General features: G+C 53.1%; 3 protein-coding genes and 3 non-coding genes across 9 annotated transcripts; 4 read left to right on the top strand and 2 right to left on the bottom strand.

Moving 5' to 3' along the window:
• Window positions 1-33,474: 33,474 nt before the first annotated feature.
• Window positions 33,475-33,546, bottom strand: TRNAG-UCC (transfer RNA glycine (anticodon UCC)). The gene has a single exon. It is a non-coding gene; the product is annotated as a tRNA-Gly (tRNA).
• A 271-nt stretch (window positions 33,547-33,817) lies between these two features.
• Window positions 33,818-74,689, top strand: DPP9 (dipeptidyl peptidase 9). 3 transcript variants are annotated; one of them, XM_060094468.1, is made up of 22 exons: window positions 33,818-33,978; window positions 34,969-35,021; window positions 37,619-37,706; window positions 41,587-41,840; window positions 47,476-47,588; window positions 48,787-48,960; window positions 49,046-49,214; window positions 49,979-50,092; window positions 53,119-53,247; window positions 54,517-54,578; window positions 56,150-56,250; window positions 56,921-57,098; window positions 57,360-57,522; window positions 60,908-60,987; window positions 63,789-63,941; window positions 64,347-64,482; window positions 66,464-66,609; window positions 67,555-67,701; window positions 68,601-68,753; window positions 69,380-69,522; window positions 70,854-70,965; window positions 73,653-74,689. In XM_060094468.1, the coding sequence occupies exons 3-22, from the start codon at window positions 37,651-37,653 to the stop codon at window positions 73,743-73,745; spliced, it is 2,676 nt and encodes an 891-aa protein (XP_059950451.1). In that variant the 5' UTR covers window positions 33,818-33,978; window positions 34,969-35,021; window positions 37,619-37,650; the 3' UTR covers window positions 73,746-74,689. The 3 variants fall into 3 exon arrangements, with proteins under 3 accessions (XP_059950451.1, XP_059950452.1, XP_059950454.1); XM_060094469.1 differs by lacking the exons at window positions 70,854-70,965; window positions 73,653-74,689 and adding an exon at window positions 68,876-69,010 and having other exon boundaries at window positions 69,380-69,466; XM_060094471.1 differs by lacking the exon at window positions 33,818-33,978 and having other exon boundaries at window positions 34,952-35,021.
• A 4,636-nt stretch (window positions 74,690-79,325) lies between these two features.
• On the top strand, window positions 79,326-92,788 carry MYDGF (myeloid derived growth factor). Of its 2 annotated transcripts, XM_060094493.1 has the most exons (6): window positions 79,335-79,588; window positions 80,723-80,773; window positions 88,037-88,098; window positions 89,482-89,563; window positions 90,731-90,803; window positions 92,222-92,788. In XM_060094493.1, exons 1-6 carry the CDS (start codon window positions 79,409-79,411, stop codon window positions 92,299-92,301), a joined length of 528 nt encoding a protein of 175 aa, XP_059950476.1. In that variant the 5' UTR covers window positions 79,335-79,408; the 3' UTR covers window positions 92,302-92,788. The 2 variants fall into 2 exon arrangements, with proteins under 2 accessions (XP_059950477.1, XP_059950476.1); XM_060094494.1 differs by lacking the exons at window positions 88,037-88,098; window positions 89,482-89,563; window positions 90,731-90,803; window positions 92,222-92,788 and adding an exon at window positions 84,159-85,459 and having other exon boundaries at window positions 79,326-79,588.
• TRNAD-GUC (transfer RNA aspartic acid (anticodon GUC)) lies at window positions 83,203-83,279 on the top strand. The gene has a single exon. It is a non-coding gene; the product is annotated as a tRNA-Asp (tRNA).
• A 1,315-nt stretch (window positions 92,789-94,103) lies between the features above and the next one.
• TNFAIP8L1 (TNF alpha induced protein 8 like 1) lies at window positions 94,104-111,933 on the bottom strand. Its single transcript, XM_060094492.1, has 2 exons — window positions 111,830-111,933; window positions 94,104-96,635 (listed from the first exon to the last, which is right to left on the bottom strand). Exon 2 carries the CDS (start codon window positions 96,628-96,630, stop codon window positions 96,070-96,072), a length of 561 nt encoding a protein of 186 aa, XP_059950475.1. The 5' UTR covers window positions 96,631-96,635; window positions 111,830-111,933; the 3' UTR covers window positions 94,104-96,069.
• On the top strand, window positions 104,448-104,520 carry TRNAG-ACC (transfer RNA glycine (anticodon ACC)). The gene has a single exon. It is a non-coding gene; the product is annotated as a tRNA-Gly (tRNA).
• Window positions 111,934-140,337: the final 28,404 nt, after the last annotated feature.

Here is a 140,337-nt window from a genome sequence, read left to right on the forward strand (position 1 = left end):
ATGAACAGAAGCGTGAAGGCCCAGGTACCATTTTTTGTGGGCCTCGAAAGGCAGGGAATGGGGGATCAATTTCTGTTGCTGTTTTCATTGACAGTTGTTGTTGACCAATAACAATGTGTTTGAGATGGGTTTTCTGTTAACTTGCAACCCAAAGAATCCTAACTGATGTGGTCAGGAAGGTGAAGTCTTCATGGATGGATGTTTTATCCAGAAGGAAGCAAAGGATTTAGTTTAAGGAAATGATTTCCATGAGGCCATGTTCCCAGCTTAACCAAAGCAAAGAGCAAAAATGCTGGAGCCAGATGGAATAGCAGAGCCAGAATAGCCCTCAGAAAAATGTTACTTGAACCATAGCAAGTTAAACTGAGTCCAGCAGGGACAGAAGGGCTTGCCCAGGATCACACAGTGATGCCAGATGAAGCTCTTTTCCCTCTGGTGGCTGGGCGGGGGGCGGGGTGGGGTGCGGAGGAAAGGTGTGGGGAGGGAATGGGAGAAAATTTCTCTGTGTGCAGAATTGCTTCTAGAACAGGAATAAAAAATGAGTCATCAGCAAGATGGTTGAGAGATAGAGCCTTAAAATGTCACTGGTCTGGGAAGGGCCAGCTCTGAGAAAGGATGGAGAGATGTACAGACATCAGGGGAGATTGTGGCATAGATAACAATTTTTTCAAGCCCTCAATTTGATCTCAATTTCTGGATGAAGAAGTGCACAGTAGCTGATGTTGCCAGGGTCTTTGGGTGCAATATTACCTCTATTGTCCTAGGTATGGGCATACTAACAGTTACGGCATGGCATATTGAATCAGGTACTACAAAATCTCTGCTTGTCTCTGTGGTGGAAATAATGAGATTTCAGAAACCAAGGGTGTACCAGTAAGGGAAGACAGGTTATGCTGCAGTAACAAACATCCCCCAAATCTCAGTGGTTCAAAACCCCAAGATGTATTTCTTGCTTGTGCTAGCCCCTCTGCTGGGATTTGGCAGAGGACTGTATGTGTACTCCTCCAGGATACAGGTTGATGGAGTCACAACCATCTCAAACTTTACTGGTCACTGTAGCTGAAGGAAAGAGACAAAGTGATGAGTAGTGCCCTGGCTTTTAAAGTTTCCACCTAGAAAGGGCACATGTCACTTAAGCTTACATTTAATTGGTCCAGGGCAAATCTCATGGCTCCCAGCTGACTTCATGGCGGGCAGGGGAGTGCAATTCTGCCTAGGAGAACACTGGACATTTTAGGAGGACAGCATTAATGGCTAACATGGGAGATGGGGGAGGGAATGTTCTCTAGAAATGAGACACTCATACCAAGTTTTTAAATTTTAAATAATTAATTAATTTTTGGCTGCATTGGGTCTTTGCTGCTGCGTGCGGGCTTTCTCTAGTTGCAGCGAGCAGGGGCTACTCTTCATTGCTGTGCGTGGGCTTCTCATTGTGGTGGCTTGTCTTGTTGCGGAGCATGGGCTCTAGGCATGCCGGATTCAGTAGTTGCATCTCGTGGGCTCTAGAGCACAGGCTCAGTAGTTGTGACGCACGGGCTTAGTTGCTCCACGGCATGTGGGATCTTCCCGGACCAGGGCTCCAACCCTTGTCCCCTGCATTGACGGGCAGATTCTCAACCACTGTGCCACCAGGGAAGACCCACCAATTTTTTAAAAAAGAAAATAATGGCATACTAGCAAAGACAAACTATGTCTAATGCTAATGGATACTGGCACTATTCTAAGCATTTGATATGACTTAACTAATTTAATCCTCACAACAACTCCATTTGACAGGTAAGGAAACTGAGCCCAGAGAGGTTAGATAGTTTTTCCAAGAACCCAAGCTTTGAAGTAGCAGAGGTAGGGATTTGAACCAGGCAGTGTGACTCTAAAGCTGGTGCTTTTAAACACTACACTATAATGCCTCAAATCCAGAGAAGCTTTTAGGAAAAAAAAAAAGAGGCCAAGAATGTCAGTGGCTGCTGGACCACATGGGAGCCCCTAAGGACTCTCAAAGTGACAACCACTCCAATGACAAGGGAATCACACTTGAGAATGTTAGAACAAGCTTTGGGAACACTGAAGCATTTCTGAGCAGTGCAGCCACAGGAAAGCTGTGAAGAGATGTCTGTGTTCACCTAATATGTGGAAGACATTTGTGTAGAGGCCATGGATCAAGAGAGCTTTGAATATGGGACTGTGGTTAGATGCAGGGGCTCTGGACCATGCAGCCTAGACTCAAAACCTGGCTTGTCTGCCTCCTAGCTGTGTGACCTCGGGTCAGCAACTTACCCTTTCTGTGCCTCAGCTTTCTCACCTGTAAAATGGGGGTAATAAAACACATTTCATTGATTCTAAGCCATACATTTCTTAACATCTGTGAAGGTAGGGCATGCCTTATGATCAGTAGCAGTTCAAAGCTTGACTGGGGTATATTTTCTTTTTGTAAATGGCACATGGTTGGGGGGGCATCATTGGAGATGCTCCTCCCTCTCAGGACCACAGGGTGGGATATGTGACCCAGTCTGGCCAATATCCTATCCACATGGCTGCAGTGATTGGTTCAGGGATGGGCAGATGATCCAAGCTGAGCCAATCAGATCCTTCCCTGGGACTTTCATGCTAGATCTAATGTTAAAGATTCTCTTTGTCCACTGGAGTTGCTAGGAGAGAAGAGTGTGTGTCTGGGGAGTGGATGATAGCATGGAGAGTTCAAAGACAGAGATGTTGGTGTTTGAGCCCCTGGATCTATCCGTGTCTGAGGTGAGTTAATCTTGTTCTTCCTAGTTTCACAAACCAGCAAATTCCCTTTATTATATATTCTTTTCCTCAATACAGTTTGAGTTGAGTTCCTTTTACTTATAACCAAAGGATTCCTAAAGAGGGCAGGTATCCTTTTGCAGGCCCCCAGGAAACTGGCTCAAAATGAGGAGACCCTAGCACCCTGGAAAATGAGTGTATCTCTAATATGTCATAGATGTTGACGAGCCTATGCCTCAGAAGAGGGAAGTCAAACCCTCCAATTTGATAGGTGTGGTAGCCAATCTCCAATATGATCCCCAGTGACCCCCACATTTTGGTATTTACACCTTTGGGCGGGCTTCTCCCTCACTATACCAAGGTTGGTCTGTGTGACCAATAGAGCTCGCTCTCTCTCTCTCTCTCTTTCTCTCTCTGATCAAGCATTCTGGGCAAAGCCAGCTTTCATGTCATGAGGACACTCAGGCAGCCCCTTGGAGAGGCCCATGTGGTGAGGAACTGAGGCCTCCTACCAACAGCCATGCAAGGGAACCATTCTCCAACCCCAGTCAACTCTTTCCTCTCTGACAATCTGACTGCAACCCCACGAGAAACTCTTAGCCAGAATCATCCCATGAATCTGTCCTGGACTCCTGACCCTCAGAAACAACAAGATCATACATATTTTTTTGAAGCTTCTACGTTTGGGGGTAATTTGTTACACAGCCATAGATAGCTAATATACTGGGGAAGGGAATGGGTTCCACATGGGCTGAATTGCAGGACTGGCAAGTGAGTTTGGGAGTCAGGTCCAGCTGGTGCAGGGGAGATGGGGGTCAGGAAGGTCAAGCTGGACTTGTGGGGCACCATCTTTGAATCTCAGGGAAGGCCAGTCCAACCTGCCTGTGCCATCCAAAATGTTCCACCTTGAAATGATGGTGGCTGCACATAGGGTAGTCCTTGAAGGGATGGCCCGCTGCTCAGCTACCCAGCCCAGCTGCTCCAACTGCCCCTAAGAGCCTGGGAAGGACCTAGCTCCCTTCTTCTCATCTAGCTCCTTCCAGGGTACCCAAGGGGGTCAAGGAGTCCCCCACATCTCTGCTCTAGACCTTCAGCAGAACCCTGAGTCACGTTTCTCATCAGTTGCCAAGGGTTCTCCTTCCTCCTCCCAATGCTTCTCCACCCCCCCACCACGGCTGTGGTTCAGGCTGACATCATCACTTGTTTGGATGAGGCCTCCATCTCCTCTTGGTTCCCTATGACACTTCCACCTCCCCACTCCCACGACCCCAGGGAGCTCTTGGAAACATCAGCCTGAGAAAGTCACTCTCCTGTATAAAACCTTCCCGTGAGAACAGAAAATGGTACAACCCCTCAGAAAAACCATTTGGCAGCTTTTAGAAATGTTAAACATATACCTCCCATAGGAGCCATTCCACTCCTTGATATTTACCCAAGAGAAATAAAAACATATGTCCATATGAAAATGTGTCCATACACGTTTACAATAGCTTTATTTGTAATCGCCAGTTGAAAGAAAGCTGTTTAAAAATGATGACAACTTCCCCTGAGGGCAGTCTGATGACATCTACCAAAATTAAAAATAAGCATGCCCTTGGACTGTATAACGCTACTGCTGAGAATTTACACTCCAGGTGGAACCACACGTGTGCTACATGACACACGTAGAAGACTCTTTCTCCCAGCACTGTGTGTTTATAGAAAAAAAAGAGTGAAAACCACATAAATGCCCATCAACTGGGAGCTGGTTAAATCAATTATGAGAAATCCACGCAATGAAATATTATACAGTGAGTAAAAGCAACAAGAAAGTTCTTTATTTACAGAGAGAGAAATACCTCAGGATGTTAGTATTAAATGAATAAAGCAAAGTGCATAATGGTTTGTTACCAATTGATCACGTGTGTATGTGCATGTGTGTGAAATATGTTTCTGTTTAGAGTCTTTACGCTGGCTATTTGCTCTGCTTAAAATCCCTCATTCCCTCACTTCTTTAAGCCTCTGCTCAAATGTTGGCTTCTCAGTGAGGCCTTCTTTGGGCACCTTATCTAAGATTTTTCACACAACCCCATCTTATATTCCCCATCCCTTTCCCCTGATTTATTTTTCTCCTTAGCATTTAACACCATCTAATATGATATAGTTTAGGTACTGATACTGTTTCTTAACTCTCCCCCACTACAGTGTGAACTCCACCAGGGCAGTGATTTTTTTTACTTGCTTTGTGCATGCTGTGTCCCTGTTCCTATAACGGTGCCTGGTACACAGTAGGCACTCAACAAATGTTGGTTAAATGAGTGAGTGGATCTCTCTCTGAGATCTGAAGCTGCCCACAGGCATGTTCTAGATGGACCACCACAAATAAATGGATATTTAAGTGTCCCCAAACTCTTAGAGGCTGCCTTTGAAACACTTCCTATGTATTGGTCCATTGCCTACTGTATCAGTCAGCTATTGCTGCATAACAAATTACCCCAAAGTGTAGACATTTAAAATAATGAACATGTATTATCTCACAGCTTCTGTGGGCCAGGAGTCCAGAGCCTCTTAGCTGGGTGGTTCTGGCTCAGTGTCCCTCGTGATGTTACAGTCAGATTCTTGGCCAGAGCTGCATCATCTGAAGGCTTGACTAAGGCTAGAGGAGCTGCTTCTGAGATTACTCACACAGCTGTTGGCAGGAGGCTGGAGTCTAGTCAGATTTTGTTTCATTTTGTTTCCTTTTAGTTTATTTTACTTGGAAATAATTTTAGACTTACAAAGTGTTGCAAAAATAGTACACAGAAGTCCCATCTACCTTTGACCCATCTTCTTTTATTTATTTATTTATTTTTAAGAATTTTGGCTGCATTGGGTCTTCATTGCTGCACGCGGGCTTTCTCTAGTTGCAGCGAGTCGGGGCTACTCTTTGTTGAGGTGCACGGGCTTCTCATTGCAGTGGCTTCTCTTGTTGCGGAGCACAGGCTTTAGGTGCATGGGCTTCAGTAGTTGTGGCACACGGGCTCAGCAGTTGTGGCTCACGGGTTCTAGAGCACAGGCTCAGTAGTTGTGACGCACGGGCTTAGTTGCTCTGCAGCATGTGGGATCTTCCCGGACCAGGGCTCCAACCCGTGTCCCCTGCAATGGCAGGCAGATTCTTAACCACTGCACCACCAGGGAAGTCCTGACCCATCTTCTTTTAATTTAACATTGTTGATAACTGCAGGAAATGAACATGGATGCAACACAATGAACTAATTTAAGATCTTATTCAAGTTTCCCTGATTGTCCTATTGAATACTATTTAACTGAACTATAGATCTTAATCAAATTTCACCATTTTTTCCTCTTAATGGAATTAATATCATTGGATTATTCATCCTATTACTATAATTATTAACTTAATCTTATTAAATATTAATAGGATGCTTGTCCAGGCTCCCGCATGGCATTTCATCTCCTCCAGTCTTGTCTTCCAGGACCTTGACAATTTTGAAGAGCACTGGTCACATATTTTTGTAGAATGTCCCTCAGTTTGGGTTTGTCTGATGTTTGCTCATGATTAGATTGAAGTTAAGCATTTGGGAGAAGGATGCCATAGAAATGATGTGTTCTCAGGGCAACTGATAGAGGGAGGTACATGATGTCAATGTGTGTCATCATTGATGATGTTAACCTTGATCACTTGGTTACAGTGGTGCCAGCCAGGAGTCTCCACTGGAAAGTTACCATTTTTCCCTTTGTAATTCACAAGTATCTTGGGGGAGATTCAGTGAGATGATGCACATACCCTGCTTCTCCTCCAACTTTTGCCCACTGACTTTAGCGTATGGATAGAGGTGGAAGATCAAACCAACAGGACAATTCCCAATTTTCTAACTTAGGCATAGTTGATGCCCCATCCACATCCCCTCAGCGCACCTCAGACGTCACCTATTGTCAGTTCCTGAACCTTGTAAGTTGTGAGTGTTCTCTGGGTGGGCACTGAACTTGGTCAGCATGTGGGGGAGCCATTGCCCCAGGAAGGGACCCTCAGGTATTGATGGATAAAGGGAGAGACAATTCCGAGGTATGTCCTATAGGAACACCTTCTGCGTTGCCCCCTCCCTGCTCTGTTTCACTTCCCTCCCCGCCTCCTGGGGCTTCCTCCTCAGACCTTGTCTCCAGGGCTGTGAAAAACTGGTGTTCAAGGCATTCTCATGAGCTTCAGCTTGGATTCAAGGATGCTCTTTTTTTTTTTTTTAACAGCTTTATTAAGATATAATTCACACACCATACAATTCACCCCTTTAAAGTGTACAATTCATACTGGGTTTTTTGTTGTTTTTTTTTTTTTTTTTTTTTTGCGGTATGCGGGCCTCTCACCGTTGTGGCCTCTCCCGTTGCGGAGCACAGGCTCCAGACGCACAGGCTCTGCGGCCATGGCTCACGGGCCCAGCCGCTCCGTGGCATGTGGGATCTCTTCCCAGACCGGGGCACAAACCCGTGTCCCCTGCATCGGCAAGCGGACTCTCAACCACTGCGCCACCAGGGAAGCCCAATTCATACTGTTTTTATTCTGTCTGTTTTTAGTATATTCACAGAGTTGTGCAACCATCACCACAATCTAATTCAGAACACTTTCACTCCCCTAGAAGAAAAACCCGTCCTCATCAGCAGACCCTCCCCATTCCCCCTCCACCAGCCCCTGGCAACCACTAATCCACTTTTGGTCCCTGTGGATTTGCCTGTTCTCGATGTTTCCTATAAATGGAATCATACACCTTCTGTTTGTGTGTGATTCTGTGTCCTGTGTCTGGCCTTCTGTGTCTGTGTGCCCTTCTGTGTCTGTCTTCTTTCACTGAACGTCATGTTTTCAAGGTTCTTCCACGTGTCCCATGAATCAGTGCTTCGTTCCTTTTTAAGGCTGAATAATATTCTATTGTACGCGTGCACCACATTTCGTGTATCCATTCATCCATTGATGGACGTGTGGATTGCTTGCACTTTTTGGCTATTATGAATAATGCTGTTATGAACCCTGCTGTAAACATTTTCACATAGGTGTGTGTTGTAATTTGTCTTGGGTATACACAGGAGTGGAATTGCCAGATCATGTGGCAACTTATTGAGGGAGGGGATGCTCCAAGCCCCCAGGCTGGGCAACTGTAACTGCTGTCTCTGATTATCTGTTTCTTATGGAATCATTGGTTTGCTTCTTCCACTGGAAGATCAGCACCACCAGGACAGAGATTTCCCTCTGTTTTTTCGCTGCCAAGGTGTCCCTAGGGTCTAGCACAGTGCCTGGCATGTAGCAGGTGCTGGGTAAATAAGTTAAAGATCACAATGAGTCCCATCTGGAGCTTAGTGCGGGGCCTGGCACACAGTGAACACAGGGTACCTGTAGCTACTGGTTTTACTGCCAAAATAACTTGGGGGCGGGGCGGCGGGTCCTAGGCCGGTTCTGTCATTTGTGTCCCTGCCTGAGTCTGGTTTTGGTCTCCTCCCCAGTCACCACTCCTGCCTCCTTTCCTGGGAGGATTCCCCCAGGCTTTCTCTCTTGTCCTCCCCATCTCCCTTCTGATGGCTCTTCACGGGCCTGGACCACTTTCTCTTTTTATGTCTAGTCGTTTGCATCTTTCTCCTCTCTGCCACTCTCTCTGTTTCCCTCTCTTCTTCTCTCGTATCTCTCTCCTCGCCCGCCCCCTCCCTCTCTCTGCCCTTTCTCTCCTGGTCCTCTGGGACTCTACCCCTTGGAGACTCTGTGTGTCTGTCTTTGTCTGTCGGTTTCTTCCCCCTTTTTCTCATTTCCCTCTCTCCCTGCCTGCCGGACTTTTGGTCTGTCTTTTTTTTTTTTTTTTGGTGGTACGTGGGCCTCTCACTGTTGTGGCCTCTCCCGTTGCGGACAGGCTCCGGACGCGCAGGCTCAGCGGCCATGGCTCACGGGCCCAGCCACTCTGCGGCATGTGGGATCCTCCCGGACCAGGGCACGAACCCGCGTCCCCTGTACTGGCAGGCGGACTCCCAACCACTGCGCCACCCGGGAAGCCCCTGGTCTGTCTTTATCTCCATCTCTTCCCCTCTGTCTCCTTCTATCTCTCTGTCTCTGACCTTCTGTGTCTCTGGTTCTCCTTCTCTCTTCCTCTCCACCTCTGTCTCTGCCTCTCTCTGGGGTTCTCCCTCCCACCTCCCTGCCCCCATCCCCTTTAAGTGCACAAGGCAGGGACCAGCAGCCACGTGGATCTGGGGACACTCCCTCCTTGGTTGCCAGGGTGCTGGGGCCGGGGAGGGGCTGTGGGCTCATTACTCTAATGGTATCCGCAGTGGGCACACAGCTGGCCCAGGAAATGGGCCACTTAAGCCTATTGGAGCTGATGGCAGCCGGAGGCCACTTCTCCCCTGCTGCTTTCAAGCAGAGCTGGGAGAGGGGAGTGAGGGGGGAGAGGTGGGGAGAGGGAAGGGGATGGGAGGGAAAGAAAGGGGAAGGAAGTGAGAGTGGGGAGGGAGGAGAGGGGAGGGAAGAAAGGTGGGAGGAGGATGCCTCTCCGTTTCAGGCCTGGGATGTCCTGGGAAAATGCACTGGGCTGGCTGGGAGGGGCAGGGAGGCGGGACCCTGGGCCCCAGGAGCAGGGCCCCCCTTGTACACACAGTTGCACACCCCAGAGAGCACCACCCAAGGGTTTCCACTCAGGGACACGCCATGGCCCCTCTCCCAACCCCCATGATCACAGATGTCATTAGCACAAACACGCACCAGGACACAGGCACAGACCCTCACCAATGGACACAAATGAACAGATCACGTGCACACACACACTCACGCTCACACACTCACGCTCACACACTCATGCTCACACACAGCATTGAGACGCACGGAGAACTGAAAAGGACACGCACTCAAGTAGGTGTCTCGCACACAGCCAGGCACACGCTTACAGGCTACAGATGCACAGATGGGACAGAGCGACCACATCAAATACACACGGGCCACGAATTCCCCTTCACACACCCTCACGCCGTGGTAAAAAAAAAAAAGATCCACGGATTCACAAACACACGAGCACATGCAGAAACAGCGACATCGGTGACAAAGGACGCACACAACCACAGCCAGCCACGTTGGTCCACCCCAGCCTCTGCTCACGGCCACGTGTCGCCAGGCAGAAAAGCAAGCCCAACCTGGCCTGATCCGCCCATTTTTTTCCTCAGAGAAGCTGGAGATCTGGATTTTTATGTGAAACCACTTAAAAAGAAGATAAAGAGTGTGCAGCCCAAACCGGGAGAACTGATGCTCTAGACCTCAGCCTCCATTTTGCAAAAGGGCCCCTAGTCGCACCATGAATAGCTGGGCAACCCCTAGGCCGCTCTGAGCCTCTACCTTGTCTTCTGGAAAATTCCATCATAATGGTCCTCCTCTCCAGGGCCTGTTGTGAGGACCGCGGCATGATGCCAACTCAGCCATGGGACAGAGGGAGGGCCTCCTGCCCCCTTCATCTCCCCGCGTCTGTCTGCCTCTGCTCCTCTGGTGGGTCTTACCCCTTCTCTGTCTTTCCGTCACACGCACACACGTAGTCACACGAGTGGCCTGGAGCCCAGCCAGGAAAAGGCAGGGAGGCCACTGGGCTGAGTTAGGTTCTCACAGGGGCTTTGATTTTGAAGAATCTGAAGAGGAATATGTGTGTGTGTGTGTGCGTGCATGCACACGCACGCTTGTGTGTGGGTGCCTGGTGTGCCTGCATTTGCCTGTGTACCTTTGCCCACAAGCCAGCATGAGCCATGAGCTGACACATGGGTGTGTGGCTCTGTGCACCCAGGATGCATGTTAGGGATGGGTGGTGAGGAGGGACCGCTCTGAGACCCACCTCTGCCTAAACTGGGTCTTCATTTCATCTTCTTGAATGGAGGCCCCTCTATCCCTCTTCCTTGGGTGGGGTCCCCATCCCAGAGCCCCACCCCCACCCCGGCTCCCATCTCTGGCTGTTACTTGTTCTTGTTCTGTGACTGTGGGCAAGTCACTGCCCTTCTCCTAGCCTCAGTTTCCTCATCTGTAAAGTGGGGAGGAGAAGAGTTCCCTAACAGGCAGGTGGATGGGGAACATTAAAAGAATGAAAATTACCAGGAGGGAAAGGGGTGGGGGGATAAATTGGGAGACTGGGATTGACATAGGCACACTACTATATATAAAATAGAAAACTAATAGGGACCTACTCTATAGCACAGGGAACTCTACTCAATACTCTGTAAAGACCTATATGGGAAAAGAATCTTAAAAAGAGTGGGTATATGTATATGTATATATGGATGTATGTATATGATTCACTTTTCTGTACAGCAGAAACTAACACAACAGTGTAAATCAACTATACTCCAATAAAAATTTAAAAAAATAAAAATAAATAAAAGAACGAAAAAAAGAACAATGAAAAGAATAAAGAATTTAAAAAGCAAGGGATTTGAATAGACATGTCTCCAAAGAAGGTATACAGATGGCCAAGGATCACAAGAAAAGATGCTGGACATCGACAGTCATGAAGGAAACGCAAGTTGAAACCTGCAGCACCTCCACCAGCATGGCTTGAGGACAAAAACAGAAAATAACAAGTCTGCGAGGCTGTGGAGAAATTGGAACCCTCGTGTATGGCTGGCGGGAAGAGAAAATGATGGAAAACAGTCTGGAGCTTCTTCCAAAAGTTGCCATAGAATCACCATATGACCCAGCAGTTCAACGCCTAGTTATTTACTCAGGAAAAATGAAAACATATGTCCACACAGAAACCCATACATATATGTTCATAGCAGCATGATTCATGCGACCCAGTGACACTTGCAAGGGGACTCTACAGACCCTACAAACCCTACCAACCTTGCTTACAGAAGCAACACGTGTTTATTAGCAAAGGTTTTCAAGGTATAGAAACACATGGGGAGAGGGTGTTAAAACTACTCAAAAGGTTAACATATTCTCTTATTTGTTTAAAGCATTTAAATTAAGGGGCAGGAGGTCGCTCCATCGTCACCAGTAACTTTTCAGAAAGAATGAAGGGTGTCATGGGCATTTTCTGATGGGACTCAGATCTATCTCTCTCCCTGTCTCTCTCTCCCCAGTCTCTTCCCCTCCCACAGATTTGCTTTACAAAGCCTCATTTCATTGATTTTTATTTTTTTATTTTTTGGCTGCACCGCGCGGCATGTGGGATCTTAGTTCCCCAACCAGGGATCGAACCCTCGCTCCCTGCATTGAAAGCGTGCAGTCTTAACCATTGGACCACCAGGGAACTCCCTTGTTGATTTTTAAATATAGCTTATCTCATACGTCACGCCAAATCAGGACACATAGATCTACCACTCTCTTTTTAAAAATAGGATCTATTTTTGCATAAGCAATTCATACACCGTAGGACAAAATTCCAGAGTGTGTGTTGGCAAATCTTTCCCTGTCACCCAAATGCCTCTTCCAGACGGACCATTGATACTGGTTTATTTTGTCTTCTGCGATTTTAGTTTTATTGGGACAAATATACATAGAAATATTCACTCTTGGCGTGTGTATTATTTGATATATAATGTATATTCCTATATATTATGTAATATAAAGATAAAATAATATATACATATAGAATATAAATACATGTGGAATATATGAATATATTAAATAAAATATAACAGAATTTTATATAAAATGTATAATTCATCTATACATAGAGAGATGGAGAGGGAGATATAATGAGTGACCAGGGTCCCAGCTCTGTCCGCATTTGCCCAGTTCCCAGAAAGGAATTTTTTTAGCTTTTGGAAAAACGTATTCTTACTCCTTCCATCCTTTTTTTGGGGGGGGGCGGTATAATTCCCTTTGCTTTTTTCTCCCAGTTTTATTATGATGTAATTGACATAGAACCTTGTATTAATGTAAGGCATGCAACATATGACTTGACACTTGAATATATTGCCACGTGATCACCGCAACCCATAAGTTTAGCTAACATCCGTCATCGCCTCACATAGTAACAAATATTTTCCCTGTGATGAGAGCTTTTAAGATGTCTCTCATAGCAACTTTCAAATATCTGATACAGTATTGCCAGCCCTTTAATACATAAAAGCCAGCACGCTCTACACATTCTGTGCTCAGCTTTTTTTTTTTTTTTTTTTAACTTAGCAATCCATCTTGGAGATTTTTCCAGATCTATTTAGTGAAAGCATCCTGCTTCCTATTTCACAGCCCCTTCATTTTTTTCAACATCCCAGCGTATAGACCTATCATAATTGATTTAGCCAGTTCCCTATGAGGGGGAATTTTTGTGGCTTTAGAATGTTGCTGTAACTACATCTTGGGTACCACCGCTTCCCACGTGAGTGGGACAACTCCTGCAGGTGTGTTTGTTTTAAAATATAGTGTATGGGCTTCCCTGGTGGCGCAGTGGTTGAGAGTCCACCTGCCGATGCAGGGAACACAGGTTCGTGCCCCGGTCCGGGAGGATCCCACATGCCGCGGAGCAGCTGGGCCCGTGAGCTATGGCCGCTGAGCCTGCGCATCCGGAGCCTGTGCTCCGCAACAGGAGAGGCCACAACAGTGAGAGGCCCGCGTAACGAAAAAAAAAAAAAAAAAAAGAAAAAAAATATATGTATCATATTAGCTGGAGAAAGGGGGGAATGGGGAATTAGTGTTTCACGGGACCAGAGTTTCAGTTTGGGAAGATGAGGAAGTTCTGGAGATGGATGATGGTGGTGGTTGCACAACAGTGTGAATGTACTTAATGCCCATGGACCATACACTGAAAAATGGTTACAATGAGAAATAAATTTTATGTTATGTGTATTTGACCAAAATTTTGTAAAAATAAATAATTTTTTAAAATATAATGCATCGGGGAGTTCCCTGGTGTTCTACTGGTTAGGATTCAGCGCTTTCACTGCTGTGGCCCGGATTCAATCCCTGGTTGGGGAACTGAGATCCTGCAAGATGGGTGGCGTGGCTAAAAAAAAATTATATATATGGCATTAACAGAAAATTTGGCCAACAGATCAGGAGACAACTGCCATTGAAAAGAGCGTGTTACAGTTCCCAAGAGGAGGGGTCACTCCATGCCAATCAGGGCCAAATGGGGATGCACCAGTGTCAGTCAGGAAGCAGAGGGAGGGGGAGAGAGTATGGGCCAGAACCTTTATTGTGGTTTACTAGAGAATGAACAGGCAAGGCAGGGTATGCAGGCTTAGGATGGGCTACTTTGAATAATTTCAATGGGCTTTGGGGCATAGGGGCTGTCCCTGGTTGTCTGGTTCCTGGCCCTGGGGTCATTAGGGCAGGGGGATAGTGACCCAGAGTATAAGAGCCCCATAGAGGAAGGGGTTGAGGGTGTGGGCCCTGGATTGGTTCGTTGGTTTTTGAAAAGTACACTTATGGTCAAGTTGTTAACTATCTCTAGGAATTAGCTAGCCCTGGGAGGAGCCATTTTCCAGGGTCTGTGAGGCCCCAGATGTCAAAGCATCAGAAATTAAAAGTCATGGTTAATACAGTGTCCCTAGAGGGGACATCTGGGTCCTGGGGAGAATGGCTTTCCAATTGGGAAGAAGGTTTCTAGGTTTCCTCCCAAACCACTGTTCTTTTAGGCCACTCCAGGTCTCTCTTGTGTGCTAATTAAGTCCCTGTGGAGAGGGGCAGGTAAGGCCTGGGAAACAGTTCTTTTTAAGAACTTAACTCTTTCTGGGCCGAATTTAAAACCAGCCACTCCGCTCAATATTATGTAACAACCTAAATGGGAAAAGAACTTGAAAAAGGATAGATACAAGTACATGTATCACTGAATCACTTTGCTGTACACCTGAAACTACCACAACATTTTTAATCAACTACACTCCAAGATAAAATAAAAAGTTTACAAAATAAAATAAAATAAAACCAGCCACTGATGTGACTGCCCAAGTTCAGGGGCCCTTAGGGGAACCAGGAGCTCTGCTGAGATGAAACCAACAGCCACCATTTTATCATCCAACCTCCTGTGAGTGGAATCATACAATATTTGTCCTCTGTGTCTGGCTTATTTCACTCAGCATCATGTCCTCAAGGTTCATCAGTGTTGTAGCAGGTATCAGAATTTCCTTCCTGGGCTTCCCTGGTGGCGCAGTGGTTGAGAGTCCGCCTGCCGATGCAGGGGATACGGGTTCGTGCCCCGGTCTGGGAGGATCCCACATGCCGAGGAGCGGCTGGGCCCGTGAGCCATGGCCGCTGAGCCTGCGTGTCTGGAGCCTGTGCTCTGCAACGGGAGAGGCCACAACAGTGAGAGGCCTGCATACCGCAAAAAAAAAAAAAAAAGAATTTCCTTCCTTTTTAAGCTGAATAACGTTCCATTCTTGTGTATATACTGTGTTTTGTTTATCCATTCATCTGTCAATGGACGACTTGGGTTGATTCCACCTCTTGGCTATTGTGAATCATACTGCTATGAATACGGGTGTGCAAATATCTGTTTGAGCCCTTCTTTCCAATTCCTTGGGGGTACATACTCAGGAGTGGGATTACTGCATCATACAGTTTAATCTTTTGAGGAACTGCCATACTGTTGTCTACAGTGACTTAGCACGAGAGGTATTTGGTGTGATAAATCTTCCTTTGACAAATAGCTAAATTTGAAAACAAATCTCGGTGGCCCCGTATTGACATGAGAGTATGCTTCTCCTACATTAAGGGAAGAAGCAGATTCCAAAAGAGTGTGTACGGTGATTCTTTTGCTGTGTGTTTGAAACACACATATATCCGTCAGGGCCTTTGCCTTTCCCCAGAGACTCACACGATTCACTCATCCCCTCTACTCAGGTCTCCTCACACATGTATCTTCCCTGAAACCTTCTAAAAAGAACCTCCCCCCTTGCCCCACTTAATTTTTCTTCCTTCACTTACTCCTTCCTGTTGTATTATAGTTGATTCTACTTATTCATAGGGGTTCTGTTCTAGAAAGTTGCCACAGACATGGAACTAGCCAATGCTGGACCACTGCTCCTGGGGGAAGTACGAGGTTAGGTTCCTGTGAGCCTCTGGGTCACAAGATTTTCATCAACCAGTCAATACATAGCCATGTTTTATGTGCGTTTCTGTTTAGGGACACCTCATTTAATATATATTGTTGATTCATTAGCATTGAATTCCCAACCAGTAGCACTATAATTCATGCTTGAATGAAGCTCATCTAACACACATATTTTCCCCATAAGCTTAGAACACTGGGTGGCACTTCAGCACGACGCTTGGGGCCGCTTTAGAGAGCCAAATCACCACCACCACTGCCACCAACACAAAAAACACAACACAACACTCAAATCACCCAGAAAAGGACACTTGCCCACAATCTGAGCTAAAATCAGAAGACTGGCATTGCCTGGTTCAGCCTCAGCAGGGAAAATGCGTGGTGGGTGACACATTTTTTCACCATTCTGCACATGTCCACGAATGACTGTGAAAGTCAGACGTATTCATTTTGGAGTTACAAATAAATGTTAGCAACCAGGTGATTTTGCATATACCAAACCTGAAAATAATTAGGATTGACTGTATAAAGAATGTGTATTTAGGGAATTCCCTGGCAGTGCAGTGGTTGGGACTCCATGCTTCCACTACAGGGGGCACAAGTTTGATCCCTGGTCAGAGAACTGGGATCCTGCATGCCATGTGGCGTGGCCAAAAGAAAAAAAAAGAATGTGTATTTAAATTTCATTATTGTTGCCTGTATTCCCCAGCTAAACTATCACATGGGCAGGGGTCTTGACCTCTCTTGTTCACAGCTATGTCCCCTAGCTCCAAAAAGAGAGACTGGCACACAGTAGGTGCTCGATAAATATTTACTGATGGACAAAAAAGAACAGATAGATACATTTAAAAACAGCTATCTTGTGGTATAATTGACATCGAATGAGCTGCAATTAAAGTGTACAATTTGCTAGGTATTGACATCCATGAAGCCATCACCACCATCAAGATAATGAACACATCTGTCACTCCCAAAGCTTTCCTCCTGTCCCTTTGTCATCCCTCCCTCCTACCCCTCCCCATCCCCAGGCAAGCACTGACCTGTTATATGTCACTATAGATGAGTTAGCATTTTCTGGAGTCTTCTATAAATGGAATCTAACCATATGTACTCTTTTGTCTGGCTTATTTCCCTAAGCATAACTGTATGTGATTCATCCATGCTGTTGTGTGGATGTATAGTTTGTTCCTTTTTCTTGCTGAGTAGTATTCCACTGTGTAGATGTACCACAGTCTATCCATTCACCTGGAATGACATCTGGCTTTTCCAGGTTTTTTGTGATACAATACAATGCAATTCTGACATAACCACCTGGCGTTAAGGCAGACCCCACAAGTTAAGGGCATAGTCGCCAACAAGATTGTCTTCACTTCAGATGCATTCACGGACCAACAAGCTCTGCTGAGCCTTGGTGCTCAGAGTTTTTACTGGAGTTTCATTATATAGGTATGATTAATCAAATCATTGGCTATGAGATTGAACTTAATCTGCAGCCACCCTCCCCACCATCCCTTAAGGTCAGGTTGACGTCTTTTTGTGTGTGTGTGTGTGTGGTACGCAGGCCTCTCACTGTTGTGGCCTCTCCCGTTGCGGAGCACAATCTCCGGACACACAGGCTCAGCGGCCATGGCTCACAGGTCCAGCCACTCCGCGGCATGTGGGATCTTCCTGGACCAGGGCATGAACCCATGTCCCCTGCATCGGCAGGCGGACTCTCAACCACTGTGCCACCAGGGAAGCCCAGGTTGACATCTTAAGGTTGGTGTTTCCTGCATGATCAATCCCCATCCTGAGTCATCTCATTTGCATAAACTCAGGTGTGGTCACGCCCCACCAGAGCAACCAACACTCCTATTGCTCAAGGAAAATCCAAGGATTTAGAAGTTATCTTTCAGGAACCTGGGACAAAGACCAGATACTTTGTTTATAATACAACAGTTGATTACAAATAAAGCTGCTGTGAACATGCAGGTACAACAAGTCTGCATATGAATATAAATTCCCTTTTCTCTTCGGTAAATACGTAGGAGTAGAAAGAATGGGTCATGGCATCTTAAAAACATTTGATTATGGGCACTTTGAAATGCACACAAAGGGAAGAAGACAGAATAGTGAGTTCCCATCCCCGTCTCAATTTTGTAGTCATTCCCAGACATTACATAGAATTCACAAATGTTTTAATGATCTCTCAAAGATATGGACTCTTTTTAAAAAGTATTATCCCAGCATCATCACCACTCTTTTAAAAACTAGCAATAATCTTTAATAAGCTTAATATCATGGACTAGTAAGTAGCCTGTCAGGACGCATAACATTTTTGCACAATTGGTTTCTTCAAATAGCCCACATGTGGTGCTGGAGTACATTTTTATTTTCATCTAAAAGAATATTCACCAAAAAGTTACCAGTGGGGAAAGGAATTAGGAGTGGCTGCTATTTTCTTCTGGTTGTAGATGGTAATAATGATTGTTAAAATTTATTTTTAAAATGTGCTCACCTCAGTTTCTGTCACCTGTGGACTTTAAGCTTTTACTGTCTGAGCATTTGCTGTGTCCTCAGCACCAAGTCCTTTAGAACATGTTTTATCTTATTTAATCTGGACAGCTGCCCTCTGCAGCAGGCTTGGTTATTCCATTTTGCAGATGAGGAAACTGAGGCTCAGAGAGGTGGAATGACCTGCCCTCGGGAGCACCCAGCTAGTTAGAGACGGGGGTCAGCCTGGAAGCCCAGGTGTGTCCAACTATAATTTCTAAATCGAATCTGTATTTTCTAAAGATTCTACAACAAATATCTACAACTTTGGGGAAAACAGGGTGTATGCATCTCCTGTGGCTTCTGTAACAAATTATCCCAAACTCGGTGGCTTTACAACAATAGAAATTTCTCCTCTCACAGTTCCGGAGACCAGAAGTCCTAAATCAAGGTGTCGGCAGGGTTGGTTCCTTCTGGAGGGTGTTGGGAAGAAACTGTCCCATGCCTTTCTCCTAGCTTCTGGTGCTTGCCTGACATCCTTGGTGTTCCTTGGTGTGTAGATGTATCTCTCAAATCTCTGTCTCCATCTTAACCATCATCTTCTCCTCTGTGTCTCCCTGGAGGTCCCCCTCCTCTTGTAAGGACAGCACTCATTGGATCTAGGGGCCACCCCAAATCCAGCATGACCTCATCTTAACTAATTACATCTGCAAAGACCCTATTTCCAAATAAGGTCACACTTGGAGGTTCCAGGTGGCTGTGGATTTTGGGGGGACACACTGAAGCCAGTACATAAGGTTAGCTTTTTAGGCGCAAAAAGGCAGGAAGGAGGACCCTTCACCTACTCTCCATAGCCTGGTGCCCCAAGAGTTCTGTGCCTGAGTCCTCTGGCCGGGATGGGGCCGAGTGCAGAGCCAGCAGCGAGATGGCGAGTGTGGACCAATCGCCCCAAATCATCGGTGACACAGCCAGGGAAGGAGCCAGTCTTCGAGGCTCCAGGCTTCCAGGCCCCTGCACTGTGGGTTTCTGACACTTCCAACCCTCAGCCAAGCTCAGGACGGGGACACAAAAGTGGCCAAGCAGGGCAGGGACATTGGGGTTCTAGAGACACTTGTCCCATCTCCTCCCTGCTGCCCCCCAACCTGTCATTGTATGAAGTCACCAGAGGGACCTTTTATGGTATTTCTTCTACTTTTGATGGAGACATCACCTGAACACGTGAAGCAGACAGATCTTGTGTGTTCAGCACACTGAGATCATACGTGTGTGTAGACAGTGTAACCACCATCCAGCTGCTTGTATGGAACACTCTGGGCTCCCCAGAGGGGGCTCCAAGGAAGTCTTTCAAACGGTAAATCTGGTCCTGTTCTCCCTCACCTAAAATCTTTCCATGAGTTCCATCACCGTGAGGATCAAACTCACAATAATCATGATGATGCCAGCAGTGTGGTGGGTGCTCAGTGTACACCAGGCACTCAGTCTACACCATAGAGCTTGTCTGCATGGACTGCCTTTCCCTCCTGACATCCTTTAGACGCAGGTACTCTTATTATGCCCATTTTATAGATGGGGAAGATAAGGCATGGAGTGTTGAATTCATTTGGGCTACATTTTTTTTTTTTTCTGCAGTACGCGGGCCTCTCACTGTTGTGGCCTCTCCCGTTGCGGAGCACAGGCTCCGGACACACAGGCCCAGCGGCCATGGCTCACTGGCCCAGATGCTCTGCGGCATGTGGGATCTTCCTGGACCGGGGCACGAACCCGTGTCCCCTGCATCGGCAGGCGGACTCTCAACCAGTGCAGCACCAGGGAAGCCCTGGGCTAAATTTGAAGCCACATCATCTGGCTCCATCCCCACCTTCAGATGGTCACGCAGCTGCTCCTTGTTACAGAGGTGTGTGCTTGAATGTCACCTCCTGTGACCCCTAGCACCTAGCAGTCCGGGGTTAGTGGCTCAAGCCAGAGATGGGGAGAGACAGAGATAGGGTAGGAGTAAAAAGAGAGAAAGAGGGACTTCCCTGGTGGTCCAGTGGTTAGGACTCTATGCTTTCACTGCAGGGGGCGAGGGCTCAATCCCTGGTCCAGGGGGTTCGATCCCTGGTCAGGGAACTAAGATCCTGCATGCTGCGTGGTGCATGGCCAAAAACAAACAAACGAAGGCAGAGAGAGAGAGACAAGAAGAAGCAGAGATGGAGAGAGAATGCAGAGAAAGGGAGAGAAATAGGCATAAAGGTAAAGCAATCATTGGAGACAAACAGAAGAGATGATGCTCCTAGCAGGAGCTTCCTATATGTGCATGGCTGGGGACCGCTGATGAGATCGACAGGCACCGATGCCAATGGGGGCAGGGGAGAAAGTGGCAAGACCCCAAACCCAGGCACCTGGGCATGGAGCATGGTGAGAGGGGGCTGCGATGCACCAGCGTGTGTGCACATGAGCGTGAGGGAGAGCCCTGCGTGGATGCAGCTCTTTGGCCTTATGTCCAAGCTAGCATCCTCTCTCCCTGTCTCTCTCCCCAATCCCGGGTCTCCCAGCTTTTTCCCATGACTCTCTGTCTCTTGTCATTGAGTCTCTGTCTCTGTGTCTCCCTGGCAGCCAGTGCTGTGGGTGAAGGGGCGTGTGTCGGTACAGAAGGCAGCTCCTGGGGGTGGGGTCACCATGGCAGCGGCTGACGCCTTGCATGCCATCATTCACGTTGAAGTGGACCCACCCACGGCTGACAGTCACCTTGTGGTCCCAAATGGCAGCCTCCACCCCATCTCACCCACCCAGTGTGGACTGCAGACCTACAAGCAGCTTGCTCTGACACTGAGAAGGGGAAATAGATGGAAGCCCCCTTCCCTCCAAACCCCAAAAACCTGGCCAAGGAAGAATCATGGGCCTCTCAAGCCAGGCCCAGCTGAGGACTTCCATCCCCAGGTCCCCAGGGAGGCAGGCTGGGGTGGGGGGGCTCAAGAGGAGGAGGAACGGGGGGACGGGGCTCATGGAGGAGAGGGGGCTCGGAGTGGGGAAGGGGGCTCACAGAGAGGAAGCGAAGTCAGAGAGTGGCTCAGAGAAGGGGAGGGGGCTCCAAAGGTGAGGGGGTCTCAGAGGTGGGCTCCAAGAGGGGGAAAGCTCCAAGAGGGGTGGGGCACCTGGGATTGAGGACTCCCCAGAGAGGGCCTGCAGCAATCCTGGAGGGCTTCCAGGAGGCCTGGCCTGCTTCCCCCTGGGAGAGTCCTTCCCACCGCCACCTCCCAACCTGGAGGGGTGGACCCTGGACCCCACGAGTAGATGGCCAAAGGGACTGACCAGCTGACCCTGGTTTACCAAGGAAAGCTGGCCGCCAGTTCAGGTTCTGAGTGGCACAGGGGCGTGTGTGTGTGTGTGTGTGTGTGTGTGTGTGTGTGTGTGTGTGTGTGGCTCTCCGTCTTCCTAATCAGGTCTGGGGGGAACAGACATGGCGATGGACAGAGCTCAGCCCCTTCTGTGCTTTGGGGGGTTTCAGCTGCCCCCACTGGTACAGGTCCCCATGGGCCTGGGAGCCCCAGCCTAGGTGCCCCGACCCTGGATCACGTGGTCCCCTTCCCTCCCCGCCCTTTCTTCCCTCCTCCTTCCTCAGCCCACTGGGCCCCATGCCGACTTTAATTGGCTTTCGTGGAGCTGAATTCATTGGGACTGCACAGCCCTGTGAGGTGGGGCTGGGCTGCAGCTCTCCCGCCTCCTTGCCTGGCTAATTGGGGGGCTTCACTATCGAGAGGAGGCCCCCCCAGCAGCCCCCCCCCGCTCCCCACCGCCGCCTGCTCGCTCCCACAGCCAATGCTGGGAGCCCGCTGTCCTTAAGGGCGGGCTGCTGTAATTTGGTCTAATTCAGCCAGGGAGACAGCGATTAGAGCTAATAAATGGACCCCAACCCTGCTTTGTCTCACCCGCACCCCCGGCCCTGCTTCCATCCTCCCCCAGCGGCCCAGCTCCTCCCCCCTCCAGCAGCCAGGAGAGGGCCGGAAAACAGAAAGGCTGTTTTCAGAAAGGCTGTTTCAGAAAAAACAGAAAGGCTCCAAGCCTCAGTTTTGCCATCTAGGAAATGGTTATAGCATTGGTCCCCAGGAGCTGTTGCCCACCTGTCTCTGCCGCAACTTGGAGGCGGGGGCAGCAGCCTGCTCAGATCGGCGACCCTCCCCCATGTCCTGGAGACACCAGTGGGCCCCATTCCTTAATGGAATGTCTCTTACTCCACCCCCCAAATTCAAGGTCATGGTTTGTGAATCTAGCAAAGGGCTCTGGGCCCACCAGACTGGGCACACCTCCCCTCACATAGATTAACCCTGACATAAAGCCACTCTTTTTTTTTTTTTGGCTGTGTTGGATCTTCGTTGTTGCGCTCGGGCTTTCTCTAGTTGTGGTGAGCAGGGGCTACTCTTCGTTGTGTTGCACGGGCTTCTCATTGTGGTGGATTCTCTTGCTGCCGAGCACGGGCTCTAGGCATGCGGGCTTCAGTAGTTGTGTCACGTGGGCTCAGTAGTTGTGGCACACGGGCTTAGTTGCTCCGCGGCATGTGGAATCTTCCTGGACCAGGGCTCGAAGCTGTGACCCCTGCATTAGCAGGTGGATTCTTTTTTTTTTTTTTTTTTTTTTTTTTGCGGTACACGGGCCTCTCACTGTTGTGGCCTCTCCGTTGCAGAGCACAGGCTCCAGACGCGCAGGCTCAGCGGCCGTGGATCACGGGCCTAACCCGCTCTGCGGCATGTGGGATCTTCCCGGACCGGGGCATGAACCTGTGTCCTCTGCATCGGCAGACGGACTCTCAACCGCTGCGCCACCAGGGAAGCCCAAGCAGGTGGATTCTTAACCACTGCGCCACCAGGGAAGTCCCATAAAACCACTCGTGATGGTGGCTTGAAGCACCGAGAGGGTGAGTAGCATATCTGATGTCACACAGCAATTAAGGGGCAAGGTTGAGGGAATTCTCTGGTGGTCCAGTGTCCAGTGGTTAGGATTCCATGCTCCCACGGCAAGGGGCATGGATTCGATCCCTGGTTGGGAGCTAAGATCCTGCAAGCCGTGCAGCATGGCCAAAAAAAAATGTCTGAGGCAAGGTTGAGATTTGAACCAAGGCTTCAGGGGTCCAGTGCCTGTGTTCCTAACCACTAAGATATAGTAGCTTAAGGGATGAACTTAGTGTAGGGTATGAATTAACTTAGGGGATGAACTTTGAATGTAGTAGACTCATGGGCACATTGGCCTTACCTCCTCAAACAAAGGAAAGAGATTTCTAGGAGGAAGACAGGAAACATTCATTCATTCATTCACACAATGTCTTTCCTGAACACAACAGGCTGTGTACTGTGGACAGAGCAGTGGCTAAGACAGGTGGGCATGGCTTGGGGAAAAGCAGAAACGGCAAGAAGACATCTGAAGGGACAATCTGGAGACCGCGGTGTTTCCCTGCCTGAGTGGGGACAGGTCAGGGCACAACTGGGGAGGGGTCTGGGCTGAGCAGCAGGGGAAAAGGCACCACTGACTCCCTGGGGACCGGGGGCCTGCGGTGGGAAACCCTTCCTGTGTGTCATTGCCGTGAGCCGTTCAGTGCTTGTGACAACCCCAGGGGGCAGGTGTTATGGTCACCCCCATTTTTCAGATGAGAACACTGAGGTCGTCACAGGACCCTCCTTGCCCAGCATCACAGGCGGGGCCCAGCAAGCATCAGCTGCGCTCATTGGCACATCCGTGCTTTAGCCTCTCCACCCGTGTCAGGGGTGGGGGTGAGGAGTAGGCCTGGTGCACACAGAGAGGGCAGTAAAGGAGCTGGAAAATTCAGCTGAAGATTCACGGTGGGAGTTGTCACGTGATAGTCCAGCCCGGTCGACGGATGGGGTGGCGGATTCTTTCTCGTCGTGGGCTCCAGACGGCGTCAGGGATGAGGATCCCTATGTTGGATCTGAGGCACTGACAAGTGTCTCTGTGATGACACTCCCAGTCAATAGCAGGCTTCATACCAGTGTCCCCACCCGGAGGGGCCCTGGGGCCAAATAAAAATCGCCACGGTTGCTCTGTATCAAGGACCTACTTTGTGCCAACCCCATAGTTAGCCTTTATTTTATTTAATCCTCCCATCACCCTCCACTAGAGAGCCTTATTACTATCACCCCCATTTCACAGATGAAGAAGTTGAGGCTCAGAGAAGGAAAGCTACCTGCCCAGTATCACACAGTGAGGTTGAGTTCACCAGGATACCCAAGAGTAAGTGAGACAAAAACGCAGTCCTGGGGAAATTCCAGTGGTGTGTGTGTGTGTGTGTGTGCGCATGTGTGTGTCGGGGTGGGGGAGACAGATATGGGGGATAGAAAAGCTTTCTCATGTTCCTCCATCACCACACCCCCTGCCCCCCACTCCGCATCCCATCTCCCCCCACATTTGGCCTTCAGACAGTGACGGTTTGATTGTGCGGAGCTAAGAATAACCCTCAACAGCAAAGTGCCCTGGAGATGCAGGGAGGTGAGAGGCAGAGATGGGGGGAAGGAAGTAGGCAGGGAGGCAAGTCTCATCCATGTATGGCCCCCACCCCCGCCCAGACTCGCTGATCTGTAGCTTCTGTCAACAGCCCAGGGCTGCTTCTTCTCTTATCTACCATTCCTGCAGCCCCATAAAAAAAAAAACAAGCCGACTTTGTCATCATCTCTTGATTAGGAGGGCCCTTTCTATATTTATAGATACTGGGCTAGCTGCGGACAGGTTTCGAGACTTGCGTCCCGGAGTCAGAATGCCAGGGTTAGAATTGCCACTCCCCGGCTGGCTGACAGGTGACTTCATCTCTTTCAACCTCAGTTTCCCTATGTATAAAATGGTATTAGGGCTTCCCTGGTGGCGCAGTGGTTGAGAGTCCGCCTGCCGATGCAGGGGACACGGGTTCGTGCCCCGGTCCGGGAAGATCCCACATGCCGCAGAGCCACTGGGCCCGTGGGCCATGGCCACTGAGCCTGCGCGTCCGGAGCCTGTGCTCTGCAATGGGAGAGGCCACAGCAGTGAGAGGCCCGCGTACAGCAAAAAAAAAAAGGTATTAGTGCTCACACTTCACAGCGTCGCTGGAGGATGAAATACGTTAGAAGGGCACCACGAGGTCTTTGATTAATGTTATCTGCAGTTATGGTTGTGGTGATGGTGGTGTGTGAGATAGAATTTAAGGACCCTCAAACACCAGAGATTGTGTGTTGGCTGGGGGACTCCACATGGGCTGCGGAGGAAAAGGCATCATTTTATAAATCGATGAAAATTGCAAAGATAAGGTGAGCAGTGGAGTTCCCAGCTACTACAAACCTCCCCAGGTAATCAGTCAAAGAATTGATTCATTCAAACATGATCATTGTGGTTCCAACACCCAGGGAACAAATAGTTTAGAAGTATTTCTCAACAGCAAAAAAGGAGTGAGTGAGGTTGTTTATGAAATTAATCTCTCTCTCTCTCTCTCCCCCTCTCCCTCCCTCCCTTCCTCCCCTCCCCCCCATACACTGCTTTTTGTGTAACTTAAATTGCCAAGACTCAGTTCCCTCATCTGTAAAATGGGCATAATGAGAGTCCCACCCCCCCCATAAATGTGGGTTCTGATAAGGAAGTGATTAAAACAACTAGTTCAGGACCTGGCACCTTAACTATCATTATTTAACTACTAGTTAACCAGTTCATTAGCTAGGAGTTAACCATCATGATTTTCTTTCTTTCTTTTTTTTTTTTTTTTGCGGTACGTGGGCCTCTCACTGCTGTGGCCTCTCCCGTTGCGGAGCACAGGCTCTGGACGCGCAGGCTCAGCGGCCATGGCTCACGGGCCCAGCCGCTCCGCGGCACGTGGGATCTTCCCTGGACCGGGGTACGAACCCGTGTCCCCTGCATCGGCAGGCGGACTCTCAACCACTGTGCCACCAGGGAAGCCCGTGATTTTCTTAATTAAAAAGGTGATCCCCGCTCACAGAGGACATCAACTGTATCAGAAATGACTTATTTATTGTTTTTAAAAGACTCAAAGCAAATATCCTATATTCTTACCATTTTAATGGGTTTTAATTATGACACGTGGCTCATCAAAATTCAACAGTGCATAAGGGTGTGCCATGAAAAACGAGGCTCTCTCCCACCTTGTGAAAAAGATTCGATGGCCTTTTATTTTTTTTATTTTTATTTTTTTGCGGTATGCGGGCCTCTCACTGTTGTGGCCTCCCCCGCTGCGGAGCACAGGCTCCGGACGCGCAGGCTCAGCGGCCATGGCTCACGGGCCCAGCCGCTCCGCGGCATATGGGATCCTCCCAGACCGGGGCACGAACCCGTATCCCCTGCATCGGCAGGCGGACTCTCAACCACTTGCGCCACCAGGGAGGCCCGGCCTTTTATTTTATTTTTCGTTACCTTGATGACCTTGAATTTTATCTATATAGAAGGCCGTCTAGCCTAGTTACTGCCAGAAATTACTTTCCTCGTTGTCTCCTATTGGATTCTAGCAATTTCCAAAGCACGTCTATTTTCACGCGTCTGCCCATCCAAAGGGGAGACCCATCTGTTGTTTGCTCTTTTTAACTGTAAATGTCTCGAGGTTGCTGGGGGAGGGGGGGTGTCTTTCTACATCAGCACATCCCCTCAGCTCCTTCCCTAACTCCACTGAAATCGAGGGCGCCGGGGAGGGGGCAGGGTACCACTCTATATTTTATTTTATTTATTCATTTGGCCGCGCTGTGCGGCTTGCGGGATCCTAGTTCCCGACCAGGGATCCAACTCACGCCCTGGGCAGTGAAAGCGCGGAGTCCCAAGCACTGGACGGCCTGGGAATTCCCCGGGGCGGGGTAGGGTGGTGCCATTCTTTAAATGAGCTGTTGAAGAAAAGAGGTTTTTGCATTAGAGCCGTGATTCTACTGTCCCGCAAGCTTTTCTGTATGTTTGGAATGGTTTCCACAACGGAATCTCAATTTGTATACAAGTTGAGGAGTAGAAAGTCAGTCTTGCCCAAGCTCCCAGCCCCCAGCCTCCAGGAGCCTCACCCAAAGGTCATGGCCAGCCACCCCTGCTGCCCATTTCATGGATTCCTTCCAGGGGTATTCCGTGGATACACCCAACTGTGTTCATAGACATTTGTATCCTTTCTGGATCGTGATTATTCTGATAAATGGTGGTGTAGGACATACACCTCCCCAAACTGTCCCAGCTCAGAACACAAAGGGCCTTCTAATTCATTTTATGGCTGTGAGTGGACAATTGGGCTGTTTCTGTTCTTTTGCCCAGAAAGCTCTTGGGCTACACTGTCTTAATATATTCAAGAATGACCCTGGTATAGCCCAGGCTGAATGTTTCGATGGCTGGTTCTGATTCCATGACTTTTATTTTATTTTTAGTTATCTTGATTACCTTGAACTTCAACTATGTAGTACACAGTCTAGTCTTGTGCCATGGACTTTGGAGCAAGACCATCTGGCTTCGAATCTCTAGTCTGCTACTTATAAGCTATGTGACCTTGGGCAAGTTATTTAACCTCTCTGTGTCTCCTTGAACGTGTTACTAACTTCTCCATGCCTGGGTCTCTTCACCCATTAAAAGGGGGCTGCTGCTGATGATAGCGCCAGTATCACGGGGTTGTTGGGAGGACTAAATGAGTTTAAAATGTGACATTGTCTCACATTTCCATTATTCTATGCATGCTATTCCCAGACATACAAAGGGATCTGTTGCAGCCAGCATTTGCAAGAAATGTTTCCCAGACTGGAAACATTAAATCCTTAACCCCTTCCCTTCTTTCTTTCCTCTTCCTTTTCTTCCCCCCAACCTTCCTGAAGGCTCCTGGAAAGCTAGACACTTTGGTAGGACAGGCCAGCAACCCTGCCTGCTGAGACCACCTGCTTCGGGACAAGGACACTTCTGCAAATACTGGGCGGGGGGGGGGGGGGATATTAGGAGTGTCTGACTCTGAGATGCTGAGGTCTGGGGCTCAGAGTGGCACTGGAAGGGAAGATGGGGTGGATGGCAGTCAGGGGGTAATGTTGGGGGGGTGGCGGAGATACTGTGGGATGCCCGGGATCTGGGCTTCTGCTGCCACCTAGTGGAATGCCAGAATTATCTTCTTTTTTATCCAAGGAACCTGAGTTTGTAGTCTCCCCAGGAAGATGTACCCGACCTCAATCAGGCAAACACAGGCTCAGAGAAGGGGAGCGACTTTCTGGGCATCACACAGCTCACTGGCTGCCTTGAGTGGGTTTGAAGGACACAAGAGATAATTTTAAAGGAAGGTTTTTTTTGTGTTGTTTTGCAGGTAAGTGAGCTCTCAGGCCTCGATGGGGCTCATGGGGGAGAGAACATGTTTTTGGAGGTTCTCCCCCTCCACCAGGAAGCCCACCTATATTACTCCATCCCCACTCCCAGGCATTTTCTCTCCACTGGCCAGCTGTTCATTTGTTCATAATTTCAACAAATGTTTACTGAGCCCGTAGTGACACGTAGAGAACAAAATAGATTCAAACAACCAACAAAAACCCTGCGCTGGTGGAGCTCACAGCCCAGTGGAGTAGGCAAAGGAGAAACAAGTAAACAAATCTACAAATGGGATTATTTCAGAGACTGATAAGTCATTGAAAGAACAATGAACTGATAGGCACTGAATTTATGGGTGCCAAGGTTGGGGGAGAAGATTAAAGTTAGCAGGGCTCAGGGAAGTCACCTCTGAGGAGGTAACATTCAAACCAAGACTTGGAGGAGAGGGAGTGAGCCCTGGAAATGACTGGGAAAAGCCAGCAGGCACAGCATGTGCAAAGGCCCTGGAGCAGGACCATGCCTGGTGTGTTGGAGGAACAGCCAGGAGGCCTGTGTGTCTGGAGCAGAGTGAGTGAGGGGAGAGAGGGAGGAGGGGAGGGCAGGTCGTGCAGAGCCTTGTGGGCTTCGGGGAGGACTTGGGCTTTTACCTCGAAGGAGGTGGGAGCCCTGGAGGGCTGTGGGCAGAGGAGGGGAGGGAACCTGAGTCCGGTGCTCACAGGTGCAGTGGCTGTTGTGGGAAACAGCAAGCTGTGGGCAGGAAACAACAGGTGACTGCACTTGTCCAGGTGGGCCATGATAGGGAGGACCAGGGAGATGGCCATCAAAGAGGGAAGAAGTGATCAGATTCTGGGTATATTTTGAAAGCAGCGCCAATTGGATTTGCTAAGGGATTGGGTGGGGGTGGAAGAGCAGGTTCTGGCTGAGTGCCTGGAAGGAAGGAGCTGTCCTCCACTGGGGCAGGAGATGGAGGGAGAAGCAGTTTCGTAGTTCGTCTGGGCTACTGTTACAAACCATCATAGGCTGGGTGGCTTATACACAGGAGACATTTATTTCTCACAATTCTGAATTGCTGGAAGTCCAAGATCAAGGTGATAGCAGATTCAGTGTCTGGTGAGGGTATTCTTCCTGGTTCACACACGATGTCTTCTTGCTGTGTCCTCATTGGAGGAAGGGGTGAGGGAGCTCCCTGGGGTCTCTTTTATAAGGGCACTAATCCCATTCATGAGAACTCCACCCTCATGAGCAAATCACCTCCCAAAGGCCCCACCTCCTCAGACATCACATAGGGGGTTAGGTTTAACATATGAACTTTAGGGGGTCACAAACATTAAGTCCTTAGCAAGCAGGTTGGGGAAGATAGGAGCTCAGTTAGGGCCATGGTAAGTGTGAGTCCCCCATGAGCCCTCCAAGTGCAGACATCCAGGGGCAGTCGGATCCCTAGTCTGGAGCTCAGGGGAGGCCTCGATGTCATCGGGGTATAGAAGGGGTTAACGTCCTAGAAGCGGAGGAGGAGAAGGCTGCCACAGGGGAGGGGAAAGACCTGAGGACCCAGCCCTGGGCCAACGAGGGAGAGAGAAGGAAATCAATGGGGCCATTGAGGAGAGGAGGGTCCCTGAGTATTTCCCAGGAGGAGGGGGCGGTTGGATCAGATGCTGAACTTAACATGAAGTCACCAATACATTTCCCCTCTTTAATGGCTGAATAATATTTCCATCGTGTGATGGACCACATTTTGGGTATCCATTCATCCATTGATGGAACCTTGGGTTGTTTCCACGTTTTGGCTATTGTGAATCATGCTGCTATGAACATGTGTGTACAGGTTTTTACATGGATGTGTTTTCACTTCTCTTGGGTAGATACCTAGGAGTGGGATTGCTGGCTCAGATGATAATTGTTTAACCTTTTGAGGAACTGCCAGACCATTTCCCACAGAAGCTGCCCCATTTTTCACTCCCACCAGCAAAGTCCAAGGGGTCCAGTTTCTCCACATCCTCAGCAACACTTATTATTGTTTTTCTTTTTCCTCTATGTACATATGTATGTATGTATGTATTTCTGGCCAGGGAATTGAACCCGCGCCCTCGCAGTGAAAGCTCAGAGTCCTAACCAGTGGACCGCCACAGAATTCCCTGTTATTGTTTTTCTTGATTACAGCCCTCTTAGTAGGGGTGAATTGGTAAGTCTGGTCAACATTAGGTTCCAGATATCCCTCAGGAAAAAAAAAAAAAAAGAAGAAGGAATTCCCTGGCAGTCCAGTGGTTAGGACTCTGCAGTTCCACTGCAGGGGACTGGGTTTGATCCCTGGTCAGGGAACTAAGACCCTGCATGCCCCGCGGTGCAGCCAAAAAAAAAAAAAAAAAATCTGTCAGATCAGTCCACTCATCACCAGCTCCGGGTCAGCGTGACTTCTGCCTTACCCACTCCACTTTCCCCAGTTCACATAGTACGTGTCAGTAAATACTTGTTGAATGAATGAATGCATGAATGAATGAATGAATGAATAGATGGAATACTATGCAGCCGTCAAAAAGGATGTCACAGAAGAATGTTTAATGACGGGGGGAAGGTGTGGTCGCTAGAATAATGCCCCCCACAATGTTCACATCCTACTCCCCAGAACCTGTGAAGATGCTCCCTTCCATAGCACAAGGGACTTTGCAGGTGGGATTAAGTTAAAGATCTTGAGATGGGGAGATTATTTTGCATTATCTGGGTGGGTCTGATGTAACAAAGGGGTCTTTGTAAGAAGGAGACAAGAGAGTCAAAATCAAAGAAGGAAATGTGACAACAGAACCAGAAGTTGGAGTGATGTGGGACCATGAACCCAGAAGTGTGGGCAGCCTGTAGAAGCTGGAAAAGGCAAGGAATGGATTCTCCTGGATTCTCAAGGAACAGCACCTCCAGAAGGAATGCAGCCCTGTGGACACCTTGATTTTAGCCCCTTTTGACCTCTTTTTGGACTTCTGAATTCCAGAACTGTCAGATGATAAATTTGTGTTGATTTCAGCCAGTGTTTATGGTAATTTGTTGCAGCAGCAGTAGAAAACTAAAACAGAAGATCTTCAAGATATATTACTGTGTCACAGTGCCCTGCTGAGCCATATTGGGATCTGAGGCAAAAGGAAAACTGTATGCTTCTTGGTATGTTTTATGTGATTTTTAGTAGTTAATTCCTCCCCCCAAAAGCATATGTTGAGAATATTATTGATATGTTTGCTTCCATTAAACACAGAAAAGTAAAATTATAAAAAAAAGAAAAGTAAAATTATAAGTTCTTAATGTTGTGAATTCTAATATACCTATTTTTAAGTTTCAATATTTTCAACGATGTCCTGGGGGAAAATAACCATTAAAAATGCGTAAAAACAGACATATGGGACTTCCCTTGTGGCCCAGTCGTTAAGACCCCCCACCCTCCAGCCTTCCCTGGTGATGCAATGGTTAAGAATCCGCCTGCCAATAGAGGCAACACGGGTTCGATACCTGGTTAGGGAACTAAGATGCTGCCTTCTGTGGGGCGGGGCCTGTCCTGTGTCTGTATGTCTGTCCTTCCGCAGTGATTCCTGCTCTGTGGTCAGACACCTCCCCGCAAAAAGATCCTACTTTCTTTAAATAGTCGTGGACTTTTAAGGTTTCCTTTGAAATATTTACCATTGTTATTTCACATCTAACTATAGAAAAGCTTCACTGTTGTATCAGAACTTCTCCAGAAAAGTGTCACAGACATTTTCTCCTTTGGGGAATTACGCCTAAATCATGGTCTCTATTAAAAGGCAGATCTTAGTTGCTGCAGGGCAACTAAGCCCAGTGCAACGCAACTAAGACCGGATGCAGCCAAGTAAATAAATTAACCAAACCAAACAAAACAAAAAAACAGATGTAGAGGGGCCCACGTTTTTTCTCCGGCCTCAGACTCCAATATGGCTTGGTAAGACACTGTCAGAACCTGTCTTGCTTTAAGATTTTGATATTTTGTTCACCATGGGGTTGCTTTTTGCCATTATTTTGATATTTTAGAATAATGCATTAAAATATTATTTATCTTGATTATTGAGTTTTTTAGAGCCACCTTAATTTTTGCACTTGAGGTCATTGCCTCACTCTCCTTCTAATCCTGGCCCTGTAAGGGGAAAAAACAAACAAAACAGATTTTACAGCAATCTGATCCTAACTCCTTACCATTACCTCCCTTCCTTCTACTATCTCTCTTTAAAAAAAAAAGAAAAAAGATTGGTCCAAAATGAGTTAACTGTGGGTTATAAGATGAGAAGTCATTTAAATTATCTTCTTTCCATGTCCGGCTTGTTTTGGTTTTTTTGTTTTCCCTTCGCAATTTGCTGCACCTGGCGTCCTTCAGCGGTCTTACAGAAAGTTCTTGTAGAAAGTGGTTTGGACTGAAGCAACAACGTCGACATTTGTAGACAGGCAAGAGTTTAAAATCTATCTGTGAGACGAACTAATGAAACATTGTTGGGCTTCGGGGTGGGTTTGAGAGCAGTTTCTCTCTTGGATTGTTTTAATAGTGTGTGCGTGTTGCGAAGGAGGTTATTGGACTTTTTTTATTCTGTATTTTCCTCCTTCCAGCTTCCATTGCATCAAGCAGAGTGATGGATATTCAGGAAGAGCGGAAATCACCGTGAAGGAAGGAAACAAATAATGTTCATTGCAAGAGATACAATGTAACAATCTCCGTAACATTTTTTATGATAAGCTTAAGAAGGGCGACCCTAACATGTTTCCCTAGTGCTGCGGTATCACGTTCTCCTCACAAGAGAAAGGTCCCCGGTTCGATCCCCAGTGGAAACATTTCTACATCTTTACTGTAGAATTTTAAAATTTGCTTCAAAGTAATTTCAGTAGAAATTCAGCGTCGGTGCCTTTTTCTTTTTTCTTATTTCTCTGGTCTTTTTTAGATATTATGGAATTTAAAAAGTTATTGCAAAGTAACACAAACTGTAGGTCGATGTTTGACGAGAAAGTTTTAAGTGGACGGTAGAACTAAGAAAAAGCCATAAAACGTATCTGCGTTGGCCGGGAATCGAACCCGGGTCAACTGCTTGGAAGGCAGCTATGCTAACCACTATACCACCAACGCCCAGACGAACACGTTTTTTTTCTAAGAGCCTTTAGTAGAAGTATTATCGGTTAGGCCGGGCGATACCAAGTTACCGGGGGTGTCTCTCCCAACGTCCCTGCTCGCACAGGAAGACGCCACGTTTGGGACGTTTCACCCCACTTGCCGCGGCGGCCGTGCTGGCGCGTTCCTCCACCCCTCCACCCCCAGCGCCCCGGACTCCTTGGTGCCGGCCGGGAGGTGGCCAATCCCAGGCCGCCGCCTGGGCCGCTCGACTTCCGGGTCAAAGGGCCCTGAGCTGCCGGGTATCCCGTGTCCGCTGCCGCTGCTGTCCCCTGCACCCGCCACTTCCTGGGCCGCAGTCCCGGGCATGGAGCCGCGAGCTTGAGGCGCTGCTGGCCCCGGGACGCCCTGCCCAGCCCGGCCCTCGCCCCGCACCGGCCCCGAGCCCCGGTAAGCAGTGCCCGCGCGCCCCGTCCGGCCTCGGCCGCGACCCTGAACCCGCCATTGACCGGCCCCACCTCAGTCCCGACTTTGGATCCTCCACTGACCGGCCTCCCCGGTGTCCTCCGTCCCGGCCTCCGCGCACCCCGGCCCCGCCATTGCCTAGACTCGCGGTTCCTCCAGTCCCCGCCTCCGTTTCCCCTCCGCCCCGGCCTCTCCTCACTCCTTCCCCGCCCGTCCCCTCCGCCGGCAGGGCCACCTCTCAGCCTGTCCAACGCCCGGCCTGTCCCGACCTCCTCTCCCATCCCGTTGCTGCCCAGACCACCTGGCTCTGACCCCTTCCGGGGGTGGCCTCACCCAGTAACGCTTTCCCTTCCCTGTCGGCTCTGGAGGTCCCCACCTTCTCCCCCTCCCCATCCAAACCCACGTTATCTATATGAGACCAGAGACCACTTCCGTCACCTGCTCCCACCCCTTCACCCCTCCCCAGCGCTCGGCTTCCCCGCCACCCACATCCCCGCAGGTCCAGCCCCTTCCCTCAGCTTCGCTCCCAGGCCAGTCCAGCCACCCACCTTCTTCGCACAGAGGCTCCGACCAGCCTTGACACTTCCCCATCCATGCGGCAGCTGAGCCTTCAGAAGTGGCCCGTTCCCTTTGAGCCCATCCCTGTCCCCCCTCCCCGCCACCGCGAGGAAGTCACTTGCCTCAGCGGCAAGAACAAACCTTTCCAGGAGCTGGGACTAGAGCCCAGGAGGGGTGCCCTGTGGCCACCAATCCCTGTCGTCTCTTGCTGGATCCTGGGCGAATTGGGCCCCGTGGCAGGACTTGCCTCCCTGTTGTGGTTCAGACAGCGCTTCAGGGCTGTGAGGCATCCTTAGAAACTACTGGGTACAGAAAATCGGGCCCGACCATCAGGAACTCCCCCAGTGGCAGGAAAATGAGTAGTTAGCCGGTCCCTCCATTAAATCATCGCGTTAATAAGACATTTGCTCTGTCAAGGTCTGTGTCCCACGTCCGCAGCTGGAATGGAGGCTCTCTGGACCCTTTAGAAGGTCAGTGGTGCTGGGCTGGGGTGGCCGGGAAGGCTGGGTGTGTGCTGCTGGGATTCATTTGCCTGCTCCTGGATACAGAATTTGGCAGGAAGTGGTTTTCTGCAGCCCTGGGGTCACTGGTCTTGGGGACAGTTAGCCAGGCCCCAGGCCAGGGGCTGCAGCTTCGTGTGCTCTTTCTGGAGACTTCTTTCTATCCAGCATCGTATGCTAGATGTCCACGGACAGAAGCCCTGGAAGGACTGGGGGAGAAAAAGGAGGGAGCACTGATTCCAGCTGGATTTGGTGGATGTGTGGCTGCATCTCCCCCTCCCCCACCACACACACACCTTATACGGCGCCTGGCGCTCAGTCTGTGAATGGTGTGGATTCTGGCTCTGAAAGGAACTTGAGTCCAGTTTTCCCCTTGGTGTAATTTTAAGTAACTTGGTTAGATGACAATATTAGCTGGCCCGTAGTTTCTGCTGTGTCAGCCACTTTACCCGTGCAATCTCACTTAATCCTCACAGTAGTCCTAGGTGTAGGCACTGCAGTCCCACTTTTTTTTTAAAATAAATTTATTTATTTATTTGTTTATTTTTGGCTGAGTTGGCTGTTTGTTGCTGCACGCGAGCTTTCTCTAGTTGTGGCGAGCAGGGGCTGCTTCTCGTTGCAGTGGCTTCTCCTGTTGTGGAGCACGGGCTCTAGGCACGCGAGCTCAGCAGTTGTGGCTCACGGGCTCCAGAGCGCAGGCTCAGTAGTTGTGGCGCACGGGCTCAGTTGCTCTGTGGCATGTGGGATCTTCCCGGACCAGGACTCGAACCCGTGTCCCCTGCGTTGACAGGCGGATTCTTAACCATTGCGCCACCAGGGAAGCCCTGCAGTCGCATTTTGTGGGTGGGGAAATTGAAGCACAGAGAGGTTAGGCGGCTTCTCCAAAGTCACATAACCTAGTAGTGGCAGAGTCACGATTTGAACCCAAACCTCTCTGACACCAGAGCCCACAGTTCTCACTACTGGACTGAGGTGAAATCAGTGCTTCTTTATGGTGACATTTTGCTTCACTTCTTCCATCAGATCTCTGTCCTGGGACCAGGCGCTGCTTTCTTTTCCTTTAACCATCAGGGCACCTGTTCCGTCAAGAAGGGGGTGGGGTGCCCACCAAACCAGGGGTCCCTTTGACTTTGTTCAGTGTTCAAGTGAGGACAAGGACTCGTTCATTCAACCTGAGACGTTTGCTGTATTGAGTGCTTCCTTTTTGCCGGGGCCACAGCAGGAACAGGACAGATGGGGGCCTGCCTCCATGGAGCTGACATCCTGGTGCAGGGTGCTCACCCACCCAGAGAGGGCTTCTCAGCCTCAGCACTAGCTGAGATTATTCTGGGGCCAGATTATTCTTTCTGGCGGGGGAAGGGCATCCTGCTAATTGTGGGGGACTTAGCAGCATCCCTGGTCTCCACCAACCAGATGCCAGCAGCATGCCTCCCAGGCGTGACAACCAAAAACGTGTCCTGGGAATACCAGCCATCGTCAAGACCCCCTGGCTTAGGGGATTCACTGACCACCCCCACCAAGAGACTCTGCGCTCCATGACCATCTGACCCTCAGAGGTCCTAGGATGCTGCACACATTTAAACACACAAACCAAGAGGGAGGGACAGGAGGCGACTCACAGACGCTGGGGGCCACCCTGATTTATACCATCTGAACCATTGGGGATTTATTTTGGTGTCTAGTGTGAGCCTAAGGATCTAACTCCATTTCTTTCCCCCAAACAATGAATACAGAGTTTCTCCCCCTGGGCACTGTGGACATTGGGACCAGGTCATTCTATCATTCTCTGGGGTGGGCCATCATGGCCACGGTAGGGTGATGAGTGGCATCCCTGGCCCCACCCACTGGATGCCGTGGCACCACTCCCCCAGTCAGTAGTAACAGCCAAAAATGTCTACAGACATCACCAAGGGTCCCCTGGGCAGGGGGGCGGGGAGAGGGGGAAAATCACCCCCATTGAGAACTACCATTTTAGAATGAGTGCTTGCAGGAAGGCCCAGGTGTTGAGATGGGGATAACAAGGCAACAACTTTGGACTTGGTGCCAGGAAAGACCCCTGAAGAGGTGATACTGGGACCCAAAGGATAAGAGGGAGCACATCATACAAAAAGCAGGGCAACGGTGTTCTAGGCAGAGGGAACGGTAAGTGCAAAGGTCCTGAGGTAGGACTGAGTCAGCGTGTTTAGGGGAGATTAAGGCCAGCGTGTCTGGAGATCATGGTCAAGGAGGTGGAGTCAGGAAGGCCATCAGGGAGCAACCACAGTGGGGAATTTGGGTTTACTTGATTTCCAGCAAGTGCTGTGGGTGGCGGCCCCTGAATCATTTGAAACTCTCATCTTCTCAGGGACTTTCATCTTGGGAGAACCTCCCGGTTTCTGGCAAATGCCCGGACAGGTGTTTGAATTTCGAATTTCAGGACAGGGCCTGCACCATCTGCCTCATGAGGAGGCCCTTGGCATTGGGTGTTCCCCACAGACAGGAGGGTGGCCTCGAGGAATGGGAGCGGGGAGGGGGGCCCACAACCCCACACTGCCAGAGTTGCAGCCCCTTGGTCTGCCCCCTCGCAGGCTCACCCACCCTGAGGTCAGCCGAGTGGTTAATGCGGAAGGTTAAGAAGGTGCGGCTGGACAACACAAACACAGGACATTGGAGAAGGTAAGGGGCGTGCCTTGCGAGCCTGGTCGGTGGGGACGCGGTAGAGGTTCCCGAGTTTCCAGCAGAGTCTTAGGTCTGGGAAGGCACCTTGGCCACCCCGACGTTTCTGCATTTCCCCAGGGTGCACGTCTGGCTGTTCTGCGTGGGTGGCAGCGTGGGCTAGGGAGGGGTTGTTCAGCCTTGGCATTTTTTGGTTTTGTTTTTGTTTTTTGCGGTACGTGGGCCTCTCACTGTTGTGGCCTCTCCCGTTGCGGAGCACAGGCTCCGGACGCACAGTCTCAGCGGCCATGGCTCACGGGCCAGCCGCTCCACAGCATGTGGGATCTTCCCAGACCGGGGCACGAACCTGTGTCCCCTGCATCGGCAGGCGGACTCTCAACCACTGCACCACCAGGGAAGCCCCAGCCTTGGCATTTTTGACACTGGGGCTGGGTCATTCAGTGCCCGCACTGGCATTGTAGGGTGTGGAGCATCACCCACCCATCACGACAACCACAGATGTCCCCAGACATCACCCTGTGTCCCCTGTGGACGGGATCAGCCCCAGATGAGAACCGCTGGCCAGATGGTCAGGATGTGGGTTTGGGGTCCAACAGACTTGGGCTCCTGCCCCTCCTCGTGGGTGACTTTGGGCCACGTGACCTCTGAGCCTACTTTCCAGTCCAAATGAGGACGAGCCCAGAACTCACTAACCAGGGTTGCAGTGAGGATTCAATGTTATCATCCACACAAGGCCCGGGCGCTTGTAAGTTCCACGTGTGGGGCCCGGCACGGGATGAAGGGACCACAGGAATTCGGCAACCTAGCCGACCTCTCTCACTATCAGTTTTCTGATCCTCAGGCTCATTTGCTTTTAGGGAGCACAGGATCGGGGAGGCAGGAAGGGAACGCAAGATGGTTCTGGAAGACAGGGCTGACGATAAGCACAGTCACTCGTTTCCCGGATGTGGGCTCTGAAAACGGGTGGTGTGCGTGCCTTCGGGTGTCGGTTAGTGATGAGACCCCGAATCTCGTCTCTCATGTGCGCTAAGTACCACGTGGGCACGGGCTGGGCTGCACACTGACTTAAAGAAGCTGAAGGCCCGGGCAGTGCCAGGGCATGGCCTTCACGGGGCAGAGGATGGCCTGCTGCTTCCAGGGAACCCGCACCCGCAGGCATGCACGAGTTCCCTGAGGGCCACTCTGAGGCATTTCCGGAGTGTGGCGGGCCCCGCCCCTCCCCTCCCCTTGTGCCTTATGAGAATCTGCTTCCCTCATCATTGGCCCCGCCTGGGTCTCCACCAGGTGCCCCTGTGAGCGGGTGGTCCCAGCCCGTGAAGCACTGGCTCAGACAGATCACAGAATGCCATCGGGCCTCGACTGTGACCGCACCAGCGGGCCCCGAGCTGTGCACTGTCGGCATCGTGGGCTGCGAGGCGTCCTACTGATTGGCAGAAGGAGAGCGTAGGTGGACCTGGCCTAAGTGGCTTAGAATCCATTTTCATTTCCCCAGCTGTGTAAACTCTTGAGTCAAGAAGCCGAGCCCCAGCTGGCACTGAATGAGACGGGGCCGGCACAGGCTTGCTTCCTATGGGCTGCATTGCATTCACCTGTTCCCACTCCGAGGCTCCCTCTGCATCTGGGGAGGAGAGGGGCGAGTGGAGGGCCAGGGTGTAGCAGCAAGCCTTAGCCTGGGAGCTCAGGCTGCCTGGCCACATCTAGAAGATTCCTAGAACTTTCTCCCGATGTTTCATCTCATTTCTCATCTCCTGGATCGTGTTTTTGCTTCCTGGGCTCTCTGCGTGGATCGGAGGCAGGATCATTTTTATCGTTCTTTGCTGTGGAAAGAAGCCATGAGATTCCGGCAGTGCTTCCGCCAGCGTCTCCGCTTCTGGGGTTCCCCGTGGGAGCCCTGGAGGCCACAGTCTGTTCTTGTGCCGTGAGCGGGGCTTGAATTGTGGCAGCCGAGTCGGTGGGGGGGCTTAGCGGGTTAGAGGACGTCCACTGCCTTGGTTTTCTGGGCTTGGTGCCAGCAGCGCTTGGGGCCGTGTGGGCTCCGCAGCGCTCAGCCGGTCCTGGCCCGGCCCTTGCCCAGCACTGCCCGTGGCCCCTGCCGCCCTCGAGGTGAACCGCAGCTCTGTGGCAGGCCGGGATGGGCCACGCGTGCCCCTCGGCAAGGCTTCCGTCCTTCCAGGGTTTGCTTTATTTGACCCGAGGGCCCCAAAGCCTCTGATGGCCTGAGGTCCGTGTCTTCAAAGCCGCCGTGGGAGGAGCTGAAGTGTCTGGGGGACAGGACACGCCAGCTTGTTGCCCCGCCACCGCTCTTCCCCAGCCCGGCTGGGTCAGGGAGGACTGAGCGGGGGCCGCGGTTGGAAAGGGCACTCTGATAATCAGCCCGCAGTGGGTGCTCAGGAGCCATGGGAACTGCCTCGTGTCTCTTTCTCCCCTTGCCTCTCAGAGCGGGCAGGGGTCCTTTGTCCTGTGGTGGTCACTTCGGGGTCTCGTATTGGCAAGGGGCAAAGCCTTCTGGGAGTCTTAAGGCTCCCACTGGAAGGGGGAGCACCAGCTCTGTCCATGACTTCTCTAAAGCCGTGCCTTCCTACAAGGGAACACAGACTTGTGCCCGCAAAGCCGCTAATCCCAGAGGATGAGGAATCCCAGCGTCTGGCGAGGCCTTCAGCCAGTCGGTGCCCTCGCAGGAAATTGGGCCTGGCCCGCTCACATTGGCTGGCCTCGCTAGACGACCCTGGCTCTTCCAGAACCGGGTCACCGTGGCCATGTTTAGATTTCCCTAAAACAAATATTTGTCTGGCCAGCCCTGTTCAGTCAAGAAGTGTACTGAGCCGCAGGGGTGGGGGTAGGGGGGAGCCGTTGCACGGCAGCTGCTGCCCCTGGAGGGGGAGGAGAGAGTGGGATGGCCTCTGGGGGAGGGTTGCACATCCATCCTCTCACGTGGAGCTCCCCCGATGTCCAGTGAATATCTGCCTGGGCCTCTGAGCACCTCTGGTGAGGCACGAGAGGTTCCCCCGCTGGCCAGCAAGCTGACAGCACCGGTGAGGAGGTTTGCAGACCCACTGCTTATGCTCAGTTCTTGGTGCGGGAGCGAGCGTGTCTCCCAGTGGGCTGTAGGGGAGACCGTGATTCTGTGGCTCTCCGAGGAATGCCTCCTGTGTGCCGGGGCCGTGTGAGGTGCTGGGACGCTGCTGTGAACGGGACAGACGCAGGGAGACAGGAAGGGGACCCGTGAACAGCCACTGTGACGAATTCTCGGAGGGCAGGGCAACCAGGTGGCAGGTGAAAGGTGAACGGAGAGACAGGTTTTGGTACAGAAGTTCATCTGAGGACCCGACAGATACTTAAGCTGAGATCTGATTAGAAGTTAGTCCAGTAGAAAGAGGGAAAAAAGTGTTCCAGGCAGAAAGGATAGTACATGCAAAGGCCCTGGGGCAGGAAGCAGTCTGGCCTGTTTGGGCAACTGAGAGAAGGCCAGTTTGCCTGAGGCCTAGTAATGAAGGGGGGTGAGGTGTGAGGGCCTGGCAGAGGTCAGAGGGCAGAAACCATCGAAGGCCGTGGTGAGCGCTGGTTTTTAACCCTGGAGGGTGTGGAAAACCAAGGAAGGGCTTTAAGTCAGGGGATCAGATTTGCAGTGCATGTGCAGTCAAGCTGAGAGACGGTTGCGGTCATTCAGCTGAGAGGTGATGGTGGCCTGGATCTCAGGATTCGTGGATGGAGAGAAGAGGAACGATTTGAGAAATACTTAGGGGGGCGGGGAAGGTTGCACGGGGCTGGGGCCCTGCCAGGGGAGTCGGAGAGTCTAATGGGAGGCAGCTTGTAAGTGGAACCTAGGTACTGCCCCTCCCACCTTCTCATTGTCTTCCCACCTGTCCCTCCCTCCTCTTAGCTTCTCGCTGAATTCCGAGGGGGCGGAGAGGATGGCCACCGGGGCGCCGACATCCGACCGGGGCGACACAGTCGAGATGGAGGACCCAGCCTCCCGCTTCCAGGTGCAGAAGCACTCGTGGGACGGGCTCCGGAGCATCATCCACGGTAGCCGCAAGAACTCGGGCCTCATTGTCAACAAAGCTCCGCACGACTTCCAGTTTGTGCAGAAGACGGACGAGTCGGGCCCTCACTCCCACCGCCTCTACTACCTGGGTAAGCCCCCGGGCTCCCCTCGGATCCCCGAGGCTGCCCTCGAGCCGGGCAGCATTTCTGGGACAGCTGTTACTAAGTCCTCTAGTCTCCAGATGTTGGCCACTCCAATTAGTTAGAAGGTCCCAATAGAGGGCCTGGCCCTGGGCAAACTGTCCCATGAATGACGTAGTGCTGCCCATGTTATGATGCCACCCGTGGATGACATCTGTTTACAGTGAAAGTCTGGGGCAAGGGTCCCCCACGGGGCTCAGATGTGTATGTGACCAGAGCAGAGGGCGGTCCTGCCCCATCTGTGTTACAGCAGCACCATGGTTCAGGCCTGGCCTGTGGGTCTGAGGCCCTGAGATTGTTTCCAGCCCTCGTCAGCGGGGCCCGCCCCCTGAGTCACTTCCCCGCCACCTGGGCTGGGCTGGGCCTGGCTAGTGAATAACTTGACTTCCCCGCAGTGGGAGTTGGAAAGTAACTCCAGTAGATGCTTGCCGGCTAGCAACGCATTAAGAAGGAACCTGAGGCTCAAGGAAAGGCACCACGGTGGCATAACCGTGTGCATCGTGGGCTGACAGTTGGGGTTTGCTCTCCCTGCCCGAGATCCCTGGCAGCTAAGCACGTTAACGGCTAATCATGTCTGCCTCCTGGTATGTGCCTTGAGAGCAGCACTTTCTACGTCATTGGCAATTATTTATGTGTTTGTGTTCCCTGCCGGCCTTTGGGGCACAGATGAGGCCTTGTGTACACCTGTGGCCTCAGCAGCTGGGCCAGGGCCTGGCTCCTGGTAGGGGGACAGCAAATATCTGTTGAGCAAATGAATTTTGCCTAAAGGTCTTCCAGGCAGAAAGGAACAGTGCCAAGCATGTCCCTTTGTAAGTAGCCTGACACATTATTGTTGGTCCAGGGCAGGTTTTTAACCTCAGCGCTGGACATTTGAGGCCAGCGCTTTCCCTGTGTATCCTCAGCCTGCCTCCAGTCAGCCCTCAGTCAGTACTGGAAGCGAGTGACGGAGTGAATGAATGAGGGAAGGTCATGCCTTGCCTGAGGCTGACCCCACGCCGAGGACCGTGAGAGCGACTGAGGTGGACGCCAGATGGCTCTCCCTTTCCCACAGTCCATGCCGTCTCTCCTCCTAGAGGCCCATGTGGAAACCAGATGGCGGTTTGGCAAGCAGAGGCAGAGAGGGGAATGGTCTAGAAGGGTCGGCAAGCGACGGCTGTTTGTTTTTAGAAATCTAGTTTGGCCGGTGCACAGTCATGTCCACTGGTTTACAGACCGTCTATGGCTGCTTTTGAGCATAATTGCCACAGAGGTCATATGGTCCTCAAAGCCAAAAATACTTACTGTCTCTGGCCCCTTGCAGAAAAATGTTTGCCATCTCTAGCCTAGGAGAGATTAGGGCATGCTTCAAGTTTCATTTACCCAAGGGAGAGTTGGCTGTTAGGACCGAAAGTGGCCAAGGCTCTGGGACAGTGGTGAGCTGTTGCCTCTCTCTTTTTTTTTCCTGTGGTTCTGTGGCCCCCAATCCCTTTCTCCCAACGCAGTCTCTCTTGGGCCTCTCGCTCTCTCAAGTTCAAGGTGCCGTCCTGGTCACGGTACTTATATGAGTTTCCTGGGGCTGCTACTGAAACAAATGCCCACCGACTCAGTGGTTTAAAACAACAGAAACATATTCTCTCTCAGTTCTGGAAGGCAGAAGTCTGAAATCAGTTTCTCTGGGCCAGTCAAGGTGTCCGCAGGGCCAGTCTTCTTCCGGAGGCTCTAGGGGAGAATCCGTTCTTTGCCTCTTGAGGCTTCTGGCGGCCACCGGCATTCCTTGGCTTGTGGCTGTGTCACTGCAGTCTTTGCGTCCAGTCCATGGGTCGCTGCAGTCTTTGCGTCCAGTCCATGGTCTCATCGCCTCCTCCTCTCCTGTGCGTCTGTAATCTCTTTCTCTCCCTCTGATAAGGCATGAGATTACATTTAGGGCCCACTGAGATAATCCAGACTAATCTCCCCAGCTAGAGGTCTTTAACGTAATCCCATCTGCAAAGGCCATTTTGCCAGGAAGGTAACATACAGTTTCCAGGGATTAGGACATGAGCGTAGCCATCGTTAAGCCAACCACAGAACTGCCGAAAGGGACAGAAATGCTCCGAGCTACTTTGAGCCACCAAGGGCCCCTCATAGTAAGGACATGGGTGTGTCAGGGAACCCCCCAGCCTCATGACCAGCACTGAGAAGCCCAACCATATGGAGTCCAAGCATCTGCCCTCATATGTTTCTCTCCGTGGATCCACCCTCACTGCCCACCTACCTTCCACTGCAACACTCCCGGGATTGCACGTCTGGTTCCAGCCACCAGCAGAAACGGGCCAGCTTTCTCTGAATTTCTGGGACAGCGAGTATGATTGGCTCAGACATGCAGTCATCCTTGGCCTGGGGCGGGCAGTCCCTGCCGTCTGTAGCAGGTGCTGAGGGCCCACTCTTGGAGGGGGCAGCTCCAGACAAGGACTGTGGACCCACTGCAGCTCCAAAAAGTGCCTAGAACAGCCCAAAGCCATCCTGCTTCTCTTGGTGTGACATTGCTCACCCTTGAGCTGATCTAGCCTGCATCACTCAACACCCTCGGGGTATCCTTGACCTCACTCCATGTCCAAGTTCCTGGGGCAGGTCTCCCCAGAACCCCCGTGTATTTATAACCCATCTGCACTAGCCTGGCGCGGGGGGAATCTGGCAGCCAGGAGCATTTATGGATTGAACAGAAAGGACCTCTAGGGGCGATGCCCAGCCCGCCCCCTGCTCCCCTGGGACCCCTGCCTCCTGAGCGGACCCCAGGCTTGCCAGTCACCGTCCTCTGGGAAGGCTCATTGGGAGCCCAGTGCACGTGGGATGGAGCAGAAAAGGGAACATGCCTGCTGCTCGGGCATGTCCCCGGAAGATGGTTCCAGGGCTCAGCTGCTTCTAGTGGGTTGGCTCCTCCCCCCTGCAAACAGGTGTCCTGCGTTCGGTGGAGGAGGGCACAGGGCCCCAGACAGCACTGGGGGTCCCTTAGGGGGCCCCTCGTGTCCTGTGTCCAGGTCCAGGGTGATACGCCCCACGTGGCCCCTCATCCAGGCCACGCGGTGTTTGCCCAGGCCTGGGCCACCTGCCGTGCTGGTGGGCTTTGGGGTGGGGTGCTGTCCCCAGAGATGGAGTGGAGCTGGTAAGAGGAGGCACAGGAGGGACCGTGACAGCAGGAGTCAGCGGCCATGGTCAGCCGTCCCAAACCCTTGCCGTGCACACCGTCACAGCTGCTTGCCGAGGGCAGCTCCTCCAGGGAATGTGCTGGAATGGGCTGTTTCGTGTCACTGCTTATGAATTGTTGGTGGGAGGAGGCAGCTCTGATGTCCTTGGCAAGGCTGCACCGTTGATTTCCTGTTTGGAAGGCTCAGCTCCCAGAGAGCCTGCGGACGGGCTGTCCAGAGCCCACGGCGCTCGGCCGAGAGCGGCCACCTGCTCCCTCCCAGCTTTCCACGCTGGCCCTCCCAGCCACCACGCTGCGTGGTGTTTGCTTTTTTAAAAATTAAGATGTAATTCACATCCCGTAAAATTCCCTCTCTTAAAGGTGGAGAGCTCGGTGGTTTTGGGTACAGTCACAGTATTGTGCAACCGTCACCACAGTCAAATTCCAGAACATTCCATCACCCCAGAAAGCAACCCTGTGCCCATTAGCAGTCACTCCCTATACCCCTCCCCCAGCCCGTAGCGACCCACTGACTTGCTTCCTGTCTCTGGATTTGCCTGTTCTGGACGTTTCACAGAAATGGAATCACAGGGACTTCCCTGGTGGTCCAGTCGTTAAAACTCCGCGCTTCCACTGCAGGCGGCGCGGGTTCCATCCCTGGTCTGGGAACTAAGATCCCACAAGCCGTGTGGCCAAAAAAGAAATGGAATCCTGCACCGCAGGATTCTCGTCCCAACTTGTCTTGTGAACTTAGGAAGATGGCCCCGACAGCAGCTCGGACGGGTGGCGTCACATCCGTGCTTCTAGCTGGGAATGATTCCGGCTATGGCAGCTTAGAGAGTCCTTAGAAGTCGAATTGGAATGCTTCCCACTTGTAGCTTTGCGTTTTCGCTCTTTTTTTACTAACTATATTTCCTGAGGAAACTTTGTCATGAGTGGAAGACGCGAGTCACTTGCCATATTGAGAAGCTACCCATAAGAGTTACTGTGGTGGAATAGGTATTATTTATGAAGCTCTGTGTAGCTCTGGAGGTGCCAAGCTTGGGGGGGCGGCCCGCCTGTTCTCCCACCCTTAGAAGTGAGAGCGCCTACGAGGAAGAGAGGCCAGCACCAAACTGAGCCTTCCTCCTGGAGAAATTTGGGATTGAGAGGGGTCAAAGCGGGGCGCCTGCTTTCTGTGACCCGCTGTTGCCCACAGCGCATTCCTGGGCCACCGCCGAGCATCCCGTCTGCTGCCGGGGGACTCTGCCCCGGTCCCTCACCTCGTTGCCCGGAGAGTGGGGAACCCGAAGCTTCCCAAGAGGACCATTCTGCTCCCGCCGTTGACTTTAACAGCCGTGGTACCGTCATCCATCGAGGCAAAGGCACTTCCAGTCGGGACTTCCCTGGCGGTCCAGTGGTTAGGACTTCGTGCTTCCGCTGCAGGGGGCATGGGTTTGATCCCTGGTCAGGGAACTAGGATCCCACACACCGTGTGGCGTGGCCAAAAGAAGCCTGGTTAGAAGATACGTCCTTGTTTTATTTGCCACTGTTTGTGCTGAGTGCTTTTTATCTCTTACCTCACTTAATCCACACAGAGGTCTCACTAGGCAGCTACTGTATTTTACAGATAAGGTTAGATTAGCTCAGCGGTTCTCAGTCGGGGTGCTCCTGCCCCAGGGGATGATGCTCCACGGTGTCTGGGGACATCTGTGGCTGTCACACTGGGGCTGCTCTTGGCATCCAGTGGGTGGGGCCAGGGAGGCTGCTTCACACCCCCCAGTGCCTGGGACGGCCCTCCAGAGGATGACCGGTCCCGGCGTCAGCAGCACCGAATGAGAGAGGCTGCATTGGATACATGTTTCCCAGTCCTTCTGAAGCTTTGCCCGTTCTCTGACCCTCGATTAATTCCTGTACCAGAGCCCAATCTGTGGAGAGTTGGGAATCACTGACCAACACCCCGTTTTTCATCCTCTTGTGTGCTATTTCTTTTATTTATTTGTTTGTTTGTTTGTTTACTTATTTATTTATTTTGGCTGCGCCAGGTCTTAGTTGCGGCACACGGGATCTTTAGTTGCGGCATGCGGACTTCTTAGTTGTGGCATGCATATGGGATCTAGTTCCCCAGGCAGGGATCCAACCCGGGCCCCCTGCATTGGGAGCATGGAGTCTCACACACTGGACCGCCAGGGAAGTCCCATTGTGCGCTATTTCTGCAGTAACTGAGGCTGAGGTATTCAGCACTAACATCCCAGGTGGGATTGCCTGCTGCCCCTGCTGTCGGGTGTAACCCAGGGTCCATGGCTTCTCTGGGGAGGGGTGTGCCGTCAGGGTGCTGTAGAAGCAGGAGGAACCAGCCGGGCCCAGCCACAGGGAGTCAGGGCCCGAGGCCGGTCCCGCCCGAGTCCCTCGCCCCAACCCTGGCAAGGGCACCCATTCTGGTTTTCCTCTGTTCCTCCCAAGGGATGCCCTACGGCAGCCGAGAGAACTCCCTCCTCTACTCCGAGATCCCCAGGAAGGTCCGGAAGGAAGCGCTGCTGCTCCTGTCCTGGAAGCAGATGCTGGATCACTTCCAGGTGAGCCATGGGAGTCGGGCCTTCCTGGTGGGCAAGGCAGGCGGGCGCATGGCAGCCCCTTCTTTGGCCTCACTCAGCTTCCTTGGGCCCTGCACCCACCCCACCCACCCCCTGAGGGGGTCCCAGCCCATCCCCTGCTTAACGGCAGCCCCTCGGAGAGGAGCGCCTGGCCCTGGACACCTGTGCCACGCCCTCCCCCTCCCTTCGGTGCACACCCGAGTCCCAGCGTGTAGCTTGTGGTGACAGCTCCTGTCAGAAGCACGTCTTCCTCTTAAATGCCTCACGTGCAAGTAACTTGGGCCGAGACCCTTTTATAGAAATTTAGCTAATAATGGATGTCGCCCAAAGTCACCTCGCTTCCAGAGGGAGAGATGGGCGGTGAGCGGCGAGAGTTCTTTGTGCACTGGTATATGTTGATTTATTTTTGATCAAAAATAAAATGTGACAGTACGCAGGGGAGGGGACCCGTACAGCCCCTCTCTCTTTTGCCTGTACCCTGTCCCAAGCTGACCAACTCCTATTTACCACGGCTTTCCTCGCAGCGTGGGGCTCATTTTGCTTTGGATTCTGCTCTTTAAAAATGCATTTCTGGGAATTCCCTGGCGGTCCAGTGGTTAGGACTCCGCGCTTCTACTGCAGGGGGCGCAGGTTCGATCCCTGGTCGGAGAACTAAGATCATGCATGCCATGCAGCACAGACAAAAAAAAAAAAAAAAAAAAAATTAATAAATTAAAAAAATAAAAATAAAAATGTATTTCTTCCCTTTAACATTCCTCTGAATTTCCACATCATCTTCAGAATTCTTTTTGGGGCAGCTGCATGGTGTCTACCATAGTTTACCTGCCCGCCCTGCCCAAGGTCAGGCGTTAGGGTGGTCAGGCCTGGAATCTGCCCCACCCCTACCCATGCCAAGAGCAGGAACGGCTGGTGGTGGGTGGCTTCAGCTCCAGTGGTCTCGCAGGAAGGGGCTGTGACCAGGGAGGGAGGGCCGGGGTCTGTAGGGTGTAGGGTGGCCCTGGGGGCGGAGGAGGGCCTCGTCTGTCTTGGAGCGATTTGGTGGGGGATGAGGAGGTTGGAACTACAGGTGAGCCCCGCAGCCCTGCCAGTCTGGGCCGCTCTGTGGCCAGGGTGCTGGGGCCTCCAGCTGCTGATGCCGGTGTTCCGCCCCGCCCCCCGGCCCCACCCAATGTGTCCCCAGGCCACGCCCCACCACGGGGTCTACTCCCGGGAAGAGGAGCTCCTGCGGGAGCGGAAGCGCCTGGGCGTCTTCGGCATCACCTCCTACGACTTCCACAGCGAGAGCGGCCTCTTCCTCTTCCAGGCCAGCAACAGTCTCTTTCACTGCCGTGACGGCGGCAAGAACGGCTTCATGGTGAGCCCCGCTCACTGGTGGGGGTGGGGGGCGGGGCAGGTGGCGGCCTCCTGACCCCCTGAGCTGGGTCTCTGTGTGTCCCCAGGTGTCCCCCATGAAGCCCCTGGAAATCAAGACCCAGTGCTCCGGGCCCCGGATGGACCCCAAGATCTGCCCCGCCGACCCCGCCTTCTTCTCCTTCATCAACAACAGCGACCTGTGGGTGGCCAACATCGAGACGGGCGAGGAGCAGCGGCTGACCTTCTGCCACAAGGGTGAGGCCTGGCGGAGGGGAGGAGGGCGGGGCGGACGGGAGGAGGGCGGGGCGGAGGGGAACCACCGGCACCCCTGGTGTGGTCTGTCGTCACAGCCACCTGTCCAGCTTCTAGAAAGACTCCCGCCCGTCACCGTGCTCCCGGCCGGACCGCCAGGCACCTTCCCAGACCGTGATCCCATGGCCCCCCTCCCGTGGCTCCCCCCCTGGCCCCACAGAGAGTCCAGCTGCCTGGCTCAGGGTCTCCCTCCGCGTGAATCGCCCCGGTCACTGGGGCCTGACCTCCACGCCAGACACCTGTGCGCCTCTGCACCCCTCAGCCCCTCCTGCCTCCGCTCTCCTGTCCCCGTGCCACGCTTCCAGCCCAGAGCTCACCAGACCCGGCCTTCCCCTCAGGCCCCTGCTGGCCGACAGTGACATCCCCCCTGTGCAGATATATCTGCGGGACGGCATGGGTTGTGGCCTCTGACGCCGATCCCTGCCTCCTGTCCTGCCCCACGGCCCTGGTGCCCTCTCACTAAACCTGAGCTTCTCAGCCAGGGGTGACTGGGGTACTGGCCATGTGCCGAGACATTTTCAGCTGTCACAGCAAGGTGAGGATGCTCCTGGCATCGAGTGGGTGCGGCCAGGGAGACTGCTGCACACCCCACAACGCCCAGGATGCCCCCACAGAGAACGGTCTGCCCCTAATGTCAGCCGTGCCAGGGGAGAAGCCCTGCTCTAAACCAGACTCCTCATCTCTCGCCCGGCCCCCTCCCCCTCCAGGCTTGTCCAGTGTCCTTGACGACCCCAGATCCGCGGGTGTAGCCACCTTCGTCATCCAGGAAGAATTTGACCGCTTCACTGGCTACTGGTGGTGTCCCACAGCCTCCTGGGAGGGTAAGCGCCTTTCCATTTTTAGCAACACTTCTTCTGTTAGCAGAAGCAAAGTGTACATGCTAGTCTGCTCTTTGCTCTTTTCATTTAAGATAAACCTCAGCAACCTTCCCATCAACATCCGTGTCTCACTCCTTTGAGGCTGCTGTGACAGAATACCACAGCCAGGGCGGCTTATAAACACCAGGCGTTTATTTCTCACTGTTGTCAGGGCTGGGAGTCCAAGTCCAAGGCAGATTCGGTGTCTGCTGAGGGCCTCTTCCTGGTTCCTGGATGCTGTCGTATCCCCCTGTCCTCACATGGTGAAGGGGCAGGGAGCTCGCTGGGGTTCCTTTTATTGGGGGCACTGAGCCCCTTCATGAGGGCTCCACCCTCGTGGCCTAATCACCTCCCGACACATCACACTGGGGGGTAGGGTCTAACATTTGAATTCTGTGGGGACACAGACATTCAGTCCATTGCAGTCAGCACTCAGAGAATCCTTTAACTGTGGATGTCCTGGGGGCGTGGATGTACCACAGTTTATTTAAGAAGCCCACACTGACGGACACTTTGGCTGTTGCCAGTTTCCGGTTTTGGTTTTGCTTTGGTGGTGTAAACAATACTGCAGCGAAATCTTCGTACATTTATCCTCGTGACCTCCTGGGAGTGTGTTAATGGTCCTCAGCCAGGGGTGGTTCTGCCCCACCCCGCACGCCCAGGGGACACTGGGCGGTGTCTGGGGGCATCTGTGGTTGTCACGACTTGGGGTGCTCCCGGCATTGAGGGGGTGGGGGCCAGTGGTGCTGCTCCACACCCCACCCCAGGGTGGCCCCCCGCAGAGAATGACCCGGCCCTAATGTCCGCAGCGCCAAGTATCGAAAATCCTGCCTTAGAGAAAATTCCCAGCTGTAAGAGAGATGAATTGAAGCTACACACATCTTAAATCTTGACGGATTTTGCCAACAAGTTGGAAAGAAGCCAGATCAGCTGGCCACTTTGTATCTGTTTTTCTGTGCTGTGCGTGAGGCAAGGGTGTCTTATCTCCCCTGTTCAGTGGACCAAAGTCTGTTTCCTGAGCGCGGGGAGAGTCATTTCTTGGGGTGCGTGAGTACCATCACACCCTCTGCTGCACGAGCAGGAGTGGGCCAGGCCTCCGCTGCGCATAGAGTCCTCCCTGGCCTTAGCGCCTCTGTGTGCGTCAGTGGGTGAGTGGCCATGCAAGCCAGGATCCCGGGGACCAGGCACTGACCATCCACCGCTGCAGCCGAGTGCCATCTCATCTGCTAGTCACCCCTGCCTTTACGTCAGCGTGCCTTCTCCTTAAATCGATTTGAAAAGAAAACGTCATGGTCCAACCATGAATAGAAGCTAGGCATGAAAACCGTGCAATGGAGAGAACCAGCGCCGAACATTCTAGCCGGCGCTCAGGAAAAGGGTGACTTGCCAGCGTCAGGCGCCTAAGGGCTGCTGGTGCTGCCGAGATGGGGCCGGGATCGGCACGTTCCTGGGGAGGATGCCGCACGCGCTCCCCCTTCGTCTGGGCCGGGGTCTTTCACCACCGCAGCGCTGTGTGTGCCCGTGGTCCGTGTCTCTGGGGAAAAGGGCTCTAGGTCAGGAGTCAGGGTCCTGGGTCAGGTCACTCAGCTTGTGACTCCGTGCGCCTGAAGCAGGTGACCATCCACCCTTCGACTTCCGGCCTGTAAAATGAGGTCTCTCCCCCTCGGCCCTGTGGACACGGAGGCTGGGTCATTCTCTGTGGGGGGCCGTGGTGACTCAGTGTGTCACCTGAGTTGTGACAGCCACAAATGTCCCCAGACATTGCCACATGGCCCCTGGGGACACAGAATGGCCCCTGGTTGCCATCCACTGGTCTCAGTGACATCAAGATACTCACTCTGCTATTCTTAACAGCTCAGAACCCCTCAGATAGAGCCCCTGAATGCTGAGGCCAAGGGACTTTTACCCCGCTTGGCGTAGCCCCACTCATGGCACGCGCCCGTGGAGCTACGTGACCATAGCCACCCAAGAGGGTCTTTCCTGGCCAGGCAACTCAGGGCCCCGGAACGACCCATGCCCTGTGGACAGACATAGGAGCCCTTAGCACTGAGTCTGAGCTGCAGCGCTTTCGCGGCCTCAGCCCTGTGGCCACCAGCGCCCCATAGAGCAGATGTGGAGACCTGAAGGCAGGGTGGGCTCGGCCGAGGTCGGCGGATGTCATTGGTCCGTCCTAGTGAGTCAGGCGAGGGTACAGGAAGCAGATGGGGACCCTTCTCGGCAGCCGAGAAGAGCAGCCGTGGGCTCCGTCCCCTTGATGTTGGCATTGCCAGTTCCCACGCCCCTTGCTAGTCTGTCAGCTCCCGGTGATTCACTTACTTCTCATGACAACTTTCCCTGTACCCCTTCTTGAGCCCTGCCCCAAGTGCTAGTCTGTTCGGGCGGCCGTGACCACGTCCCACAGATGGGGCAGCTCAGACGTCACAGCCTGGAGGCTGGACATCTGAGATGGAGGTGTCGGCAGGTTTGGCTTCTTCCGAGGCCTCTCTCCTCAGCTTACAGACGGCTGCGTCTCCCCCGCTGTCCTCACGTGGTCTCCCCTCTGCGTGTCTGTGTCCTAACCTCTTTCTATAGGAACAGCAGTCATACTGTATCAGGGCCACCCTCAGGGCCGCATTTTAACCGAATCACCTCTTTAAAGACCTCCATCTCCAAATACAGTCCCGATCTGAGGTCCAGGGTTGAGACGTGAATGTAGGAATTGGGTGGGCGTGTGGTTCAGCCCGTAAGTCCCCACGTGGCCATCTCCCTTGCCTTCCTGTGCTGGGAAGAGCTCCGTTCTTGCTCCGGTTTTACAGGGAAGGAAATCGAGGCCCCAGGAGGACATGTGACTGGCTTCAGGCCTAGTACACGGCAGAGCTGGGTTTCCGGCCCCAGGGACCATTCTTGTCTGGGCCCTGCCATGGTAGAGAAGAGTCCCCGTGTGGGCAGGGGGGTGCGGGGCGGCAGAGGAGACACCCAGCACCCTGAGCAGCTGCCCTGCCCCCTCCCAGGTTCAGAAGGCTGCAAGACGCTGCGGATCCTGTACGAGGAAGTGGACGAGTCCGAGGTGGAGATCATTCACGTGCCCTCTCCCGCTCTAGAGGAGAGGAAGACGGACTCCTACCGGTACCCCAGGACAGGTGAGGGCCCAGGACACATGAGGGCGACTCGGCAGTGCTCTGAAGCCTCATAGAACACGGTGAGGCACCAACCAGGATGGGCCCACAAGACCCAGACAGGGATGGACCTGGAGAAGCAGGCTGCACTCGGGAACAACAGCCAGGCCAGCACCACCGTCAGTGGTGACTGGTGTCCTGCCTCGGGGCCCAGGAAACAGTAGGAGCCCTGGGGAGGCAGTGGGAGGTGTGGGCCCCCTCCAGGGGCACATCATACACTCACTGCCTTGTGAGAATACAGGGTTTGCCCAGAAATACAGGGAAGTCCCAGAAATCTACCAGTTCTTAAACGTGGCTCGAATCATTTAAAAATACTTAGCAGGACTTCCCCGGCAGTCCAGTGCTTAAGACTCCACGCTTGCACTGCAGGGAGCACGGGTTCGATCTCTGGTCGGGGAACTAAGATCCCGCATGCCGCACGTGGCACGGCCAATTTAAAAAAAAAAAAAGATTTAGCCACACAAAATACATGTGCAGTTCAGGTTCAGCATCTTTGGGACCTCCGTGGAAGCCTACGACAGACTCGTTCTTGCTAACTGTGGGCCATGCTAAGCAGAGCCTTCCTAGGGAAACTTCCAGTCCCTGGTGTGAATGGGGAAGTTGGTCCTTCGCTTCCCCTGTTGGAGAGACGAGGAAACAGAGGCACCGAGACATTATCTGCTGGGGTGCTAGAGCCACGGGGGCCAGAGTTGAGATCCGTCGTAGGAATAACGGGCCTGAACCAAATCCCACCCTGGAGGGCATGTCTTGGTCACCCCAGCCTATAGGCCACCTGCCTCCCGACAGCTGAAGACTGACTGTGTCACTGGGACATGGGCCACCTTTCTGCATCATTGGTGCTTTTGTTACGGGCGTGTGTTGTCTTTGCAGCCAGCATTCAAGCTCTCCAGAGGCAGGGAGGCATCTTCCTCGTGTTTGTGTCCCCCTCAGGGCCCTCGCACCAGCCCAGGCCTGACCTATGTTCTTAAACAGCAGAGACGTTGCCACGTCACTGTCGGGACTAAGGTCCAGGCCCAAAGTCAGACAGTCCTGCCTGGGGGACTTTGTGCCTGGGCCAGAGAGGGTGACGCACCTACAGAGAGACCTTTGGACACCTGGCGCCTCCTCCCCTCCCCCCCCACGCCGGCTGTGTCACTGCCTGTGAGGCTCACCCCCCCCAGCCGCCGCCCCCAACACCTACTCTCAGTCCTCTTGGCGACACCTGCCAGATGCACCTCACTTTCGTTTCTGCAGGCAGCAAGAATCCCAAGATCGCCTTGAAACTGGCTGAGTTTCAGACAGACAGTCAGGGAAAGGTAAGAGGGGCCTGGGCGCCCGGGAGAAGCTTCTGGATGAGGAGAGGAGGGCCAGGGTGTGCGCTGGGAGACGGGTCCGGAGGCCGCTCGCCCCCATTGCATGGCAGGTGCTTCTCTTGGCCAACTGAACCCGAAGAGGTTCTGCCCGGAGCCCCGGATTCCGGGCGGGGTCACTCTGAACCTGGACTCTGAGACGGGGAGTGGTGAGCCTGGCCCCACCTGCCTCCAGGTGGCCCCGAGGCGTGGGGTGGGGACGCCCGTGTGTGCGAGGGCGGTGGCTCACAGAGCTTCCAGAACAGGGAGCTCAGAGGGGTGGGGAGCAGTTGCCTGGGGCACCCCGACCTCAGGCCAGGGGTGCCCCACCCCAGCCTCTGGGCAGCTCCTCACATATCACTTCACTGGCCCCATCTGTTCTGCATCCTTCCCTCTGTCAGCTGGTCATCGTCACAGACAAGGGTCCTCATCGCCCAGGGAGTCGTTCCTCAGGACCCCACAGCCAGGAGGGCAGAGGAGGCTAGGGGTAGGAGGGCTGTAAGGATGCCCACCCCACGTGGGGATGTCAGAGGGCGACGCCCCTCGCGGCAGAGGTTGGAGCAGGCACACGAGCCGGGAAGCCCCTGCGTATTTTTGCCAAAATGGCTTCTCATGTAATGTTTCATAAAAAAGGCGTGAGATTAAATACACCTATTTTCATGATTGGGGGGGGTAGTTTTTGGTTTGGGCATGATTAGGCCCTAACCAAACCCCTTCTGCACTCTTGACCAGAACATTACGGCAGATTCTACAGGAATCTGTCCTAAGTGGCTTTGCCGAGCCCCCACCAGCTGTTGTAAATGGTTCCTGGCCTTGTCGGATGGACAAGATCCCGAGGCGGGTGTGGGTTTTGCCCACTGAACAGGCAGCTGGGGCAGGCGGGGGTTGGTGGCGAGCCTGGGTGTGGGCCATGCTGAGGCCCTGCCCGCCTCTCTCCTGTCGCCCCTCCTGGGGAGATGCCCTGCCAGCCCCGTGTCACCTCCAGGAAGCTGCAGTGGCCAGAGGCTGTGTCTTACCCAAGGCCACCCGGCTCTTCAGTGACAGCCCAGGCCAGAGCCCTTGGTTTCCAGGCAACAGGCTGTCATAGCAGAGTACCACTGGGAGGTTTAAGCCACTGAAGTTCATCATCTCCCGGTTCTGGAGGCTAAAGGTCCAAAATCAAGGTGTCGACAGGGCTGCCTCCTTCTGAGGCCTTGAGGGAAGATCTGTTCCAGGCAGCCTCCCTTGGCTTGGAGACAGCCGCCTGCTCCCTGTGTCTCGTCACAAGACGTTCTCTGCCTGTGTGGTGCCTCTGTCTCTTTTTATAAGGAAACCCGTCCTGTTAGGTTGGGGCCCCCCCACCCCAGTACGACCTCATCTGTACTGGTCACACCTGCGACCACCCCATTTCCAAATAAGGCCCCCTTCTGAGGTACCAGGAGTTAGGGCTCCAACATGTGGAGCCGGGGGGGACACAGTGCCCCCCAGCACATGTTCTCTCTCCTCCTGGGCAGCGCATGGGCAGGCCGGACTGTGACCCGAGTCTGCTTTGCCTTTAGATTGTGTCGACGCAAGAGAAGGAGCTGGTGCAGCCCTTCAGCACGCTCTTCCCGAAGGTGGAGTACATCGCCAGGGCCGGCTGGACGCGCGACGGCAAATAGTGAGTGTCTCCCTCACAAGGTAGAAGGTGTCCCTTCGCAGTCATTTTCTAACCCTTCTGCCCAAGTTGGGGCAGACACCTCTAAACCAGGGCCCCAAACCACCACCCGGGGGCCGAATCCAGCCCGCTGCCCGTTACCATACAGCCCACAAGCCAAGAATGGCTTGTCTGTTTTTCAGTGATGCAGGGGGAGAGATCCAAAGAAGAGTATTTTGGGGACTTCCCTGGTGGTGCAGTGGTGAGGTCTGTGTGCTTCCACTGCAGGGGTGCGGGTTCGATCCCTGGTTGGGGAACTAAGGTCCCACAGGCCACGCAGCACGACTGGGGGAAAAAAAAAAAAGAAAAAGAAACTGTCCACTTCGAGTAAAATATGAAACAAAGGATAAATAAAGGCTGAGGATTTGGCAGAAGTCGGCCACGTTTACAAATGATGTGAGGTGTTTTCAGAGCAAGCTGGATTGCACAGTTCTGCCAGCACCCCCGTCTCCCCCTGAGCGGGCGTGCCGGCCGGGGACCCTTTGCGTGCTGCAGGGTCACCTGCTCAGGTGTCGGTGAGGTCGGGAAAGGAGGCGCCGTTCTGATCAAACACAAGTGTGGAAAGGGGGCCGTCGGGCCCTGGCTGGCCTCCGCTGGCCCCTGAGGTGCGGTCCTCTCTTGCCTTGCCCCCCAGTGCCTGGGCCATGTTCCTGGACCGGCCGCAGCAGCGGCTTCAGCTCGTCCTCCTGCCCCCGGCCCTGTTCATCCCCACCACCGAGAACGAGGAGCAGCGGGCAGCCTTCGCCAGAGCCGTGCCCAGGAGCGCCCAGCCGCACGTGGTGTACGAGGAGGTCACCGACGTGTGGATCAATGTAAGGGCGTGTGTGCCCAGCCCGGGCCCCGGGGTCCGCGTCCCCGCCCCCAGGTCCCCAGCTGGGCGGAGGCTGGCGATGTGGAGAAGCCAGCTCCGGAGGGAGAGTCGGGGGGTCTGACCTCTAGCCAGGATGTGTCAGAGCCTCCCCTTTCTCAAAGGGATGTGTCCCCCCCCCACCCCAGCCCCCGCCTCTGACACGTCCTCTCTCTCTCTCTCTCTCTCTCTCTCTCTCTCTCTCTCTCTCTCTCTGCCTGGACAGGTTCACGACATCTTCTATCCCTTCCCCCAACCAGAGGGAGAGGACGAACTCTGCTTCATCCGCGCCAACGAGTGCAAGACCGGCTTCTGCCACTTGTACAAAGTCACTGCTGTTTTGAAGCCCCGCGGCTACGACTGGACCCAGCCCTTCAGCCCCGGGGAAGGTGAGCGACCCTGACTAACACCTTGCTCATCGCCTGTGGTTCAAGCCTGTGGTTTGTTCCCTGGTCCCGCCCCAGAGGGAGTGGGTGCCAATGACTAAGAGGCTGGCCTTTCCCAGTGCCATTCCTGGCCTGGCAGGGTTATCACAGCCAGCTCCCGGCTTATTTAGGCGGCAATATTTCTTGAGCACCGACTACATGCCAGGCCCTTTGCACACCAAGTCTGTGCTGTCTGGCTCTTTATAGGAAAAGCTGCCCCGCCCTAGGTGTGGGGGGTGGGTATCACTGTAGGAAGAGAAAAACGAAGATCTCTGCTCTGGTGGAGGAGGCAGGCATCATCCAAATACAGTGAAAGAGGCCAGGAGGCCAGGGGCACAGCAGTGGATAACGTGCCACAGAGCAGAGACTGGGTGGAGGCAGAAGCAGCCACAACACGGCACTCCAGGCCAAGGGACAGCCCGTGCAAAGGCCCTGCAGCAGGGCAGGGCTGGGCCTGGCTTATTGGAGGGACAGCCAGGAGGCCCGTGTGGCTGGAGCAGAGTGAGCGATGGGGAGGGAAGGAGGAGGGGAGGGAGGGGAGGGGACGGGGCAGGTGGCACAGGCCCTCGTGGGCCGCGGGGAGGACTAGGGCTTTTACCATTGACCTTTGCTGGTTTAGAATGATTCTTGTGGCTGTTCATGGAGCAGAGCCTGAGGGAAGGGGGAGGTGACAAAGTTGGGGTCAGGCAGTGGGGCTGAGCTGACTCTGCTGTAGATCCAGGTGGGCCCGATTCTGAAAGTACTTGACTGCTGAGCTGACATGGTGGATTGCACTGGGGTCTGAGAGAGAGAGAGAGGGACGGCGTGGATGTCTGAAAGGGTTTTGGAGTTCCAGTCTGAGACAGAAAGACTCTGAGGGGACAGTTTAGGAGAGAACTATTGAGTTGGGTTTTGGACGTGTTCAAGTTGAAGCTCCGTGCAGGTTCCGGGTACCAGGGTGAATCTGCGGTGGGAACGTGGGCGTCCTCACACACGGATGGCATCTCAGCCTGGGGACAGGCTGGGGCACCAAGGGCGGAGCCTGGGTAGGGAGGCTGCGGTCTGAGTGCCAAGCCAGGGCTCTCAGAGCTTGGAGCAGGGTCTCCCCGTCACTGCGGACATCAGGGCCGGGTCACTCTCTGGGGGGTGTCCTGGGCCCTGGGGGGTGTGGAACAGCATCCCTGCCACCACCCACTCGATGCCAGGAGCGCCCCCGTCGTGACAACCACAGATGACCCCAGACACCACCCAGTGTCCCCTGGGGGTGGGACTGTCCTGGATGAGCCACAGGGCTTTGAGGCCATGCCCGCTAAGGAGCCTGAGGCCACCACAGTGTGGAGATGGTCACCCGAGGGAGGGGGTATCCGAGGGGCTCAGGCACCGCAGGAGCTCGAGGGTCAGGAACAGACGAAGCCACAAGCTGCCGGGGCGTCAGGTGAGATGGGGACCAAGGAGTGACCACCGTCTAGGCGTTGTGGTCCTTCAGGGTTGAGCACGGCTGTCATAGGCTAGCTGAGCCATCTCAGAGATGCTCGTCAGCGTTTGCTTTTCTGTTTGGAAACCCCCTCGCCTTGGAGATTTCACTGGAGAAATCCTCATCCTCCCTCTTGAAATGGGCAGCCAAGAGCTCTCGTTCTGCCTGGTGGTTGTTGAGTGGAGCTCACGGCAGGTGCCCCCAGGGGACCCCTGCCTTTGAGGTGGGCTCTGCTGGTTTCCCCTTCGCCCTGTGGCGCCCCGACTGCATCCTCTCCCCCGCCCTGCCTCAAGGCCTCCACCTGCTGCAGGCGACTGAACGGTCCAGAAGGCGAGGCCAAAGGAGTGGGTTCCTTAAGGGCGTCCCAGCTGAGTGGGAGGGCGGTCAGGAGGCTCGGGGACCCGGTCAGGAGGAGTGTGTCCAGGTGACACAGGTGGCTCCCCAGCGAGGGGCCAGGAAGGGAGGAGGGAGGGGCCTGGCATGGTCGGCAGGACCCTCTGGGCCGTGAGCAGCGTGGGCTTGAGCCCAGAAGACAACTGAGGACTGTCAGAGCGAGTGGGAGCAAGGCAGGGGGACCAGCAGCTTGAGCCATTGCCCAGGCCTCCTGGGGGCCTCCTGGGAGCAGTAGGAGAATTGAGGGCACAGCGACTGTGGACCGGGAGCAGGCGTGTAGGCAGGGCCGGCCCCAGAGGAGGCCTGTGCGACTGGGCTCCCTGCCTGGGCCCAGCAGAGTGGGTGTCAGCAAAGGTGTGAGTGGGCAGGAAGTGGCGCGTCTGGCCCCCGGTGAGTGAAGGGCTGAGGAACAGCCCTCCCTCCCGGGTCTTCTTGTGACAAGTCACTCGGCCCAGGTCTCTGCACTGGAAGTTCCTAACTATGCAGCCCTGTGGATCTGGGCGGGGACATCTGTCCCTCCCTAGGTGACGTGGGCAGTAGTTTGCTTCAAATCCAAGAGGATAGAAAACAATTTTAGGGACTTCCCTCGTGGCACAGTGGTTAAGAATCTGCCTGCCAATGCAGGGGACACGGGTTCGAGCCCTGGTCTGGGAAGGTCCCACGTGCCGCGGAGCAGCTAAGTCCGTGCGCCACAACTACTGAGCCCGCGCACCTACAGCGCATGCTCTGCGACAAAGAGAAGCCACCGCAATGAGAAGCCCGCGCACCGCAACGAAGAGTAGCCCCTGCTTGCCGCAAGTAGAGAAAGCCCATGTGCAGCAACGAAGACCCAACGTAGCCAATAAATAAATAAATAAATAAAATTTTTAAAAAAAGATAAGGAAAGAAAACAATTTTAGCCAGTGCTCATAAACTGTCGTAATAGTTTCTAATATGTGGCAAGACACATTCCGTATTGTTATTTACGTGGTAAAAATTCAAAAGCAAGACCTACCCACCAAAAAAACCTCCTGTAACTCCACTGAGCCTTTGCTCAGCCCCAGAGTTTAATCAAGATCTGGTTATGTGGCCTAAGCGGTCACAGGTCCAGGGCATGGAAGGTGGCGGTTTGACCTGCAAGATTCTAAAATTGGGTGCTTTTTTTTTGCTGCATGGCATACGGGATTTTAGTTCCCCAACCAGCCATTGAACCCGCGCCCCCTGCAGAGGAAGGGCGGAGTCTTTACCACTGGACCACCAGGGAAGTCCTGAGAATTGGGTGCTTTTGATAAAAATGCAGATCCCTGGTTTTTCTGGGGAAATGCTGGCGCCCCATCCAGATGGTGGGAACCCCACACCTCGCTCCTTGGGCCGTGGTGTGGCGGGTCCCTGTACCATCCCTGGGGCCCAGCCGGTGTACCCGCCCGTCACCTGGCTGCCTGGGCTCTGTGGAGAACTCGTTGTGTGCTTTGAGTCCCCATCATAGCTTCCCGGGCCCCCTTCACCTCTTTTCCTTTCTTCCAGATGAATTTAAATGCCCCATCAAGGAGGAGATCACACTGACCAGCGGCGAATGGGAGGTTTTGGCAAGGCACGGCTCCAAGGTACCCGAGTCTCCATGAATGCTTGTACACGCATATGTGCACAGACAGAATGCACACTCGCTCCCGCCCCCTCCAGACCCCCCGGGCCTGTGGCTTCTCTCTCTGCCCCCCACACCCCCCCACCCGGCCACTCCCTCCTACTCTGCACGCTGAGGGCCACGGGTGCTGTGCTTCCCACCAGCTGGAGACCCTGGGTCCAGGAAGCAGGCTGTCCTGAGCATCCTTTGTTGGATCCTGGTGGGTGAGGCCCAGCCCCACTCTCAGTGCCACCTGGAGCATTCACTTAGCCTCCATCCACTCCATGAAGCCACCTGTCCCCAGGGCAGCAGTCTGTGAGTCTGTGGGACACTGGTGGTGCCCACTGTAGAACTGTCCTGCAGCTTCCAACGGGGGCCCACCCCCATGCCTGCCCTGGGAGGTTCGGGAACAAAAGATGCAGCTGCAGGGCTGAGAGGTGTACCTTCCACTCCCCGACCCAGATGCTCCATCATAAAAACGTGACCAGAGTATCTTCACTGGGGTCCAGATCTACAGAATTCCAGATTTTACAAAGAGACCCCTTAATCAGACCTCCTGGATCCCTACCTCACACCAGCATAAAGGCTTCCTGGACCAAAGACTTAGAAAAAACTAAACCATACAAATAACCAGGAGGAGATGTGGCCAACCCTTTTAAAGTTGAGAGGTGGGCCGCCCGTGTGCTGTTCAGGGCTGCCAAGCCAAGAGAAGGGGGCCAGGCACCCCTGGGCAGTGCGGCCAGGAGACGTGGCTCGGCCTTTCTGGGGTGCAGAGGCGGCATCTATTGCAGCGTCAACCCACATCTCATCTGACCCGGCAGCCCCAGGTCTAGGCGTGGACCTTACGAGGCCACCCCAGGGCATACTCGAGAGGTTAACATGCAAGTGTACATTGCTGTGCTCTTCATAGTGGGAAATAGTGGTTAGAAAACATTCGAGCAAGAGAAAGTTGTCATTGCTGAGTTCCGGTTCTGTAGGTAACCGTGTCCGTTCCCGTATGACCACACCTGGCCCTACTCAGTCGCTCTGCTGTAGTTGAACCTCACTGGAGGCCCCTGTGCTCATAGCCTCGCTCGGCCCCTCGCTAGCTGGGTGCTTAGACTCAGTTTCCTCACCTGTGAGATGGGACCATCAGATAGCGCTGGTCCTCTCCACAGCAGTTAATCCCTCGGCGCCGTGGACACTCGGGGCCAGAGATGGGCACTGTGGGTGTGGAACAGCCTCCCTGGCCCCCACCCTGGGGGTGACAAGCACAGATGTGTCCAGAGGCTGCCAAACGTCCCTGGGGGGCAGAACAGCCCTGGGTGAGGACCCTGCTTTAAAATACTTCGACGCCCTCAGCGTAGCATCTGGCAGACACATAAGACAGTATTAGAACCTTTCTCTAAGGACTTCCCTGGTGGTCCAGTAGTTAGGACTCGGCGCTTTCACTGCCGAGGGCCTGGGTTCTGTCCCTGCTCAGGGAACTAAGATCCCGCAAGCCGTGTAGTGCGGCCAAAAAAAAAACCCAAAACCTTTCTTGAACGTGAAAGTTTTACCTTCTGCATGCCTTATCTTTTTACCCAGAAATTTTCTTTAAAAAAAAAACATTTTAAGAATTAAAAAGGGAAAGAGAGCCCTCTGCCGCCGCCACGGCCACCACGGCCGCGTGCTCCATGTGGCCTGTGCCATGGCCCCGGGCCTCGGTGGGTCCCCCGCCTGGAGCTCCTCCTTCCCGCTTGCATATCTTCTCACGTGGTCCTTGTGGCAACGGCAGCACACGACTTAACTACCTGTGGTATATGGGGTTTTCCCACGACATCCTCCATTTCTAGAAAACCTGCATTTATTTTTCAAGTACAGTGGCAGCAAACACATCAGTGTTTGTTGTAAAAATTGAATCGTTCTAAATAATCCCCTTCCATTCTCACCCCAGACCCCTGTGACCTCCCCACTCCGCCTCAGAGGTGACCACGGGGGGAAATCACTGCAAATCTTTCCTATTTTCACACATCTCCACAGGAGCATCATAATTTTAGAGGATTTACAGGGTTTTTTTAGACAGTACAGCTTTATGTGGCCACGGAGACCTGTGCCATAATTATGGAGCCAGTCCGTCTTTTGGGCATTCGGGGCGTCACCTGTCTTTAGTCTGAAGAACACTTGGAGCATCTCTGTGCCTTCGTTTTGAGCTCACCTCTCTGGTGGAGTCCTCAGGAGCAATTCCCAGGGGTGTAATTGCCGGTTCGGAGGATGTGCCTTTTTGAAATGCCTCTTTAAGCGTCTGTGCTGCACGGTCAGCCCCAGCAAGGCAGTGCCTGTTCCCGGCCCCAGAGCAAGGTTCCTTCCTGCTTCTCCTGAGGACAGTGCCTAAGAACCATGCCAGGGGTCTGATGGGCGTTCCCCCAGGAAACCGATGGGGCAGGGAGTTACCACTTCTTAACCCTGAGCACCTGGGTCAGAGAGGTGGGCTGTCCCCACTGGGGACCAGGGCCGGGGACTGGCAGGCCCAGGACAGGCCCTCCCTCAGCCTCTGTCCCAGCACTGGGGCCTCAGCCCCCCTCAGCGGCTGCTCTGGGTCTGCCTGGAAGGAGCTGTCTGGACCTGGAGTTCTGATTGCAAGTCAGACTGGAGAACACGCAGTTAGCCCAGCCCTAGTGGGGTCTGTGAAGTCTCCCAGACAGCTGTCCAGCCGGCGGGCTCAAGCCAGCTCGGGGAGAACGGGTCCCCTGTCCACAGAACGCTGGACCCTCCCTGGGGGTGGGGAGGGCAGCCCTGTCACCAAGAGCCCCCGTGCCCCCACAGATCTGGGTCAACGAGGAGACGAAGCTGGTGTACTTCCAAGGCACGAAGGACACGCCCCTGGAGCACCACCTCTACGTGGTCAGCTACGAGTCGGCCGGCGAGATCGTGCGCCTCACCACGCCCGGCTTCTCCCACAGCTGCTCCATGAGCCAGGTGGGCACCTCCCTGATGCTCCCTCCCTTGGAACATTCTGGAACATCAGGCAGCATTCTGGAACATGAGCACAGGGCTGCCCCCATCCCGGGCAAGCAGCCGGTGGCCGTTTGCTGGCTGCAGAACAAGCAAGATGGGCACGCTCTGGCGTCGGGCAGGTCTGGCTCTGACTCCCACCCCCGCTGGGTCCAGCAGCCTCCGCCTGGGGTCCCCTGGCCAGGGGACAGGCTCCTCTCGCCTCAGTCTGCTTATCTGCAAGGCCGGGCTGGTGGTAACAGCAGCAGAGTTAGATAGGGGAACACACCACACGGGGTGAAGATGGCATGTGGTTGATGCAGGTGGCGGGCGAGCAGGGAGGGGGAGGGGGAGGCGCCCCACGGTCTCAGCACCCCGTCCCACCTGCAGAACTTCGACATGTTCATCAGCCACTACAGCAGCGTGGGCACACCACCCTGCGTGCACGTCTACAAGCTGAGCGGCCCTGATGACGACCCCCTGCACAAGCAGCCCCGGTTCTGGGCCAGCATGATGGAGGCGGCCAGTGAGTAGCCCCAGGCCCCCGGGCCCTTGAGCAAGTCCTTTCCCTTGGGAGCCCCAGCTTGCTCGTCGCAGGCCTGGTAAATAAGGCAGGTGAGAGGGGGCCATCTGGGCGAGCGCAAGGCATTGAGCGGCGCAGCCCCGGGAGTGGGTTGAGCGTAACCACAGGCCCCAAACTGTCCTGTGGGCCACCCGAGACAGTCTCTGGTTTCTGTGCTGCTGTTATGGATGGAGCACATACTCAGTGCAGGAGCCGACTCTGCCAGACGGATGGGGTCCCTACACGGGCCATCCTCGTCCTCAGGGGCGGCCATCTCCAAGGGCGCCTGTGTAGAGCAGACGCTCCAAAGCCTTCGTTTGTGGAAGGAGCCGGGGGTAGGTCACGAGGGGCCTCGGGGAGCACAAGGCAGCTTGTCAGTTTGCCCAGGAGCCTCCAGGGTGCCAGGACTCTGCCCGGCTGACCCCGTGTTCCAATTCTGGCTGCGGAAGCAGAGGCAAGTCAGCTCATCTCGCTGAAATGTTTCCTTATCTACGGAACGGTCCAGTGGCAGCCCGTGGGATGTAAACCAAGCGCTCACGTAGCGCCCAGCTCATAGGAAGCGCTCACTAAAGAGGACGCCCTTCCCTGAACCCAGCCCTGCCACTCTAGAACACTGTAGGAAATAGGAATCCCTGGAGTTTGGGGTGGGTTTTATGGGCTGGAAAACCGTTTGTCACATCACCGCCCCCGAAAGCTGAATAAGTAAGCAGCCCCCTCCATCTGACAGCTCAGTCCCCGACTCTCCCCATGTCACCATGGATGTGATAGCGTGGGAACTCTGGCCCTGGTTCACAGAAGAGGAAACTGAGGGAAGGGAGGGGCCTGCCAAGGCACCAGTGGGGTGCCAGTGGGGCAGCAATGGGGGCGCGGGTGTCCCGATCCCCAGCCCCGGGCATGCAGGCAGGCGGGGACACCGCTGCCCCAAAAGTCCAGTCTCGCCGTATTTGTGGGCCACATCTGTGAGAAGCTGGCAAGCTGGCCCGTGGGCCAGCTCCGGCCACATCCAGTCATTTCGGCATCACCCGTGGTGGCTTTGGAGCTGCAGCAGCAGCAGAGTCAAGTACAGTCAGCCCCTCCCTAGCCATAGGTTCCGCATCCATGGATGCAGCCAACCGCAGAGCATTCCAAAAAGAAAAGCTTGAGTTGTGCGTGCCAACTATTTACATAGCACTTGCATCGTACTTACAACTATTTATATAACATTTCGTATCAGGTATTATAAGTAACCTAGAGGTGACTTAAAGCTAAAGCACGAGGGAGGGTGTGCCTAGGCTATACGCAAATGCTGTGCTATTTCACATGAGGGGCTTGAGCATCGGCAGGTTTTGGTATCTGAGGAGCGCCCTAGAACCAATCCCCCGAGGATACAGAGGGACGAGTGTGGTTACAACCCAGAGACACACGATGGCTCTTCTGTGTGTAAAACCAAAAATACTACTTAGCCTTTTACAGTAAATATTTGCAGACCCCTGACCTACATGACTATTTACTTATTTTCCTCTTAAATCGACACCCTGTTTAACCTAAATGAACTTAAAGGAAGAGTTGTCTTCACCACTGGATTGGAAAACCAGTGTTGCTTTGCAAAGATAAGGTAACCATGAAAATCAGAGAGAGCCCCCTCCCCGCCGTAAAACTGGCCGTTAATCAGACCCTGGCGCTGTCATCACCTCCGTACTAGATTAGCCAGTGTCGGGGCTCTGGAGTTGGTCCCGGCCAGACTGTGGCCTGGCCCGAGCTGGCTCACAGGGTGCAAGGTCACTTCTGCCCTCAGCCTCTGATTTTACCTGTCTGGCAGCGCAGGAGATGGGGTGCCTCCGGTCCACCCTCCGGGGCTGGGGGAGTGTGGGCATCGGCCAGACGTGGGCCCCGCTTCGAGGTGGGCTTCCCAGGCCCGCCCTGGCCCAGCCCGGCCCTCGGAGCCACAGCCGCTCTGTCTCCGCAGGCTGCCCCCCGGATTACGTGCCCCCGGAAATCTTCCATTTCCACACGCGCTCGGACGTGCAGCTCTACGGCATGATCTACAAGCCACACGCCGTGCAGCCAGGGAAGAAGCACCCCACTGTCCTCTTCGTGTACGGAGGCCCGCAGGTGGGCGCTGCCCTGCTCCCCACACCCTCCTCCCTCCACCAGTGCCCCTCCCCATCCCCACTGACCACGCAGGGTCCTTGGGGCCCCTGGCTCTCCACACACAGCACCCTCTGGCACAGCCACCCTTTCACCTGCTGATACTCCCGTGTCCCTCTGGGAAGCCCCCCTAAACCCGGTGTGTGTGTCTGGGCCACCTGCCCAGCAGTGACCCACTCTCACCCCTGGTCACCAGCTTGGGGACAGAGGTGGCCAAGGGCCCTGGGCCCAGCGCTCTGAGAAGGGGACAGGCCAGGCAGGCAGGTTGGCAAGCAGGTCCATCTAAGAGAGCAGTTCTCTGCTGGAGGTGGTCCCCCAGGTGGTACTTGGCGATGTCTGGGGACATTTGTAGTTGTCGCAGCTGGGGTGGGGGATGCTTCTGGCATCTAGTGGGTAGAGGCCTCGGATGCTGTCAACACCCTACAGTCAGCGGGATGCCCCTACCCCCAGAGGACAGTAAGGCCCCGAACATTCATCGTGCTAAATAAGGGACTAGCGTAAGTGACGTCACTTGGGGAACACAGTGCCCGCCACCCCCAGCAGTTTTTGTGTCTGTTTTTAGTGATAACTGAAGGGTAGAAAAGAAAGAGGCTGAAGAAATAAGGGAGTAATTCCATGGAGGGCCTGGGGCAGAGGCCCTGGCCGAGAAGGGAGCCTGGCCGGGGCCTTCCTCTCTGTAGCACATCCCAAGCACAAGGCCTGGTGCACAGTGTGCCCCCGTCTGACCTTCCCCTCCCCCCCACGTCCACAACCTGCCCAGGGCCATCCATAGCCTTCACGATAGAGCACAGGCCCCATCTTCAGGCTGTAAGCCCCCGTCCCGTCCCTCTGGCATCTCGCCCGTCTAGCCCATCCTGCCGGTGTTGTACTTGTATTTCTCACACTCGCCTCGTCTCACCTTCCCCACAGGTGCAGCTGGTCAATAACTCCTTCAAAGGAATCAAGTATTTGCGGCTTAACACTCTGGCATCTCTGGGCTACGCCGTGGTCGTGATTGACGGCAGGGGCTCCTGTCAGCGAGGGCTCCGATTTGAAGGGGCCCTGAAAAACCAAATGGTAACATCTCTTCCCAGTCCCTTCCTGTGTGGTGAAGGGGGACCTGGGGCTTGGGGGCGGCCCTGGGGCACCTTCATCAAGGACGGTCCTGGCCAGGATGTCAGTCATAAGTGGGGCGGCCTTTGGAACCAGAGGGAACATCCACTCTGTTGCTCAGCTCTGAGCTGGGCCTGTGGGGAGACAGGTAGACACACACCACGCCTGGTGCCTAAAACCCAGATGCAGCCCGACACGTCAGTATAGGCCTGATCAGCAGGAAGTCCCGAGGGTTGGGCAAGACAGGCACTGGTGGCTGTGGAAGTGGTGCTGATGGTGGTGATGGTGATGGTGATAATAACGATAGTGATCGTGATGCGGATGTTGATGGTGACGATGGTGATGAGGCTGATAATGATAGTGATGGTGGTGGTGATGCTGATGATAATGGTGATGAAGATGGAGATGGTGGTGATAAGGATGATGACTGTGATGAGGATGAGGATGGCGGTGGTGATGCTGGTGGTGGTGATGACGGTGATGACACCAGCTGTTCGTCAAGCCTCAGCATGCGCCAGGCCTCAGGGTACAGGACACTCAGCATCTCGTTTCATCCTCACACCCGCTGTAGACTCGGCCCTATTCATGTTAACGTCCTCGTTTGGGGGATGAGGAAACTGAGGCCCAGAGAAGGGACATGACTTTCTCAGAGTCAGCCAAGGGATGGCAGGGCAGGGTTGGTGCCAGGCCTGTCTGACCGCCACCCCAGACAGCAGATTTGCATGGGGCCTGGAGGGAGGGGTAGCTTCCAGAGGGCTGCTTTTGATCCAAGAGGAAGGGGGCTCCCTGCAAGGGAAGAGGTGGGACAGCAGGGCGCGTGCCTGGGAGGAGGCCACTGAGAGGTGCCTGGCCTCATCCCCCAGGGCCAGGTGGAGATCGAGGACCAGGTGGAGGGCTTGCACTTCGTGGCCGAGAAGTACGGCTTCATTGACCTGAGCCGGGTTGCCATCCACGGCTGGTCCTACGGAGGCTTCCTCTCGCTCATGGGGCTGATCCACAAGCCCCAGGTGTTCAAGGTGGGTCCTGCCCCCGCCTCCTCCCTCCTGTCTGCCAGCGCCCACCCATGCCCCTTGGAGCCCACCCCCCCGGGGGAGGCATCTTGGCAGGGGCCTTGCCACGTGGCTGTTTCTCCCCGCAGCAGCCCCACGGGGCCGAGCCCCCCTCCTCATTGCCCGCCACTGCTGACCCCAGGATGGCGTCCGGCTGCACAAAACCCCGCCAGCAGCTCTCTGTGGGAGGCTGAGCCCGGGACCCCGGCCTCGGATGGGCAGAGGTGGGGCATGGTGTGAAGAGCGTCGGGGGAGGGGCCCCCAGGCCGGCGGCACTGTCAGGGCACCGCGGGGCGGCGATGAGGAGGCGGAGGCGGCAGGAAGGCAGTGGGCCCAGGGAGGGGCCGATCCCGGCCCCGGCGCGCTCGTTCAGCTCACCCACCCTCCCGAGACAATGCACGGTCCACGGGGGAGACACGTCTGAGGGCCCCTCCCCTGCCAGCCCCCGTGTGCATGCCCGCTCCTCACGTCCTCCGGGGGAGGCCCCGGGACAGCCGGCCAAGCGCAGGCTCCCAGGACCTGACCTTTGTGTGTATGTGTCTCTCTCTTTTTCTCTCTCTCTCTCCCGCCTCTCCATCCACTGTGGCCCTCAGGTGGCCATCGCAGGTGCTCCGGTCACAGTCTGGATGGCCTACGACACAGGGTACACAGAACGCTACATGGATGTCCCAGAAAACAACCAGCTTGGCTACGAGGCGGGTTCCGTGGCCCTGCACGTGGAGAAGCTGCCCAATGAGTAAGGCCCCCACCCGCCCTGACTTCAGGGTTGCCAGGGCTGGCCGTCCATGAAGCTGGCCCGCCTGTGGCTGGCTGGGCGTGGCTTCCGCACCTCCCACTGTGCCTGCCCCTTGGTCCCCTCTGCTCCCGCAGCCCTCCCTCCTCACCGCAAGCAGGTGCCTGGGTTCTCTTGGAGCGAGGAGGGAGGGAAGCCCCCCAGCCCTGCCCCCAGAAAGATAGAAGGGAAGGTCTAGAGTCGCACCTTGCATGTGCTTGCTCCCCTCACCGCCCAAACACGCAGCCCACCATGGACCCCCTGAGTCAGTTTTGAACCTGAACGGCCTCTGTCTTGTGGGTTTTGACACCGTGGTTCAGAACACAGGTCCACAGTGGTTCTAACGTGTAGGTGTGTTAGACCAGCTCTGATGTTCCATGTCACACTTTGGGCATTGGCTTCTGATTCGCCGATCAAAAAGAAACTGGTGTGGCCAGTTTCTGGTGTGGCTCTGTCTGGTGAACCTGGGCCCCATCTTTAGTGCCAGGGTTCTCGTCACAGGCTGACCCCGCCAGGGCCCCTCTCCCCGCAAGGCTGCTCTCTAGTCTGGAGGGTGGCCTGGGCTCCACGGTGGTGTGCTATTGTGCAGCCAAGCTCAGAACCCACTGGTCCGCGGCCACTCCGATTTACGTTCACATTCATCCCAATTCACTAGAACAGTAAAACCATGGAGACAGATGACCAGTCGTTGCCCGGGGTGGGGAGTGCCTGCTCATGGGCACGGGGGTTTGCTCCAGAGTGATGGAAGTGGTGTGGAACTCAGGATAGATGTGATGGTTGCACGACACTGTGAATGCATCAAATGCCCCTAAATCCCTTTAAAATTAGTAAATTTTAGGTTGTGTGAGTGTCACTTCAATAAGTTATTTTTATTTATAAGTCAAAATTTTAAAAAGTAAGGTTCCTCGACCACCCTTACCACATGTCAGGCACTCAGTAGCCACCTGGAGGATGGGTGGCACAGGTCTAGAACGTTCCATCGTCTCAGAGTGCCCGTGGGCAGCACTGCTCCAGAAGCTTCCCCGAGCTCAGGGCATTCCAGGCACAGCCTCTGCGCACACCCCTCCCCTCCTCGCCTGGGGAGGGGTCTCCCAGAGCCGCCAGCTGTGCACTGTGCACGGGCTTTGAGTTCCGCCACGTTCTGCTGCTGAGCTGCCGCTGCCGCCCTCACTGTCCTGGGGCTGGGGCGGGACCCTGGGTCCCCAGCCCTGGCTGAGCGTGGACTGTGGTGCGACTGCCTATGGGCAGGAGAAGGGGGTCTCGCCCCAGACCCTCACGCCCTCCTTGTCTTCCAGGCCCAACCGCCTGCTCATCCTGCACGGCTTCCTGGATGAGAACGTGCACTTTTTCCACACGAACTTCCTCGTTTCCCAGCTGATCCGAGCAGGAAAGCCTTACCAGCTCCAGGTGGGTGGCTCCTCCCGGGAGCCCGCAGGGTGGTTAGCAGTGGGTCGGGGCACCCGTGGCCCCGCCCCCATCCTCACACCTGACTGCCTGGCTCAACACTTAGCCGGCTCCCTGGGTCCCAACCACCATTCAGCAGTCGTGCGCTGATCGCTCCGGGTCCGCGCCGCCCTCTGCTGGCGGCACCTGGGAACTGGGCCCGGTGGAGGGAGGCTGATGTACCGAAACGATTGCGCATGCGCGCCAGGCACCTTGCTTTGAAGGAACTGTGCAGAACGCTGAAAGCATCTGGGGGCGGGGCGAGGGGTGTCCCTTGACGGGGGTCAGAAAATAATTCCCCGAAGAGGTGACATTTAAGGGTGCTAAAGAGTAAGTGGGGACTCACCTAGGCCTGGGGGGCGGCTGTGGAAGACACCAGACAGGAAATTAGTAGGAGGGAGCAGCTTCAGGACCGGAGACCAGGGTGGCTGGAGCCAGCAGGAGGACAGCTGGGGAGCGGGGTGTGGTGACCGGCATGGCAAGCCGCCTGACGCCTCCTCTGGTGGGCGGGGCTTCAGCAGTAAGGGGCGGGACCTCGTGAGAGGGCGGGGCTTCAGTGGTAAGGGGTGGGCCTCAGGGGAGGGCTGTGTTTTGTTCCGAAGGGCGAGGCGAGGTGTCAGGCCTCCCCTCTGGCAGCCCTGTAGACAGAGGCCCATGGGGGCCAGTGGGACATGAGCCACAGTCAGTTGTCCCGGCAGGAAAGGGGGCGGGAGTGGGGAGCGAGAGGCCTGGTGGATTCGGAGGAGGGGGGTGGTGTGCTGGAGGCGAGATGGACAGATTTTATTACCTGCTGCTGCCACGCAGTCTTTCCGCTTCCTGGACGCCTCCATGCGCTCCAAGCTGTCAGGGGAAGACATGTTGCCATTCAACAAATGGGGAAACTGACGGTCACCGGGCAGGCGGGACAGGCCGCAGGGACCTGTGGCTGGGCATGCGCTTGCCAGACAGGGCAGGAGGGAGGCGGGGCTCCCTGTGGGTGAAGAGCTGGGTTGGGCGCCGCTTGGCAGTCCCCCCCGCCCCAGCTGCACATGCTCTCCAAACACAGGCCAGAGGCATCTGCACATCAGAGCAAAGGAGTCAGGCAGGGCCAGGATGGATCCTCACCTGTCCCTTCTGAGCCTGAAGCCCTGAGCCTCGCGGCTGGGATAGCCTCTCCCTTCCCGTGTGGCCATTGGTGGCAGGTCCTTTAACCTTGGGCCTTGTCTCCTCATCTGTGAAATGGGCGTGATAACCCCTGCCTCCCAGAGGTTGTGAGGGTCAAATGAGTTCTCTCAGGAGAAGCGTTTGGCACACAAGGGGGGCCCAGAGGCCTCCCCAGGGGAAATTGAAGGTGCGACAAGACGCTCCCTTGGGGGCTGTGAGTGGGGGAGATGGAGCACACCCACCTTCCTCTTCAGACACCGGGCAGCAGTTGGCCTGGAGGCTGACAGCCCCAGCTTGTTGGTGCATCACGTTTGTTGTCGGATGTCAGGCCTGGGACTGGGGGCTGGGACCACAGTGGGGAGCCAGATGGACCCTCTCCCTGTCCTCACAGCCCAGAAGGAGGAAGAAGTGACCAGACACCCAGGACCCAGGGTGGCATGAAGGGGTGGGTGCAGCGGGGTCTGTCCCAGGCAGTGCCGCTGCCCCGGGCCCGGAAGGAGTGGGGCCCGTGAGGCCTCAGGGGCAGCAGGACCCAGGAGTCCAGGTCTTGATCTCAAGCTGGCAAGTCCTTGCGGACCTCTGAGCTGGGGACCGTATGATCAGACTTGTGATTCATCCAGGATGGATTCCTCAAGGCAAGGGTGGAGGAGGGGAGATCTCTGGGCAGTTTGATGCATTCCTAGGGTAATGCATTCCTAGAGTCTGGAGCAGGTTTCATGCCTACCCCATGAGCCCTTAGGGCTCCTTCGAGAACTGTTGGGGTGCAGGAGCCCTCATTTCACAGCCAGAAGCAAGACTTGCATCCCTGTCACCATCTACCCAAGGGCCTGGACATGCGCTCAGCCAGGTCTCAGGGACTGGGTGGTTCTTTCGGCATGGCCCTTGGCACCAGCGTGCTGCCGTTTCTCTCTGGGGATGAGCAGGTGGTGAGCAGACCCAGGAAAACACCTGGCACAGCCTGGGGTGGAGAGGCTGTCCTGGGGCCTTAGCATGTATAATCCCCAATGGGGCCTGTTGGTGAAATGAACGTGGCTCAGGTGGAGGCACCAAACGTCTGTGAGACATGAAGCCCCAGCCACTCCACGGAGCTGGGTTCCTTGCAGCTCTCTGGGTTTGGGGGATAGAGCAGCAGCACAGTTTCTTAAGGCTTTCGTATGTGCAAGTTCTCTGTGTTTGAGACCTTAGCTTGCCCAGGCCACAAAGACCCTACAGGGTCTGAATTCTTCGTTCAGCTTTCATGGGGGGCTGCCGTCAGGCAGGCTGTCACTTGCCCAGAATTAACACAGCAAGCTGGCCGTGGAGGGGGGATTCGAACCTGGGTCCCTCAGTGCCGGAGCAAGACCTCTTCCCTTTCTGCACCCTCCCTGGGGGGCATGGGGGGGCGGGGGCGGGACCGAGGCCCTGAGGAGAGACGCTCTGACCCCGGGGGTGGAGGGGTTCGGGGGTAGCGGGGCACAGGGTGCAGGGGTGCCTCGGTGCCACCAGCCTTGCTTTCTCTGTCCACCCAGATCTACCCCAACGAGAGACACAGTATCCGCTGCCCCGAGTCCGGCGAGCACTATGAAGTCACACTGCTGCACTTTCTACAGGAATACCTCTGAGCCCACGGGCCGCCACATGCGGGGCCTGCACAGTCAGCACAAGTGGCTTCCCCGCCTCCGTTGCAGGAGTGGGGTGGGGGACGAGGCAGGAGGGACCGAGCGGCCCCGCAGGCCCTGTGCAGCGCCTCCTCCCACCGGCCCCCCCAGACCGCCCGCCCCGGGAGCTGCCGCCTTCGCCCCAACGCCTTTTACTGTTTTCGTTAATGCTCCTGGGGTTTCTGCCTGCTGCTTCTGTCGTGGCCAGGATGGAGAGATGAGGCCAACGTCCACAAGGCACTTCCTCAAGCCATCCCTCCTCTCCCTGTCGTCCAGGAGCGGGAGCCTCAACTCCGCTGGGCACTGGAGGCCAGAAGAGACTCGGAGGAGCCGGCCTTTGCCCCGAGGACCCCCAGGCCCAGCCTGGCCACCGGCGCAGAAGCATGCGGTTGCCTTTCCTCCCCACCCACCCACTTCATATTTGTGTTTCGTTTTGTTTTTCTTTTCGGGGGTGGGCATTTTTCTTAATTATTTAAAAGAAAGCAAGGGGTGCCTAAATCTAGATTCCGGGTCTGCCGCCGGGCCACAGGGTTCACCCCAGCCAGCACCCGAAGCCCACAGCGGGAGTCGTGCCGGCAGGCCGTGAGCGGTGCACAGGGAAGCGGGGCAGTCGTCCAGCCCGGCTTTCAGGCAGGCTCTGAAGCATGCCCAGCCCCGTTCTTTGCTGCTCAGCGGCTGCCGCCCCTCCCCAGCCCAGCCCTCCGGCCACACGTTTCTGCCTGGCCCAACCGCCCACCCAGGATCGGGGTTCCAGGGCTGGGAGTGGAACCCTCCCCGCCTCAGGGTTATCCTTGCTCCTTCCTTTCCCTCCCGCCAAGAGTTCTGCCAGGGGCGGGTAGGAAAAAAAACAAAACAAAACAAAAAAACCCACCAGAGACGAACCACCTCTACACATTATGAAAAGAAAATATTTTTGTCGATTCTTATTCTTTTATAATTATGAGTGTAAGAAGTAGACTCATTAAACGATTCCAGATGGAAGTGTCGCCACCTGCCTGAGGTTCCTTCTGAACCCCTGGGGCTGGTGATAGGGGCTCCTTGAGTGGGCGGGGACCCTGGGAGGTGGCTGAGCCAAGGGCACGGCAGTCCTTGCAGTCGAAGGATGGGGGCGCTGCTTGCTCAGCGGTGCTGCCCTGGCACGAAGTGGGGGGGTGGGGTGCCACCCCTCAGCCAACTGGCCCAGTAAGGACAGTCCCAGAGGTCCTGAGGCAGCCCGTGGGTGCCTCGGAGGTGCCCAGCCCAGGGTGTCATGGGTGGCCTGGCCCTTACTTCCTTTTGCACCTCTCCTTGTCCAGAGACTTGACTCAGCCGTTGGAGGTCAGGACACACCGACAAGGGAGGGCAGGCCGTGCCCCTCTTCATGTCTGTCCTAACAGCTGAGAGGCTAGGAGACCGGAGACCATGCCTGCGCAGAGGGCACTCTTGGTACTTGAGTTTCCAACAGTACGGTGGCCTCGCCCTGTGCCATCAGCCGCTCCATCCTTTCGGAAAGTCCAGGGTTTTTTTAATGGCTTAAAGAATAAAACAAACCAGTACAAAAGGATATAGAGAGGAAAAATACGCCCTCCCTCCCGAGAGGTAACCCCTCCCCGGTCTCTCTTTAATACCTGCCTTCTATTCTGCCCTGTGAATGTGCCATAATTTATTTTGCCAGGCACCTATCAAGGGATAACATAGATTATTCTGGGCTTTTCGTATAAATCAACAGACTTTGTCAAAGGCCAGATAGTAAATATTTCAGGCTTTGTAGGCCAGGCAGTCTCTGTTGCAACCGCACAACTCTGGCCCTTGCAGTTCAAAAGCAGCCACGGTGATGTGTGAATGAGTGGGCATGGCTGTGTGCCAATAAAACTTTATTTACAAAGCCACACAGCCGGCCAGATTTGGCCCACAGGCTGTAACTGATCAACCCCTGGGTGTAAAGGATCCTACAACAAACAGCCTTGTACATGGTTGGGGCATATGTCTGAGTGTATAGGGTAAATTCCTAGAATTATAAAAAGGCATATTCATTTTTAATTTTGAAGAATATTGCAAATTACCTTCTAAAGAATGTCTCAGTGTACACACTTCTTGGTGAAGTGTGCTTGCTTCATTCCTTCATTACTACGTGTTATTTTTGCCAATCTTAGGAGTGACACATGGCATCTCACTGTAATTCAAATGCACACTTCTTTTGTGTACGAATATTTTCATGCTTTAAGACACTTGTTTAGGAGTAATCATTTGCCCACCTTTTGATCTATTGACCTCACTGATTTGTAGACACTCTATATATGAAGGAAATCAGTCCATGGTCATACATGTTGCAAATTGAACTGTGTTGCTGATCTCAAACAGTTTTATGGGTAGGAATCTCAGCCAGTGAATGTTTAAAATCATCTCAGGAACAAGAAGATGTCTTGCCCTTAATCTGCTGTGAAAGAAAGTGGAGAAGCAACTAGTCACAAGTCACAGAATGACAGAAGCTGGTGAGAAAGGGGGCACTGGGGTTGCCCCCCGAGGCTTGGCAGCCCGCGCCCTGCAATCGTCTCAAGCAGGAACTTTTTGGGGGTGGGGGGTGGGGTGGGGTGGGGCGTGCCTCACAGCATTGGGGATCTTAGTTCCCCAACCAGGGATCGAACCCACACTCCTCCCTGCAGTGGAAGCGTGGCGTCTTAACCATTGGACTGCCAGGGAAGCCCCTCAAGCAGGAGCTCTTCATCGGAACTTACTACCCCTACCTCCCTCAGTCAGTACTCAGCATCCATCGGCCAAACTTCAGTCAGTTGTATTCCTGCCCGGACAACAAGGCCTGGGGAGGGACATGGGGGGATGGGTGACGGGCAGCTACAAAAGGACAAGTGTTGGCAGAAGGTCTTGGTCTTGGAGGTGGCAGTTTAATAGACCTTTGTTTTCTTCATGGTTGATACAGGGCCACTTGTTTTCTCCACCACTGGTGGGATTTCCATCTGAGGGAGGGTTCCCACTCTGTTTCAGGTCACCCGTGTACATGCTCGAGTCCTCTTGGTGGAAGTGTTCAGCTCTTCCCTAACTGACAAGAACCCATAAGCGATGGACATAAAAACCCGTTTCATATCGTTTGCAGATACTTTCCCAGTTTGTCATTTGCCTTTCAAACATGTTTATGGTATTTTTTAAATTCTCTATTTTTTTTAATTGAAGTATAGTTGATTTATAATGCTGTATGGTGTTTTGTTTTGTTTTGTTGGCCTCACCTCGAGGCATGCTGGATCCTAGGTCCCCAACCAGGGACCGAACCCATGCCCCCCTCAGCGGAAGCATGGAGTCCCAACCACTGGACCACCAGGGAAGCCTCTGTTTCTTTCTTTTTTTTTTTTTTTAATCAACTATAGACACATGAGAAGTTGCAAAAACAGTGCAGAGTCCCGTGTACCCTTCATTCACCCAGCTTACATCTTACCTAACCCTAGCACTCTGTCACACCAGGAAACATGTGAATACGACGCAATTAACTAGACTCTAGACCTTATTCAGATTTTATCAGCTTTCACATGCACTCATGTATGTGTGTGTAGTTCTAGTCCACGCTGTCACCTGTACAGATTCCTAGAACCACCACCACAGTCAAAATACAGAGCTGTTGGGGACTTCCCCGGTGGGTCAGGTGGTTAAGACTTGTGCTTCCACTTCAGGGGACCCAGGTTTGATCCCTGGTCAGGGAACTAGGATCTCACATGCCCTGCGGCCAAAAAAAAAAAAAAAAAAAAAAAAAATACAGAGCTGTTTATTGGCCAAGAGGGAGCTCCTTCATGCATCCTCTTTATTATGTCCTCACCCACCGTGTTTATGGTGTCCTGACCATGGAGAGAAAAGTCGTGATACCTGTGTTATCAAATCTTTTCTTCCTTTATAACTGCTAGATTTCATATCATGATCAAAAAGCAGGATCTTGGGAATGATGGGTTTTTTTCTTTTAATCCCTTCAGTTTTTTGTTTGTTTTTTGGAGGCAAAAAGGAAAATGGAGAAACAAGAGGCTTGGGGCTCAGTCTTTCTGAAAACACACACACACACACACCTACCCCTCTTTGAGAAGGAAACTCAAGACCACTCACAGCTGAAATACCTTGTTAGCGAAAGCGCTTGGCCACTAATTGAATCCTTCATAGCGACAGGCTGGTCAAACACAGCGCTGAGGATATGGAGATATAATGGAATCCTGCTTGTTTAACACAGAATAGCTCTGTCGGCCTCCAATTTATGGAGCCAACTCCTAACGTGTCCACAGCAGCCAGCTGCAAAGAGGGAGCTATTTCTGCAGAAATAGTGGAGTTCCCTAATGCCCTTCACCCAGCTTCCCCTAATGTGAACATCTTACATCACTATGGTACAAGCCAGGTTACTGAAGCCAGGAAATTAACATCAGTACAATCCTATTATCTAATATACAGTCCTTATTTGGATTTCACCATTTCTCCCTCTAATGTCATTTTTCTGGTCCTGGATTGTTTGTGTCCTCTGCCCCCAAATTCATGTTGAACCCTAACACCCAGTGTGATGGTATGAGGAGGTGGGGGTCTTTGGGAAATGATTAAGTCATGAGGGTGGAGCCCTCATGAATGGGATTAGTGTCCTCATAAAGGGACCCCAGAGAGCTCCCTCTCTCCCTCCATAATGTAAGGACATAGCAAAATGGAGTCTGTGAACCAGGAAATGGGCTCTCACCAGACACCAATTCTGCCAGATCCTTGATCTTGAATTTCCAGCCTCCAGATCTGTGAGAAGTAAATGTGTGTTGTTTAAGCCAGCCAGTCTGTGGGGCTTTGTTATAACAGCCCAGACTAAGGCAAGGATCCAATCCAGGATCCCACATTTCCTTTCCATGTTGTGGTCTCCTCACTCTGTGATGGTTCCTCAGTCTTTGTCTTTCCTGACACTTTTAAAGAGTACTGCCAGTTATCCTGGTAGAATGTCTCTCAACTTGGGTTCATTTGGTATTTGCTTTGATTAAACTGAGGTCCATTTTGGACAGGAATTCCACGGAGGTGCCACTGAGAATGTCCTTCTCTGCATCCCGTTGGCGGCTCCATGGTGTCACTGTCTCATTTTTCGCGACGTTGACTTGATCACTAGGCTAAAGATGGTGTCACCACTGTAAAATTACTACTTTCCCTTTGTAACTAATATGTATCTTGGGGGGGGAAATACTTTGAGACAACGCAAATATCCTGTTTCTCACCATACGTTTCCCCCACCAGTTTTTAGCAGCGATCCACGGATCTTGGCTGTAACAATCATGAGGTGTTTGCTCAGCGGTGATCTGTGATTTCCCTCATTCTGCCTACATGTATTAATCTGAATATTAGTGGTGATCTTTTATTTCCTTCACTCCTTCTACATGTACGAACTGGGGGAGCTGAAGGGTCAATCACTTGCCTAGTGAGGGACGAATGGACCCTAAACCAAGGAACCTGTTCCAATTTCACGCACCGCAAGACCCTCGCTGTACTTCCAAGCCCCGCCCCAAGATGGCGGCCCGGGCCGGAGGGGCGGGGCGCTCCGGATCACGTGGTCGTGTCGACGCCGACGGCGCCTCCGGCGGAGACCCCACTTGTCCCTCGCCGCATTCCGTCTGTCGTCCCTTCCCAGCGAACCTGATCCCAAGATGGCGGCGCCCAGCAGAAGAAGGAATGGCGGCGGCGGCGCCGTGAGCTTCTGGGCCGCGCTGCTCCTGGTGGCCGTGGCGCTGAGGCCGGCACGGACGGTGTCTGAGCCCACGACGGTGGCCTTTGACGTGCGGCCCGGCGGCGTGGTGCACTCCTTCTCCCAGAACGTGGGCCCTGGGGTATGTGCCTCAGCCACCCCGGGGACTTGAGCAATGGTGCAGGCGGGGGCAGGGCCTGGGGAGGGGGCGCGGACCGGCGGGGCGGGGTCTTTGGGGGGGGAAAACGAACCGGAGGGGGCGGGGCCTGAGGGGTCGCGGACCGGCGGGGGTAGGGCCTGAGGATGGAGGGCGGGACTTGGTAGCGAGGCCTGACAGAACTAAGAAGGGGGGCGGGGCTCCTGGGGACTGGTGGCTTTGGGAAGGCTGGGTCACTAGCCTCGTCCCTAATTCCTGTCTCATGCCCAGCGTGCCCAAGCAGCCCTATCCCCCAGACCCAGGTGACTCCCTCGCTTTTGGAGGGCAGGACGGGCCCAGAGATGGGGAGAGGGGAGCTGGAGGCTGATGGGCATATGCCTCCAGGGCCTGCAGAAGGTCGTCCCGCTGTAGCTCTGATCAGGGAGGAAGTGGACAGGCGTTGCTCTTTCCTTCCATTGCACAAAGTCCCCCCGTCTTTTTCATTGAAATGTGGGGCCAGGCCCTCCTTACCTGGAGGTAGCAGGCCTGGGTCTAGTCTAGCCCGTCCCTAGCTTATTGGAGAAATCGCTTCCTCTCCCAGTCTCCTTTTCCCTGCCTGTAACAACGATATCAATCATCAGTATTTGTTGAGTACTTCCTTATAACCAAAGGATATTGTGCCAAATTCTTTATGTGAGGCCCATTTTACAGATGAAGAAACAGAGGCTCAGAAAGCTTTGCACTTGTCCAAGGTCCACAGCGGAGCAGAGATGGGCCTCTAGGTGCCCCTGCTTCCGAAGTTCATGTTCCTAGACGGGTGGGTGCTGGAGGGGGGTGTGACCTCCCCCTTCCTGTTCTTCATCCCCCAGAAGCCATCTGGGTTGTTTGTCCTTACCCAGGATCTCCCAAGTAGGGAGACAGGTGCGGGAGTTCCAGATCTGCAGACACTGGAAGGCCTTGCAGGGCTGGCCTCCAGGGACATCGGCCAGAGGAATCTGGCTCCACCTCCTTTCTCTGAGTGCAGATACTCAAAAGCAGGATTTTCTTGATTCTGGATCTCAGAAGGACATCCTGAGACCCTGTACTTCAAGGACTAACGATTATCTCCTACCGAGACTTTTTTTTCCTTCCATTCTCTAGGACAAATATACCTGTGTGTTCACCTACGCATCTCAAGGAGGGACCAATGAGGTGAGTTGTTCAAAATTCTACGTGGTTGGGCTTCCCTGGTGGCGCAGTGGTTGAGAGTCCGCCTGCCGACGCAGGGGACACGGGTTCGTGCCCCGGTCCGGGAGGATCCCACATGCCGCGGAGCGGCTGGGCCCGTGGGCCATGGCCGCTGAGCCTGCGCATCCAGAGCCTGTGCTCCGCAACGGGGGAGGCCACAACAGTGAGAGGCCCGCGTACCGCAAAAAAAAAAAAAAAAAAAATTCTACGAGGTTTAGTATGACAATATCCATTGTCATACAGAGGTGCTCTCTAGGGGACACTGGACATCAGACTATTCTTACCTAACCCATAAAAGACAGTGCTTAAGTTACATAATGATGGCAGATTCCATTCATAATTCCACGGAGTGAACAAATGTCTGGACAGAAGGAGGGACATGAGATGTGACTCTGCCATTCCCATTAGTCTCTATTAAGGGTCTTGTGTTCATTTTCTGTGCTGAGTAACAAATTATCACAGACTGAGCAGCTTAAAACAACACCCATTTATTATCCCATGGTTCTGGAGGTCAGAAGTCCCGGTCGGCTCAGCTGGATGCTTCACAAAGTGACAGTCAAGGTGTCAGCTGGGCTGGGTGTTCACCTGCAGGCTCTGGGGAGAACCCTCGTCCAGACACATTCCAGTTGTTAGCAGAATTCAGTCCCTTTCGGTGTGAAACTGTGGTCCCTAGTTCCTTGCTGGCTGTTTTCTCCAGCTGGAGGCAGAAGAGGAGGTAAGAGAGATTCGAAGCATGAGAAGGACTTAGTGCACCACAGCTGGCTTTGAGGGACCACGTGGGAGGGAGGACGTGGCCTCCAGGAGCTGAGAGTGGCCCCCAGCTGGCAGCAAGGAAACGAGGGCTTCAGTCCTCCAACTGCAAGGAATGAATTCTGCTGCAACCACATGAGTTGGAAGAGGACCCAGAGCTCCAGGTGGGAATGCAATCTGGCTGACACTTTGATGTCAGCTTATGAGACTGAGCAAAGGACCCAGCCCCACCACGCCTGGACTTCTAACCTACAGAATTGTGAGCTAATGAATGGGCATTGCTTTTATTTATTTATTTGTTTGTTTGTTTATTTATTTATTTTTATTTTTTTTTGGCTGCGTCGGGTCTTTGTTGCCGCGCACGGGCTTTCTCTAGTTGTGGCGGGCAGGGGCTACTCTTCATTGCGTACGCAGGCTTCTCATTGCGGTGGCTTCTCTTGAGGAGCACGGGCTCTAGGCGCGGACTTCAGGAGTTGTGGCACGTGGGCTCAGTAGTTGTGGCTTGTGGGCTCTAGAGTGCAGGCTCAGCAGTTGTGACACATGAGCTGAGTTGCTCCGTGGCATGTTGGATCTTCCCGGACCAGGGCTTGAACCCTTGTCCCCTGCACTGGCAGGTGGGTTCTTAACCACTGCGCCATCAGGGAAGTCCGGCACAGCTTTTAATGCTACTAAATTTGTGGTAATTTTTCACACAGTGTAGTGAGTTGAATGAGGCCCCCCCATAAATATATGTCCACATCCTAATGCCTTGAACCTGTGACTTTTTAGAAAAAGTCTTTGTAGATAAAATTAAGTTAAAGATCTTGAGATGAATAGATTATCCTGGATTACCTGGGTGAGCCCTAAATCCAGTGGCACACATCCTTATAAGAGACACACATGGGAGATTTGATAAAAAGAAGACACACAGAGGAAAAGGCCATGTGAAGATGGAGGCAGAGGTGGAGTGATGTGGCCACAAGCCACGGGACACCTGGAGCCACCAGAAACTGGAAGATGTAGGAAGGATTCTCCCCTGGGGTCTCCAGAGGGAACACGGCCCTTGCCCACACCTTGATTTTGGACTGCTGGCCTCCAGACTGTGAGAGAACAGATTTCAGCTGTAAGCTACCAAATTTGTGGTGATTTGTTCCAGCAGCCCCAGGAAACGAATACACACAGCAATAGATTACTGTTACGGCCAGTAATGCACCATTACAGATAAATACTCTGAGGATAAAATACTGTTGTTAAATTTTGGCTAGACACCGCTGCTTGGTTCTGTCTGAAGGGAGGGCAGCACACGTGTTTGAGAAGAGACACAAAACAGACTTTCTCCTCGTGACTGTTAAAAAGAATGAAAGATAATTGAAAAGGAAGAATTAATTGTCACTGCGAAAGTCAGTGTAAAGCATCTTTTGTACCCCTAAATTGTGCTTTCCTCCCCAACCCTCAGACTGTAGGGAACACTGCTGTCCTTCCAGAAGAGTCTATGGCACTGTGTCCCCTAACAACAGAGAGTCCCAGAGATGGAGGCTGCCTGGGGACCGCTCCCTGTTTGCCTGCCACGTGCCTGCCCCTCCCAGCATCCTGGTTCTGAGTCCACCTCTTTCCCCCCTCCACTCCCCGACTCAGGACAGCACATTAAAATGGGCAAGAGTGGGAGTTCCCTGGGTCCAGTGGTTAGGACTCGGCACTGTCACTGCCGTGGCCCCAGGTTCGATCCCTGGTCAGGGAACTAAGATCCTGCAAGCTGGGCAGTGCAGCTGAAAACGAAAAAAAAAACAAAAAAGGGTGAGAGTGAGTCCGCCCGCTCCACCGGGCACTGCTGACTTTAGAGGCGGGGTCGCTCTCTGTGGGGGGCCGTCCTGGGCAGCCTCCCTGGCCCCCACCCACTCGATGCCAGCAGCCACCCCACCCAGTGTGCGCTGGGGGACAAAAGGGTCCCCAAGTGAAAACCACTGGGCAAGAGTGACATGAAATGCACTCCTTATTTTGGATATTTCCAGTTTGTAAGTAAAAGTAAATGATTCTGAGCAACAGTATTTTATTTCATTTATTTATTTTTTTGGCCACACCACGTAGCATGTGGGACCTTAGTTCCCCGACCAGGGATTGAACCGGCACCCCCTGCATTGGAAGTGCGGAGTCCTAACCACTGGACCGCCAGGAGTCCCCCAGCAACAGTATTTTAACAAAATGTAGCAAACACCTGGTGACACCCTTCCCAGCGGTGTCACCAGGGGGTGGCAGCTCTGCTGGGAAGCATTGCCGCCCTTCCCCCTGCCTCCAGGACAGCAGGCATCCTGCGATCATCCGCCCCTTCCCGGGCCACCTCCAGGCCTTGCTGCTTCTCCAGGTGGTCCACTCCATTGTGGGATGGTGACAAGTGGTGGAACATTCTCCCTTGGTCCAGGCCCCTTGGTCCAGCCGTGCCCTGCCACGAGCTCCAGATCCGTCCCAAAGCGCCTTCCTCCCCCAGTCAGCCCTTTCCATGCCTCCTTTGTTGTGTAGGTGGTCAATTCATTATACAATAAAATTGTGATAGCACCATCGCCTTGGTGTTTGTCGGGCGGCCCGCAATGTGCTGAGACAGATACACGTCTCGTTTCCTCTTCAGAACTCCAGGAGGCTGTCCTTATCCCCGCCTCACACACGAGGACACGGTGGCCCAGAGGCTGAAGACTGCCCTGGCTCCCCCAGCTGGGACGTGACCAAGGTCCCCAAGGCACAGGCCCCTGACCGCCGCCCTGAGCCAGGACACGCCCCGCATCACCAGCAGCTCGGAAAAGAACGCCCGCGCCTCCCTAACGGGACCCTTGGGATGGACAGTCCACTGCAGTGTGCGGGGAGAGAGCTAGGCTCACTCTTGGAAAGGTGGCTGGGTCACAGATTCTAAAACCAGTATGGGGCTTGATTCTCCCGTTTCGGATGAGGGGATTGATTCATCCTCAAGAAACACCTAAGAGCACAGCAGACGTGTCCAGCACTGACTTGTTCCGGCAGCACCAGCCTAGAACTGTGATCATCAGACACCACGGGCCGACTGCAGAGCTGCGTGAACCCAACGGTGTGACCCATGGGCTCTCTGGCTGCTGGCCTGCCACCCGCTTAGGAGCAAACAGCTGGCCGGATTCTCAGCAAACGTGCAGGGGCCGTCCAAGATGTTCTCCGGGATCTGCTTGACCATACTTGGGGGCCCTGCCAAGATGCCCATCGGAGCAGCTGGAACGGAAGCCCCAGAGGCCCAAGTGGCGCTTCTCTAGAGCCATCGTCAACAGAGGGGAAATGGGTCTGTGGTCTGGGCTCCCAGGGGGCCCGGGATGCAGGCTGGGCTTGGGGAGAGCGGGAGGCCAGGCTGCTTTGACAGTGGTTCGTTTCTCCAGAGGGTCACCTGAGAGGCTGGCTGGTGCCGGGTGACAGCAGGCACAGGGTTATTCATCATCTCAGCGCCGGCCAGGATCCTGAGCAGCCAGAGAGCTCGTCCAAGGTTGGCGGGAATGCGGCCACTTGGGAAGACTGGCCCTTTCTCATCAAGTTAAACATACAACCCCATGCTTCCGCTCCTCAGTATCTCCCCGTTAGAAATGAAAACTTATGTCCACACTAAGCTTGTATGTGAATGTTCATAGCAGCCTGATTCATAATAGCCAAAAAGTGGAAACAACCCAAGTGTCCCCCAGCTGATGACGGATAAACACAATGTGGTCCCTTCACACACGGGCGCATCACTCAGCCATAAAAAGGAGAGAAGCCCTGACACTCGCTACAACGTGGATAGACCCTGAGAACACGATGCTCAGTGAGAGAAGCCAGACACAGAAGGACCCAGAGTGTGTGATTCCATTGATGGGAAACGTCCAGAACAGGCAAATCCACAGACACAGAGAGTGGGTTCGTGGTTGTTGGGCTGGGGGAGGAGATGGGGGTGTGCCTGCTCATGGGGACGGGACTTCTTTGGGGGGGTGATGAGAACTAGATACAGGTGATGGTTGCACAGCTCTGAATACACTAGGAAGCATTAAAGCATGCACTTTAAAAGAGCATATCGTCTATACATGTTTTATTTTTTAATATAAATTTATTTATTTATTTTTGGCTGCGTTGGGTCTTCGTTGCTGGACGTGGGCTTTCTCTAGTTGCGGCAGGCGGGGCCTACTCTTCGTGGTGCACAGGCTTCTCATTGTTGTGGAGCACAGGCTCTAGGCCTGCGGGCTCAGTAGTTGTGGCACGCGGGCTTAGTTGCTCCGCGGCACGTGGGATCTTCCCAGACCAGGGCTTGAACCCACCCACGTCCCCTGCATTGGCAGGAGGATTCTTAACCACTGTGCCACCAGGGAAGCCCCATATTGTATGTTATGTAAACTCTTTCTCAATAAAGCTGTTAAAGGTAAGTGAATTATTGATATACATGTAGCCACATGGGTGAATCTGATATGCGTTAGGCTGAGTGAGACTGACCGGCACAGGAGACCATGTCCTGTGTGATTCCACTCAGGTGGCATTTTGCAAAGGCACAACTATGAGGACAGAGCAGATCAGTGGTTACCGGGAATTTGCAGGAAGGGGTTGACTCCGGGGGAATGGAGGAGAGATAACTGGGAAGATGGAACTGATCTGTATCTTGATTGGGCGGTGGATACACAGTGTGGGCATTTGTCAAAACTCATAGAACAGACACTGAAATGGGTCCATTTCACCATCTGTTACTTGTCTCCTAATAATAAATAATAGTGGTTACCAATTACCTGTCCTCGATTACACCCGGCCACTTAGATCCTGAGCTCCCTAGCCTCCCAGAGAAAGTCACAGAGGCTCGGGCTGAACAGGCTGCCCCAGAACACACCCTCGTGTGAGTGTCTGATGCCAAAACCTGAGCCTTACCAAGGGCGCCACCCCAGCCTGCGGCCTCGAGACCAAGGTCAAGTTCATATAACAAGACCACTCAGAGGGATGTTGACCCTATTGCTAAGAAGCTCTTGGTTTTAATTTTGTTTGCTTTCATAATAAAAAAAAATGTTTAAATGTTTGCCTCGGGACTTCCCTGGTGGTCCAGTGGTTAAGACTTCAAGCTCCCAATGCCGGGGGGTCCAGGTCCGATCCCTGGTCGAGGAACTAGATCCCGCATGCATGCCAACTAAGACCCGGCACAGCCAAACAAACAAACAAACAAACAAATAAAAAATATATATTTTTTAAAAAGAAGCCTCATTTTCATGAATCTTTTAAGAGCTATGGAAAACCATCCCAGATATATTTCACAGCGTAAAACTGTTTCTGGGTGCTCAGAGGCCTGGAGCCTTGGGCAGGAGTTTTTAAATAGAAAATAAATGTGTTGGGCAGGTCCCCTTGCCATGCCTGCCCTGAGTAATTGGCTTCTACCTTCATGCTGCAGGCAAAAGACTTCCAAGTCACCATTTACTCCCATTATAATTAACATACAAATGGCCTTATTTCTATTAATGGAAAAGCTCTGGCATTTAACCAGATGATCAGCAATCGGAGTCCACCTTTACTCTCAGGAGAGGACGGGATACTCATTTTCCTAGCAAAATGCAAAAACGCCGTAGGTCACCAGACCTTGCGTTTGGCCGGGTTTTCAGAGGCCCTGAAAATGAGAATAAACTGGTAGTGGTGTGTTTTGGAACCATTAAAAAAAAATTTTTTTTTTTTTTTTTTAGCGGTAACGTGGGCCTCTCACCGCTGTGGCCTCTCCCGTTGCGGACCACAGGCTCTGGACGCGCAGGCGCAGCGGCCATGGCTCACAGGCCCAGCTGCTCCGCGGCATGTGGGATCTTCCCGGACTGGGGCACGAACCCGTGTCCCCTGCATCGGCAGGCGGACTCTCAACCACTGTGCCACCAGGGAAGCCCCAAAAAACAACTTTTTTTTAATATAATGTTTTTAAAAAGCTAACACAGGGACTTCCCTGGCGGTCCAGTGGTTAGGACTCCACGCTTCCACTGCAGGGGCATGGATTCGATCCCTGGTTGGGGAACTAACATCCCGCATGCTGTGTGGCTAAAAAAAATAAAAATAAAAAAGCTAACACACGTCATTCAAAAAGAAAAAAACATAAAAAGCTCTCCAGCGCCTTCTGTCGGCCCAGTTCCCACCCACGTCCTACATGTAACCGGGGTTATTAAAATCTTGCATCTTCTCTGAGGACTGCTCTATGCTTATGCAAGCAAGCATGGGTGTATTGTCTTTCCTTCTTTTATTTTTGTTTTTATCTTTCCCAATAGACTTTATTTTTTACAGCAAAGTGGAGCGGAAGGCACAGAGATTTCCTGTATACCCCTGCCCCCCAACCATCGCCCATCAGAGTGGGACTTTTGTGACAGTCATTGATGAACCTACATGGACACGTCATCACCCCAAGTCCAGAGTTGCCATCAGGGTTCACTCCTGGTGTGGTGTGTGCCGTGGGCTTGGACAGACATACAATGATGGGGAGGCTGTGTGTCCTGGACTGACCTGCCTGTCCTCTCTCCCCAGAAGTGGCAGATGAGTCTGGGGACCAGCGAAGACCACCAGCACTTCACCTGCACCATCTGGAGGTGAGCGAGAGTGTGGTGGTGGGATCTCCTCCCGGACGAGACACCTTCGCTCTGGGCGGTACCCATACTGACGGCGTCCTGCGCCCCTGGAGGGTCGCAGGCGGGAGAGGGGGTGCCGTCCTGTGTGGGACTTGAGGGCAAGGAGGGCTTCCCAGGGAAGCACGTTGACACTGAGGCTGAGAGGGGGCCGTGGGGGGGACTGGGAGGTGGCGTGTAGGCAGTGGCCGCAGCCCCGGGAGCGGGGCCGGGCTCCCCAGACGCCACCCCCTTCATGGTCACCTCAGTCACATTCCTTGCTCAAGGGCTTCATCTCCCGCCATGCCCACCCTTCTCGTAATCCCACTTCCTGGAGCCCAGCTCCATGAGCCCGAGAACGGGGTGCTGGGCCCTCTGACGGGGAGGAGGGTGATGGAGCTTCACCAATTCCTGGCCCTTCTCCCCTGGGCCTCACGGCCTGGAATGTGTCTCCCGAGCAGAACAGATTTCTCAAGCATTTGCCACGCGCCTAACATAGAAGTCCCAGCCGCGTCCTCACCCTATGGGACCGGGGTCAGATGGGGACAGATCATAGGGGACGACGGATCAAGAAGCGGGACACGTTAGAGAGCAGCGACAGCAACATTTAGTTAAAGAACACGCTTGCAGGCGTTGGCGCAGAATCCCCGTCTCCTGCTCGATGCGGTACAAACCGCAGGCACTTTAGTACCAAGTATTGTTGGGGAGCTTCTCGTGGGGGCAGAAGCCCTGCGTCCTCAACATGCTACTGCCAGCCCCGCTGAGAGGGGATACCCTGTCTGTGCCCCTTCCCAGCCTCAGAGAGAAGCATCCCAGAGGCAAGGAGCCGGGGGGGGGGGCTCCCTAATTACAGGTTAGTAATCAGGGCTGTATCCCCCCGCCAGTAGACCACCGTCTCACACAGACTCGTGAGCACCAGCCCTCCACCTGGGCACAGACAGATCCAGGCCTCACTAGCTCAAAGTGGGGTCCTCAGCCCACGCAGCCTCTTAGCTGACCACCCAGCGGTCCCCCAAGGACATGCTCAGCCCCAGACACCCTGCTGTTCCTAGTTGACCCCCATACTTCCCACCCCCGGGATGTGGCCCGGCCTCACCCCTAGTGCACACCTGGGATGTTGTCCACTGGATGAGAAGTGTTCTGTGAGTGGATGCGAGAGGCCCTGTTCTAGAACAGCTCCTACCCAGAAGGGGAAAGAGGCTTGTCCATCAACGAGCCGGAAGAGCATCCTGGCAAAGAGGAAAGAGTGGATCATATTGAGGGCGCCCCATCCGTCCTTCCCAGAAATGCCTGGCAGCAGATCCCACCTTGGAGAGCAGGGGGGCACGCAGCCCTGGGCTGACCCCGTCGCCCGACCTTTCTTCGCAGGCCCCAAGGCAAGTCCTACCTGTACTTTACGCAGTTCAAGGTGGAGGTGCAGGGTGCTGAGATCGAGTACGGCATGGCCTACGTGAGTGTCATCTGCACATGGGGTGGCCGCCTGGCTGGGCCACCATGGACTGCAACTTGGAGACCCCGGGGGTGCGGGGGCGGGGAATGAGGAGGTGGACACCAAGCCCTTAGAGGGAGGCCTGGAGGCGCGGGGGGCCGGGGTTATGGTGCCCAGAGGGAAACCCGGCTGACCCCCAGAGACACCTGGCCTCCCTCCTGTAAGGCCCGCCGGCCTCCCACCAGTGCCCCCTGCTGGCAAAGCCAACAGGAAGTCGGGGGCAAGGGGGCTCAGCCCTGGGACAGGGGCAGCAAGGGCGGAAGTTGGCCCAGGGGGCAGGTGGGCGGCTCATTGGTGTCGGGAGGGCCCCACGCCCCTTGCTCCAGTGACCTGTGGTTCACAGCCCAGCCAGCACCTTCTGCTGCGCTCCTGACCCCCACGGCCCCTCCAGAGCCCAGCCACTCTGCAGAGCCCATCCCTGCTTCTCCATCTGGGTTAGAAACAGTTTGAAAATCACCTTTTCAGTCCAAGAAGCAGAACCAGTAGGAGACAGGCCTTAAGAGATTCACTGCCAGGAATCGGCTTCCACTGTGGGAGCCTGGCTTCGGGGGTTTCCTCCAGGGAAGCCTCAGCTCTGCCCTGAAGGCCCTCCCCCTGATTGAATCAGGCCCACCCAGATCCCCGAGGATAATCTCTTTTACTTAGAGTCACCTCAGGATGAGCCTCTGTCACATCTACAAAATTCCCTCCCAGCAACCCCAGCAAGGGTCTGATTGTATAACGGGGACTGTGGCCGCTCCAATGACACATCAGACTGTCCATCAGACTGTTAACTAATCGCTCTCTGGGGTCCCTTCTTACTTTGAAACTCTAAATTTTTACTGATTTGAAAAAGACACAATTCTGCTGTTTAAAAATTACATGCAAGAGACTGCCATGCTAGTGTCATTTCCATAAATTAACTAAAAAAAATTCCCTTCGATTTGCAGGGAAGGCATGAAGTTTTAAGCTAGTTGACAATCTCTTAAGTGGATTAACCCACTGCTTCTGCTGGATTCTCTTTTATGTGCTTAAAAAAGCATCTCGCGGCTCCAGCAGAAGCATGCAGCTTTAGTCTCTGCTGCTCTGCAAAGCAAAGCAAGCCGTGTTCCTTCCCGATTAGAAAAGTTTCCACTTGTTCCCTTTCAGTCGAAAGCTGCTTTTGAAAGAGAGAGTGATGTGCCCCTGAAAGACGAGGAATTTGAAGTGACCAAAACAGCAGGTACGTAGAGGGGTTTGTGGAGCTGGAATCTAGGTTCTCAAGCAGGGAGGGGGTGAGAGAGGGGACAAGACCCCCGCTAGAGGGCGATCCAGGGGCCCTGTGGTGAGAGGAGGCTGCCATCCCTAAACAGATTCCGCAAAGGGCCACCTAGTAAATATTTTCAGCTTTGGGGTCCCCTTTGAAACAACTCGACCCAGTCCCCATAAGGCAAAGTCAGCCATATGCCACTAGTCAGTGAATGGGGGTGGCTGCCTTCTAATAAAACTTTATTTCGTGAACACTGAACTGTGAATGTCATAGCACTTTCCCATATCACAGGATGCCATTTTTCCTTTGATTTTTCTTAAAGCTATTTGAAAATGTAGAAACCACCCTTCGCTCACAGGCGGCAGGCACACTTGCCCAATCCCTAGCAGAGAACGGAGAGCATGAGAGTCTGTCCTCGGAGAGCTGCGTCCTGGGACACTCAGCTCCATAGGAGGCCAGGGAGCAGGGGGCCGCGGGGTCTGACGCCGACACAGCCTGGCCGTCCTGGGCTCCGTGACAGCTTCAGGCAGTGCAGTCGGGACCTTGTGCATGCATGACACGGGAGGCGGGGGTCACCTCCTGGGGCCCCGAGACCCCCATGGCCTCTGACCCCATTCAGCTGTAGCCATGCAGGCCAGATGCCGAGCAGAAAGAGGGGCGGTAGGCACCCGAGTTGGGGCTCAGGGTGCGAGAGCAAGTGGGGGGACGAGTGAGTGAGACAGTGAACGCGGGGCTGAGCCGAGTCGGGGGGCCCCGAGGGTCCTGAAGGACGGGGAAGAGATGAGGTGAGGAACCCATGTGGCCGTGGACGTCACCAGGCACCAGAGGGGAGGGGAGGGGAAGGGAGGGGAGTGGGCGGCACGAGCGGGGCTTTTAGGAGGGCCTGGAAGGAGGCCCGACCTGCCCGCAGGTCCTCCAGGTGGGGGCAGGGGCCCGTTTAGAGTGGAGATCAAGGACAGAGGGGATGGGGTTGCTGCAGACCCTGAGCCCCAGGGACCATAGATGGTGAGGATGGACAGGGAGTGGGGGGCAGGCTGGGTGTGCAGAGCGGGGGGCAGCCAGGTTCCCTGACCCTGCCTGAAGAGCGTCAGACAAGTTTGCCAGTGCAAACCTCCAAACCCCAGCCATTCTCAGTGTGGCAAAAATGACCACAGCTCTTCCCACATCGACATCTCCCATGGCCTCCCACTGCTCTCAGGACAGGCCCACAGCCTCCCTGCCTTTCTCCTACCCCTCACCCGTAAGACATCCAGGGCCAGGGGCCTTTCCCTGTGGAGTCCACTTGGAGACTGCTCCCCTGCCTTGCCCTGCTCCCATCGTTGCCCACACCCGGCTCAGGACCCGGAGGATTTGCGGAGGCAAGGGCTGACCAAGGGTTTCTTCTTTTGCAGTGTCCCACAGGCCCGGGGCCTTCAAGGCTGAGCTGTCCAAGCTGGTGATCGTGGCCAAGGCGATACGCAGTGAGCTGTGACCAGGAGCCCCTTTGAGGGCGGCTTTTCCTCATCTCCGCTGAAGGAGCTGGGCCCCATGAGGGCCCAGTACTTGTTTTCTCGGGGGGTGGGGGCTGCTAATTTTCTGCCCAGGCTGATGTTGCCCCATTCAGAGGGCTTCGCAGGGCAGCTGAGGCCCCAAGGCAGAGTCCAGAGGGCCAGGACTCTCCTGGCTCCCACCTTCCCCTCCCCATGAGGAGTGTGGCTCTGAGACCCACTGCTCTTCTTATCAGAAGAGGCGTCAGGGCACAAGGTGGGGCTCACGGGGGTCACAGCTTTTCTGAAGCCAGCAACGTCTCCCCTGGATCAGGCCAGGCTCCGGGATGCTCCTGGGGAGAGCCATCCTGCTGCTCTCTGACCCTAAGCCAAGTGTTTTCTTGTCATCCCCTAGGGGACCAACTTTCAGACTAACTGGGCAGAAGTGAAATGTTCTTTCATATTTAAATAAATAAGGCAATTAAAAAGTAACCACACAGTCTTGGCATCTGGCGCTGGTGCCCACCTGGCTGGGCACGTGGGGCTGGGGGCCCCTACTTCCCTTCGTTGCTGGAGACGGGTTAGCTGCATCACCCTGGGCACAGGGACTTTTCTGCAGGCACAGACGTGCGGGTCCTGAGGCAGCTGGACCTCGCGAGCCCATGGGGCCACGCCCAGCAGAGGGTGAGCGCTCCAGGGCAGACCTGCTCTTTTGCATCCTGTGGTTGGCTCTGCTTATTTTTTTTTTGAGGTCGGATTGCAGCTCGGTGACTTTAAAAAAGAAACAAAAACCCGCAAGCAAACCAAAATAAATAAACGATATCCCCAAAGGCCTCAGCCACTCAGGGGAGCCTGGTCTCCCAACAGCAGGGCCTGGGAGTCTGACCCCCACTGGACTGTCACCCTGACCTCTGACTGAGGAAAGAAACCATGTGGCCATGAAGCGGGTCCTTGATCAGAATCACCAAGTCGGGTCGACTGAGGCCTCTCTGTCCCTGTCACTCACCTGGCCCTCCCTCATGCCACCCAGGAGCCCGGTGCTGCTGTGACCCCACCTTCCCTGGGGCCTCCGTGGTGCTGGTGTAGGAATGGCTCCAGAGAGAGGCGCAAGCAAGATGAACAGCTGTTCTCAGAATCACTGAGGGGGACCTTGGGCCCACGGTACTCGGGGCAGGGGCGGGGCACCAGCGGCCTCAGTGGTCAAGCGCACACGATCTGCACCACACCTCGTGAGCAGCTCCGGAGGCACACACGTCCTCGGGGAGGCTCGCTCCACCGAGCACGGCGACCTGCAGTTCTCAACAGGGCCCAGGAGATGATTGCCCAGGGCCTCCTGCAAAAACCAGGCAGCTGGACACAGGCGGAGACGATGGTGCACCCTGGGCCCTGAGGTGTGTGAGGGCCAGACCCTGGCTGAGAGGGATATTGATTCTCCTGTGGTCAGCCTGGAGTCACTTACCACTTCCAAGTACTGGGCACCAGCAGGGATGCAGAGCGGTAGGTGCAATGTGCTGGGACACAGTAGGGCACCTCTGGACACAGAGAAGCTTCCCCTTTACTCCATGTGATGTGTGCGTGTGCCTTTATGGAGCTTTCTGGTGAGCGAAGCCACCCGGCCCCAGGACCTTTGGTCATGATGAGGAGCTGGACTGAGCCCTGCTTGGGCTGCAGAAGCCAAGCTCTGCCACCCCTGCTAGTCTGCTAGTCTGTCATCCAACGCAGCGGGAATCAAACCTGCCAGCAGGCTGTGGGTGTGTGACGTTTATGTGCAACCTGGATTCAAAAAGCAAAAACCCTAGGTGGGTGAGAGCAAACTGTCAGATGCTTTTATTTACATAGTTTTGTAGCGCTCTTTGGTTTTTTAAAATTAAATCTCAAGTGTATGAAAAGAGTCCAGACAGGTACAAAGCCTTATCACATGGATATATGCCTGCAGAGCAGAGGGCAAAGGATTTCATGTGGGGCCTCTCAGCATAATCAAAATGCACGATTGTTCATTTGAAGATGTCTTTTGACCCAAGATAAGAGGGAAAGTTTGCCTTGGAAGTGGAGGGCAGAGGTAGGAACAGCTGGCTCCTGAGTGAAAGCCTTTGACTTTTTCAGAGCAGCAGAAACCAAACAGAGAAACGCTGCCCTGAATCTGGGGTCCTAATCTATCAGCCAGCCCCGCATGCCGTGGAGAGGCAAAAGGGAGTGGTGGGGACTGTGGCAAAGCAAAGACGGGCAACCTCTATGCATCTTCACCACTGGGCAGTGCAGGCGCGTTTTCTAGAGAAACGCCAAGATCAAGATCGGGACGTGCAATTTCCTTGGTTTTAAGTGTTGGCAACTAATTCCAAATGTCTCAAACACCGGAGGGGGCTAAGCAAACCCATCTTCTTGCCTAATAAGGCCTGCAGGCCTCCTGTTGGCAGTCTTTTCCCTAAACAGACCAGGTTCTGCAAAAATAGACATCGTTCCCCCCTCCCCGCTGAGTGCCCAAAATAACCTTCCCAGCCCTGACATGGCCAGGCCTGCAGCCGGGTTTCGCAGTCTTTTAAAACCCATGCCCACTTCTGACAAATAACAAATACACTCCCACACCCCAACGTGTCCATCCACGCCCCAAGTTAAGAATCACCACACCAGCGTCGCCAAAGCCAAGAGTTGTTGAGCTTTGTTTCTGAGGCCTGTCTTATAAAAACAATTGTGTGTTTGTTTTCCAAATATGAAATCATCATTTAAAAACATGCACGCATCTCAGACAGCTTTCCCCTGACGCCCTGCATGGGGGGCACACTCCGTTCCTCTCCCACGTGGGAGTCTGGGCCACGATGCCAACCAGAGGGAGGAGGCGTCCTCACTGACACACCTGCACCCACCGCGGCCCTCAGGGCCCATTTCCTGGTCTGCGGAACAAAGTACCCCAGCCTGGGAGGCTGAAACAACAGAAGCTTGTTCGCTCTCACCTCTGGAGGCCTGAGATCAAGGGGTCGGCGGGGCGTTCCCTCTGAGGGCTGTTCCAGGCTCTCTCCCAGCTTCTGGGGGTGGCTGGCAGTCTTTGGTGTCCCTTGTCGTGCAGACACCTCCCCCCAGTCTCTACCGCCACCTTCATATAGCATTGTCCTCTGAGTCTGTGTCCAAATGTCCCCTTCTCATAAGCACGCCACTCAGAGTGGATTAGCCACCCTCGCTCCAGTATGAACTCAACTAATTACATCTGCAATCACTCTATTTCTAAATAAGGTCATATTCAGAGGCCCTGGGGCTTAGGACTTCGAGGAACTTGGGGCGGGGGAACAGCTCACTGTGTAACACTCCCTTTCTCCTGGTTCCCCACGACCCTCTCTGCGGTAATGCAAAAGCCCAGGCAACATGATGAAGTGGGAAGCCGCCAGCTGTCAGAGACACCAAGTGATTTGAGGGGTTCAGACCGGTGGCTCAAGGGTTATTGTGCAGACGGTGCGCCGGAGCAGGCAGTGGTCTCCAGGTGCCCCGGGAGGCCGCTGGCGCAGGCAGGCCGTGCTGGGCTCCACGCTGAGTTCCTCTCCCCACGGAGACGGGGCCGGAGGAGAGGTGCCCTGGGTCCTTAGAGCTGCAGAGACGGGCGCGCGCGCGCGTGTGTGTGTGTGTGTGTGTCTGTGTGTGTATGTCTGTGTGTGTGTGTCTGTGTGTGCGCTGGGGGCGCTGGTTTTGGCCAGAGTCAGACTGGGAGAAAAGAGGTTAAAAACCCCCTCGCAAGCCCCGCCCCCAGCGGGAAGCCGGAACGAGGAGGTCGGAGGTCAGGTCGGAGGTCATATGCTCTCCTCGTCCAGCAGCCGGGTGAGACCCTCGCAGATCCTGCGCAGGTGGGAGCGGTAGGGCTCAGCCGGGCCGTAGAGCGCGGCGAGGAAGTCGCAGTCAGCCAAGTGGCCGAACACGTGGTTGATGCGGCCGTGGGACTTGGCGGTCAGGTGCGCGCCCGCCGCCTGGTGCAGCAGGTCCCGGCACTCGAGCAGGGCGGCGGCCAGGACGCGCCGGTCGAAGGTGAAGTCCACCTGGTGGAAGCTGACGGCGGTCATGGCCAGGCGGCGCGCCTGCTGCCGGAAGCGCTGCAGCCGCGCCAGCTCCTCGCCGCCCAGCTGCCCGCTGCGGAGCAGGACGCCCAGCTTCACGGCCACCTTGACCAGGTTCTTGACCACCTTCTGGGCCTCCTTGCGGCTGCGGGTGAACTCCTTGGTGGCGCGGTACAGCTCGTCCAGCACCTCGCTGCTGGTGTCGTCGATGAACGCGGCCGCCACCGCCCTGGATGCCATCTTGCTCAGGAGCTTCTTCTGGGCCTGGAGGGCCAGGCTTTTGGTGCTGAAGGTGTCCATCCGCCCTGCGTGGGGGTGGGGACACAGACCCGCCGTCAGCCCGCACGGCCCGGCTGCCAGGGGCTTGCCTGGGCGGGCCGCTAACGTTGGCGACCACCGTCTTCCCAATCCGGGAAATGGGCACACGCCACCAGCCTATCTCCAGGGGAGCCGACGTGCCCATTCCACAGACCTACTGTGTGTGCCAGGACTGGGTGTACAGAGCCGGCCAGCGAGCCCCCGGGAACACAGCAAGTGCTGCCATCCGGGAAGCTGCAAGAGCCCACATAGCACGGGAACCCCAGCAGATCAAGAGGGCCGAGGCTGACCTCCTGGAGGAAGGGACAGGTGAGAAAATGGGGAGGGCATCCCAGGCGGGAAAGATCCCCATGCTCCAAGGCCTAGAGGAGGGAAATTCCAAGTAGAAAGAGCACAGAACGGCAGAAACTTGTGAAAAAAATAGCAAAAGCTATTTTTAGGAAAAGCTCGTTTAAAATATAGCATTCACACTGAAGAGATGATGACCCAAGGGACCCTAAGGGAATTTGTTTCTAAAAAAAAGTCAAAGGAATTAATGTGTAATGTTGAAATCTGGGCAGGGCCTTCTGTTATGGTTTATTACAGGATACTGAATCTAGTTCCCTGTGCTATACCATAGGACCTTGTTGTTCATCCATTCTGTATATACTCATTTGCATCTGCTAATCCCAAACTCCCAATCCTTCCTTCCCCTACCCACCCTCCCCCTTGGCAAACACAAGTCTGTTCTCTATGTCTGTGAATCTGCTTCTGTTTGGTAGATAACTTCATTTGTGTCCTGTTTTAGATTCCACATACAGGTTTTATCATATGGTATTTGTCTTTCTTTTTGACTTACTCCTCTTAGTATGAGAATCTCTAGGTCCATCCATGTTGCTGCAAATGGCATTATTTCATTCTTTTTCATGGCTGAGTAATATTCCATTGTGTATGTGTACCACATCTTATTTATCCATTCATCCGTCGATGGACATTTAGGTTGTTTCTGTATCTTGGCTATTGTAAATAGTGCTGCTGTGAACATTGGGGTGTATGTATCTTTTTGAATTAAGAGTTTTGTCTGGATATATGCCCAGGAGTGGGATTGCTGGATCATATGGCAACACTATTTTTAGTTTTTGAGGAACCTCTATACTGTTCTCCATAGTGGCTGCAACAATTTACATTCCCACTAATAGTGTAGGAGGGTTCTCTTTTCTCCACACCCTCTCCAGCATTTGTTATTTGTAGACTTTTTAATGATGCCCATTCTGACCAGTGTAAGGAGATACCTCATTGTAGTTTTGATTTGCGTTTCTCTAATAATTAGCAACGATGAGCATCTTTTCATGTTACCTGTTGGCCATCTCTGTGTTTTCTTTGGAGAAATGTCTATGTAGTCTTCTGCCCATTTTTTGATTGGGTTGTTTTTCGGTTATTGAGTTGTATGTACTGTTTGTATATTTTGGAAATTAATGGGCAGGGCCTTCTGAATCCCACTACTTGTGGTCCCTGGTACCAGCCCTGCAAACCCACTGTATCCTTGCTCTGAGTTGAGAAGGGGCTCAAGGTGAGTTATCACAGGGAGGGTCCAGCTTATCATTCCCTTCATCCTGCAGCCCCATGAGACAGGGTCCCAGCCCAGCCCCTGGGCTGTTCAGGGTGGAGAAGCCTAGGTACCAATCCTCCTGGCCTCCTCACCCCCTTGAGTTTACAACGGACATCCTGAGACCTTAGTCAGGCCCTGAATGAGTCAGGGGGGCAGTGACCTGGGTGGGGGTTCCCCAGGGCCATTTGTGGGGTTTCTAGAAACGCATCACTCTGCTGATTGCTCTGATACAGAAATATTGACTTGCATCAGCTTCCGCCCAGGAAAGGGCCAGGGAGGTGGCCAAGGTGAATGGCAGGCTGGCTCTCTGGGAGAACAGTGACCAGGCCTCCAGCCGCAGAAGCCTGGACCTCTGTCTGTCCCTTATGTCTGTCTCCTTTTGTCCTTCCTGCATGGCAGTCTTTCAGATCCCCCAGGCTCTGGAGGCTCCCCTTCCCACCACCTCCTTCCTGCAGTGCCAGAATTCTTCCTACATTGCACATCTGGGCTTAGCCCTTTCCTTGTAAGAACCAGCTGGCAGCTCCTCATGGCTCTCAGGACCAAAGCCCACACCTCATTCCGGCCCCTGCATCTTCCCTGGTGAGCTCCTATACATCCCCCAACACCTTGGCCCCCAAACCCCTGCCTCTTCTCTGGTGGACGCATATACATCCCCCAAAAGCCCTGGCCCCTAAGCCCCTGCCTCTCGCCCTCGCAGGTTCATCCCTCAGCTCAGCCTGGACACCCGCTCCTCTAGGAAGCCACCCCCAAACAGCCAAACTGACAGTGAGGCACCTTCTCTGAGCCACAGAGCACCCCAGGCATCCCTCGTCACTGCTCTGCCCTGCTGGCTTTGCTTCTTCCGTGGTCTGCCTCACCGCAGGCCACGGAGGAGGTAATGGGCCTGATTCTTTAACTGCTGTGTTTTTGGAGGCTCCGGAAACATCTGCCAAATGAATGAGGGAGCCTGAGACCCACCCCCAGCCCTGACCCGCTGCTGCCCCAGGCTCTGGTGGGAATCCACCCCGACCCCAGCCTCAGGCCAGCCAGACCAGGAATGCCACGTGGGTGCCCACTCAGCCACAGGAACCCCGACAAAGCCCATCTGTGTGTGAGCTCAGACCCCAGGAGAAGTCCCAAGCCTCGGCCGCCCTCTCCCTGCCCACAGAGGTCAGAGGTCAGGACGGGCCTGGAGATGAATGACCCAGTCTTCCCTGCTCCCACACCAGCCCCAGACCCTGTACACAGGCTGGGGCAGAGCGGGGGTGCGGGTGACTCAGCACCGCATGGCAGGCCCTGAGCAGCGGTGTGTGCCCATTTCATCACTTAAGCCTGGTGTTGTATTCAGCTGGTTGCCCGGTTGCAGAAGGAATTACACAGGCTCAGAGAGGCTGAGCCATTTCCCCAAGGCCACACAGCAACACAGGGACTGCCTGCCCCCACCACCTCTGCACCCCTACGCTCTCTGCCTTCCCCAGCTGACTCCTGCAAGTTGCCCTGAGTCTTGGGGGGCTGTCCCCCATGACAAAACCAGCCCTGAAATTTAGGGCCTGCTCCTGGCTCTAACCTCTTGGTCAAGCAACATAACTGCCCCGTGCCTCAATTTCCCCATCTGTAAAATGGAGGATGGTGGCTGTAAGGAGGGAGAACTACCTCCATCCTAGGGCAGAAGCTTGTGGCCAACCTGAGTGTCCCCCGGGCTGTGAGGTTTCCCCAGGCAAGAGGCTGGACGCCACTGCCTGGACTTCTGACCTTCAAGCTCTATGCCATTCAGCTGCCTGAATGTAGAGACCTATTTCTCTGTGATGTTCTCTGGAAAAAAAAGAGCAGCAGCAAGGAATAACTATGCTTCCAGGATGCCCTCTCACCTCTGTTTCTCTAGAACGTTCTATTCCATTCCCTCTACCTAGACCCCTCCCCCACCCATCACTCATCCCGTAAACTCATTCAAGTCTCAGAGTTACTGTCACCTCCTCCTGGAAGACTTCTGGATGCCCCAGGCTGGGCCAGGTGCCCCCTTGGCTCCCTTGGTGCCCGGGGCATCCTCCATCACGGCCCCGAGTACCTTGGTTTCAGTATCCATCTCCCGGGCCTGAAAGTGTGGGTAGGGGCTGCATCTTTTTTTTGGCCGCGTCTCAGGTCATGTGGGATCTTAGTTCCCCAACCAGGGATCAAACCTCTGGCCCCTGCAGCGGAAGCACAGGGCGCTAACCACTGGACTGCCAGGGAATTCCCCTGCATCTTTCTTGTTCACGCCATGTCTCCTAACCCTAACCCAGGGCCTGGTACCCAGCAGACACCCAGTAAGTGTTTGTTGAATGTATGAGGGAAAGGATGTCTGCAAACATTGGAACCCGGAGGGGAACTCCCAACTCCCTGGGTCCAGCTCCCCAGTTTACAGATGGACAAATTGAGACTCAGAGAGAAGAAGGCCTTTCCCTGAATCCCAAGGACTCTGGTGCCCAGGTCTTTCTGCCTCTTTGGTTGCTGTGTGACCCCAGGCAGGGTTCTGCCTCTTTCTGGGCCTTGACCTTCCCCTCTGCAAGTCCTGAGGTCAGGCGTGTTGGTTCAGAGGGGAAGCCTGTCCTGTTTACCAGCTTCAGGAAGAGCCTGGGCCCTCAGCAGCAGTACTGCCCCACACCCACCCTGCCAAGCACAGAGGAAAAGGGGCGGGGGGCGGGGGCAGCTGCAGCCTTCCCGCTTGGCCTCCACACTCCTTGCCCCTACTCCCCTTGGGGCAGTCCCCAGACCTGTGACACCTGGACCAGCCCAGCTGCAATGGGTCAGCAGTCCCCCCCGCCCGCCCCCACCTTTGACCCATTGTTCTAACAGAAACGCCTCCATCCAAGCAGCCAGACAGGGAGATGACTGCTCTCCCGGGGGAGCATGCTGGGGACCAAAATAAACCCCAGCCTTCCTTCCTGCCAGCTGCGCTCATCCAAGTCCAAGGGCAGACAAGCCAGCAGGGTCCCGGCTGCACCACGGCAGCCTTTCTGGGGCAGGCCCTTCCCAGGGACAGCAGAGGGGCTCAGCGGCCAGTGTCCCTGGCCCCTGCCCACCAAATGCCAGATCACCCCACTATCATCACAAGCCAGAAAAGCCCAATAAAGCTTCAAGGGCTCGGCTGGAACACTCATTCAGTTGCTCAGTGAGCATTTATGGAGCACCAGTTGTGTCCCAGGCACTGGAGACATAGCAGTGACCAAAAGAGATCCCGTCCCTGCCTTCCAAGGGATCCCAGCCTTCTAGACACCATGCCACCTCCTTATTACAAAAGAATTTGGGTGCCCCCATTTCCCTGAAATGGAATCCACAGGCAGTACCGTTTGTCTCCACCCGCTGGTATAAAAATAAAATTAAGGGCTTCCCTGGTGGCGCAGTGGTTGAGAGTCCGCCTGCCGATGCAGGGGACACGGGTTCGTGCCCCGGTCCGGGAAGGTCCCACATTCCGCAGAGCGGCTGGGCCCGTGGGCCATGGCCACTGAGCCTGTGCGTCCGGAGCCTGTGCTCCGCAACGGGAGAGGCCACAACAGTGAGAGGCCCGCGTACCGCAAAATAAATAAATTAATTAAATAAATTAAATTAAATTAAATTAATATGTGGTGATAAAGGTGAGGGGGATTGTACAGGGAAGAGCTCTGGAATTTTTTTTTTTTAATTAAAAAAAATTTTTTTTAAAGATTTTTTTTTTTTGATGTGGACCATTTTTAAAGTCTTTATTGAATTTGTTACAATATTGCTTCTGTTTTGGTTTTTTGGCTGCAAGGCATGTGGGATCTTAGCTCCCCGACCAGGGATCGAACCCGCACCTCCTGCATTGGAAGGTGAAGTCTTAACCACTGGACCTCCAGGGAAGTCCCTAATTTTTTTTTTTTTTTTTGCGGTATGCGGGCCTCTCACTGTTGTGGCCTCTCCCGTTGCGGAGCACAGGCTCCGGACGCGCAGCCTCAGCGGCCATGGCTTACGGGCCCAGCCGCTCTGCGGTATGTGGGATCTTCCCGGACCGGGGCACGAAGCCGTGTCCCCTGCATCGGCAGGCGGACTCTTAACCACTGCGCCACCAGGGAAGCCCCCTAATTTTTTAATTAAAAAAAATTTTTTTTTCAAACCCATGCCCCCTGTCAGTGGAAGCACAGAGTCTTAACCACTGGACCACCAGGGAAGTCCCTGGAATGTTTCATGTTCTGTGTCTCCATCTGGGTCTACACAATGTAAAAAGTCATCGAGCTGGATGGTTACAAAGGAATGTGAATACACAAAAACCCAGAAAACTGTAAACTTTCAAAGGGTAAATTTTATGGTATGTGAGTTATATCTTGATTTTTAAAAAATCTAACATTTCTCCAAGGAAGATATATAAATGGCCAATAAGCAAGTGAAAAGATGCTCAACATCACTGGCTACTAGGAAAACAGAAGTCAAAATCATCATGATACATCACCTCACCCCCACTAGGATGGCCGTTTCAAAAAGACAGACAAAAGGGCTGGCAAGGATGGGAGAAACTGGAGCCCCTCATCCATGGCTGGTAGTAATAGAAAGTGGTGCAGCCGCCGTGGAAAACAGCTTTTTGGCAGTTCCTCAAACAAACACAGAGTTACCACATGACCCAGCAGTTATACTCCTAAGTACCTACCCCACAGAGATGAAAACATATGTACACATAAAAACGTATACACACATGGGCATAGCAGCATGATTCGTAATAGCCAAAAAGTGGAAAAAACCCAAATGCCCACCAACAGATAAATGGACAAACGAATTGTTGTCCATCCACACACTGGGATGTTATTCAATCATAAAAATGAGTGAAGCACCGACACTAACTACAATGTGGATGGATCTTGAGAACACAATGCTCAGTGAGAGAAGCCAGACACAGAAGGACCCACTGTGTGTGATTCCATTGATGGGAACCGTCCAGAACAGGCAAATTCACACAGACAGAAAGTGAATTAGTGGTTTCCAGGGGCTGGGGAGCAGAGAATGGACAGTGACTGCTAATGGGGATGGGATTTCTTTTGGGGGTGGCAGAATGTTCTGGAATGTGAGCACTTTAGTGAATTTTATAATATGTGAATTCTGTGTCATCAAGCTGAACACTTACTGTATATATATCAAGTGTATATAGTTTATACCTTTGTGCCCCTTACTCTCTCTCTATTTTATGCCTCTTTTTTTTTTTTTTTTTTTTTTCCGGTACGCGGGCCTCTCACTGTTGTGGCCTCCCCCGTTGCGGAGCATAGACTCCAGACGCGCAGGCTCAGAGGCCATGACTCACGGGCCCAGCCGCTCCGCGGCATGTGGGATCTTCCCAGACCAGGGCACGAACCCGCATCCCCTGCATCGGCAGGCGGACTCTTAACCACTGCGCCACCAGGGAAGCCCCATATGCCTCATTTTAAAAACGTTAAATAAATTGGGACTTCCCTGACAGTCCACTGGTTAAGACTCCCCGCTTCCACCGCAGGGGGTGCGGGTTGGATCCCTGGTCGGGGAACTAAGATCCCACATGCCGCGCAGCACGGCCAAAAAAAAAAAAAAGTTAAATAAATTTAAAAATGTAAAAATCAGGATTTGGCCCAAGCAGTAATACAAACAGAAATAAAAGGATTACAGGGACTTCCCTGGTGGCGCAGTGGCCTGCCAATTCAGGGGACACGGGTTCAAGCCCTGGTCCGGGAAGATCCCACATGCCATGGAGCAACTAAGCCCATGCGCCACAACTGCTGAGCCCGTGAGCCACAACTACTGAAGCCCATGGACCTAGAGCCCGTGCTCCGCAACAAGAGAAGCCCCCACTCACTGAAACCAGAGAAAGCCCTCATGCAGCAATGAAGACACAATGCAGCCAAAAATAAATAAATAAATAAATTAAAAAAAAAAAAGAAAAGTATTACACAAGTGGAGATTTGCAAGTCACTTCCACCTGGCCAGGCACATGGTACATGCTCAATACATGTTTGATTAAAAAAGAATTTTCCTGGGCCTCCCTGGTGGCGCAAGTGGTTGAGAGTCCGCCTGCCGATGCAGGGGATACGGGTTCGTGCCCCGGTCTGGGAGGATCCCATATGCCGCGGAGCGGCTGGGCCCGTGAGCCATGGCCGCTGAGCCTGCGCGTCCGGAGCCTGCGCGTCCGGAGCCTGTGCTCCGCAACGGGGGAGGCCACAACAGTGAGAGGCCCGCATACCGCAAAAAAAAAAAAAAAAAAAAAAAGAATTTTCCTGGGACTTCCCCAGTGGTCCAGTGGTTGGGACTCTGCACTACCAATGCAGGGGGCCCAGGTTCAATCCCTGGCCAGGGAACTAGATCCCACATACCACAACTAAAGATCCCACATGCAGCAATGAAGATCCCTTGGGCCTCAACTAAGACCTGGTGCAGCCAAATAAATACACAAAGAAGTATTAAAAATTTTTTTTTCCTCCTTAATAGGTCAGGCCCACTGCACTCAATGATGGAGTGCATCTGTCAGAGGTTTGCCCCATACAGGGCATGGCAGGGAACACGTAGCTACAAATTTCTATCAAAAAAGAGCTCCATCTTCCCTTGATTTACCCAGGAGTTGCATTTCAGGAAAATTCACTGAATATTGAAACCCCTAGTCATCGGTTTCTGTTTCTGGCAGGACATTAGGACGTTGTGAGGGCCAGGGGCTGCCCTGAGCATGGCCAGACGCCTAGTGCCTTGGTCCCTGCCCCCCAAATGGTAGCATATCCTGTTATTATCATAAGTGGGAGGGGGAAAAAAAGCCCTCTGAATTTCCAAAACACCCTAAGAGGTGTTGCCCCTGCTGGAAGGGGGAGGCACCAGGAAGCAGTGAATGTGGAAATAAACAGGATAATTTCAGGGACAGATAAGGCCCAGGGGTGGGAGGGCAGTGACAGCCAGGGACGGCAGGTGACCTAGGCTGGGTGGTCAGGAGGGCCCCTCTGAGGTGGAGCCCCTGGAGCTGGGACTGGAAGGACAGGGTCTGGGGGAGGGTGAGCCAGGCAGAGGGAATGGCTGTTGCACAGGCCCTGGGGCAGGACAGTGCCAGGGAGGAGACCGGAGGCTGGTCCACAGCCCCCGAGGAGGCCACTGTCCAGGCCCTCCCACAGCTCTGAAGTCTCCCCTCCATGACCTCAGACAAGCCCCAGCCCCTGGAGGCACTTTCCCATCTGTGAAATGGGTATCTAGCCACTGAGTCCCTGGCTCTGCTGATTGCTGCCCTGCACCCCACATTCCTCCCGGAACCTCAGCCCTCTGTCCACACTCAGACTTTCACCCTCTGCCAACCCCACTTTGTCTTTTTGACTCTGACCTTTGTTCCCATCCCCATTTTGGACACTCCAGCTCCCAAACTGGCCACAGATGGTGGACGGCTAGGCATGGTCCAGTCTCAGGGCCTCTGCCAGGCCCTGCCAGCTGGGAGGCCCAGGTGGGGAGACTCCTCCCATGGCCCCCCATCCAACCCAGGTCACAGGTGTGCTGGGGTGGCCCCTCAACCCACACATTCCCAGTCCTGGATGCTAGGCGTGGGGGTGATGGGGATTCCACAGGGCAGAAGATCCTGCTTCCCAGGTGCACCCCCTGGGTGCACCGTGAATGCTGCGTCCCACTCCATTCACTAAGCACTGGAAAATTCTTAGCCACCAGCTTTCCAGGAAAAATAAATGTAGGCATGTAGGTACATACATATGTTTACCATAAATGTTCCTGACATAAAGGATGTGCCCCATGCAACTTACAGACATAAGAAAGGATTTTGCACGGGTGAATTTCACACCCAGCCGAGGCTCACTATGTGTTCTTGGTTAGTTTTGCCAAACTGGTACCAGTAGCCAATCTATAGTTGCTACGGAGAAAGAACAGTCTGACACTGATGTCGCTGGAGGGTCTCTTTCACACGAACAAGGAGAATTCGGATTTTACTCACTTATCAGCCAAGTGAGCGACTTCTTTGTCGAATCCGATGGCAGTTTTTGAATAGTGAGAGAATATTCCCTCAGTGCTTTTGTGCTCTTCGCAAGGAAGCAGCTAGAGACATGCCACCCTTTAAAATTTAATTTTCATTATTGACATTTCCTGAAGTTAGATCAGGGGTGGCAAATTCTGGCCTGCTGCCTGTTTTTGTAAATAAATAAATAAAGTTGTATTGGCACATGCCCCACCCATTCATGTCCTATTGGAACGCAGCCTTGAAAAGAGGCAACAGAGGCAGAACAGCTGGCAAAGCCAAAAATATTTACTATCTGACCCTTTATAGAAAAAGCTTGGGTACTTCCCTGGTGGCGCAGTGGTTAAGAATCCACCTGCCAATGCAGGGGACACAGGTTCGAGCCCTGGTCCGGGAAGAACCCACATGCCACGGAGCAACTAAGCCTGTGCACCAGAACTACAGAGCCTGTGCTCTAGAGCCCGTGAGCCACAACTACTGATGGCTGCGTGCCACAATTACTGAAGCCCACGCGCCTAGAGCCCATGCTCCACAACGAGAAGCCACCGCAATGAGAAGCCCACGCACCACAAGGAAGAGTAACCCCCCCTCACCGCAACTAGAGAAAGCCCGCACACAGCAACGAAGACCCACCCCAGCCAAAAATAAATAAATAAATAAATAAAATTTTTAAAAAGGTTGGCCAACCTCCGGGTTAGACGATGACAGAACAATATATCAAACCCTGATTTGTAGCATTTGCCAATTTCCATGGTGTAAATTCTCTCACCACAGCCAATTTCAAGCTTCCAACTTGAACATGGAGTTGGGCAGAACTGCTCACCATCTCCACCAAGCAGATACACTAGACGAAAATAACCTCAAGAGCACAGATCCGGGCCTCCCTGGTGGCGCAGTGGTTAAGAGTCCGCCTGCCGATGCAGGGGATACGGGTTCGTGCCCCGGTCTGGGAGGATCCCATATGCCGCGGAGCGGCTGGGCCCGTGAGCCATGGCCGCTGGGCCTGCGCATCCGGAGCCTGTGCTCCGCAACAGGAGAGGCCACAACAGTGAGAGGCCCGCATACCGCAAAAAAAAAAAAAAAAAAAAAAAAAAAAAAAAAGCACAGATCCTTGCAAAGTGCAGTAAAATAATTAGAAATTAGGATTTTTGACCTTTGCTTTTTTTATAAGTGGTGCTGAAGTATATGTCACATACCATAAAATTCACCCTTTAAAGTGTACAATTCAGTGTTTTTATATATTCACAGAGCTGGGTAACCATCACAGCTATTTAATTCTGGAACATTCTCACCACTGGAAAAAGAAACCCCCTCCCCATTAGCAGTCACTCCCCATACCCCTCCCCCAGCCCTTTGGCAGCCACTAATTTACTTTCTGCCTCTACGGATTTGCCTATTTTTCTTATAAAAAGAATCACCCACACTATGTGGTCTTATGTGTCTGGCTTCTCTCACTGAGTGTCATGTTTTCAAGTCTCAGGGCTTAAATCCTTTTTTTTTTTAAAGGGGTTTTCTTTTTTTTATTAATTTATTTTTGGCTGTGTTGGGTCTTCGTTGCTGCGTGCGGGCTTTCTCTAGTTGCGGCAAGCGGGGGCTACTCTTTGTTGCGGTGCGCGGGCTTCTCATTGCAGTGGCTTCTTTTTGTTGTGGAGCACGGGCTCTAGGCGCGCGGGCCTCAGTAGTAGTGGCTCACGGGGCTTGGTTGCCCCGTGGCATGTGGGATCTTCCCCGACCAGGGCTTGAACCCGTGTCCCCTGGATCAGCAGGCGGATTCTTAACCACTGCACCACCAGGGGAGTCCCAGGGCTTCACTCCTTTTTATGGCTGAATAATATTCCATATCTTTGGGGGGTTTTTTCTTTTTCTTTTTTTTTTGGCCCTGCCAAGCGGCTTGTGAGATCTTAGTTCCCAGACCAGGGATTGAACCTGCACCCCTCGGCAGTGAAAGCGCCGAGTCCTAACCACTGGACCGCCAGGGAATTCCCATCCATACCTTTGTTTTACATATAATGTATTTGACTGTAAGTTCATAGTATGTCATTTTTTTTAATTTATTTTTTCTTCCAGTTTTATTGATGGTCTGTCCTTTTTAACAATGGTGATGTTAATGGCGTCGCGAAATTCCTGACAATACAGCAAGTGGCCCTCGTGAGCTGGGGTGGGGAGGGTGGATGCTGGCTTCAGCATTCCACTGGTCCATGGAGCAGCCCTCCCTCCACATGAATTCTTTATGTCACAACAAAGGGCGTCAATAATTGATGGGCTCCCTCAGCGGGGCCTCCTCCCTCAGCCCCTGCTGCAGCAGCCCAGGGTGGCCTCAGGGGCTCCAGATCTCCGCCCACCGTGGCAAATGCCCCCACGGTCCTGGTTCCCACACTATTACCCTCTGCCAGCATGAGGGCACCCACTGCTTCCAGCCCTTTATCAACCATCACTCAGACCTCACAGTCGGTGCCCATTTTGATATGGCAAAAGGAGGGACCTGCTTTTCTGAGGTGGGGGGGCAGACACCAGTGGTTTTCAAACCGGTTTCCCCAGAGCCCTCGGGGGCCACCCCAAGGATGGGCAGGGTCTGGCTGCCTGCCAGGCTGCGGTGGGAGTTGGGACACTTTCAGCTGTGGTCAGATCTCCACTGAAGGAAGAGCTGGGATGGGGGTGGGGGACACCAGTGGGCAAAAATGAATGTTGGGAGACCATATCCCACCCCTCTACAGAGAAAGACAGGACAGGCTGAGGCTCAAGCTGAGTAAAAGTTTTTTTTTTTTGGCCGCACTGCACACCTTGCAGGATCTTAGTTCCCCAACCAGGGATCAAACCCAGGCCCACAGCAGTGAAAGCATGGAATCCTAACCACTGGACCGCCAGGGAATTCCCAGGTAAAAGATTTTTAACAGCAAGTGGAGGAGGCTGGAGGGTCACCTGGCAGGAATGTGGATGCAGCCCCCACGAGTCCGGGCTCCACCCACTTCGCACCGCCCCACAGCCTCCATCTTGGTCCCCTGGCTCCTGCCTTTGCACCCTACAGTCTGTCCTCTCCGTAGCAGCCACCAGAGGGCGCCAGTGAGCACCCGAGTCAGGTCCTCCCCCTCTTCTGCCCACAGCCCTTCAGGGATCCCTCCTACCTTGGGGTAAAAGCCCAAGTCCTCCCCATGGCTCACAAGACCCTGCACGACCTGCCCCGTTCCCTCCCTGCCCTCCCCTCCTCCCTTTCTCCCCCTCGCTCACTCTGCTCCATCCACACGGGTCTCCTGGCTGTTCCTCTAACACACCAGGCATGGTGCTGCCCCAGGGCCTTTGCACGAGCTGTGCCGTCTGCCTGGATTGCTCTTCCCCCCAGGTCTCCACATGGCTAGTTCTTTCTTGCCATTGAGCTTCAGCTCAAATGTCACCTCCTTAGGAGGTCCTCCCAGATCCCCAATCTAAACTAATTTCCCCATCAATCTGTCTCTCCACTCCTTCATGCAATTACAGCTAACCCTAATGACTTTTCTGGATGAATGTCCATCTCTCCCAACCCCAGTCTGTGAACTGAGTGGGGGGTGGGGGACACCAGATGGGCCTTGGTCATTGCCAGGTCCTTGGCGCCCTGCACCAGGCTTGGCTTACAGTAGGGACTCAGAACCAGTCGTTCAATGAATAGATGACCTCCCAGCACCAGAGGGGCACAGAGTCAGATATCTCGCCCAAGGGCCCCATTGTCCAGCCAGGGAAACTGAGGCCCCAAGAAAAACAGATATCCCAAGGTCACACAGCAGCACAGCACGAACCCTTCTGGAAGGGGCTCCCCCCGCTGTGGACACTCCCCAACCTCAACTGCCCCACTGGACAAAAGGGAAAAGTGAGGCCTGGAAGACGGGGCCTTAGAAGATCCCAAGGACTCTTGGGCCAGAGGTGCCTCTGTGAATCCCTCAGGTGGTGGGATTCCAGGGGAAGTTGTCTCATGGAGGGGTGTATGTGGGGGATTCTGGGGTAAAAGCCCAAGTTCTCTGTAAGTGGGCCAAGTCCTGCCTGTCTCTAGGTCCTCATCTCAGTCTGTAACACCTGGGGCTGAACCTGCACAAGCATGTGTCGTTTCTTCAGCATGTGCCTCTGGGGCTGTTGCCATGACAACAGATGGAGTTTTGTCCTAGGCACCCTCTGGTGGCCCCATTTGACAGACAGAGACACTGAGGCCTCCTGAACCCATCACATCAGATCACCAAGCAACCAAAAGGCCCCTCCCCTACCCAGGCCTCAGATGAGGAAACTGAGGCTCAGGGGGCACCTGACCTGCCCAAGGCCACACAGCAGAAGGGATACTACAGAGCCTCCAATCTGCACCTGCCTGACTGGTTTCTTCACTTAGGGACCCCTGCCCCCCATCAGAGTGGGGTGTGAGTCCCTGACTCGCCCCCCTCCAAGAGGTCTGGGCACTCACCCACCACCTGCGTCCCAGGCCACCAAGCCTGCCAAGTGGGAGAAGCTCAGCCCAGGTGTTCGCGTGGCTGGAACGACAGTTCTTTGTTCCGGTTTCCATAGGTACAGCGTCCCTGGGCCGGCTCCTCCTCTGCCCCTCCCAGCCACCCAGCCGCCCAGCCCTGGCCTGGCAGTCCCTTGGCCCAGCCCATCTAGGCAACTTGTTATGTTTTAAAGTTGGCGCCTCTGCACCTGTCATGGAGGTACAGGGAACAGCCCGTGCAAAGGCCCTGAGGCAGGATGGTGCCTGGCGCGTTGGTGGAATGTGGAGGCTGTGTGGCTGGAGCAGAGTGAGTGAGGGGGAGAGAGGGATGAGGTGGAGGCCAGGTAGAGACTTGCAGGGCCCACATTCCTGCATTTAATTCTGGAAGCTGCCCTCACCCCCAGGGAGTTATGTCCCTCAGACAGGAAACTGAGGCTTGGAGAATTGAATCACTAGTTCAAGGTACCAGTGATGAGTGGCAGAGCGGGAGCCCAGGTTTGTCTGTTCCAAGGTCTGAGCTTGGGCTGAACCAACCCAACCACTGGGCTGAACTGCCCTCACCCTGCTATGGCACCCCCCAACCCAGGGCGTTCACCTCCCCCAGCTGGGCTCAGACCTGCTCAGGAAGTAACCTCAGTGGCCTGTTTACAGCTGGGGCTGCTCCTCCTCCAGGAGAGCCCCCCAGGACAGAGGAGGTAGTGATGCATGCAGATCTGGGTCAGGTCAACTGCCAGTTACCTCAGCGACGAAGGTCCCAATTCATAGCTGGCAAAACTGAGGCCACTGGGGAGCTCCCAGGTGGCCAGTCTGGGTGGGCCTGGCTCTGACTGTCTCGGCTGCCTGGACCAGCCAGAAGTCTCACTCATTCCCACCTCCATGCCTTTGGCCTGGCTGCCCACCACCTGGGATGCCCTCCTAGCTCTGGAATCTGGCCCTGGCACCTAGTGCCCTGCACTGTGAAAGGGGGCAGAGTCCATCAGAGTCCTCTTGTTGGGGGGAGGGGGGTGCTGGTCCCAGAGCACCACCCCAAGCCAGGGTGGCCAGTTCAGACCCAGGATGCCTCCCCATAACCCACACATCAAGAGAGTGACAGGAAGACAAAGTGAAAGGGAGAAACGGAGAGGGAGAGGGAAACAGAAGGGGAGTCAGGGACATAGTGGGGCGAGAGAAACAGAGAGGCCAGGTGGCCCCCGAGATTGAGCCGAGACTGGGGGGCGCCCCGGCACCGCTCGCTCACCTGCTCTCTGGGACTCCGTCGTCGGTCCGATGGTCAGGGCTCTGTCCGGCCGCCTCCGAGGGGGCTTTGCTGTGGCCGCGAGACTCGTGCCTGAGGACTGGGACCCGGCGGGGCGGGGCAGGAAGCTCGACCCCGCCCTCTAACTGCCCTGCCCCTCTGAGCGGCCCCGCCCCCCTCCCCCACCCGCGTGCAAAGGGCCTTCAGGGACCTGTGGGTGGGGAGGGTAGGGGCGGGCGAGGACGTAGGCTCAGCCAATGGCAGCGCGGGCGGTGTACGAAGAGTCCAATGGGAGCAGGTCGCCCCGTGGGAGGGGTGGGACCTGGGGCGGGGCCAGGCAGCTCCGGGAGATTCCTCCGGAATCACGAAAGGGGCCGGATGCAGGGGGAGAGGCCAACCCCGGGCCCCGTCCAAGAAATGAGAGGAAGGAGACTTAGAGTCAAAAACAGAGAGAGATGGGGACCGGGGAGAGAAAGAGAGCCAAAAAGAAAAACAGAACAAACGCGTGGCTCTGGGAAGGCCCCTTTCTACCCCTGGGACTCCGTTTAAAGTACGGCCCTGGGGAACACTTTACAGCAGAAGGACTTGGGAGCCCCTTAAACATGTAGATTGCTATACCTCCCAGACGGGCTGAATCTGACCCAAGGTTGAAGATAAATCTTTCTGGGTTGCGGGTGAGGTTTGTGGCAGTTGCTACGTGGACGGACCCTGGAGACCCCACCAGGGGACTTCCCAGATCCAGCCTCGGTGTCCGTGGGAATAAGCCAGCGAGATACTCAAGAGCCTCCAGGCCGCCAGCGGGTGGGGCAGTGGAGACAGCTGGGGCCCCCGGAGGATGCAGCTGTGAGTCCTGGGAACCGGGCCCAGTAGCAGCTCCCAGCTCCCCTGCTGCTCCATTTCCTCCCTGCATCCCAGCCCTGGGTCCCAGTTTCGGCTATAGGACCAGGGGGGCCGGAGCAGTCTGGACAACCAATGTATGTCGAGTCCTGCCCTGCACGTGGGGGATACACAACCCTGGCACAGACCTCATGAGGCAAAAATGAATGAGGGGCCTCCCTGGTGGCGCAAGTGGTTGAGAGTCCGCCTGCCGATGCAGGGGATACGGGTTCGTGCCCCGGTCTGGGAGGATCCCATATGCCGCGGAGCGGCTGGGCCCGTGGGCCATGGCCGCTGGGCCTGCGCGTCCGGAGCCTGTGCTCCGCAACGGGGGAGGCCACAACAGTGAGAGGCCCGCATACCGCAAAAAAAAAAAAAAAAAAAAAAAAAAAAAATGAATGAAATGTCTCTTTATCTCATCCCCCCCCCTTTTCTTTTTGGACAGGGTACTGAAGCCCAGAGAGTGGAAGTGACTTGCCTGAAGACACGCAGGCGCAAGTGGCAGGGCCAGGATTCAAACCCAGGAATGTTTGTCCCACCTCCTCCCATCCACAGCCAGGTACTACCCTCTCCTGAGTTCAGGGTTTCTCATCCGGGGCACTATGTATTGGCATTTGGGGTCGATAATTCCTATGCACTGTGACATGGGAATAATAAAACCTACAGGTCCACAAATAAGAATGGATAAGGGGAGTTCCCTGGTGGTCCAGTGGTTAGAACTCCACACTTTCACTGCCGAGGGTGCAGGTTCAATCCCTGGTTGGGGAACCAAGATCCCACAAGCCAAAAAAAGTAAAAATAAAAATGAGAAAAATAAAAGAACTAATAAGAAGTGTCCAGGAGGATGTGAAGAAATTAGAACCTTCGTACTTTGTTGGTGGGAATGCAAAATGGTGCCGCTTCTGTGGAAAAATAGCTTGGTTGTTCCTCAAAAAAACTAAACATAGAATTACCATATGATCCAGCAATTCCATTCCTAGATGTATACCCAAAAGAGTTGAAAGCAGGGACTCAGAGAGGTATTTGTACAACAGTGTTGATAGCAGCATGATTCACAATAGCCAAAAGAGGGAAACAATCCAAATGTCCATCAACAGAGGAATGGGTAAACAAAATGTGATCCATCCATACAGTGGAAGATAATTCAGCCATAAAAAGGAAGGAAGTTATTCATGCTATAACATAGATGAACCTTGAAAATATAGGTTTAAGATGCCAATCATAAGATGATAAATATTGTATGATCTACTTATATGAGGGACCTCGAATGCACGAATCCACAGACAGAAAGTACAATAGAGATGACCAGAGGCTGGTGGAGGAGGGGGACAGGAATGGAGAGTTAGTGTTTAATGGGGACAGAGTTTGTGTTGGGGTTGATGGAAAAGTTCTGGAGATGGATGGTGGTGATGGTTGCACAACATTGTGAATGCACTTAATGCCGCTGAACTGTACACTTAAAAATGGTTACAATGGTAAATTTTATTATATATTTACCATAATTTTGAAAATGAATAATGTAACATACCAAACCACTGAATTGTATGCTTTAAGTGGGTGAATTGTATGGTATATAAATTATGTCTTGATGAAGAGCTGTTTTTCTTTTTTTTTTTTTTAGAACTTTTTAAAAAAATAAATTTATTTTCTTTATTTATTTTTGGCTGCGTTGGGTCTTTGTTGCTGCCCGCGGGCTTTCTCTCCTTGCAGCGAGTGGGGGCTACTCTTTGTTGCTGTGCGCGGGCTTCTCATTGCGGTGGCTTCTCTTGTTCCACAGGCTCTAGGCTGCGGGCTTCAGTAGTTGTGGCTCACGGGCTCTAGAGTGCAGGCTCAGTAGTTGTGGCACACAGGCTTAGTTGCTCCGCGGCATGTGGGATCTTCCAAGACCAGGGCTTAAGCCCGTGTCCCCTGCACTGGCAGGCAGATTCTTAACCACTGCGCCACCAGGGAAGCCCTTCTTTTATTTTTTAACTAATATATATTCATTTATTTGGCTGCGTCGAGTCTTAGTTGCGGCATGCAGGATCTTTCGCTGTGGCTTGCGGGCTTCTCTCTAGTTGTGGCGCGTGGGCTCTGGAGCACACAGGCTCAGTAGTTGTGGCGAGTGGGCTTAGTTGCCCCGCGGCATGTGGGATCTTAGTTCCCCGATCAGGGATGAAGTCCGAGTCCCCTGCATTGGAAGGCGGATTCTTAACCACTGGACCACCAGGGAAGTTCCAAAGCTGTTTTTCTTTTAAAGTGCCTAGCAGCACATCTGGTAATAATAATAACAATACTGTAGTTAAGATTTACTGATCGTCTACTACGTGCCAGTGGCTGTTAGCACTTTACGTACATTAACTCACCAAATTCTCACAGCAACCCTGCGATGGGGTACAAGCGTCCCATTTCACAGATGACGAAAGTGAGGCTCAGAGGAAGCAACTGACCTGTCTGAGGCCACTCAGCCAGGTCGTGGAAGAGATGGGATTGGAACCTGTAACATTCTGAGTCGGAAGCAATGTGTACAGCTCCTCTAGGTGGTCGGACATCCTTGGGGGTCTCGCTAGGGAGCAGGGGTCTGAAAAACAGACCAGGGGCTCTATCCAGGGTCGGAGGTTCAACTTGGAATTGGGTGCTTAGCCTGAGACCAGGGGCTCGGGGTCTGGAGCTTAGCTCAGAGCTGGGGCTGAGCGCAGCGTCGGGAGCTCTATCAGGGGTCGGTTTCGGCCGGGGAGCGGGGAGCTGGGTGGGTGCTCTATTCGGAGTTGGGGGCTCCATCTAAGGTCCCGGGGTTCGTAGCTCCGTCGATTCCTGCCATGGCCGGCAGGGGGCGTGCTCTGCCCACAGCCGGGGCCCGCGGCGCCCTAGCTTTCCCGGGAATGGGTCGCCCGGGTGGGCGGGAGATGCAGTGCGGGACAGGGCCCCCAAGTCCAAGTCACCCCAGGCCCTAGACCCATCCAGCGTCACCTGCACCCCGAGATCAGACCTTGCACCGGCGGGGCTGTGTGACTCGGAGCGAGCGACCCCCTTCTCTGCGCGTCTTCCTCGCGCCTGCGCAATGGGACCACAGTGGTGGAGGCGGCGGGGGAGATGGTAGGAAAGCCTGTTCTCCGGGAACCTCCGGGACCCCCTTCTCCCCCGCCTGGCGGCTTCCCCGCAGCCGGAGCTCTTTGGGGACCGATGGTGGCGGTGGCCAGAGCACCACCCTCCCACGCCCCAGGCCCAGGCGTAACTCCCACGTGCCGCGATCCGTCTGTCCCCAGCCCATCTGTCTATCCCCGCAAGACACTTGCCAAGGCCACTTAAGAAAGGGAGTGGGTGTTCGGGCCCAGACGGGGGACGGGAGAGGGGGGCGAAACTTGCTTGAGCCTCTACCGCGGGCCAGGCCACGAGGTCCCGTGGAACTTTTCCAAAGGCACTGAGCGTGAGGGGCTGTCTTCATCCCGGGGTCACGGGCCCAGCCTGGAGTGGGGACCCAGGGCCCGGGCGACCCCCCTCTCGCCCATCATCAGGGAGGCAGAAGGAAAGTGGGGCCGGAAGGTCCTAAGAACAATTTCAGTCCTGTGCCTCCGTCGCCCACCATCTCCCTCCCGGTGGCAGCGAAAGAGCGGAGAAGCAAGTCGGCCCCAGCGGGAGGATGTATTTACAAGCGCCAGCCGCGCTGACGCCAGCCGGCCGCCTGCGTGTGGGAGGCGGGAGTCTGCGGGGATAAACGGCCAGGTGTGGGCCTGTGTGTGCTCGGGTGTATGTGCGGGCGCGTGTGGCTGGGGAGGGGATGGCTGGATCTGCTGCTGCTTCTGAGGGTAGTGAGCACACACACACACACACACACACACTCCCAGCAGGAGGAAACTTCACTTCTTGGAGTCTCAGTTGCTTCATCTGGAAGATGGGTGCAGGCAGTCACAGCACCAGATTCAGAGATTTGTTAAGACTTCAGGGGCACAGTGCTGATGCTCAGCGGAGGCCTGGCACATAAGTCATGTAGTAATCACCTCCAGCTTTGGGGGCCCAGACTAGGCACCTGACCCCACCTGGGAGCCCAGGGTGAGATGACAGCTGAGCTGAGACTTAAAGAAAGAGCAGGAGTCGGCCATGGGAAGAAGCAGGAAGGAGGGTCCCTATTATTCTTGGCTTACTGACTGACCTTGGGCAAATCATAGGTCCACTCTGAGCCTCTGTTTCCTCATCTGTTAATCAGACTCATGACACCCGCCTTGCAAGGCAGTTGCAAAGACTGACTGAGAGGATACAGGAAGTGCTTAACCCAGTACGAGGATGCATTATTATTATTTGTGGAGTTGTGTTCCCTGCCCCCAGGAGCTCCCAGGCTATGGAGAAATAAGGACATTAGAAAGGGTTGAAGTGCTGATGAAGGAAAGGCACCCCAGGTGTGAGCAAGGGTGCAGAGGTTGGGAAGTTCTGGGGGCCGACAGGGGACAGTGTGTGCCCCGATCAGACCACAGGGACCCTCAGGACATCAAACGTTGTATATAAAAATCCAGAATTTATCCTGAGGGCAATGGGGAGCGTCAGAGGGTGTTAGAGCCTGGACGAGATTAGAGTATGTACTGGAATATCTCTCTAGTGGCCAGTGTGGGGTGGACAGCAGTGAGCAAGGCTGGAGTTGGGAGGCCAGGGAGGAGGAGGCTGTGGGGAAGAAGAGGAGGTGCCCTGCCATGCCCTGCCCCAGTTGCACCCCCAAGGGGCAGAAGAGAAGCTGTTGGAGATCTTGAGGAGGGTAGAGGGTCAGGCAGAGCCAGAGTGCAGAGGAACTGGCTGAGCTGTCTTTCCTGAGGGAGGTAGTGGGGGTGAGGGCAGTTGGGGGGGGTTCGTTGGCAAGATTCGGAATCCAGGTGCTTGGGGACGTGGCTGGAGTTCAGGACAAGGTAAAGGCAAAGGGAGAGTCAAGGGCAGAGTTTCGTGATGAGCCTGTTTCCTCTGTGACATCCGCACCCCCTCCTGGCCCCAGGCTCCAGGGATCCCAGAGCCCACAGCTTCCAGTCTCTCCTGGGGGATGCATCTCTTCTGGATCCCCGCGGGCCATCTGCTTCCCTCTGGGGCTGTGTCAACCCCACATCCAAACAAGCTGCCTTCTGGGACTTCCCTGGTTGGGACTCTGTGCTTCCAGTGCAGGGATGCAATGGACGCAGGTTCCATCCCTGGTCGGGGAACTAAGATCCTGCATGCCTGCGGCGCGCCCAAAAAAAAAAAAAGAAGAAGCAGCTGCCTTCTTTTCCCCAGGGCCCAGAGAGACTGGTCCTGCTCAGTGAGAGGCTAAGAAACTCCCAAGGTCCCCCGCGCTTGCTCAGATCATCACCTGCTCCAAAACCTGCAGCGGCTCTAACAGGCTCTGCCAGACCTTATCCTGGAGCTCCCCACGCATCACCTCCCCCTCCCCCCACCTACCACCCCCATCACCCTCCCTCCTGACAGCGTTCACCTAGTTTCTCGAGGACGCACTGCCACACCAGTGCTCGTGCCATCCCTCCACCCTTAGAACCCTCCTAGCACCCCTCTACTCAGTCGGTGAGACAGCTGTACAAGGGAGTAGGTCTAGCCCCTTTATCACACAGACCCGGCTGTTTCCGGCTCAGACCCAAGTAACTTCCTATCGGTGGATCAGCCTCAGCTTCCTTCTTTTTTTTTTTTTTTGACTGCAGCACGTGGCATGTGGGATCTTAGTTCCCCCACCAGGGATCAAACCCGTGCTCCCCTGCAGTGGAAGTGCGGAGTCTTAACCACTGGACCTCCAGGGAAGTCCCCAGCCTCAGTTTCTTTTATCTGCCGCCTTCACGGAGCTAACTTCCAGAAAAGCGTGAAACAGGAATGATGCAAATAATTTTAAAATTGCAGTCATGCAGTTCTAAAAGGCAGTGGACACTCAGGGCAATGTGGGATCCTGGATTGGACCGTGGAACAGAAAAAAGGCGCATTCGTGGAAAAATAGGAGGCATCCAGAGGAAGTCTGGAGTGTCCCATCATCTTTTTTTTTAATACATTTATTTATTTTATTTATTTATTTTTGGCTGCGTTGGGTCCACTTGCAGCCAGCGAGGGCTACCTTTCCTTGCGGTGCGCAGGTTTCTCATTGCAATGACTTCTCTTGTTGCGGAGCCCGGGCTCTAGGCGCAGGGGCTTCAGTACTTGTGGCATTTGGGCTCACTAGTTATGGGATCTTCCTGGACCAGGGCTCGAACCCGTGTTCCCTGCATTGGCAGGCAGATTCTTAACCACTGCGCCACCAGGGAAGTCCTGCGTCTGATCATCTTAACGTGCCCACACTGGTTTGTTCATTTGGACAGATGTGCTGAGGTTATGTAAGGTGTTTTTTTTTTTAATCTTTATTGGAGTATAATTGCTTCACAGTGCTATGCTAGTTTCTGTTGTACAACAAGGTAAATCAGCTATACATATACATATATCCCCATATCTCTTCTCTCTTGCGTCTCCCTCCCTCCCACCCTCTAGGTGGTCACAAAGCACAGAGCTGATCTCCCTGTGCTATGCAGATGCTTCCCACTAGCTAACTATTTACATTCAGTAGTGTATATACGTCGATGCTTCTCTCATTTCGCCCCAGCTTCCCCCTCCCACCCTGTGTCCTCAAGTCCACTCTCTATGTCTACCTCTTTATTCCTGCCCTGCAACTAGGTTCATGAGTACCATTTTTTTTTAGATTCCATATATATGCATTAGCATACAGTATTTGTTTTTCTCTTTCTGACTTACTTCACTCTATGACAGACTCTAGGTTCATCCACCTCACTACAAATAACTCAATTTCGTTTCTTTTTATGGCTGAGTAATATTCCATTGTATATATGTGCCACATCTTCTTTATCCATTCATCAGTCGATTGACATTTAGGTTGCTTCCGTGTCCTGGCTATTGTAAATAGTGCTACAATGAACATTGTGTGGTACATGTCTCTTTTTGTATTATGGTTTTCTCAGGATATATGCCCAGTAGTGGGATTGCTGGGTCATATGGTAGTTCTATTTTTTAACATTAAGGGAAGCAGGGTGAAGAGTAGAAACTCTTTGTACTCTCTTTGCAACTTTTCAGTAAATCTAAACTTATGGGGACTTCCCTGGTGGTCCAGCAGTTAAGATTCCGAGCTCCCAGTGCAGGGGGCCTGGGTTCGATCCCTGGTCAGGGAACTAAGATCCCACATACCGCAACTACTGAGCCCGCGTGCCCCAACGAAGACCCAGAGTAGCCACAATAAATACATAAATAATAAATATCTTAAAATAAATAAATAAAATAAAATACCGCCAAAAGAGAAAAAGAAAGGCAAAGAGCAGGGGATTGTGAGTGCTTTTAGCAGGGAACACTGGTACAGCTGGGGTGGGGAGGTAGGTGTGACTCTGAGATTCATCAAATGTGCAGGCTAGGGTGAGGTGAGGGGAAGCAGAAAGAACCATGGCTTGTGCCAGGGTCCAGTGGAAGTAAGGAGGAAGTGTCAGGAGCCCGTGGCACGGCAGGGGGTGGCCTGCAGAGGGACAGTGGCCTGTGTGAGGAAGGCCAGAGAAGTGGCACCAGAGTGGGATAGAAAAGTCTCTCTTGAAGCTCAGGGAGAGGATACTATTCTGTCCCCAGTCCTGTCCCTGGCACACCCTCAGTTTCAATGCCAGCTGCTCCCCTGGGACCTCCAGACCTTCCCATACCCTCTGATCTGAGTAGTCAATGCCGGGGCCACTTTGGTTGTTAAGTATCTGACACATCTCTGGTATGGGGTGTATGTGAGGCAGCAAGTGGCCTGTGTGCACACATGAGGGCGTGCCACATGGCTGGTGTGTATGTACCCATGTCTGTGCTGTGCTTCCAAGCTGGCTCCAGCACATGGCTGTTGGCGGGAGGCCTCGGTTCTTTTCCACTTCGGCATCACCAGGGGCTGCTTGAGTGTCCTCTCAACATGGCAGCTGGCTTTCCCCAGAATGGATGATCAGAGAGAGAGAGAGAGAAAGAGAGAGAGAATGAGCAAAGAGAAAGCCACATGCCTCGTGTGTATGACTTCATTTCAGAAGTCACACTGTGACTTCTGCCGTATTCTATTTTTTAGAAGTGAGTCACTCAGTACAGCCTACACTCAAGAGGAGGGGAATTAGGCTTCACTTTTTTTTTTTTTTTTTTTTTTTTTTTGCAGTACGCGGGCCTCTCACTGCCGCGGCCTCTCCCGTTGCGGAGCACAGGCTCCGGACATACAGGCTCAGCGGCCATGGCTCACGGGCCCAGCCGCTCCGCGGCATGTGGAATCTTCCCGGACTGGGGCACGAACCCGTGTCCCCTGCATCGGCAGGCAGACTCTCAACCACTGTGCCACCAGGGAAGCCCAGGCTTCACTTTTTGAAGGTAAGCATGTCAAAGAATTTATGGGCATATTTAAAAATCACCACAACCTCCCAGATAAACTATCTGCAGCCAGAATCTTGTCTTGGGGTCTGCTTAGCATCAGTAAGAGAGCAGAAAATTAGATAAGTAAGGGAAGGCAGCCGACATAGGGTGTGTCACAAGCCAGTTGAGGTTCAGTCATGCTGAGGACTTCTGGGAGACAACAGTGTAGACTATACCACACAGTTGTTCCTCCCCAAGAGTGAGGGAGCTAGGGTATCCATCCTCCAACTTTCAACCAGCGTTGCCTGAGGTCTGCCCCCAGGAATATTGGCTCTGGGCAGAGAGAAAGCCCCACAGCAGAGCGTTTTAAGTGTTTGTGAGTGCTGCAGAGATATAGGGCTCTGAGAGCATCTGCTACAGCACACAACTCAGTGTGAGCCGAGGGGAACCAGCCCTGGAAAATGATTGATAATTATAGGAAAGACATCTCTAAACTTGGGAGACATCAGCTGGGATCTGCCAAGGGTCAGTCTGTGAGGTCTGTCTGCTTGACACAGAAGTCAATGGAGGACAGTAGAGCCAAGTCAGAGAAGGAGGCTGAGTTCTGAGGCCCTTGATCAAACTGTGCCTGAAGCCCCTGAACTTTCTACCTTCTAAAACCTGTGGATCCAGGGCTTCCCTGGTGGTGCAGGGGTTAAGAATCCACCTGCCAATGCAGGGGACACGGGTTTGAGCCCTGGTCCAGGAAGATCCCACATGCCGCGGAGCAACTAAGCCCATAGGCCACATCTACTGAGCCTGTGCTCTAGAGCCCACGAGCCACAACTACTGAGCCCACGCACCGCATCTAGTGAAGCCCACGCACTCCAGAGCCCATGCTCTGCAATAAGAGAAGCCACTGCAATGGGAAGCCCCCACACTGCAACGAAGAGTAGCTCCTGCTCGCCGCGACTAGAGAAAGCCTGCGTGCAGCAGCGAAGACCCAACACAGTCAAAAATAATAAACAAATAAATATAAAATAAATTTATAGAGCCTGTGGATCCAGCCAAGGACATCTCCTTCCTAGCACATCATAGGATGTATGCAGGGGTTGTGTATGTGGAGGGCAGGAGCTGTGAATCAGGAAGAAAGTTTCATAGTGCCACAGACCTCCAGAATAAAAACCTTAAAATTGTATTTATTCATTTCATGTTCACACCATAAACCCCCCATCCCTTTGTGTGTCCAGCCTTGTGCTGGGAGATCAGAGATCCAGAGTGACCTCATTCACCAGACCTGGGCCTCGAAGAGCTCCCAGTCTTGGGGAAAACAGAGCTCTACCTAGACCCTCCTAGCAAAGGGAGGTCTCAGAGCTCAGGCAGCAGAAGGGAGAAGGAGTTTGCCTGTGAAGGTCCTAGTGGGCTGCATGGAATATGGGGCATTGGCACTGGGGTTTTGATGGCTGAATAGGGGTTTTCCAGGAGAAAACAGAAGCAGAGGAGAGTGTTTAAGGAAGAGGGAACATCGCAGGCAAAGGCTTAGAGGTATGAAACCAGCAATTAACTCACAATGATTGAGTCAGTTGGAGCTGGGTAGGCAGGGGAGGATGGGATTTGAGTTGAAGGATCCATAGGGATCATGAAAATCAGGACCTGAGACTTAATCCTAACACAAAAGGGAGCCACAAAGGAGTTCCAGTGGAAGTAGGGCCCTACCGTGAACCCATGATCATTTATTCATTGAACAAACCTTCACCAGATGGGTTCAAATCCCTGCTCTGCCAGCTACCTGCTGTGTGACTCCAGACACATGATTTGCACTCTCTGAGCCTCAACTGTGTCATCTGTACAGTGAGCAACTATTGTGTGTTAGGCCCAGTATTGGCTGGAGGTACAGTCTCTGGGGACAGAGCTGGGGACAGTTTCTGCCCTTGACAAGGTCACAGCCTAGAAACTGGGGCTGCTACTGTGAGCCGGGCACTTTATGATGATTTTCTTGTTTAATCTGCCCCATGATCAGGCACAATCACATCCAGCGTTCTCCTCCAGGCAGGCCCTGCGTTCACATCACCACATCACCCAGAACTTCTCTCATCTCCAGACCTTTGCCCATACTGAGCCTGCTTCCAGGCGCCGTTCTTCCTCACCCCTTTGCCTGGAGAACTAGTCACTCCCCAGGGGTCATCTCAGAAGGAGCTTTTCCCTGACCCCCCTCCCCAGGCTGAATCTGGTCCTCCTCTGGGGTTCACAAAGCCCTAGGTGCCCCCATCACACCTATGGTCCCCCTGTATTTTAGCAGCCCAGCTAAACATCTGCCTTCCCCACAGACCTGAGAGCCCTGGGAGGGCAGAGCTGGGTCTTCCTTGTTCACTGCTGTGTCCCTGGTGCCCAAAACAGGGCTTGGCACACTGTAGGTGCTTACTAAATATTTGCTAAGCAACTTAAGGAGACCTTTCTTGGGACTTCCCTGGCGGTCCAGTGGTTAGGACTCCACACTTCCACTGCAGGGGGCACAGCTTGGATCCCTGGTAAAAAAAAAAAAAAAAAAAAAAAAGTAGACTTTTCTCTCCACTTGGTGGCTGAGAAAGCAGAAAGGAGTCATCTAGAGAGAGTCACAGAGCAAGTGAGTTTGAGCCAGGATTCTAACCCACACCTGCCTGACTTCCCGTCCTGCTCAGCACTTTCCCACACATTTTGGGCACTTCCGTGGTCCTCTCTGACTATCCTTCCCTCCATCTGACCAGCCTCTCGGGGGTCCCTACTATTTCCCTGAGATCTTCCCCCTCCCCCCAACAGCTTCCTGCAGGACCCCAGAGAGTCAAGGCAATCTGGGAGGGCTTCCTGCAGGAGGGAGCTCCCAGGCAGCGAGGTGTGTTGCGTCTCACAGCCTGTGAAATGTGACGTTCCCGTTGGTTTGCTCATCCTCACCTCTCCCAGAGGCACAAAGCGCAGGTGGGAAATCTATTTCCACGGCTGTCCTCACACCCACCCGTCTGTCTTGCTGACTTCATCGGGGCCTGAGCAGGGGATGCTGCTGACCTCATCCTCCCACCTTGGGGACAGTGTGTTAGCAGAGCCCTGACACCCTAAAATAATAACTCAGTAACAGTACACCCAGCCAGAATATGGGGCAACAGGCACCATCCGCGTGTTATCGCAGAGTCCCTGCTGCAGCCCCAGGAAGAAGGAGTTGTTAAGGTCCATCTTTAGCAGGTAAGGAAACTGATCTCAGAGAGGGAATTCACTTGCCCAGGGACACACAGCGAGTGAGAGACAGAGCTGGGACTGGTCTCCCCTCGGCCATTGCACTCCCTCTTCAATGCATTCTCCCTGTGGCAGCTAGAGGGCGTCAGTGAGCACCTGAGTCAGGTCTGGCCTCTCCCCTGCCCACAGCCCTCCAGGGTTCCCACCTCCCTAGGGATAAAAGCCCATGTCTTCCCCCTGCCCTCCCCTCCTCCCTCTCTCCCCCTTGATCACTCTGCTTCAGACACAGGGGCCTCCTCGCTGTTCCTCCAACATGCCAGGCACAGTCCTGTGCCCCAGGGTCTTTGCACAGGCCTTTCCCTCTGCCTGGGATGCTGTTTCCTGAATATCTTCATACAGCTTCTTCTCATCAGCTGCCAGCAAGGAGGGTCGGGGAGACTCCTGCTCACAAATGGGTGAAGGTATGGAAATGATGAAACACCTTCTGCTGCCTTCACCGCTCCCCTCCTGGGGAAAGACCTTCAGCCCACCAGTGGGTTGTGGTCATGGGAAGTCCTTCCTTTTTCCCGGGGCTCTGTTTCTCAGTCTGTAAAGTGAACAGGTGACATTTCACAAACTTGTGCCAATGATTTTTTACATTTTCCGTTTTCCCCACACCTGTAATTAATTAATATTTTCCTTTAAACCTGCTCACATCTGGAACATCAATACCCATAGGGGTTTTTGAAAGTCCTTTTCTCTTTTTTTTTTTTAATGAATTTATTTATTTTATTTTTGGCTGCATTGGGTCTTTGTTGCTGTGCATGGGCTTTTCTCTAATTGCGGTGAAGGGGGGCTACTCTTCGTTGTGGTGCGCGGGCTTCTCGTTGCGGTGGCTTCTCGTTGCGGTGGCTTCTCGTTGCGGAGCACGGGCTCTAGGCATGTGGGCTAGTAGTTGTGTCTCGCGGGCTCTATCTAGAGCGCGGGCTCTAGAGCGCAGGCTCAGGAGCTGTGGTCCACGGGCTTAGTTGCTCCGCGGCATGTGGGATCTTCCCGGACCAGGGCTCGAACCCGTGTCCCCTGCACTGGCAGGCGGATTCTTAACCACTGCGCCACCAGGGAAGTCCTTTTCTCTTAATCACAAACGTGAAAGAAAAATCGGCATTTCTCATCGTAGATAGAAGGTAACTGAAAAAACAATTTGAATCTCACTGGTTACTGCTGCCTGCAGAGGCACTGATCCTGTGATGCGGGTAGAAAAGGCGTTACAGACACCCCCTCCCCCAGGACCCAGCTGAGACTTGGGGAAGATGGAAATGACATTTAAGAAGAGTCTCTTTGCAACTGGAGTTCAAGGTTATTTCACACCCTGCCGAGCACCCTCCGAAGTCATGTTATTTGTGAACAAGGGGCATGCAGCTTTGGGCAACACTGGCCACAAGATTCTAGGGCCAGGTGTTGAGATGTCACCCCCTCAGGCAGACCCTCCCCGGTAGCCAACACCAGGTATTCTGTCTGCTTCATTGAATGTGTTTCCTCTCTGTCTCTCTCACTAGAACTTATGTTTCATGAAGGCCAGAATGATTGTCTGCCTTGTTGCCTGCCACACCTAGGACAGCTTGGCATACAGTAGGCACTCAATAAGTGTTTGTGGAATGAACGAAGTTATCCATGTTGGCATCTCTTTGTGGTTGGCAGAATTATAATTCCCCCTCAAAATGATGTCCATGTCCTAATCCCCAGAACCTCTGCGTGTGTCATCTTACCTGACAAAAGCGACTTTGCAGATGCAATTAAGTTAAGAATCTTGAGATAGGGAGGTGATCCAGGATTACCCGGGTGGGCTCAATGTCATCCCAAGGGTAATTATAAGAGGGAAGCAGAAACGCCAGAGTCTGAGAACAAGATGTGACAACAGAAGCAAAAAGACAAAGTGAGAAAGATAGTAACAGTTTGAGAAGGAGTTGACCAGCCTTGGCTGGCTTTGAAGATGGAGAAAGAGGCCATGGACCAAGGAATGCAGGCAGACTCTAGAAGCTGGAAAAGGCAGGAAAGGGGTTCTTCCCTAGAGCCTCCAGAAGGAGTGAAATCCTCAATTTCAGCTCAGGAGCGTTCAGGATGGAACCCAAGGGGGAGAGAGGCTAAGTCAGGACCCCTAAGAACTCCACCCAGATCGGATCAGCACTCACCTGGTATTTACTGGATGCCTACTGTGTGCCAGGCACTGGTCTGGATGCTGGGGATGCAGCAGTGGAGGAAACACATAAATCCCTGCCCTCATGGAGCTGACATTCCAGTGGGGAAGATGTACAATAAACAATCCAATAAAATGCATAATATAATTGCAAGTGGTAAGTTCTCTCACCAAACATGAAGCAGGTTGCTAGAGGGACAGGGTGTTCATGGAAAGATTCTCTGAGGAGGTGACATTTGAGCAGAGACCTAAAGGAAGTGAGGAGGGAGCTGTGTGGATATCTGCGGAAAGAGTGGTACAGGCAGAGGCAACAGCACGTGCAAAGGCCCTGAGGCATTAACTCTGGTGAGCTGTTGTTTTGGGGACAGATGGGAGACGATGGGAGAAGATTTGATGCTACTGAGTGCATCCATCCAGTGACCCAGCAATTCCATTTTTTTTTAATTTAATTAATTTATTTATTTATGGCTGTGTTGGGTCTTCGTTTCTGTGTGAGGGCTTTCTCTAGTTGTGGCGAGCGGGGGCCACTCTTCATCGTGGTGCATGGGCCTCTCACTGTCACAGCCTCTCTTGTTGCGGAGCAGCACAGGCTCAGTAATTGTGGCTCACAGACCCAGTTGCTCCGTGGCACGTGGGATCTTCCCAGACCAGGGCTCGAACCCGTGTTCCCTGCATTGGCAGGCAGATTCTCAACCACTGCACCACCAGGGAAGCCCCTCCAGCGATTCCATTTTTAATCATAGTCCTTAGAGAAATACTTTGCCTAGTACATAAAGAGATATGTAAAGACTACTCACAGCAGCGGTGTTTGTAAAATTAAAAACCAGGAATTGACCTAAAAATCCATTGAGAGAATAGGCAAGTAAATTAAGGCATATTCAAACAATGTAATAGTGTAGAACAGTCAAAAGGACGTAGTTAGATCTATACAGTAATAATTTGTAACATTTATTGAGCACCTACAATGAACCAGGTACTGTGCTAAGCACTCTGTGTGTGATAACAAATAGCATCCCTTAGAAAACGACCCTAAAACAACTACTGAGGGCCTCCCTGGTGGCGCAAGTGGTTGAGAGTCCGCCTGCCGATGCAGGGGATATGGGTTCGTGCCCCGGTCTGGGAGGATCCCATATGCCGCGGAGCGGCTGGGCCCGTGAGCCATGGCCGCTGAGCCTGCGCGTCCGGAGCCTGCGCGTCCGGAGCCTGTGCTCCACAACGGGGGAGGCCACAACAGTGAGAGGCCCGCATACCGCAAAAAAAAAAAAAAACAACTACTGAAAAGTACCTGCTAGGGACTTCCCTGTTGGTGCAATGGTTAAGGATCTACCTGCCAATGCTGGGGACATGGGTTTGAGCCCTGGTCTGGGAAGATTCCACATGCAGCAGAGCAACTAAGCCTGTGCGCCATAATTACTGAGCCTGCACTCTAGAGCCCTTGAGCCACAACTACTGAAGCCTGCGTGCCTAGAGCCCGTGCTCTGCAACAAGAGAAACCACTGCAAGGAGAAGCCAGCGCACTGCAATGAAGAGCTCGCAACAACTAGAGAAAGGCCGCGCGCAGCAACAAAAGACCCAACACAACCAAAATAAATAAATTTTAAAAAAAATAAGTAAATTAAAAAAAAAAGTATCTGCTAAAAAGGAGAGAGTATTAGTACCTGTATTATCCAAATGTGGGAGTTTTAAAATATGTCCATGAATTCTTTGACAGTTTCTTCAAGGAGATGGAGGCTAATTCTCCTCTTCTTGAGGGTGGGCTGGACTTAGTGACTGGCTTTTTTTTTTTTTTTTTTTTTTTTTTGCGGTACACAGGCCTCTCACTGTTGTGGCCTCTCCCGTTGCGGAGCACAGGCTCCGGATGCGCAGGCTCAGCGGCCATGGCTCACGGGCCCAGCCGCTCCACAGCATGTGGGATCTTCCCGGACCGGGGCACGAACCCGTGTCCCCTGCATCGGCAGGCGGACTCTCAACCACTGCGCCACCAGGGAAGCCCTTTTTTTTTTTTAATTATTTACTTTTTGGTGCTGCATTGGGTCTTTGCTGCGTGAGGGCTTTCTCTAGCTGTGGCAAGCAGGGGCGATTCTTCGTTGCGGAGTGCGGGCTTCTCATTGTGGTGGCTTCTCTTGTTGCGGAGCACAGGCATGCGGGCTGCAGTAGTTGTGGCATGCGGGCTGAGTAGTTGTGGCTCGTGGGCTCTAGAGCACAGGCTCAGTAGTTGTGGTGCACGGGCTTCATTGCTCCGTGGCATGTGGGATCTTCCCAGACCAGGACTCGAACCCATGTCCCCTGCATTGGCAGGCAGATTCTTAACCACTGCGCCACAAGGGAAGTCCCCCAACCAATGTCTTGACTGCAACTTCATGAGAGACCCCAAGCCAGAACCATCCGGCTAAACCACTCTCAGATTTCTGACCCTTAGAAATGAGATAATAACTGTTTTTGTTGCTGTTGTTGAATTTATTTATTTATTTATTTATTTGGCTGTGCCGGGTCTTAGTTGTGGCACGCAGGATCTTTGTTGCTGCATGCAAGATCTTCCTTACGGCATGTGAGATCTTTTTAGTTGCAGTATGCAGGACCTTTAGTTGCGGCATGTAGGATCTAGTTCCCTGACCAGGGATCAAATCCGGGCCCCCTGCATTGGGAGCATGGAGTCTTAACCAGTGGACCACCAGAGAAGTCCCGATAATAAGTGTTTGTTTTTTCAAACTGTTAAGTTTGAGTATTTTGTTATTCTGAAATAGTGAGGAAACTGAGGCACAGAGAAGCTAAGTAACTTCTCAAAGTCACAGAGCCTTCACATGGCAGAGCTTGAATTCGAACCCAGGCAGTCAAAACTACAACACTGAGTGTAAAAAATAAGTTACAGAATTATATATACCATGAATACACTAATGTCTTTTTTTTTTTTTTTTTTTTCTGCACCACGAGACTTGTGGGATCTTAGTTACCCGACCAGGGATTGAACCCCGGCCGTGAAAGCAGTGAAAGTGCGGAGTCCTAACCACTGGACCTCCAGGGAATTCCATGTATTTTTTTTAATGCACAAAATAATCCTATTCACTGTTCATGGATATATGTGCTTGAGAGAATGTACATATATAAACTTTCTAACATTTTGTTTGTTTCTTAAAAAGATGAAAAAGACCTGAAGCAAATATGACAAGTGTTAACCATTTATTGTCACCCTGGGTGGAAGATACACAGGTGTTTGCTATATTCGTCTTTGCACTTTTCTCTCTTTTTCACTTTTTAAAATAATTTTATTTGTTTATTTATTTATCTATTTATTTTTGGCTGCTTTGGGTCTTTGTTGCTGCTTGCAGGCTTTCTGTAGTTACAGTGAGTGGGGGCTACTCTTCGTTGCGGTGCGTGGGCTTCTCATTGCAGTGGCTTCTCTTGTGGAGCATGGGCTCTAGGTGCACAGGCTTCAGTAGCTGTGGCACGAGGGCTTCAGTAGTTGTGGCTCGCGGGCTCTAGAAGCGCAGGCTCAGTAGTTGTGGCGCACGGGCTTAGTTGCTCCGCAGCATGTGGGATCTTCCCGGACCAGGGCTCGAACCTGTGTCCCCTGCATTGGCAGGCGGATTCTTTTTTTTTTAAATTAATTAATTAATTAATTAATTAATTAAATTTTGCCTGTGTTGGGTCTTCGTTTCTGTGCGAGGGCTTTCTCTAGTTGCAGCAAGCAGGGGCCACTCTTCATCGCAGTGCGCGGGCCTCTCACTATCGCGGCCTCTCTTGTTGCGGAGCACAGGCTCCAGACGCGCAGGCTCAGTAGTTGTGGCTCACGGGCCTAGTTGCTCCGCGGCATGTGGGATCCTCCCAGACCAGGGCTCGAACCCGTGTCCCCTGCATTGGCAGGCAGATTCTCAAGCACTGTGCCACCAGGGAAGCCCTGGCAGGCAGATTCTTAACCACCGGTTCACTAGGGAAGCCCTCTCTCTTCTTCACTTTTCTCAAAATTAAAAATAAATGATTATAAGGACGAGAGAAAGTCAGTCATGGAGGAGTTACATAGGTGCAGAGGAAGTGGGAGGGCGTTCCAGCAGAGGCACCAGCTTCACAAAGACCTGGAAACATGGGTGAGCTTGGTCTTTTCAGGAAATGAAGAAACCTAGAACGACCATACTACACCCTGGTGGCACATTTGAATTATGTACCCAGCCCCCACTTCAGACCAATTAACTCAGAATCTCAGGGCAGGCAGGGACAGGGTGGAAGTTGGTGGCAGGATTTAATAGCTCCCCAGGTGATTCAAATAGGCACACAGTGTCAGGAACCATTAGATACACAGTCCAGTGCAGTAGCCACTTAATACATGTTTGCTGAGTGGTAAATGAATTATTTGGGGAGAGTCGTAGAGAAGGTGAGGGGGATGGGCAGGCCTTGGCCAGCCTGTCATTTGGACTTGGGAGTGGTTGGGCACCCAAGATCCAGTTCCCTTAATTGTACCTAAAGAATTGACATCATTAGCCTAAGAAAATTCCAGGTGATGATAAGTGCTATCAAGAAAATGCAAGAATATGATGGGACAGGAAACAATTGAGCAGCTTTTGGAGCCAGTTGGTCAGGGAGAGCTTCTTGGAGGAGGTGACATTTAAGTTGACACCTGAAAGGTGAGCTGACCCTAGAGATGTGTGGGAAAGGTGTGCCAGGCAGAGGGAACAGCAAGGGTGGAGGCCCTGAGGAGGTGACAAATATATAAACAGGTGGTTGCAGCACAGGGTGACCAGGACTGTGATGGGGGACTCCAGAGGTGGCAATTCAGCCCTGTCACTCCTCAGCAAAAATGCCCCTCTCCCTCCGCTCCCCCTCCCCTCCCCCCCATCCCTGAGAGAAACAGCACCTGAATAGATGCATCTTTTTTTTTTTTTCCTAAGGGGAGAGAGAGTGAACACGAACACCCTACATCCATCTGATTTTAAATTTAGCCCAGTGCACATGGAACTCAGTTCGGGAAAAACAAGAAGTTATAAAAATATAATTCCATTTTTCATCACGGGCAGCGGCAGAGGGAGTGGGGCAGGGAGAGATGGAGAGGTGGGATTTGGAGGGTGAGGAAGATGTAAAACTCCCAGGGCAGCTACAGAGCCTGAGCTGCTGTGATAGGAGACTTCTGGGGTCCCATCCCGGGCCCCCCACCTCCTCCAGTCCTGCCCCCTGACAGCGCTGTCCCCGCACAGCCATAACCAGAACGACCAAGCTAAAACCCAGATTCATCCCATCCCACGCTGCCCCCAAACGCCCATGGTTCCCCACCGCCCTGTCAGCGAAACGCAAACTCCTCTCTCCCCGCCCCACACTATGCTCCCTCCCAGAAAAACCGCCTTCCAGCCCGAAGAAGTCACATGTGCTGGCTTAGTCATCTCTGGCGGCACAAGAAATGACCCCAAACGTAAAAACTGCCAGCAGCACACGTCACTACCCATAGATTCTGTGGGTCAGGAACCCAGCGCTGCTTAGCTGGGTGCCTTGCTTTGGAATCTCACGAGACCACGTTCAGGGAGACATCTGGGGTCGCGGTCTCATCTGCAGGTGCAACTAGGGCAGGCTGGGCTGTCCAGTCTGGTCAGGTGCTGTTGGTGGTGTTCAGTGTCTTGCCAGGTGGCCTTCTCCATCAGGGTGAGCTTGTGGAGAGAGAGAGAGAGAGAGAGAGAGAGAGAGAGGAACAGCAAAAAGGAATTTACAATCTCATGTAAATTAATTAACCTCAGAAGTAACATCCCATCACTCTTGCTATATTCTATTGTTTAGAAGTGAGTCAGAGGCCCCATCACACCCAGTTGGAGGGGATTACACAGGGTGTGAGAGAGCAGGAGGTGGGGATCCTTGGAGGGCCATCCTAGAGCTGGGGCTTCATTAAGGATATCACTTTAGGCTCACACTGTGGAATACTACACAGCTGTTAAAAGTGTTATGGAGTTTTAATTTAGACTATTATCCTGTTACTGTTGAAAAATGTCTATATATATATATGTTGAAAAAATATATATTGTATATATATATATATATATATATATATAACATACATATATATATAAACATCCCTCAGGACCTTTGCATGTGCTGTGCCCTCTTCCTGGAATGCTCTTCCTTCATATTCCTGCGTAGCTTCTTCCCTCACCTCCTCCAGGTCTGTGTTCAAAATCACCTCCTGAGGGACTTCCCTGGTGGTGCAGTGGTTAAGAATCCGCCTGCTAGGGCTTCCCTGGTGGCGCAGTGGTTGAGAGTCCGCCTGCCGATGCAGGGGACATGGGTTCATGCCCCGGTCCGGGAAGATCCCACATGCCGCAGAGTGGCTGGGCCCGTGAGCCATGGCCACTGAGCCTGCGCGTCCGGAGTCTGTGCTCCACAACGGGAGAGGCCACAACAGCGAGAGGCACGCGTACCACAAAAAAATTTAAAAAAATAATAATAATAATAAAGAATCCGCCTGCTAATGCAGAGGACATAGGTTCGAGCCCTGGTCTGGGAAGATCCCACATGCCGTGGAGCAACTAAGCTCATGTGCCACAACTACTGAGCCCACATGCCACAACTACTGAAGCTTGTGCTTCTAGAGCCCGTGCTCTGCAACAAGAGAAGCCACTGCAATGAGAAGCCCGTGCACCGCAACGAAGAGTAGCCCCCGCTCGCCACATCTAGAGAAAGCCCGTACACAGCAACAAAGACCCAACGCAGCCAAAAATAAATAAGTAAATAAATAAATAAACAAAGTCACCTCCTGAGAGAGAACCTCCCTGACCACCCTCTGTCTAAAATAGCCCCGTTCCCCTCCCTGAACCCCCCAACCCTACTTTGTTCCATCCATAGCTCAGCTCACCACTGGACCTTGTATATTTATCTTGTTAGTCCTCCATTTCCCACTGGAATAGCAGTTCCACAAAGGCATGGACCTCTGTCTGTTTTTTTCATTGCTGTGTTCCCATCACCTGGCACACAGTAGGTGCTCAATAAAGACAGACTGAACAAACGAATTTGTGCCCCCTCCCCACAGATGCTTTGATTAATGTCAGCACCCTGCTGAAACTCCTGAATATCAACTCTTTTTTCTTAAATGCCACCCCCATCCCCCACCCCGGACCCTGGGACATCAGTGGTCTTGACCCTGTCTCTCAGCTTCATCTTTTTTTTTTAATATTTAATTAATTTATTTATTTTGGCTGCTCCGGGTCTTAGTTGTGGCACACGGGCTCTTTAGTTGCAGCATGCAGACTCCTTAGTTGCAGCATGCGGACTCAGTTGTGGCATGCATGCAGGATCTAGTTCCCTGATCAGGGATCGAACCTGGGCCCCCTGCATTGGGAGCACAGAATCTTACCCACTGGACCACCAGGGAAGTCCCTCTCAGCTTCATCTTTATTGCTAAGCAACCCAATGCTCTTCACTCTCTCCTCCAGCCCACCAATCCACACTTGTTTCTTGGGGTAGAGTAGACTAGCTTGTCCCACCAGCCCGCCTCCTCCCCACACCCAACCCCTGAACCCCCGGACACATTTTCTGAACCAAATTGGCCTCTGGATGAGGGTCCCAAAGCAAGCCGGCCCCCTCCCTCATCCCCCTCCACCTCTTAGTATCATCCAAGTCCACAGCAGTCCCCCGGTCCCCCGACTCTATCTTTCACATGTTCTAAGCACTTTCTCTGTGCCAGTTTGCTTAATTATCACCCAGCGAGGTGCCACTGGGTCCCCATACAGATGAGGAAGCTGAACTGTCAAGGGGGGCACAGCAAGTGAGGACTGCTGGGACTCGCACCTGACACTACAGGGGGTCCCAGGCCAGGCGCTGTGTGACCTTGTGGAGGCCCCTTTCCCTCTCTGGTCCCCCCAACCCCACTCCCAGCCAGGCAGGGAGAAGGTGAGGTCACAGGATACATTTCAATTTTGCCTCCCAGCTCTCAGTTGAGTACCTGGGGAGGTGGGGAGCAGATGGAGGGACCCAGAAATAGAGGGGGGGCCCAGCCTGGTAGAGAAGGGGAATGGGGAGCTCAAAGACACGCAGCACTGGGGGAGGGTGCCCAGCACATCTGAGATCCCTGCTAACAAAAACTGAAATAGAATGTCAGAGGAGGGACTTCCCTGGTGGCACAGCAGTTAAGAATCCACCTGCCAATGCAAAGGACATGGGTTCGCGCCCTGGTCCGGGAAGATCCCACATGCCACGGAGCAACTAAGCCCGTGTGCCACAACTACTGAGCCTGTGTTCTAGAGCCCGCGAGCCACAACTAGTGAACCTGCGTGCTGCAACTACTGAAGCCCACGCGCCTGGAGCCTGTGCTCAGCAACAAGAGAAGCCACCACGATGAGAAGCCCGCGCACCGCAACAGAGAGTAGTCCCTGCTCACCGCAACTAGAGAAAGCCCGCGTGCAGCAACGAAGACCCAATGCTGCCAAAAATAAATAGTTTATAAAAACAGTTAATAATTTCTTTAAAAAAAAGTCAGAGGAGAGGCAAAGAGATGGGGGAGAACAGACCATCTCCCCACCTGTGACCAGTGACAAAGGGGTGTGGGTCCCCAGTGGCGTGGGGAGGGGAGAAAAGAGAAGAGGAGAGTGAAGGAGGTGCAGTGGGGAGGGAAACTGGAAAGGTGGACAATAATAGGGGATGAAGAAGGGAGTGAGAGGGCAGGGAGGGGGCTGAGAAGGAGGGAAGTTGTGGGACAGAGGGAGAGAGGCAGTGAATGCAGCAGGTGCCTCATGAGACGGACAGAGACAAAAGGAGACCCACACAGATAGAGGGAGAGAGACACAGACACACAGAGACACACTAGGGATCAGAGAGACACGGATAAGGAGAGATGGAGAGAGATCAGGGAGAGACACCGGGCCAGCCTCAGACTCAGAGGGATATTCAGATCATAAATGTTTCAACAGCTGTTTTGTCTTTTTTAACAGCTATCTTTGGGTACCTGTACAGGTACTGGAGCCCAGGTGGTCTCCCACAGATCAACCCCTAGGCCTTATGGTCAGGCTGGGGTGGAGGGGAGCTGGAGCTGGGGGTGGATGTTGGCCAGAGGGGAACAGGGAGAGGAGGCTCTGGTTTGGGTGGGAGAATTAAGGCTGCACTGAAAAGGGCTTGGAGCAGGGGCATTAAAGGGTGAATAGGTGACCAATTACTAAGAAGAAAATACTTTGGGGAAAGGTATTTATGGCAGAACAGCATGTGCAAAGGCCCTGAGGCAGGACCCTGCCTGGTGTGTTGGAGGAACAGTGAGGAGGCCTGTGTTTGGAGGAGAGTGAGCGAGGGGGAGAGAGGGAGGAGGGGAGGGCAGGGAGGGGACGGGGCAGGTCGTTCAGGACCCTGTAGGCCACAGGGAAGACTTGGGCTTTTTATCTCAAAGGAGGTGGGAGCTCTGGAGGGCTGTGGGTAGAAGTAGGATGGATCTGGCTCAGATTTTAAATCGATCACTCTGAACTCTTCCACAGAAGAAAAACAAAAATCTCAGGCCAAAGCGACAAAACATTAACTGTGTTCATCAACTGAGGTTGGGTCTTATGTGATGGTATTCTCCGGACTTTATGTTTAAAAAGAGAAAAAAAGTCTCCAAATATAAATCAACTAATAAATGAACAATGACAAGTTGAATTTGATTGGTGGTCTTCAACTCCAGCCCCAGCTGGACCCACTGACTGGGACATCCAGGCCTCCCTCTGACCTGCACATTTGGCCCTTTCCTGGGGCTGGGCACCCACATTGCTGCCCCCTCACCTTGAGCCTTTCTGGCAGGGAGCCTAGCTTCTTCCCTGAACTCAACGATGGAATTCCTCAGCTCTGAAAGCCTAATTGTGCGTGAAATCCAATCGAATTATCAGGCCCTGATGAGCAATTCCCGAGATTATTTAGCTCAGTGAAGTAAATAATGACATTAGCATCTCCTGTGAGCTCCTGGAGCCCCCACTGCCCCCCCTTCAGTCCTGCATTCTAGTTCCCAGCACGGTCTTTTGCCTGAGTGGTGGGAACAAAGATGGGGGGTGGGGCTCAAAATCCTTAGATGTTAGCGCAGGAGGGAATCAACACTTTCCTACAGATGGGGAAACTGAGGCCCAAAGCAGGACCTGTCACACAGAGAGTTAGGGCCTCTGGAATCCATCACCACCTCTTTGGCCATTCCTGCAAGCATTGATGACCCACATGGGCAAACCCCCCTCACTTCCTTCCTTGGGTGTGCCAAGGCAGGACTCAAATACCAGCAAGAGTGACATGCTGTGTGTGTGTGTGTGTGTGTGTGTGTGTGTGTGTGTTGGGGAGAGGGTGGGGAAGGCTGTGGTGTGCATGAACCCTAAGATTTGTCTTGTTGAGAGAGGCAAAGAGACACGAATTAACTTTCTGCTATGATAAGCTAAGTATGCATGTTTTTTTAAGAAAAGTATTATAAGAATGACTACTGAGAGGATAGAAATAGAATGAATAATTTCCAAATCACTAGAGGGAATAAAAAAGGAAATAAAGGAAATCCACAAATTCAGCAGAATGTTAAAGAGAAGGTAAAAAGGAAGCAATGGAAAAAATCATGTTGAACAGAAAACACAATAAAAGAAGGTGATGGGAATATATCCAAATACGTCTGTAAATGCAATAAATATAAATGGATTAAACCCACTACTTGAAAGACATAGACTCTCAAGTTAGTTGCATACAAACAGAAACAAACAAAATCCATCTCTATGTTCTTTGAAGGACACACCTAAAACAGAATGATATATCATCGACAAATAAATTGCAAGGAAAAAAGAAAAAGACGTAAAGAGAAATCAACCAATTATGTGTGTAGATCTTATTTGGATCCTGCTTCAAACTGTAGGGAAAGAATTATGACACTTTTTATATAATTGGAAATTTAAAGACCGGTGGAATATTTGATGATATTATGGAAGTATTAATTTTTTAACTAAGATAATTAAATTATCTTTCATTAAGATAATGAGTTCTTATCTTTTAGAGACACATGATCTATGTCTGTATACATTATATGATTCTGTAATTTTCTTCAAAATAATACCAAGAGAGATGAAACAAGATCAATAATTAATTGATAAATTTTTGACATTGATGATGGGTACATGGGGTTTCATTGTATTATTTTCTCCACTTTTATACATGTTTCAAATGTCCCATAATAAAGTGTTAAAAGAAAAAAAAAGGATGATGCAGATAAGCTTAATGTCAAAGAACAGAAAAAGACTTACCAGGAAAATATGAACCCCCCTCAAAAGAGACCTCAGAATAATAAACCAGTTCCACCTCTGCATGGGTGGACCCTTAGTAATATCATATTCCCTTCATCAGTTCTTTCTTTAAAAATTTTATTTATTTATTTATTTATGGCTGCGTTGGACCTTCGTTGCTGTGCGCGGGCTTTCTCTAGTTGCGGCGAGCCGGGCTACTCTTTGTTGCAGTGCACAGGCTTCTCATTGTGGTGGCTTCTCTTGTTGCAGAGCACGGGCCCTAGGCCTACAGGCTAAAGTAGTTGTGGCTTGCGGGCTCTGGAGCACAGGCTCAGTAGTTGTGGCACACACAGGCTTAGTTGTTCCGCAGCATGTGGGATCTTCCTGGACCAGGGCTTGAACCCATGTCCCCTGCTTTGGCAGGCGGATTCTTAACCACTGCGCCACAAGGGAAGCCCCCCCTTCATCAGTTCTTTTTTTTTTTTTTTGCTTTATAACAAATTTAATCAGTTATACATATACATATGTTCCCATATCCCCTCCCTTTTGCGTCTCCCTCCCACCCTCCCTATCCCACCCCTCCAGGCAGTCACAAAGCACCGAGCTGATCTCCCTGTGCTATGCAGCTGCTTCCCACTAGCTATCTACCTTATGTTTGGTAGGGTATATATGTCCATGCCACTCTTTCACTTTGTTCACAGCTTACCCTTCCCCCTTCCCATATCCTCAAGTCCATTCTCTAGTAGGTCTGTGTCTTTATTCCTGTCTTACCCCTGTGTTCTTCATGACATTTTTTTTCTTAAATTCCATATATATGTGTCAGCATACAGTATTTGTCTTTCTCTTTCTGACTTACTTCACTCTGTATGACAGACTCTAGGTCCATCCACCTCATTACAAATAGCTCAATTTCATTTCTTTTTATGGCTGAGTAATATTCCATTGTATATATGTGCCACATCTTCTTTACCCATTCATCCGATGATGGACACTTAGGTTGTTTCCATCTCCGGGCTATTGTAAATAGGGCTGCTATGAACATTTTGGTACATGTCTCTTTTTGAATTCTGGTTTTCTCAGGGTATATGCCCAGTAGTGGGATTGCTGGGTCATATGGTAGTTCTATTTGTAGTTTTTTAAGGAACCTCCATACCGTTCTCCATAGCGGCTGTACCAATTCACATTCCCACCAGCAGTGCAAGAGTGTTCCCTTTTTTCCACACCCTCTCCAGCATTTATTGTTTCTAGATTTTTTGATGATGGCCATTCTGACTGGTGTGAGATGATATCTCATTGTAGTTTTGACTTGCATTTCTCTAATGAGTAAAGATGTTGAGCATCCTTTCATGTGTTTGTTGGCAGTCTGTATATCTTCTGTGGAGAAATGTCTATTTAGGTCTTCTGCCCATTTTTGGATTGGGTTGTTTGTTTTTTTGTTATTGAGCTGCATGAGCTGCTTATAAATTTTGGAGATTAATCCTTTGTCAGTTGCTTCATTTGCAAATATTTTCTCCCATTCTGAGGGTTGTCTTTTGGTCTTGTTTATGGTTTCCTTTGCTGGGCAAAAGCTTTGAAGTTTCATTAGGTCCCATGTGTTTATTTTTGTCTTTATTTCCATTTCTCTAGGAGGTGGGTCCAAAAGGATCTTGCTGTGATTTATGTCATAGAGTGTTCTGCCTATGTTTTCCTCTAAGAGTTTGATAGTGTCTGGCCTTACATTTAGGTCTTTAATCCATTTTGAGCTTATTTTTGTGTATGGTGTTAGGGAGTGATCTAATCTCATACTTTTACATGTCCCTGTCCAGTTTTCCCAACACCACTTATTGAAGAGACTGTCCTTTCTCCACTGTACATTCCTGCCTCCTTTATGAAAGATAAGGTGACCATATGTCCGTGGGTTTATCTCTGGGCTTTCTATCCTGTTCCATTGATCTATCTTTCTGTTTTTGTGCCAGTACCATACTGTCTTGATTACTGTAGCTTTGTAGTATAGTCTGAAGTCAGGGAGCCTGATTCCTCCAGCTCCATTTTTCGTTCTCAAGATTGCTTTGGCTATTCGGGGTCTTTTGTGTTTCCATACAAATTGTGAAATTTTTTGTTCTAGTTCTGTGAAAAATGCCAGTGGTAGTTTGATAGGGATTGCATTGAATCTGTAGATTGCTTTGGGTAGTAGAGTCATTTTCACAATGTTGATTCTTCCAATCCAAGAACATGGTACATCTCTCCATCTATTTGTATTATCTTTAATTTCTTTCATCAGTGTCTTATAATTTTCTGCATACAGGTCTTTTGTCTCCTTGGGTGGGTTTATTCCTAGATATTTTATTCTTTTTGTTGCAATGGTAAATGGGAGTGTTTCCTTGATTTCACTTTCAGATTTTTCATCATTAGTATATAGGAATTCCAGAGATTTCTGTGCATTAATTTTGTATCCTGCAACTTTACCAAATTCATTGATTAGCTCTAGTAGTTTTCTGGTAGCATCTTTAGTATTCTCTATGTATAGTATCATGTCATCTGCAAACAGTGACAGCTTTACTTCTTCTTTTCCGATTTGGATTCCTTTTATTTCCTTTTCTTCTCTGATTGCTGTGGCTAAGACTTCCAAAACTATGTTGAATAAGAGTGGTGAGAGTGGGCAACCTTGTCTTGTTCCTGATCTTAGTGGAAATGGTTTCAGTTTTTACCATTGAGGATGATGCTGGCTGTGGGTTTGTCATATATGGCCTTTATTACATCAGTTCTTAAAAAGAATCCTTTCTCTTATTCTGACCCCAGGCCCTTTGCACATG

The sequence above is a fragment of the Mesoplodon densirostris genome, chromosome 3 (genome assembly GCF_025265405.1).
Source record: "Mesoplodon densirostris isolate mMesDen1 chromosome 3, mMesDen1 primary haplotype, whole genome shotgun sequence".
NCBI classification, from domain to species: Eukaryota; Metazoa; Chordata; class Mammalia; order Artiodactyla; family Ziphiidae; genus Mesoplodon; species Mesoplodon densirostris.

Excerpts from the sequence above, each read along its gene's own strand:
- DPP9 (XM_060094468.1), top strand. The coding sequence starts at position 37,651 with ATGCGGAAGGTTAAGAAGGTGCGGCTGGACAACACAAACACAGGACAT. Across the intron at positions 48,961-49,045 it reads GCGGCAAGAACGGCTTCATG|GTGTCCCCCATGAAGCCCCT; the intron begins GTGAGCCCCGCT and ends GTGTGTCCCCAG. Across the intron at positions 70,966-73,652 it reads GAAAGCCTTACCAGCTCCAG|ATCTACCCCAACGAGAGACA; the intron begins GTGGGTGGCTCC and ends CTGTCCACCCAG.
- MYDGF (XM_060094493.1), top strand. The coding sequence starts at position 79,409 with ATGGCGGCGCCCAGCAGAAGAAGGAATGGCGGCGGCGGCGCCGTGAGC. Across the intron at positions 79,589-80,722 it reads CCCAGAACGTGGGCCCTGGG|GACAAATATACCTGTGTGTT; the intron begins GTATGTGCCTCA and ends TCCATTCTCTAG. Across the intron at positions 90,804-92,221 it reads TGAAGTGACCAAAACAGCAG|TGTCCCACAGGCCCGGGGCC; the intron begins GTACGTAGAGGG and ends CTTCTTTTGCAG.
- TNFAIP8L1 (XM_060094492.1), bottom strand. The coding sequence starts at position 96,630 with ATGGACACCTTCAGCACCAAAAGCCTGGCCCTCCAGGCCCAGAAGAAG.